This window comes from Helianthus annuus, chromosome 14 (genome assembly GCF_002127325.2).
Source record: "Helianthus annuus cultivar XRQ/B chromosome 14, HanXRQr2.0-SUNRISE, whole genome shotgun sequence".
Taxonomy (NCBI): Eukaryota; Viridiplantae; Streptophyta; class Magnoliopsida; order Asterales; family Asteraceae; genus Helianthus; species Helianthus annuus.
The window spans coordinates 5,717,166-5,861,344 of NC_035446.2; the positions used below are offsets into that span (position 1 = coordinate 5,717,166).

The window sequence follows — 144,179 nt, forward strand, 5'->3', positions numbered from 1 at the left end:
ATGAGAAACAACACTAAAACCGGCTATATTCTGTAGAAAACCTCCTCCTTAGCTCTGATACCACCTGTAGGATCGTTTGGAGACCCGAAAGAGTCGTTCAGAGGTTTGCTCTTGCGATTCAGATGCGGAATTATAAGAAAAGCAAGTAGATATAGCACGTTCTTCCTTCTAACTATCTTTTGTATTGATTTTTAACGTTTTACAGCTCAAACATCACACCGGCAGAGCTTCGGCGTGGAAAACAACATCTCTACTGAATGAATCGCTCATGGGCCTATATATAGAAGTCTGGGACCGCTCATATGATCATGTGACATATGAGCGGTTCAGCCTATGTACACATAGGCGACCCAAAACTGCCATAAAGGCGATCCATGATATCTAATGCCCTAAAAGCGATTCAAACACATATCACCTTTACAAGTTTCTATTTTCTCGTATTTCGAGCCCTATGCTTATACAATATGATATAAAACTTGATCCTAGACACCTAGACGGAATCAACAGATGTAGTGCACCAACACTTTCCTTGTCGCTTCATTTAATCGCCTATAATCTATACAAACTCTCCATCCTGTGACGGTTCTCGTTGGTATTAATTCATTTTTCTCGTTAGTTATTACCGTCATACCTCCTTTCTTTGGGACTACTTGAACGGGACTTACCCACGGGCTATCGGAGATAGGGTAGATTAGTCCGGCGTCGAGTAGTTTGATGACTTCATTCTTAACCACTTCTTGAACATTGGGGTTCACTCTTCGTTGTGGTTGAATTACCGTTTTGTAGTCGTCGTTCATTAAAATTTTGTGCGTGCACATGGAAGGGCTTATTCCTTTAATATCTACAAGCTTCCAAACGATCGCGTTTTTGTGTTTTTTAAGTAGGCTTATTAATTTTTCTTTTTCTAAATTACTTAATTTAGATGAAATAATTACAGGTAAACTACCATCTTTGCCTAGAAAAGCATATTCCAAACCTTTAGGAAGTTCTTTGAGCTCAACGGGTGGGTCTTTGGAAGACACCTTATTTTGTGGCTCATCTAGATTAAGAATCTTAAAGGTTTGTTCTATGGCTATCTCTTCCTCGACAAAGTGGTCTTCTTCGTTGGTTGTATCGGGTGGTTCAGCTTCATCTTCAATTAGGGGGTCATTGTTACCAAAAGGATATTTCATTGAACGCTCAAGATCTATGCTCCTTTTGAATGCCCCTAATTGAAGAGGTAGATTGTTGAATTTTCGGTTTTTCAAAGCTTTATGAGTTTGTACAAAAGGTTTTCCCAAGACTAAGGGGGCGTCATCTAGGATGACGTAGTCGGTTGGGATTACCATTTGATTTGTTTGAACCAAAACATCTTCAACTACACCGACTGATTTCATTACTTTTCGATCGGATAGAAAAATGGGTATTTGAAGTGGAGTAAAATCACTAATACTTAATTTTTCAAAAATGTAGTTAGGCATTATGTTAACGCAAAGATCTTTATCAATGGTGATATTACTAATAAATGAATTTTGAAAGAAACATGGAACCGGTGTAATGTTAATTTCAAAAGGATCTTCTTTTATTAGCGAGGTTTGATCATTAGTTAACTTAACACTTACTAAGTCTTTGATTTTAGCACTAGTGTTTAACTCTTTTAAAAACTTGGCATGAGGGGTTATTAAACAATGATTTTCGAAAGTAGGTGATAAGAGAATAATTTCCTCAAAATTAGACTCTTCTTGAATTTTGACATTATTGGACTCACCTTTTTCGTTGTTTAACTCATGTGTCGGTTTTTCACTTTCTTGTTCTTCCATTTCTACACTTTCAACTACCTCTACGTTATTATCATTTTTTAGCTCTTCTCTTGCGCGGGATTCCTCTTCCCTTGCGCGAGATTCTTTTATATAACGTTCGATAGTTTTAAGTTGTTCCAATATCCTATTAGTTACTTCGGTGAGAGAAAAAGAATTTGGATCCTCAAAGCTTGAATCCGGTTGTTCGATCCTTGGTTCCTCATAATACTCATATGAAGTAGATGGTTCACACCATTGTTCTTCATTATAAGCATATGATGGATAAGGGTCGAAACTTTGTTCTTCATAGTACTCATATGAGGTGGGTTGTTCATGCCATGGTTCCTCATAATAAGAGTATGAAGGTGGTGGCTCATATCTTGAATCTTCAAAGTATGAGTATGAGGGAGTAGGTTCATACCTTTGGTCTTCATAGGATGTGTATGAAGTTGATGGCTCGTACCTGGGCTCCTCATAATGGTTGTATGAATTGGATGGTTGATATGAGTTATTATATTGAACCGAGCGTGCGTTACGACAATTAGTGCAATAATTACCCCTATAATCATCCTCATCATAGGTGTAGTTGTAACCTCTTGAGTATTGATCCATAAAAATCACTCAACAGATCACAACTGAGTCTCGGGACCAGAAAACAAAAATAAGACGGAAACAGAAGCTGGACACGGCCCCGTGTTGAGTGAACACGGCCCCGTGTTCAGGGTTTGTATCTGGGCGTTTTAATTAAATTTACTGGTCACGTTGAACACGGGGGCGTGTTGAGTGAACACGGCCCCGTGGTCAGACTCTGTATCTGGGTATTTAAGTAAAAATATGCAGCACGGGGGCGTGTTCAGTGAGCACGGCCCCGTGTTCAGGCTACTGTAATTGCAAAACTAAACTAAAATGCAGAAAAATGCGCGCGTTTTGAAAAAGTTTTGAGAAACTGATTAGGCCGTCGATTTTAAGCTTTCTTAAAATCCTTGTGTCCCCGGCAGCGGCGCCAAAAACTTGATGTGCGTGAAGTGTGTTATATTTTTGATGAGTATTTAAGCCCCTTTTTTACACTTTTAGCCAAGTTTTAAATTTATAAAACACGATATTCACTAACACTAAACACACATATGGGCAAGTGCACCCATCGTGGACGTAGTATAGTGTTGGTACGATACCGAGGTCGTCCAAGGACACAAGAGCTTTTAATACCGGTTTATCCTCAACGTCTAATCAAATCAAAAAGTTAGAAAAATGTTTTAAACTAAAAAATAAAAACTAACTAAATGCTAAAAATAAAAATAAAATAAAAACAGATAGACAAGATGAATCACTTGGATCCGACACGTGTATTAGTATAACCTTTGATTATTTTTGCACTTTTGCACTTGTTTAAGAGATTATCTTAGTTATTGTAGTAGGCCCCTCTTTTGAAGGCGACGTTACCCTCAACCCAGTAGTTTGAGTCAGCAAGGATACAATCCTAAAGAGTCGGATTATTGAAAGATAATGAATTAAGTTATTAATGCATATTGTGGTAGGCCCCGCTTTTGGCGGTGACGTTACCCTCGGCTAAGTAGTCTGAGTCAGCAGGGATACAGTCCTAAATAGCCGGGTTATAGTATTAATAGTAGTTAACTTATGAGGGGGTCAAAGAGTTTGGATCCCCGCCATCCAATACCTATGGGCATTGAAGGAGATCCTACTAAATTTGACCCAGGTCCCAAGCAGGACCTCTAAACGCTGAACAAGGGCAAGACCCTTACCAAACCGTTCCCTTAACCCCCGACCAGGTAGCCAACATACCTCCATATAGACCGTGGAGATATGAGTGGTGAAAATCTTTTATTTTATATAGACAGTAAAATAATGCCAAGACACCACGGACAAACGATAAGGAAAGATCACCTTCAACATAAGTAACTAGTTATTAAAGTCATTAATACAAAACCAAATAAAAAGTGCAAAAGATTAAAAATAAAAAGTATTATACTAAACACTTGTCTTCACCAAGTGATGTAAGAGACTTAGGCAAACATGGCCTTGATTGTCAAGAACTCTTACGATCAATCTTGGATCCCGAGACGACTCACACACTCTACGATGGACAATGGATGATGGTGGTGGATGATGGTGTTATGGTGGTGGTGGGTGGTGGATGAAGTGTGAGAGAGGTGGTGTGCCAAGGGATGAGAGAGAATGAAGCCAAGCTTCTCTATTTATAGGCTGAACAGAAGGCTGGACACGGCCCCGTGTCCGCTGGACACGGCCCCGTGCCCGTCTGACATTCTCTCTCTTCATTAATTGTAATTGCGAATTACAATTAATGCGCCTGCTGTACTTTCACCACTCCCCCGTGCCCGCTGGACACGGCCCCGTGGTGGGCAATGGAAGCTTCTACTGGTTTGTCTTTTCTGCTGCTTCCTGGGCACGCCCCCGTGTTCGCTGGACACGGGGCGTGTTCAGACTCTGTTTCTTCTCCTTTGCTTTGGGAGGTGCCGTTGAGGGTCCGGGCAGTCTACTTTTGTTCCTTTTCTTGTATTTATGGTAGAATTAGTTGTCTTTTTGCTTCTTTTGTGATTTTGAGCTCATTTCATCCTGAAAATACAAAAGGAAGACAAAAACACTCTTTTTCCAACATTAGTACTTAAAAAGGGTTAGTTTTATGCCTTAATTGATGTGATTTATATGTTGCATTTTACACACATCAGTATTCTAGTCTTTTTTATTTCCATTTTTGTGTGGGTTTTTTTTTGTTTCAACCTAGTTATTTTTTATGATTATGCTTTACGTTTCGGTGTAAATTTTGTGATTTAACACGTTGTAATGTGTGTGTAGTTTAACGTTCTTACACTTATTTTTTGGTTTAACGGACCTGTTGCAACGCACGGGTCATAAGTCGATTTAATTATCTTTTTCTATATTTTAGGTCTCAATCGAATTATTGTGAGTTAATATATGCCACAACTTACGTGTGTGATTCAACGTTTTTACGTATGCTTTTGTTCGTTTAATGGTTCTAACGCAAAACACGGGTCCTAAATACTTGTTATATACATATAGGGCAATTATAGGAAGAAAACTCGTATTAGTTAAGCAAACTAAGAAAGCCAAATGAATATACCTCCTTTTGCCACGTGTTACATCTTTTTATAGACGTGTTACGTGTAACAACCAGAGGTTGCCACGTGTTATGTAACAATTTTTACTTTTTTAGAAAAAGTTGAAAGTCTGCAAAAGTTGTTACACATAACACGTGGCAACCTCTGGTTGTTACACGTAACACGTTTGCAAAAAAGGTGTAACACGTAAAGGCATGGTCGTCTCCCAGAATGATAAAAAAAATTTGGGCCCCGGGCGAAACAAAAAAATTGGTATAATATAAACTCATCAAATATATATCAAGAAACCACAATACGACATGCTAATCATGGGGTTTGAACTCATGACCTCAAGAATAACCCAAAACATTAACTAATTAATCATATAATCATCTTGTTAACAAGATCGAAGAGTCAATTAATTAAGTGAATTGATAGTTCAAAAATGCATAGGATCCGATCATTTCCCGCTCTTGTTAAAAGTTGTGTCTAGGAACTTTGGAGCTAAGCCATTCAAGTTCTTCAATTCTTGGCTCCAGAGGGAAGGGTTTGATGAAGTTGTCAAAGAATCCTTGGCTAGTGTGGAAGTTGAAGGCGATCCTGACGTAAAGCTAATGAAAAAGTTCAAGTTTCTTCGATCTAAAATCAGGGAGTGGAAAGAGGCTTCTGTGCGTAGCGAGTTAGAGGAAAGGGACTCGTTTCGTGCTGAAATTAATGACTTGGAACGGGTTTTGGAGGAGAGAGATCTTACTGAAGAAGAAAGTTGGGTTCTCCAGGAAACGACTTCAACGTTAAAGCACTTGGATTTTTTGAAGTTAAAAGATGTGAAACAGAAATCGAGAGTTTTATGGGCGAAAGATGGCGACGAGAACTCCAAGTTTTTTCATGGTTCGATTAATGCTAGGAGAGTCTTTAATAATATCATTGGTTTATCGGTTAATGGAGAATGGGTGACAAATCCTAAGGAGATTAAAAAAGAAGTTTTACGTTTTTTTAGTCAGAAGTTTGTTGAAGATATGCAGGTTAGGCCGAGGCTTAATTGCTATGGTTTGAAGAAATTAAGTGTGGCAGAGGCGGATTTAATTACTAGTCCGTTTGTGGAGAAGGAGATCAAAGAGGCGGTATTTAGCTGTGGTAGTGATAAAGCCCCGGGCCCGGACGGTTTCAATTTCAGATTCATTAAGAGGTATTGGGACTTTTTCTCAGCTGACTTTGTTGTTATTTTGCGTCAGTTTGAAGCCACTGGTAAGATAAATCGTGGGGTTGCATCTTTTTTTATTACCTTGGTTCCAAAAGTTAAGGATCCGGTAAACTTAGGAGAGTATCGGCCTATAAATTTGATAGGGGTGGTTAGTAAAGTTATCTCTAAAGTGTTGGCCAATAGATTGAAGGTGGTCATGGATAGTATTATTAACGAGACCCAATCATCTTTTGTGGCGGGAAGGTATATTCTGGATAGTCCGTTGGTGATTAGTGAGGTTTTGTCTTGGTCAAAAAGGAGCGGGAAGAAGATTTTTATGTTTAAAATTGATTTCGAAAAGGCATATGATAATGTCAACTGGGTCTTTTTGATATCAGTTATGAGGCAAATGAATTTCCCGGAGGTGTGGTGCATGTGGATAGAAGGGGTTCTAAAATCGGCTCGGTCCTCAGTTCTGGTTAACGGGTCGCCGACTTTTGAATTTAATTGCGAGAAGGGTATCCGTCAAGGAGACCCGATTTCGCCTTTCTTGTTTATCATGGTCATGGAAGCTCTCTCAGGTATTATCAAGAAAGCATGTTCTATTGGTACGTTTCGGGGGGTTGGGCTCCCAAAGGAGGGTCCGGTTCTTTCTCATTTATTATATGCAGATGACGCTATGGTGATGAGGGAGTGGTCGGAAAGCAATTTTACGTGTCTGAGACGGATGCTTCGTATTTTTCATATTTGCTCAGGTCTCAGAATTAATATCCGTAAATCAACGTTATATGGTGTGGGTGTTGACAGGGAGGCGGTGGATGGTATGGCTAGCGGGTTGGGTTGTCGTTCGGGTGATACACCATTTAATTATTTGGGAATTCAGGTAGGCGCTAACATGACGAGGATTAATAACTGGGACCCGGTGGTTAAGGTATTCAAAACTAGGCTTTCAAGATGGAAATCCAAAACTCTTTCGATTGGAGGTAGGTTGACCCTCATTAAATCCGTCTTACAAAGCCTTCCATCGTATTATTTTTCTCTTTTTAAGGCTCCGATGGGAGTTGTGAATGTTTTGGAAGGATTGATTAGAAGGTTTTTGTGGGGAGGTAGTGAGGATGTGAAAAAAGTGCATTGGGTGGGTTGGGATAAAGTCACTAATCCTATGAACCAAGGTGGTTTGGGTATTAGAAAACTTGAAGATTGCAATAATGCGTTTTTGGTCACGTGGTTATGGCGGTATCGCCAAGAAGGAGAGGCGCTTTGGAGGAGGGTAGTTGATTCTATCCACGGGTCTAATAGGAAATGGGAAGTTTATCCAAAGAGTTCAACCTTTACGGGTACGTGGACGAAGGTGGTTAATAGTGGGATTCGTTTAAAAGTGGATGATGTGAACTCCATTAGCATGATTCGGGGCCGCCTTGGAAATGGTAGGGATATACGTTTTTGGATTGACCCTTGGGTGTCTCGTAGCCCCCTTAAAAATCTTTTCCCGGAGTTGTTTTGTCTAGAAAGTAATAAGGGGTGTAAGGTGGGGGATCGGATCAATGGTGATCAATGGAACTGGAGAAGACCATTGTCTGTAGATTTGGAATTAGATCAGCTGCAGGCGTGTATGCAGATGATTGAGGGGCAGGTCCTGGTGGCGTCGAATGATCAGTGGTATTGGGACAGAGGTGCAGTCGAACATTTCTCAGTTTTGGAAGTTAAGAAATGGATTGATAGTGGTTACCCTAGTGATAATAATGTGGTGTTTTCTTGAAGTAAATGGGTGCCAAATAAATGCAATATATTTATGTGGAGAATGTTGATGGATCGGATCCCGACGAAGCAAGCGTTAGCTAGGTGGAATATAAACGTGGGGGATGGGTTGTGTTCGTTTTGTGAAGATCAAGAGGAGAGTGTTGATCATTTGTTTTCTGCTTGCATCATTGCTAATAGGGTGTGGAGTGGGATTGCAAGGTGGTTGAAACATCAACCGTTCTTTTTCTTCTCTGTGGCCGACATTATTCATGAGTTCACGTCCTCCTCTTGGCCCCCGAGTAAGAGGTTTATTATAAAGGGCATTATGATCATTGCTTGCTGGCGTATATGGAAAGCTCAGAACGAGAAGATTTTCAAGAATGAAAGGCGAAACGTGGCTGAGATTATTGTAGATATTAAAGTTTTAAGTTTTCTTTGGTTTTCTAATCGTTGTAAACAGGGTTCCGTGGGTTGGAGGAATTGGCAGTCTTTTAGTTTTGATGTGATGTAATTTGGTTTGGGAGTCTCCGCCTTGGAGATTCCCGTTGTTTTGTTGTGTGTTAATAAAGTTCGCCTTTCAAAAAAAAACTGAAAATTGTTTAGGAAATAAAAATGTAAAGAATTGAACTAGCTTCATTTTTGTTACTGAAGTCATTTATTAAGCATTGATAATAGTGCTCATTTAAAAATCTTGACCCTAAATTTTCGTTGGGCCCTATAAACCTTTTGGGCCTTGGTGTCTGCCCGGTCTGACCAACCCACAAAGCCGGGCCTGCGTAAAGGTCTATTCATTGAGTTTTTAGTTTTTTTTGACTAATATGGATTTTCTTTCTATATCTCCCCTGTATATATGCAGTGTATTTCATAACTCTGTCCATTAATACAAATAAAAACAATAATAGAGTGGTTGTTGGTGAATAGAAAATAATTTATAGAAAATTACTATATATTAATAATACAATTGTTTATAGAAAAATATGTAGTTGAAAACTAGAGTCATGCCAAAACAGATTGTCCACTACATTAAAAATAGGTGCGTCACTTAATAAAGTTAAACTTTCTCGTCGTTTTAGTGCTTTTGGTGAAACTAAAAACAACCCAAAACATAATAGCTATTCTTCGTATGATTAGAAGTAAATATATTGTAACGTTTTAGTTGAATCTCGTATTGTTGTATACATAAGAGAGATATTGAGTTCATTAGAAATGTGTAACCTTTAAATATATATAAACATATTTTGGATATATTAGCTTTACATGAGAGGATAACTCACCAAGTGAACTTGCTTGAGTGGGGTAATTCCATGATTTGTCTCTTAGGAAGTTTTGTTTGAGCAACCAAAACACACTCGTGAGCTATTAGTTGGTTTGACGGAACGGATGTTTTGATTCTTTTCAATTTTGTTTTTAAGATGGGAAGGAGAGAAAAACGCGTGTGTCGATTTGACAGGTGTGTTCCCCCTCGTTGGGCTAAGGGACCACGGGTTTGTGGCGGGATAGACGATAACCAAGGCAGAGGCGGGCAAAGTAGATAAGCACAAAAAGCTTGCTTCGAGAATCAGCACGTGTTCGTCCCGTTCGCTTTCGATACCTTTGGCGCTCTCGCCCCTGATGCGGTGCGGGTTCTCAAGAGGATTCAGCAGGTGGTAAGCAGTAACACCGCGCATGTTAAGGGGCAGAATTTTGTGTTTAGCAGGGTAGGGTTTGCTATTCAGAAGGGGATAGCGTCGCAACTTGTTGCTCGTCTACCTGTCATTAGTCTGTAATTAAAAATAAGTGGAATCTATTTATGGCATTTTGTTAACAAATATATTATTTCCCTTTATAATAATTTCAAAAAATGTGAATTTAATTTTATAAGAACTAATTTGAATAAATGTTTATCGAGTGTGAAAGATAGAAAAGCTTTTTGGACATTTGGAATAAGATGAATGAATTATGAATGTTGGGCAAAGTCTCCAACTCACTCGGTCACACCTCTAGTGAAAGTGTGAAAGGTATCTTTATCAAAATTGGCAAAATGTGGTTGCCACAAGCACTTGTATGTGAAACTACTAAAAAGGTCTTGCCTAACCTACCACCATTCACATTACTTGATTTAGGGGCTGTTTGGCAAGTGCTGAACCAGTAAGTGCTGAACCAGTAAGAGACCTGAATGGGTAAGAGGCTCTGAACCAGTAAGTGCTGAACCATTAAGAGCTGTTTGGTTGTATCTCTGAATGACTGTGTAGAATGACTATTTTACCCCTCTGAACTATTATGTGCTGAATGAAATGTATCTGTTTGGCAAGAGCTCTGAATAAAAAAAAAACAAATTCAGAAAAATAAACAAATTCATAAAAAAAACCTAAACAAACTAAACTACATCAAAAAAAAAAAACCTAAACAAACTAAACTACATACAAAAAACTAATAAAAAAATTCAGAAAAATAAACAAATTCATAAAAAAAACCTAAACAAACTAAACTACATCAAAATAATGAGTAAATTAAATGAAAATTCAGTTTAATAAAAAAAAAAGACAATAAACGAACCTGGGTGGGATGGAGGAGCAGGAGGCGGCGGGAGGTGGTGAGGGCGGCGGAGGTTGTGAGGAGCCGAGGAGGAGGGGGCGGCGGAGGTTGTGAGGAGCCGAGGAGGAGGCGGCGGAGGTTGTGAGGAGCCGAGGAGGAGGTTGCGGGAGGTGGTGAGGAGGAGAGGAGGAGGAGGCGGCGGGAGGTGGTGAGGGCGGCGGTCGGAGACGCAGACAGGAGGAGACGAGGTGGGGGGCGGAGGTTTTGAGAGCTAGGGTTTTTCTTGCATCAGATGTGAAAGGGGAGGTGAAAGGGGGCAACTAATGTCTTTTTTTTATTCAGCATGTTAATAGAACTGAATGATTCAGCACTGAATGGGTAAGAGGTTTCCCATTAAGAGGTATAACCAAACAGCCCCACCTCTGTCCGAATAAGAGGTCTACCTCTTAATGAATCATTAAGAGGGTAACCAAACAGCCCCTTACATAAATATACTTGTACTCTTTTATTGGCATCTTACTTGAATTGATTGTCGACACGACTTAAAAATGATATTTCTAGGTGTTTTATATATAAACGAAAGGTGTAAATTAGAGCTCAAGTCTTATTGCGAACAAATGGTGTAAATTTTAGTTTACGGTTAAAAATAAATATTGTAAATAGAAGTCCATCAAGTAGGATGGTGTAAATTTTGGTTTGCAGTTAAAAATAAATATTACGCATAGAAGTCTATCATTTAGGATGGTGTAAATTTTGGTTTGCGGTTAAAAATAAATATTTCCCATAGAAGTCTATCATTTAGGATGATAAGAATAAGCAAGTGTAAATATAAAATTTTAAATATATTTAATATTACGATCTTTTGAGTAAATGTGATATTGAGCATGAGTATACTTCAGCTTTTATAAACAGTTATACATGGAAATTCACTTAACAAGAATGCGTCTAACTTTGTATATGTAATTCAATGTAGTAATAATTTACGAGGCGCATGTATATACTGCAACACTTTGCTAAAGCGGAAACACGCGAGTGTAACCAAAAAGGTTTTGAGAACATATGATTAAGCAAACACTTACATGATATAAACACCAAATGTTTTACAAATCGTTTCTACAATCTTAATCACTGTGATTCAAATACAAGCATACACCATATGGTTATAAATAAAACTCTTCCAAAAGCTTGATATCCTAGCGTGCATGCAACTCAATTGTAGACTTTCCACTATAACTAAACACCTGAAAAACATGCTTAAGATCGTCAACATAATTTGGTGAGTTCATAGGTTTAGAGATACAACTGTAAATCGTTTTTTTTTTTTTCAAACAAACAGTTTATGAAAAAATGTATGCATAGTTTATGTAATACTAATTGATCTAGTCAACAACTAGCTAGGTCACTAACTTAAATATGATATCACGGCCCATACCAAACCAAGACAATCAACTATGCCCCGCAGATTAAACAATTAAGTCAAATACAATTATATTGGCAATCACAAGCACTACAAGGATTGGAGTGACCAGTCGTGTAACACTTGTTCTCGTTTATACTGAATATCTTAATTATTCAAAAATTTGGTTCCAAATTTTATTATAACATAGAACTTACTAGTCTGGGTTAATTGATAACCCAGACGAACTGACGTAACAGATTATTAAACATATATTAGAATAAAAAAAACAATAAGGTTTTAGACTTGAAAACTTTGTCACGCACGATCATGCTTTAACTTTCCCAAGAAAGAAGTTCCTAAGGGGATGGCGGTTTAAGAGTATTCGGTTCTTCGCGTGCTTGGTCGTCCGTCTGATACCCGTCTTTAAGTAAGCCTATCTTAAGATTTCATTCAAACGATTAGTAGTTAAGTTATTTGAACGGAATCGTTAAAACCAAGAGACAAAAACAATTTTTGTGAAACAGGGTCCCTCCTCATGTCGGACGGGGCACCCTTGTCCCCCTGCGTGGCGTGGGCACACTTTTTCCAGAAATTTTCTAGAGCTGGCAGTTTTTCACACTTAGCTGAATTTTTGCCATTTCTCATCAAATTTGCACCCAAGTCGGTCCAAACCCAAATTATTTCACTTGAGACTTTTCCTTAACATTTTTAATCCATAATCCACTACATAGACTTGGATTTATTTTTAAATTTTCATTTCTATCATTCGGTTTGGTGTTTATTACCCAAACCGACCCGTTGGCATTAAGCATTTTAACTCAATGCTTCCATTTTTTAATCATTTTTTACCCCCATTAACTCCCAACAGATAACCGAAATTATGGTTGGTTTCATCGGACAATTCTTTAGCATTCTGAAGCTTTCTTTTGGTTAAGCATTTTACTAAAACCCATTATCCGAGGGCATTTTGGTCAAATTAAGTCTTTTTTTTTTCCAACCAGAGGACTTTTATAAGTTTAAATGAAAACTAGAAGACATGTTTAGCTCATCAACCCATTAAGATTAATTATATCCCCAAGGACATAAGGGTTTCTATTGTCCTCTTACTTCAAAACTCATTTTAGCCATGTTTCGTATCATAGACGTTTTTTTTGCTCTAAGGACCATTATATATATATATATGTTGTTTATGAGTGATCATGAATAGTGATTTAAAATTTAAAATAATATATACCTTTTTAATATTTTATTATTTTATTATTTTAATATTATAATTATATAATTATATTTTCTTGTATATATACATTGTTTATGAGTGATTATGAATAGTGATTTAAAATTTAAAATAATATATATCTTTTTAATATTTTATTATTTTAAATATTACAATTATATAATATAATTATATTTTCTTGTAGCTTGAATGTTATTTTCTTTTTTATCTTTTCTAAAACCATATTTATTTACTTTTTTAAAAAAAATCAAAACATATTTTCCTGATGAGTGATATGAATAGTGATTTAAAATTTAAAATAATATATACCTTTTTAATATTTTATTATTTTAATATTATAATTATATAATTATATTCTCGTTTAGCTTTAATGTTATTTTCATTTTTTTTCTTTTTTAAAACTATATTTATTTATTTTTTTATTTTTTTTTCAAAACATATTTTCTTTATCAATTATTTTGATGTTCCTTTAATAACAATTATATATATATATATATATATATATATATATATATATATATTGTTGACGAAGATCTATGAATAGTAATTTAAATTTTATAATAATATATAGTTTTCTAAATTCTTTTTATTTTAATAGTGTAATACTTAATTATTATATTTGCTTTTCAATTTTTAACATATTTTATTTTTTTCTTTTCTTAAACCATATTTTCTCTATTACTTATTTTCTAATTTTAATAATTATTTTTTCCTTTTCTAAATCATATTTCCTTTTTTAGTTAATTAGATATTTTATTAATACCTTAGATTCGTTATTTTTTCGCTTTACATTCCCGTATAAGTTTTGTTAAAAACAAACATGTATTCAAAATAGAGTATTTATTTGGTATGATAAAAGGGTACGATAATAAACTGAACCGATTTTCTGACGGTTTGGCTTTCTAAACAAGATGCTTATTTTTCAAATAACGTTTGTTTTACCTTATCGTTTGTTGACGTCAGCAAATCTAGTTTCACTTAATTGCTAATAACACCACTCATAAGGTGGATTATTACCCCATGGCTTGTCACACCCCAACCGATGGCGGAAACATCGGGATGAGACGAAGTGTGTATAGATTGCTAAAGACTTCATAACACTATGTGACAATATTTAATTAAAGTCAAATTTCATTTCCAATACTAATGTCATACAAAATCCAAATAAAGATAACAACATTGTTGCAACATAAAACATAACAATAGAAGATAAATTAATCTAGGTGTGTATCTAGTCCACCCTAAATCTCGTTTCATCTTTGGTCCATACTTCAACAATTAACCTGCAACATGTATTAAAATAGAGTTCAATGCAAAAGCAAAGGCGAGTATACAAGTTTGACTACATAGCATAATAGAATAAAAACTCAAATCCAACATGTTACATAATGTGTGATTTCTAGCATGCAATTTTTGGCATACAATATGTTCAAACCCAAGAATACAACGCATAACAAGCCTAATCCCAAAAGTTTAGCGGGGTGGTAAAGTTTAACTTAACAATACCCAAAAGTATAACGGGCGGGGCGTTAATCCTATAGCGCTATAATTGTTAAGGTGTAACGTTCCAAAGCGTTCATAGAGCATACGAGCATAGCAAATATTCACATTAGTTTCATGTTTTGATCATGGATATAGTATGTTTTGTTTAAGTTTAAAAGTTGTTTGCATAATCATACATGTTGCATCCCAAAGTGTAAAGGGGAAAAAGGGATCGAGTATACTCACGGTTTACAAGTCTTGAACTTGAGATTCCGAGAGTAGGTTGGTGGATGGTTTAGCTTGGAGCACCTAGTCCTTCTACATGAGGAAACATAGGTGTGTGAGTTTGGCGTTTAACGGAAGATTATGAATATGAAGTAACTTAGCATAAAGTATAATATATAAAAATAATCATCTTTAACTTTATAACCTTCATATGACACTAGGTAACCAATATGGTTATTAATGTTTTTCATAGGTAGTATACCCATTAGAATCATATTAAGGTTTTAGGTCTTGGATGATATCCTACTTCTTTAACATGTAAACACAAGTTTAACATCAAAGGTTCGAATGAGTATGTATTTATATTTAGGATAAATATTACATATTATTTAGTCCACTAATTCAAGTAGGAGGGAGAAGATTAAATCTCCATTTAGGCACCTCTAGTTGCATGGATGTCATGTATGGGGTAGGAAGACCAAGCTTCCATTTAGGTACCCCTTTGTTGTTCACCACTTCACTTGATGTAAAGACAACCAAGGAGGGTCACGAACTAAGGTTTATACAAGTATGTAAATGAACTAAGCTAAGAGAAATCATCAAATCATGTGAGGATTGTATATTGGACAACCCAAGTTGTTCCATAATCACTCATTCATCAAGGTGTAAGCTCGACATGACTTGTGGGTTTAAAACCCTAAACAAAACAGAAAGTTTATGAGGTTTAATCCTCTGATTTTAAGTGTCTCAACCTTGTTTTTAAGCCTAACCAACCACGAAAAGTGTTGTAAGCATTAGGACATAGGTTTGAGATGAGTTAGACTCAAGCTTGATAAGTATAAACAAGTTTTTTGAATAACATAAGACAAAACAGAAAGTTTTGGTCCTTTTTAGGGCAATTCCAAGCATGATTTCTCCAAGGAAAAACCAAGGAATCACACCCAAGGACATAACAAAGCAATAGGAAGAAGAACCAAGTGATTTGGTTGAGAAATGAGCAAGTTACACTCACTTTAGTGAAGATACACGAATCTGTCCAAAAACTCAGATTCACAGCAGATTTGAGAGCAATATTGTGAAGATTAGAGAGTTGTGAAAGTGTAAAAAGGGTTGGATAAGGTGGGTATTTATAAGGGAAGAGGTTAGAGATGATTGGAGGTGATTAGAGGTGGATTAAAGGTGATTGGGTGGGTTGGATAAGTTGGATTTCGTGCATGCAGCTCAAAGAAACACACATTCTGCCGAAACAGGGGCCTAGCGTGACGCGAGGGACCTTGGCGTCACGCGGCGCCTCTATTTTGACGAGTTTCATTTTGTTACACTTTGGCCCCTGAAGTTATGTTTGATCCTTTTTATGCATTTTTGATAGTTTAGGGACTTGATTTGATATAAAAGCATAGTATAAGGTGTAATCAAGCACGACGATCATAATCAAAGTATATCTAAGCATATAAGTGTCATAACCAAGTATCGTTTACGTTCAAAACACGTTACATGCATAAGTTTAGTTTAATTACAAGTTTAGCACATAGTTCCCGAGAATAACGTTTAAGCATCAATTGATTCACCAAATCGAACATACGAGTATATATAGCGTGCGTACAACATAAATGTAACAAAATACAAGTTTCATTAATGATCCAAGTCTCGGTTTAACAATGATCACAAGGAAAGAACGATTACAAGAATGCAAGGTTTCCAAAAATAGAAATACGAACAAAACTTTCTATAAATGGAAAGTACAAAAGAGTCGGGCGTTACATGGCTAGCTCAACCACCTTTCGTTGTGTCCTAAGCCCTTACTCACATGTATGACCTGTTATAAATACATGGCGGGGTCAAAGTAATGACCTGTTACCAACACCTTGCGATTCTCTTTGTTAATTTGTGGCAATGCATGCCCTTACCATTATGCCCTTAGTTTTATCTAATAAAAAACCAACCGAGCAAGCGAATTCACACACTAGTTAAAGTTGTTCTCTACACAGAAAATTTAGTAAGTATATCATGTGCCCAAAGAACAAATTAACCAAAAGCAAAGACACATTACATAGTGGTCTAGTGGTGTGGAAGGGTGTTGTTTGAGTTATTTTTAATCGGGTTTTAGGTTATTCGAGTTTTATTTATTTATTTTTTTTTTGTTATAGGAATCCTACCCATAACCCGACCAAAATGAGATTCGGGGTAATCAATTTCAGGTTATTCAGGTCGGGTTTATTGGTACATACGTTTCTAAGTACAAATTGCAAAGCATACGTTATAATTTAACTTAACATGATTATTATTAAATAAAAAAACACAATATTTCAAATAAAAGCACTCCCAATATGATATTTTCATTCAAACCCATGTATTCAGTATTAAACACATACATTAACTACAAAAATGTCAAATAAAATAAGTACAAAATCAAATTGTATCAAATAATCGTATAAACTAAAAAGAAAACATCAAATTGTATCGACCAAGCCTTTTTAGTCGCTCAAACAACTAACAAAACAACAAAACAAAACATCATATTCACAACAAAAACAAAACATATAAGGAGAAATCTAGACTTTCCTAATAAATATGTGTGTATAAATATATTACACATTTTTAAAGTAAATCGAGGTAACCCAATTAACAACTTTTTAACCCAATTCCCGACCCGGATGTTATTTTCAGGTTCTGGGTTCCATTTTGTTCGGGTTCGGGTTAATTGGGTAACACCATATGATATGATTTGGGATAGTTTTATTTGGATTGGCTTTCAGTTAAAAAAAAACCCACACCTAATGGTAGGGGTGTGCATGGTTCGTTTCGTTTTTTGGTAAAACCGAAACCATAACCGAAAGTTCGGTTTTCAGTTTTTATATACCGTTAAGCTTCGGTTATTTCGGGTTTAGCAGCGACTCGGTTCGGTTTCTTGGTTTTTTAAACAAATTGCGTAAGATTCAAAACCAAAAAAAAAAGGAAATTCAAAGTTTAAGAATCTTTCTTAAATCTTTACATTTAAGTTAATATATTTAGTCTTTTTAATTAATATTGTTCACATAATCCTAACCTTCTAATCTATTTTAATATTTCTCCAAAGTTTTTATTAAGACGTTTTATTTTATAATATTTTGTAAATCTCTTAATTTTTATGTTAAATTTTGTTATTTCTTGTAAACAATGGATAAATCTTTTCAATGATAAATAAACATGTTAATGTTATTATCATAAACATTTAACAATCAAGAAAAAATTAATAATTCTTAGTAGCATGAGTTAAACACTTAAAAAACTTAAACTTAAACATAAAAATGTATGGATTTGTCCTACTATTATAACTTATCGATTCGGTTCGGTTATTAAAAATGGTTATTCGAAAACCGAACCGAAATTTTCGGTTATTAAAAATCCGAAACCGAACCGTCAGTATTTGTTTCGTTTCGGATTTTTTGATTATTTTGGTTACGGTTTGATTATTTCGGTTTTCTGCTCACCCTACCTAAGATCATGTGTAGTGGAAGACACAAATAATGCCCTCACACTGGGTGTTTTGCGTCATGTGGCAGTCCAATCAACAATGGGGCATTATGGAGCATTTTTCTAAAATGGGTATAGTGGAGATGTGCGTATTATGGGGCATTATGTTAAAGAGGTATAATAAAATTAAATAAAAAAACCATAAAAAATAATATTGTCCAATCAAAAAGAAGAATACAGGTTATGGGTGGAGATATAATAGGAAGTTTATTTGGCTAGGAAGGATAGGAAGTGATCTTGACCATCCATTAAGTTAATCAAGGGCTAAGATTAAATCAGGGAAATTAAAAGGAAGAAAAGAGGCGCGTGAGTTTGTTCAAGGGCATTCTAGTCAATCCAAGCTAATAGTTTCTCTCTCCTCCAATTCCCCCCCATTTTTTAAACGTTAATAACTCTTTCATACGACATTATTTTTTTTATAAAAATTGCACCAAAAAAACGAGCGTTTTTTTATCTTTAAAACGAGTATACTATTGCTATATTTAAAAAAAAAATTAAAACCCAGTTGCGTAAAACGCAATAGAAAAACCACCAATTACGTAAAACGCAATGAAAAAAAAAACCTAAAAAATGACATTTTTCTAAAACGCAATGCACCAAAAACACAAAGAAATGACTTATTTGTAAAACACAATGCACCAAAAACACATAGAAATGTCTTATTTGTAAAACGCAATGGCCAGAAAACACATAAAATTGTCTGTCACCTAAAACGCAATGCACCAAAAACACAAAGAAATGACTTATTTGTAAAACGCAATGCACCAAAAACACATAAAAATGTCTTATTTGTAAAACGCAATGGCCAGAAAACACATAAAACTGTCTGTCACCTAAAACGCAATGCACCAAAAACACAAAGAAATGTCTTATTTGTAAAACGCAATGGCTAGAAAACACTTAAAATGTCTGTTTTCTAAAACGCAATGGACTGAAAACACATAAAAAAGTGTTTTACCTAAAACGCAATGCACAAAAAACACAAAGAAATGTCTTATATGTAAAACGCAATGGTCAGAAAACACTTAAAAATGACTCATTTCTAAAACGCAATGGACACATAAAACTGTCTGTCACTGTGAACTGTCTGAATTGTCTACGAATTACTGTCGGCTCTGCCCCTTGGACCCCGCCAGGGGCTGCCGCCCCTGGGACCCCGCTACCGGGGGCTGCCGCCCCCGGACCCCCGCAAAGATCGTAAAACGCAATGACTAAATCAAAAACCCAGATCGTGAAAATGAAATTAAAGATTTTCTTACATAGATCGAAGCCGATTTCTTCATCAATTGACGAAATTTGAATGATAGAAACACTATCAACGCTCGAATCAAACGAATCGAGTGATTATCTCCAAAATCACCGGAAAAAAACGAGATTTTTTATGAAATTAAACTGGGTTTTCTTCAAAAAAAGCTGAAGAACACGTTGATCGGGTTCTGAATCATTGATTGATGATGAAAATCGCACTATAATGTAGTGATTATTGAGATACAAAGTGAAGAAATAGTTGAAGATGGTGGGTTTTGAAAATGGTGGGTTTTTGAATTTACTGGGTTTTGAAAAAGGAAGAAGAAGAAGTTGGATTGACTAAAATACCCTTTCTCTTTATTTTAAAATTTACCACATGTCATAATCTTATGGCTTCCTATCCTTTTTAGCGAAAATTAACTTCCTATTTGATCTTTTCCCTACAGGTTATTTGCCAAAGTATTGAACAAAAGATGTGAAAAAAGAACACTCTAGAAGTTGTTTTTTTTTTTTTTAATGCGGGTGTTTTTTTAGAGAAAAAACTACCAAAACCTTCCTAATCCTAAAAAAAACGCCCCAAAACCCTCCTGCTCCTTTGTAATTTCACATCCCGTGAAAGACCACCTGGCCCCTTGTGCTTAAATGACATAAACACCCCTCACCATCCAAATGATAAAACCTATTTAAATAATCCAACTCGAGTGAAGTCATAATGCTTTCAACTTAAATTCAGTGCGATAAATTCTTCAAAGCTGTCTCTCTCTCTCACACACACCCCAACGTCTATTCATCTGGTCACCAAAACTCCACAAATTAACGCTAACGGCGAAACGATGAAGAAGACTTCTTCTTTCAAGCTCCAGCTTTTAACGGCGTTTGCATGTTTTCAGGCATGTTAATTTCTTCTTTAAATCATCACATCAATGTCGAATTCTCCTCTGTTTTGATTCATTTTGTTGTATTAATTGAGATTTTAGTTTCCTTTTTTTATGAAATTGTTGGTGAGTTGTTTACTCCTTTTGTTAATGGATAGCTAGCTGCATATTCGTTGGAAGCGGTTTGATTTTCCGATTAATTTGAGTGAATGATTGAAGTAAAATTGTTTTAGATATGAATATAAATAAATATTGATTTTCCGGAGTGAATGATTGAAGTAAAATTGTTTTAAATATGAATATAAATAAATAAACAGAATATATTCATTTTCTTGTTAATGTTATGAAGGTTAGAGCATTCACATCCAAATAATCAAATTATGTGTGTGGTGTTTTTTAAATATAAAAGTATAAAAAGTGGTTGTGAGTGGAGGAGAGAGAAAATGTTACTGTTCATCTGTGTATTTTGGGGGACACTGTTCACCCCCTATAATTTTTAATATATTTTGAAAGTGGTTGTGGGTGAAGGAGAGAGAAAAGGTAATGATAAAGGTATAAAAAATATTATTTAATTGAAAAGGAGAGAGAAAATGTAGTGTTTTTTAGTGTAATTTAGGGTGAAAATATGGTGAAGTGGACATACATTCCACCAAATCCTCTGGTGGTTGTAAGTTGTAACTAGATGTGAACGGAGGAAAGAAAAAAACATTACTGTTATAAAAAATATTATTTAATCCTATGACGGTCCTTACTGTTCACTCTTTGTAATTTTTTAATATATTTTGAATTTGAATTAAAAGTGGATGGAGGGAAGCAACCACTCTATTCCTGTGGGTAGAGGTGAGGCTGTCAACATCTTACCCCTACCTTTGGTTTGCTATTGAGTATGATGATGATAATTCCTCTGCTTTTAAATTTGGTCCTACCAGATAACCTTGTTTTGAAGGAAATAATACATTGATATAATTTCTATTTATCGAGCCGGGGGTCTCACTGGAAGCAGCCTCTCTATTCCTACGGGTAGAGGTAAGACTGTCTACATCTTACCCTCCTCAGACCCTACCGCTAGCTTTGCTATTGGTGGGATTTACTGAGTATGATGATGATGATAATATAATTTCTATTTAATTTTTTGTTTTTTCTTCCTGTTTAAAATGAAAATTAGGTAGGTGGTTCATGTAGTTTTGTCTGGTTTGCCGGATTCAGGAGAACATGGTTTAACTGATAAAGATAATATAGTCTAAACTTAATGATAGTTTTTCAATATCAAAAAATATAACTAATAATTAATATGTACTAGTGTACATATTTATGACCAGAATTTTATTACCTCCATTATCTTTTTTTTTTTTTGAAAATCATTTAAAGGTGCCAATTTTTGAACTTGAGAATAAAATCTCTGATTTTCAAAATATGATGGTGAACCTGATTGTATCATCTTCCATGTGAATGGCGCATGAGTTTAATTATTATTATTTTTTTTTTATAATTTTCAAGTCAATCTGCATTTATAATTCTTGATCGAATTATATTGATTCTGATATGGGTGTATGGACCTCTATGATAACTTCATTTTCCACATGATTTGTGATTTTCTAAAACATTTTTTTTTATTATTGTTATTATTATCCATCTTTTTATTTAGAGAATGATTACTTAAAGATCACTCCATCTATTATTTAGAGAATGATTACCCATTATTTTCTAAAATTAATTATATAAAATCAAATGTTCTCTTTGCAAAAAAGAAATAAAAATAAAAATAAAAATCATGTGATGTGTTCGTGACCCACATTCCATATTGTTTAGTACATTTGATAAGCATAGGAAGTGACAGAAAATGTCATTAGGCTGACTTGAATACGTAAATTGTTCTTTATAATTTATGTCTCATTCTGTATTTATTTGAGTATTATGTGCCAGATGACATGACAATGTTAACTGTGTTTTCGGGTCTACCAAAATAATGATGCATGAAAGAAATTGCAACACACACACACAAAAAAAAAAAAAAAAAAAAAAAAAAAAAAAAAAAAAAACCGGCCCACAGATTGAGGATCCTATACATTAATCCAGAAGTGTGAGAATTGTATTATAACATTATATAACACCATATAAACACCGTATAACAATATGTAACACCATATAACACCATATAACACTATGTAGCACTATATAACACTATATAACAAATATAACACTGTAGTTTGTCTAATAGCATGTCTATGATAGATGTATAGTGTTATATATTGTTATATAGTGTCATATAGTGTTACATAGTGTTATATGGTGTTACATATTGTTATACGGTGTTTATATGGTGTTATATAGTGTTAATATAGTGTTATAATACACTTCTCACACTTCTGGATTAATGTACAGGATCCCTACCCCCGGCCCACATTTTAATTACGGGCCAGATTTTGAGTTCGGGCCTTTTTCAAAAAAAAAAAGATGTTCAAATAATCAAGTTTACTTGTTGATATATTTGATCATTTCATCTTATTTTACCATTACAATATACAACTCTGAAGTGATTTTCTTGATTTCATATCTAATCATTTCTATCCGTGATAATCAAGTTTACTTGTCGATATATACTTGCAGATCTTGTTTATATCTCTAGGCAATGCAGAAAGGTCCGAAACACGAATACTTTTGACATCCAATGGCACATTGAGGTGCATATTTCTTCAACTGTACATCAAAACAATTTCGTTTTTCTTTAACGAATCTAATTAATTTACATTTTCTTAAGGGAAAAACATGGTGAAAACTATTGTGCAATGTATGATATATGTGGATCTCGGAGTGATGGGAAAGTATTAAACTGTCCTTTTGGCTCTCCGTCTGTAAAGGTACATAACTTTTAATCATCCTTAATAAAATATAAAAATATAAAATCTGATCTCACTAGCTATCGTATATTATTGCCTGTTTTACAGCCAGATGACTTGTTATCTGCTAAGATCCAAAGTTTGTGTCCAACCATTTCGGGATCCATATGTTGTACAGAGACTCAATTCGATACATTGCGTTCACAAGTCCAACAAGTAAAGATATTTTGCATGTATTACAAGTTTCAAACGTATGAATCATTATAAGTCAACTCCAGGACTTGACTTTATTACAATATATTTGTTATGTTGTTTTTTTCTTGCAGGCCATACCTTTTTTAGTTGGATGTCCGGCATGCTTAAGAAATTTTTTGAATCTTTTTTGTGAGCTTACATGCTCTCCGAATCAAAGCCAGTTCATCAACGTGACGTCTATTTCTCAGGTATAGATTTATTTTTGGTGACTGTGAAAACCTGTAAGTAGGACTGTAAATGAACCGAACCGAACTTGTTTGTGTTCGTTCGTTAAGAATCTAAATGTGTTCACGAACTGTTCATGAACACTTATCGAACAAGATTTTAGAGTTCGTGTTTGTTCATTAAGGAAATAAATGTGTTCGTGTTCGTTCGTTAGTTTAAGGTAACGAACACAAACAAGCGTTCATTAACAAAACCTCAAGGCTGGGATTAGTGAAGGTTGTGATCCCTAAATTGTTAAAAGGTATGTAATATATAATACACTAATATTTATCAACTATATTATTAGTGGGAATTTGGAAGCATTTAAATAAAATAAAAAAACTTATAAAAACCTAACGAACATGAATGAACACGTTATCAAACGTTCACGAACATAAATGAACGAACGCGGTCTCTGTTCATGTTTGTTCATTTAACTAAACGAGCGAAATTTCTTGTTTGTGTTTGTTCATTTAACTAAACGAACTTCCCGCCAAACAGTTCAGGAACTGTTCGTTGAACGTTTGGTTCATTTGCAACACTACTTGTAAGTGAAAACATATGGCCCCACCAATACCCTGCTAACCAGCGGGACCATGTATAGCGCAACTTACACTAGGCATGTGCCCTTGAGATATAGTCCTTGTTACCCGTATGCCTGTTCTTTTCACTTTGTTCAAGCAAAAAATATTTTCCATTTATCTTTTTCAATATTTGCTTTCAGATAAAGAATAATTCGACCGTGGGGGGGATTGACTACTATATAACCGACACCTTTGGAGAGGGTTTATTTAATTCTTGTAAAGATGTAAAGTTTGGTACCGCGAATTCTAAGGCTATTGATTTTGTTGGAAATGGTGCTAAGAATTTCAAAGGTAGTTTTTTTTGTACAAATGTATGCATTCAGAATTTATATATAAATACATGATTGTATATTTTTTTGTGGCAGAGTTGTTTGCTTTCATTGGTCAAGAAGCAGCCCCTAAGTTACCAGGGTCACCCTACGCAATAAATTTTCGGTCGGATGCTGATGTGTCGACAGGAATGAAGCCGATGAATGTCAGTACTTATTCATGTGGTGACACATCACTAGGTTGTTCTTGTGGTGACTGTCCTTCCTCTCCTGTTTGTTCCGGTTCTGCCCCTCAACCACTTCATGAAAACGGTTCTTGCTCAGTGAGGATCGGCTCTCTTCAGGTTGACTATAAAACATCCAATTATCAGATTATTACAATTTCAAATAACTTAAGCACATCCAGACACCATCTTAACCCGTAGTTATTAATAGCGTTCATAGCGAGCGTTATAGCAAATAGCGTAGCGAAGTGCCCATTCACTGTATCTGATTTTGGCACCTCCATAACGAGTAAATAGCGGAGTTTCAATTTTTTTCGTTTTTAAAATAATAGCGATAAAATATACGTTATACAATAGTTGGATTTTAGTTTTTTTTTTTTTTTTTTTTTTGTTAAATATACGTATAGAAACACCGTCTTTGGATATAACATACATATAAAATATTTCTAAAATTTTCTTCTAGTGTAGTGGAATTTCAAGTTTTCTGTTTTAATATAAATTTTTGTTTTAATATAAATAGAAATAAAATATACGTTACAAAATAGCTGGATTTTAGTTTTTTTGTTAAATATACGTATAGAAACACCGTATTTGGAATTTTGGATATAATATACATATAAAATATTTCTAAAATTTTCTTCTAGTGTATCCCTAAACATAAAATAGTGCCAGCTATTTCATCGCTATCACTACGTAGCGTATACATTGCTTGTCGCTATCGTCCACTATTTGCACTTAATAATTATGTCTTAACCGCACATTTTATTACAGGGGGTTATCTAAATCTGAGTATTGCATGAATACCACACAATCACTTCAAAAACACATATCTAAACACACCCTAAAATGTATGAAGGGTATCATCCTTCTACTATACATTTAACGATACAGTTTTAATTATCTGCAGGCAAAATGCATTGAGTTTTCATTAGCAATAGTGTATATTTTGTTAGCCTCCTTGTTTCTTTGGTGGGGTTTGTTTTATAAACGAAAAGAAAGGAGTCCAACCTTGAGACCTAAAGCATCCACGAATGTGACTAATGGCGGTCCGGTACAGCTGGTCCATGGGATAAAAGATGAGAACATTTCCATGCAGGTACATACTAATTTTGTAAATTTGTACAAATATATTTTCTTTATTTTATTTTCACATTATTAATAATATAGCATTTGAGGTGATAAATTCACTGTAGCTAATGTCAAATCAGCATTGGCACTTACAGCCCCTTAGCTTTCTAAAAACTTTGTAAAATGTCATTTTGACCGCCCTCAAGTTTTCGGTTGATCAAATATAATACATTTTCATTAGGCGGTACAAATTCGAATTATTATATATTTCGACGCCGCCACAATGCGCAGTACCATTCTTTAACTTAAAAAACACTATTTTCTTACGCGCGTATTTTTAAGTACATTTTGGTATAAATGCAAGTTGGTTTACGTTTTGACATAATTTTTTCTCGGTAATGAGTCAGGTCAAATATAATACGTTTTCGTACTTATATTTATGTGTGTTTACAGTTGGTCTACGTTTTGAGGTAAATTTTGTTTGGAAACATGTCGGATCAAATATTTGACAGTACAAATTCGAGTTACTTTAAGTTTTGACGCCGCCACAATTAAGGAATAATTACATAACACACTTTAAAAGTTTAAATATTTAGATGTTGCAGGATACCCCTCATATCACAAGTGGGGTTCAGCTTTCGGTCGTGCAAGGATTGATGGCGAAAAAGTTCAGGTCAGAGGTCCTACAGTCAAAGCTAAATCGCTACGCATCGTATGAAACGTTACTGTCTTGATAAATATTTTAAATTTTCAGGCTATATGGAACATGGGTTGCTAGACATCCAATTCTTGTACTGTGTTTATCACTGGCTGTTGTTATCCTTCTTGGTTTAGGCCTAATCCGTTTTAAAGTAGAGACACGACCCGAGAAGGTATGCACAAAGTCCTTATTAAAGTTTTTCGAACTGATTTCCACCATATTGGTTTTATGTTGGGGTGTGAATTTCTGACACGACCCAAAAACATGACGCGAACCTAACACGAAATTTGCAGGTTTGGGTTTAGTCTAAACGGGTATGGGTCAGTTTCAGGTTGAACCCGCGAACCCGTTTAACTAAAAGGGTCACGTTAGGGTCAACCCGGTCGGGTTGGCGTGCTGACCCGTTTAACCCATTTATATTATATTATAATTTCTTACAATTCTTACAATATGTTTTAGGTCATAAATTAAATAGGGTGTGTATTTTATGTCATAACTATAACTTAAAAAGAGAAATTGACATAAGATTTTATAATTTAAATGTGATTGTATTATATACACTTGTGTTTTTTAGTAAATTTTAATTTTAATATATTAATTTGCGGAAAAAAATAAATAAATTTGGGTTGAACGGGTCGTGTTCAGGTCAACCCAGGATTATTCGGGTTGTTTTCAGATTCATATGTATGACACGGTTTCGGGTCTGGTCGGGTTCGGGGTTGAACCCGCCAACCTGTGAACACGATCCGTTTAGCACCCCTAGTTTTATGGATTTCCAATTGTATTCGTCTCTTTGAACATGTGTTATTGCAGCTTTGGGTAGGCCATGGGAGTCGAGCTGCCGAAGAAAAAAAATACTTTGACAGCCACCTGGCACCCTTTTACAGAATTGAGCAGGTGAGGTAACCTGAAACCATGATCTGAAATGTGAAATCTACTAATTGCTTTTTTGACAATGTAGTGGTTTTTTTTTTTTTTTTTTTTAAATTTGTTATTTAACAGAAGTTGATTACGTTTTACAGCTCATATTGGCAACCAAACCTCGTGGTTCACATGAGAAACCACCAACTATCGTCACGGATGAAAATATCAACTTGCTTTTTGAAATACAAGCAAAGGTAATTGTAACAACCTAGACAAATCCCGCATTGGCCATGGACAGACGAGATCATGAGTTCGTAAGGAACACCTGATCTTAAACGTCATCAACGTGTTTATTTAATCTATAAATCTTTTTTTTTTGTCATGAAAATAGGTAGATGGAATTCGAGCAAATTACGCTGGGTCGTTGGTTTCTTTGACAGACATATGCATGAAACCTCTCGGGGAGGCTTGTGCCACACAAAGTATACTACAGGTAGTCTTATAGTAATTACTAATAGGGGTGAGCAAAAACCGAATCGTTAACCGAAACTGACGAAACCGAACCAAAATTAACCGAAAACCGAAATAGCCGAAAGTCGGTTATCAGTTATTTTGTGTACCCTCGGTTAACCGAAATTAGGTTTTTTTTAGGTTTTTGGGGGTGTGGGTAGGCTTTTTTAGTTTTTTTTTGGGGGGGGGGGTTAGGTTTTTTTAGGTTTTTTTGGGGGGGGGGGGGGTTTAGGTTTTTTGGGGGGTGGGGGGTTTAGGTTTTTTTTGGGGGTGGGGGGAGTGGTTAGGTTTTTTTAGGTATATTTGTAGAGTAACTTTGATAGTTATTGATAATTACAAAAATGCCACCTTGTCTTTTTGAGTTTTCCTTCAATTTGTATGTTTAGTATGTTAAGATTATTTGTACAAGAACTTTACCCTACATCTATTTCATGTATTTCTAATTAAAAATTTAGTCCAAGTTTGGTTTTGGTTATTAACCCAAATTAACCGAATCGAACTGAAAACCGACAAATTAACCGAATAAACCGAACCAATGGGTTAATAAAATAGATTAACCGATGACTTTGGTTACGGTTTCAGTTAAGGCTAATAACCGAACCGACGTGCACACCCCTAATTACTAACAAAAGCATTAGTAGCCTTATTGTGTAGTTTTGACCCAAAGTAAGTCATGGAAGAAAGTTTTCCAAATATCTTTTGGTATTTTTCAATTATTTTCCAAGATATACTTAATAATTGGCTTCGTTTCGTTTATTAATAGTTGATTAGTGTCTGACAATTTCTCTTGGCTATTTATGTTGTAGTATTTCAAGATGGACCCTAAGAACCTCGTGGACTTTGGGGGCGTTGACCATGCGGAATACTGCTTTCAGGTACAAATACACGATATATCTCCATTGCTCTTCTTTGACCAGATCGACTGCCTCAAATTGACAAGTAAAAGAATTGAGTTAATTACACAGATAGTCCTTGTGGTTTATTGAAAGTAACACCTTTGAGTACTAACTTTTCTTTTTGTAATAAGTTAGTATTAATGCTAACTGCCGTTAAATTTTCTTTTAAATCTGTGTAAAATGACTAAAATACCCTTATATAATTAGAGGGACCATTTATATACTCTTATTTTGAATTTTCAAAGTCTTTATTTATAAACTTTGACCTTACATAATTTTGTTTGTGTTAGATAATACTTGATGAAAGTTATATGATTTGAGTGTGTTTTACAAGTGTTTCTATCAGGTTAATTTTCATCAAGTTTTGTATAACACAAAAAATATATAATTAAAGTCAAAGTTTATAAATAAAGACTTTGAAAATTCAAAATATGACACTTTTAATGGGACGGAGGTAGTAATATTCTATATTTTAATATGAGAGGCCATTTGTGTATTACACAAAAAACATTACTCCTTAACCCACCGTTGCAACTTGCAACCCGCACAACCCACCGGCCACCACCACACCACTTGTTGTCGACTTCTTTCAATAAACCACGAGGACTATTAGTGTAATGAACTCAAAAGAATTAGATAAACTGCATTCAACAATTAGTTTGGTTATAGTTATACTACTATAACAATGTAACATTATGTTTTGTTACGTTTTTTTACTTGTTTTAAGTTTTTTATTGGCATCTATGATGAAAAATTTAAGCCCTCTGAAATTTGTCACTTGTATGTTTCATATTTTAGCATTACAGTTCTGATGTGAATTGTATGAGCGCGTTCAAAGGCCCACTAGAACCAAGCACAACGTTAGGAGGTTTCTCCGGTAACAATTACTCTGAGGTAATTCTATGATCTGTTTTATTATTACAAATACACATAGTGACTATAATGATGATTTAAAGACAGGCGTCTGCATTTATTGTAACTTATCCCGTGAACAACGCAATCGATAAGGAAAGCAACGAAACTAAAAAAGCAGTGGCTTGGGAGAAGGCCTTCATTAAGTTAGTGGAGGTTTGTCTTTCTCTTTTTCTGTAAATTCAAGTTAAATAATAAAAGTATTGTATATTAATTGTGTATAGTAATATACACATTCACTTCTAACTTTTGGTAATTGACAACTTTGACCCTCCAACCTTTTCTACTTAATAACTTGACACGTCCTTTTGTTTAAATTACTTTTACGACTTTACACCGCAATGTGCGACACATTATCATGCTTTTTTTTATCTATGCCAAACCAAGTTAATGGCACGAACGTAACATGTGTAACAAAGTAAAGAACGTGTAATGTCACGCACAAACACCACACATTATGTCATCATTGTTACGCGTGTAACAAAGTCACAAACAAGATTTTGCCGCTGCAGCACGCGGCACAGGTCAAGATTCTAGTAGACTTTAAAATCTGACTAATCTTTGTAACAGGATGAGCTCCTGCCAATGGTGAAATCCAAGAATTTGACACTATCATATTCATCTGAAAGCTCCATCGAAGAAGAACTGAAGAGAGAAAGTAATGCAGATGCTATAACAGTTTTGGTGAGTATGGTTTTTATATATACATATATATATATATATGTGTGTGTGTTTTATAATCAAATATAAACACTGTTAAATTGTTAGTTTATAGGCACCTTTTATAATTGGTTTAATTCCGCTAACTATTTTTTTATTTTTCAGATAAGCTACCTTGTGATGTTTGCTTATATATCATTAACATTGGGTGACACTCCTCGCTTCTCGTTTTTTTATATTTCGACCAAGGTATTAATATATTTAAGATAAATTCTATTATATTATAAAAATTAGATTTAACTGTAAAGTAAATTCCTTTTTGAGTCCCTGAGTTTTGTTAGCTTTAACTACTTGAGTCCAAAATAAAAATTTTTAACTATCTGAGAACCTAGTTTTTCAATCTGTAACTATTTGAGTCCAAATTTGTAACGCCATCCAATAAGTCAGGTAAGTACAAGGGTACTTTAGTCATTTTACACCTAGGTACAACCCTTTAATGCATAAGGTACTTAGACCACCCGTAGTGGGGCGTGATTTTTAAAAAAAATTGCAAAATAACGCCCCAAAACGCCCGGAACCCATTACATGGGGCGTTTTAGAGCGTTTTTTTTGAAAAAAATTTGATTAAGCGTTATGTTTAAAACGCCTTGCCCCAATCCTCTTCTCCAATCATCTTCCATCTCATTTATATGTTATCCAATAAGAATTTTTTGAGGTTTTTTTTTATTTAATTATTTTACATCTCATTTAACATAATACCCCACATCCCCACTACACCCATTTTGTAAAAACGCCCAATAATGCCCCTTGCTGACTGGGCTGCCACATGGCGCAAAACGCCCCATGGTGGGGGCATTATATTGTTTAACCACTACACATGGTCTTACAAAATACTTTTACCTAGTTTATGTATTATTTATTTTATTTTTATTTTGTTTTTAAATGATAGGGCATTTTACTCTTTTCACAAAAAGTTAACAGACTTGGCTAACGACGTTACAAATTTGGACTCAAATAGTTACAGATTGAAAAATCAGATGCTCAGATAGTTAATAATTTTGATTTTGGACTCAAGTAGGTAAAACTATCAGAAATCAAGAACTCAAAAAGGAATTTACGTTTAACTATATAATCACTTTTCTATTTAAGGTGTTGCTCGGGCTTTCGGGGGTGGTACTTGTGATGCTTTCCGTTATTGCATCGGTCGGTTTTTTCAGTGCGATTGGAGTAAAATCTACACTCATTATAATGGAAGTCATCCCTTTTCTCGTTTTGGCTGTAAGTTTTATCCTCTTGTTTCTGTATAAAGTACAGTTGACCGTTAGCCGAAAAGTCAACCCTGGCTAAATTGGAAACAGGTGGGGGTAGACAATATGTGCATTCTGGTACATGCGGTTAAACGGCAGCAGGTGGAATTACCTTTGGAAGGCCGGATAAGTAACGCGCTTGCAGAAGTGGGACCGTCTATAACTCTAGCTAGTTTATCGGAGGTTTTAGCGTTTGCCGTTGGAAGTTTTATTCCTATGCCAGCATGTCGCGTGTTTTCTATGTTTGCAGGTCCGCCATGAAATTTTATGTTGTTAGCTGAGTGTACACGGGACAATTTCGATCAGTTTCCCGTAAAAAGATTCGGGTCGAAAGTCATTTGAAGCTACTCACATGCACGAGACCTGTTAAAACACTCTTTAACACCTGGCAATCACAACCCCTTGTTGAGCTGAACAAAGTTTGACCTAGGGGTGCAAACGAGCCGAGCTACTCGAGTTCGGCTCGAAAAAGCTCGAACGAGCCGAGCTTAAATGAGCTCGAGCCTGAGCCTAAAAACAAGCGAGTTTGGTAAACGAGCCCGAGCCTCAACTTATCGAGCTCGAGCCGGCTGACAAGCCTAAACAAGCCCACTGTTTATTTAGTTTTTTATTAATATATTAAATATATACTTTAATAATAATGATAATTACTATTTATAAAATTATTTAAAATAACAATTATATATAAAATAATAAATATAATTAATATAAATTAAATAAAAAATAATAAACGAGCCGAGCTCGAGCTTTCATAAGTTAAACGAGCTCGAGCCTAGTCAAGCTCGGCTCGGCTGCACCCCTAGTTTGACGTGAATCCGCTTTGACCCGCTCCGCCGTTTTGCCAAGCTTTCGCTCTGTTAAAAATTATTTAGATTATTGTTATTGTCAAACTAGTTGTGTAATCATGTGAACGCTTTAATTGTTTTTAAAATAAAAAAGGTATAGCACATGTTCTTCTTTAACTTTGGTTTACGTATATATTTCAGCACTGGCTATTCTGTTGGACTTCCTTCTGCAAGTTACTGCTTTTGTAGCTTTAATTGCTTTAGATTTTCGACGAGCCGAGGACCACAGGGTTGATTGTTTTCCATGTATTAAAATTCCCAATTCACATGCTGATACCGATCAAGGTTTGTAAAATTCAGTTTTACGATAATTAATCGCATTATTCTTTTTATTTAATTTAGTCTGCATAGTAATAAAGGTATCTAAGATCCTTGCCATTGTAGGTAGTGATCAAAGAAGATCAGGATTACTTACTCGATATATGAAGGTAATAACACATTTTTCTGTCATTGATAAGATATTACTTTGTTGTGTAGTAATATTAATTAAAGTTTATGCTATTTTCAGGAGGTTCATGCACCCATACTAGGTGTATGGTGGGTCAAATTAGTAGTTATTTCTGTGTTTGCTGCATTATCATTGGCCAGCATCGTAAGTTATTTCATTCGAGTATTTTATCGGTACTTAGAGAACTTTTATCTCTCTCATTATACATCTCTCTCTCTCTCTCTATATATATATATATATATATAAGATAGAGATCAAGAGAAGAAACCTTTGAGTTGTGAGAATCTCAAGAACTCCTACTTCCCGTGCGATTTTTGCCACCATTATCCGAACGGTGTCTTTTACGCCATTTGCATTACTGTAAAAAAGCTACTTACATCACGGTGTTTTGCGCATTTACCCCTAAAGGTGTTTTTATGCTAGTGTAAATCAACACATACTATTTTTTATTTATTTATTTATTTTTTTTTTTTTTTGAAAAGTTGATCTTTTTAGGATTTTTGGTAAAAAAGATAATTTGAAAAAGCCTTTTTTTGGCCGAGTTCTCTAAGTTCTCACAACTAAGGAAGTTTCCATATATCTGTTTTTAATCTATTTCCATGTTAATTTTTACAAGGCATTATGTACAAGGATTCAACCTGGTTTGGAGCAACAAATAGTTCTGCCTCGAGACTCGTATCTTCAGGTATAAACTTTTGAAACATCTTTTTTATAAATATATCAAACAGTTAATCATATTAAGTCTTGTCATTTCTGCTGCAGGGTTATTTCAATAATGTCTCCGAGTATCTCAGAATTGGCCCGCCTCTATATTTTGTCGTAAAAAACTATAATTACAGGTATCCTGGATTTTATTTATTTATTTTTAAATTTTTTTTGCACACTTGAAACTTTCTCAGTTAATCTATGACATTGTTAACTTCTGTAAACTTCTGTTTTTCCAGTTCAGAATCGAGGCAGACAAATCAGTTGTGCTCCATCAACAATTGTGATTCAAACTCCCTTTTAAATGAGGTACGTCGGTGTTAATTAGTCACTCTTAGAGACTACTTATTTGTTATCATAGGATGTTGAAATAATAAATACAAAGAGTGATTGGAATTATTTACATGCAGATATCAAAAGCATCTCTGGTCCCTAAATCCAGTTACATTGCTAAACCCGCTGCTTCATGGCTTGACGATTTTCTTGTTTGGGTATCTCCGGAAGCTTTTGGCTGCTGCAGGAAGTTCACTAATCAAACTTATTGTCCTCCTGATGATCAGGTTAAACTACTTCCATATGTGCATGCAATAAATGAAGTTACGTAGTAACAATATTAAAATCTTGTTATCATTTTTTCAGCCTCCTTGTTGTACTTCGAGTGATGGTTCCTGTAGCGTAAATGGAGTTTGCAAAGACTGTGCTACGGTAACTACTACATATTTCCTACCCCGTTTGTATTATTTTATTTAGAGTAAAATGCCATTTTCGTCTATGAGGTTTGGCCAGTTTTGCGACTTTAGTCCAAAGGTTTGTTTTTTCGCATCTGGATCCAAAAGGTTTGAAATCTTTCCATTTTCATCCAGCTCGTTAACTCCGTTCATTTTTCTCGGTTAAGTCGGGGGTATTTTTGTCATTTTTGTTAACTTAAAGGCAATTCGGTCTTTTTTGAAAACCGGTTAATCTCTTAACACCATGATTAGTTAGATAGATAGTTTAAAGTTAGTTAATTAGCGGTTACAAAGTATAGGGGCCGAAATTGACAAGATGGAAGATTATAACCACCATCACTTATCGAAAAGGTGTGTCCCTCACACACACCCTCTCGGATCGACACAAGGAAAGGAAGAAGAAGACACACCGGTTCGGATTGAATGGCTGGAAATCAACATACCCTTTCAAGATCAAATCTCAACCACACAATCCAAGAGACGTACCTTTTCACGAAGAGTCGCGTCTATTCACTCGTACCCGTAGGAAACTATAAATAGGGATAGTTAGATTCATTTGTTGTTGTTCATTACATTCGATTCTAGTTATTCAATTTGTATATACTCACATTCATACATTTCGGTTATATACAAGTTCGATTATTGTTTATTATTCAAGTTTGTTATCACGCTCGTTAGAGATCAAGATCCAAGTTCGGGCCAACAAATTGGTATCAGAGCATCAGGCTCTAGGCGTGGGAATCGCAAGGCATCGCAGGGAATTCGCGATCAGGTTTCAATTTCGTTTTAAATTCGCAAAGTTTCATTTCAGAGTTTTTATTTTCGGTTCTAGGAAAGTCGGTTGAACCGAACGGTTAGGAATCTAGGGTTCGTTTGCTTGATTCCGGGGTTATAGTGCGAATTAGATTGATTTGGTTGTTTTGGTTATTACACGATTCGGATAATCGGGGTTGTTAAGATATATTGAAACCAAAAGGAAAGTTTAGCAAAAGTGAAGATTATTCGACAGGAAGAAATGTCAGGAGCAACCGGGCAAAATCCGATAAATGGAAATTCTCTTTCCCAGTTTCAGTGTCCGATTCTGAAACCAACAAACTATACGGTTTGGGCTATTCGTATCAAGACGATTCTTGAAGCGAATGGTTTGTGGGAAACGATTGAACCGGCAGAAAATGCAACGGTAGACGCTAAGAAAGATAAGTCTACAATTGCATATCTGTTTCAAGCAATACCAGAAGACGTTGTATTGCAAGTTGCAAGTTGTAAAACCGCAAAAGAGATTTGGGAAAATCTAAAGATTAGACACGTTGGCGTAGATCGGGTACAAAAGGCGCGTATGCACACGCTAATGTCAGAATTTGAAATGTTGCAAATGAGGGATGACGACACTATTGATTCGTTCACCGCAAAGATTAATAGTATCGTTACCCGAGCAACAGAAGTAGGATCGACTATGAGTCAATCGACTCTAGTACGCAAACTCTTAAATGGCGTACCAGATAGGTTTACTCAAATCGTTGCCTCTATGGAACAATACTCCGATCTAGAAACTATGACGCTACAAGAAGCGGTCGGAAGACTAAAGACGTATGAAGAACGTCTCAAGTTAAAGAAAGGAAACCAAGGAGAAAGCCAAGATAGGCTTATGTTTACACATCAGGATAACAACAGAGGAAGGCAATCTGGAAACCGCGGTCGTGGTAGATTTAACCAGACGCGTGGAAATTGGCGAAACAACGGAAATAGGCAAAGTCCCAGAAACGAAGGATCTACATCTAGATCTAGAAATGGAAATTCTAGAAATTGGAGGAAGTTTGCGAGAACCGACCTAAGTAAGATCCAATGCTTTAAGTGTCAAAAGTTTGGACACTACAAGAAGGACTGTTCTGAGAAAGACGAAGTGCAAGAACATTCAAACCTCGTCGAGGAAGACGAAGCGCCCGTATTACTGATGACAATACAAGATGAAAATGTCAAAGAGAAGGCTCTGCTAAACGAGGAACATATAAAACCGACAAGTTATGCCTCAGAAAATGAAAATCTATGGTACTTAGACAACGGGGCGAGCAACCACATGACAGGAGTGCGAAGTCACTTCAAGGAATTAGATGAAACTGTGACAGGGCAAGTACGATTCGGTGATGGGTCACACGTAGAAATAAAAGGCAAAGGTTCAATACTACTGGAATGTCTGAATCAAGAACAAAAGATTGTTTCACAAGTATACTACATTCCAAGTCTGAAGACCAATATATTGAGCCTCGGACAACTTACAGAAATCGGTTGCAAAGTGGTTATGGACGGAGATCTACTTACTATCCGAGATCGAAATAGAAAGCTACTAATGCGAGTCAAGAGAATGAAGAACAGGCTGTACAAAGTCAAATTGAAAACGGGAAAACCAATCTGCTTACTATCAAAGACCGAAGATACAGCATGGTTATGGCACGCAAGGTTAGGCCATTTACACTTCGACGCTATTAAGGAAATGACTCGTAAGAACTTGGTACATGGAGTTCCCCAAATAAGTCATGCTAGTCAAGTCTGTGACGCATGCTTATTAGGAAAGCATAGTAGGGCACCATTTCCAAATCAGGCAAAGTTCAGATCTTTAAAACCTCTGGACTTAGTTTATGGAGATTTGTGTGGTCCTATAACTCCACCAACACATGCTGGGAAGAAGTATATATTCTTACTTGTAGACGACTGTACTCGCTACATGTGGGCGTATTTACTAACTTCCAAGGATCAAGCATTCGAAACATTTAAGGAGTTCAAAGAAAAGGTTGAAAAGGAAGCGCAGACCAAGTTAAAGATGCTAAGGACGGATAGAGGAGGTGAATTCACATCGGCTGAATTCAACAAGTATTGCAAAACCAACGGCATAGCAAGACAGCTTACAGCACCATACTCCCCACAGCAAAATGGAGTAGTAGAAAGGCGAAACAGGACGATGTTATCCACTACTCGCAGTATGCTAAAGGCAATGAACATGCCACAGAACTTTTGGGGTGAAGCAATACGACACGCGATATACGTACTAAACAGGGTTCCGACAAAAGCCCTGGTGAACAAGACACCATATGAAGCACTAAAAGGAAGGAAGCCAAATTTAGAACACTTGAAAGTTTTTGGCTGCACTGCTTACGCTAAGGTACTACCACTTCAACAAAAGAAGTTAGATGATAGAAGCGCACCTATGGTATACCTTGGAATAGAAGAAGGATCAAAGGCGTACAGATTATATGATCCAGCAAAGAACAAGATATGTGTCAGTAGAGATGTAAAGTTCATGGAAGGTCAACCATGGAACTGGAATAGTTATATGGAAACGGTAGATTCAGGGAATCCCGAATGGACTAACTTTGTCATTCAAGAAGATGACATACCACCAGAGTTAGAAGAAAATGAACCAAGTAGTCCAGGCAGTAGCGGGCCACATCATGACGACTCAGGAGTAGATCAGACAGAGGAACAAGACTCCTATGTAACCCCGCCAGCACAGTCAAACAATCAGAACTCAGCAGGAAGCTCAAGCAGTTTATCAAGTGTAGGTCCATCTACCTCTGAAAGTACAACGGAGAGTATTAGTGACACTCCAGTAAGACTAAGAAGTCTCGAAGACCTGTATGAAGAGACAGAAGAAATACAACTAGATCCACATGAATTATTACTCGCAGAAGGAGAACCAAGGAATTACAAGGAAGCATCTAGTGACAGAAAGTGGATTGAAGCAATGAAGGCTGAGTTAGACTCAATAAACAAGAATAACACTTGGAAGTTGACGGAACTGCCAAGTGGTCACAAAGCAATAGGTTTAAAGTGGGTATTCAAGACTAAGAAAGATGCAAACGGAAATATTGTCAGACACAAAGCAAGGCTAGTTGCAAAGGGATATGTTCAGCAACACGGAATAGACTTTGACGAAGTCTTTGCACCAGTAGCACGTATGGAAACAGTACGACTAATGTTGGCTTTAGCAGCATATCAAGGTTGGGAGGTACATCATCTAGATGTGAAATCTGCATTCTTACACGGAGACCTCAAGGAGGAAGTCTATGTATCACAACCAGAAGGATTTATAAAGCCAGGAAATGAAGGAAAGGTTTACAGACTATCAAAAGCACTGTATGGATTGAGACAAGCACCAAGAGCTTGGAATACGAAGTTAGATCAAACCCTAAAGTCACTTAACTTCAAGAAGTGTACTTTAGAGAACGCAATCTATACAAGAACAAGTAAAGCCTCTACACTAATAGTTGGAGTCTATGTTGATGACTTGATAGTCACTGGAACATCAAAGAAGGAAATAGACATCTTCAAATCTCAGATGAAGAACAAATTTGATATGAGCGATCTAGGATTGCTAGCATATTATCTGGGAATCGAAGTAATTCAAACAGGGGGTGAGATAGGCATCAAGCAGACAGGATATATCAACAAGATACTCAAAGACGCTGATATGTTATCCTGCAATGACACAAAGACACCCATGACTCCAGGAACTCAATTAACAAAGACTGAAGAAGGAGATCTAGTAGATGCAACACATTACAGAAGCCTGATAGGTTCTCTCAGGTACTTATTGCATACAAGACCAGATCTATGTTACCCAGTTAGTCTACTTAGTAGATTCATGCAAGAACCAAAGGAGCAACACCTGAAAGCAGTAAAGCAAATACTACGTTACATCAAAGGAACTAAAGAGCATGGAATCATTTACAAAAGACAAGGAGGATGTAAGATCACGGGTTATAGCGACAGTAGTTTTGGAGTTAATACAGACAAAGGAAAAGGAACAACTGGTCTGGTATTCTACTTTGGAGAATCACCTATAACCTGGTGTACACAAAAACAACAAACAGTGGCACTATCATCATGCGAATCAGAATTCATGGCAGCCACTGCAGCAGCATGTCAAGCACTATGGCTTAAAAGATTGTTAAGTGAAATCACAGGCTGGAAGGAAGAGAAGATAACACTCAGAGTAGATAATGTTTCAGCAATAGCACTCATGAGAAACCCAGTCTTTCACGGAAGAAGCAAGCACATTGACACACGCTATCACTTCATAAGAGAATGCGTGGAAAACGAAGATATCAGTGTGGAGCATATAAGTGGAGAACTACAACGGGCAGATATACTAACAAAGGCACTAGCAAGGATCAAGTTTGCTACAATGAGAGAACTGCTCGGAATTCAAGACTTAAAGCAATTCATGGATGTTCGAGATTAAGGGGTGAATGAAAACCGGTTAATCTCTTAACACCATGATTAGTTAGATAGATAGTTTAAAGTTAGTTAATTAGCGGTTACAAAGTATAGGGGCCGAAATTGACAAGATGGAAGATTATAACCACCATCACTTATCGAAAAGGTGTGTCCCTCACACACACCCTCTCGGATCGACACAAGGAAAGGAAGAAGAAGAAGACACACCGGTTCGGATTGAATGGCTGGAAATCAACATACCCTTTCAAGATCAAATCTCAACCACACAATCCAAGAGACGTACCTTTTCACGAAGAGTCGCGTCTATTCACTCGTACCCGTAGGAAACTATAAATAGGGATAGTTAGATTCATTTGTTGTTGTTCATTACATTCGATTCTAGTTATTCAATTTGTATATACTCACATTCATACATTTCGGTTATATACAAGTTCGATTATTGTTTATTATTCAAGTTTGTTATCACGCTCGTTAGAGATCAAGATCCAAGTTCGGGCCAACATTTTTCACTTTATGTACAAGCATTTAGCATAATGTATAAGTATTCAACATATCCTTTTTTTAAACAAAAAAAAGTAGGTAAAAAAGACGAAATACCCCTGACTTAACGGAGAAAATTGGATGGAGTTAACAAGCTGGATGAAAATGGCAATATTTAAACCTTTTGGCTCCAGATGCGGAAAAACAAACCTTTGGACGAAATTCGCAAAATTGGCCAAACTTCAGGGATGAAAACGACATTTTACGCATCCCTCGTATATTATCTTGGCTGAAATATGTGGATGTTAGTGTTTTCGTCACTCGGATTTACAAAATGATCGCCCAACTACAACACAATTCAAGGAGAAGCTTCCGTGGTTCCTTAATGCTCTGCCTTCGGCTAACTGTGCAAAAGGTGGCCATGGGGCCTACACCAATAGTTTGGAACTTAACGGTTAGTTCAACTCCATGTAGTTATTATCGTTTCTTTAAAAGGAAAATAGTGTCATACAAATGTTTTTTTCAAAATGCGTATTTGCTTGTGCAATCTTAGGTGGCAGAATGGGCAGGTTGGGTAACAACTCAATCTTTTTCTCATTTTTTATAAAACTAGTTGGTTACCACCTATGCTTCGCAGCGGGTTTGAAACCTAGATAAAAATAAGCAATCGCTAGAGTTAAAGTTGTTTGATGTTTTAGTGAAGGGGCTAAACATGTCACTATTAAAGTTGAGGGGCTAAACATGTCACTATTAAAGTTGAGGGACTAAAGCTGTCATTATTAAAGCTGAGGGGCTAAAGCTGTCATTATTAAAGTTGAGGGGTTAAAGTTGGTTCTTATTAAATTTGAGGGGCTAAAGTTGTTTTACTTAAAGGGCTACCAGATTTGACGGGCTAAACATGTCATTATTGAAGGCAAGGGGCTAAAGTTGGTTAATGACAAAGTTGAGGGGCCAAAGTTGGTTGATGAGACAAAATAGCATATTTATAGTATATATAATTTATAAATAATTACTCACTAAATGCAATTTCAAAAACTAATTAATTACAATAATAATAATCTATACTTTGTTTGCAGGCTTTGAGGATGGTGTTATTCGAGCATCCTCCTTTCGCACATATCACACTCCCCTAAACAAGCAGGTACCAAGAAATATATTAATAATTCAACTGAGTATTAATATATGATCGAGAGTTTATTTATTTAGGTTGATTTTGTCAACTCAATGAGGGCTGCAAGAGAATTTAGCTCAAGGCTCTCCAAGTCCTTAAAGGTAATACATCACTTAAGCATGCATTGGTTATAAAATTGTTTGTATTTCAACATTTTAGCCCATTTATTTCCGAAGTGGTCGATTGGGTTGGGCTTAGGGATGTAATCGAGCCGAGTGGAGCCAAGCAAGGTTGAGCTCGAACTTAAACGAGCCAACGCGGCTCGCGTGTTTATTTAATCAAGCTGAAAACTCGAGCTCGAGCTCAGATCGGTTCGTAAAATGTTCGAGCCAAATAGAGCCGACTCGTTAATTTTTTTAAATTTTTTTTACAAATAATGGTAGCATAAAAAAATTACACATATATCTATATATATTATTTTTATTTTTCTAATATTTTAAAGACCGAAAGGCATATTAAAGTATTATACGTATAAGTTTCGTTTATTTTCTCATATTTTTATATGTTGTTGATTAATTAAACTTAAAATGTTAACACTTCAACCCCCTCCAACATATTTTTTTTATTTAATACATTTAAAATTAAAATTAGTTTATATAAAATAAGATAATTCGAGCCGGCTCGCGAGCTCCGAGCCAGGCCTAGCTCGAGCTCGGCTTGTTTACAAATCAAGCCGAGCCACGAGCTTTTTGAACACCCCTAGTTGGGCTATATCTCAAATGGGTCAAATAAACTTGGCTAAAAGAGGAATGATTCAAACTTGTTAGAATTGACCAAAGTTTTGCGGGTCAACCCAACTCTCCCTGCCTGACTCGACCCGCATTAAGATACGACCCCTCTCAGTCCTACCCGTTACCCAACCTGTCCGCCCCACCCATCTTACCATGTTTCGATTTCTAACAATTGCCTCCTTATGCAGATTGAGATTTTTCCATATTCGGTATTTTACATGTTCTTTGAGCAATATCTTGACATATGGAAGACGGCATTGATCAGTCTTGCAGTAGCTATTTGTTAGTGATTTTACATATTCTTTAAGGTAAACGGTTTCGTCTTACTTTTCAAAACCCTTAACTTACTTTCCCATGATTTTACAGGTGCCGTATTTGTTGTCTGCATGATTATTACATGCAGGTACGTTTTCGAACTCATAATCGGATTATCGTGACTTAAATGTTTGATCATAATATCTTATTTATTTCTTTTTGTTACATAGTTTCTTAAATATTTTATTTTCATTTCAGCATATGGAGCTCGGGAATCATCGTTGTTGTGTTGATGATGATTCTTGTGGATCTCCTGGTATATATTTAGTTCTTGTTGCTTTCTTTTTTTATATTTATCGGTTTATTATTCTGTTGAAATGTTTTTATTTTGATTTTGCAGGGAGTGATGGCTGTTCTGAACATCCAACTGAATGCCGTATCTGTTGTTAACCTTGTAATGTCAGTGGGTATTTCTGTCGAGTTTTGTGTACATATAACACATGCGTTTTTGGTAAGTAATTTATCAATACCAATGAATGTTACCAAGGGTAGAATGGTCATTTCTAACTGCTACTTTACTTTGCTGGCAGGTTAGTAGCGGAGATAGAGATCAGCGGACAAAGGAGGCTTTGAGTACAATGGGTGCTTCAGTTTTCAGGTTTCCCTTTTTTTTTTTTTTTTTTTGCGTTTTCTTTTCCACTCATGTGTGCACGCGTAGGGGTATTCAAAACATGAAACTGTAATATTTCTTTACGTTTTTTCTTCTGCAGCGGAATAACACTAACAAAGCTAGTGGGAGTTATCGTCCTTTGCTTCTCAAGAACCGAAATATTTGTGGTATCACTCTATTCTTGAATATTACGTGGTGACGCTTTCGACCCATTCACTTATGGGTCGATTTTAGTTGTGTATTATCTCAAACGGGTCGAAAGTTAAAAGTCCGTTTATAATGTATGCACTCCTAAATCTTTTATTTTCCTTTTTATCAACTATTCGGATTGTTACAATTTTTTTTGTAACCATAAATAACTTGATAATTATTTAAATGGACCCAGTCTGGTTCAATCCGTACTACAAATGACCCGTAACCCAATTCGCCAAACAAATTTTCTATTTTTCTACAAATATATACGTCCAAATGTATTTACAAAATGGTTTACGTTATGCAGGTTTATTACTTTCAAATGTACCTTGCCTTGGTTCTTCTTGGTTTCCTGCATGGGCTGATTTTCTTACCAGTAAGTTGTCATGAATACATTATGAAAGCTAATGGCTTATTTGGGTGATCCACTAATTTAAACGAAATGTTAACCGCAAACTACTTAAACTGTGTTTGCAGGTGGTACTAAGCATTGTTGGGCCACCTTCGAGACGAATTCTGGTTGAGCAGAAAGATGATAAGAAGTCTTCCGCTTCACCATCATCATAAGTGATATATTTGGTGCGAGTGCAACGATTGTTAAATGTATATAGTGTTACCTCAAGTTATAGATGAACACAGATGTAACTTAACTTGTAATCGCGTGTTTATCTAATTATCATAATCCACATGTGTTCTGTAACTTGTTTATGAGTTTGGTTTTCGTATCTAAGGCAATTGAATCGGGTTGTGGCCAACAGTGGTATCCTTCTGGCATGGTGTGTGTGTGTGTAACTAGGACCGATTTGGTCCGACTAGACCCGGATTGGACTGATTAGCTAAAAAATAGTTAGTTGCCAGCCGTATAATTTACCAAAGTTAGGGACCATAATCAAAATTTAAACATACCACATGGACCATACGTGTAATTTACTTAATCTTCTATGTGCACACATTTAGTAGAGTTTTTACTACTCACTCTTTGTTATCGGTCGGAGTAACATATCAAAACACGCAATCTTCTATATGCAAAATAGGTTGGGTCACCCGCAAGCGCTTTTCTTCTATGATTATAAAGAGAATGTTTAGTATTTCTTCTACAAAATTAAATATAATAAACATTTCACTTTCTTTTCCACGCGTTTGGCGCTCGCCATTGTGCCCACAAATTCAACTGTGGCGCCTGTAGCGGTGTAGGGGGCGTTATAGTGCTTAGATGGCAGAGGCACCGCATAGCTTAACAATAGTTAAAACCTAGTTTTTAAGTTGATCACATATGACTCCATTAATATATGTTCTTTTTTATGGAAATGATCAGAGCCGACTCAAAATATTGTAGGTCCAAAGCATATAGAAAAATTGAGGCTCTTTTCATACAAAATAAAAAAAAATTTGTTTTAGATCCTATTATTCATATATCATCTCTGTGTATACATAATTATATATCACAAATCTCAATATTAATAATCTTAAATCCAAGATCACCTACATATAATATGGTTTTTTTTTTAGAATTTAAGGCCCTATGAAAGTGGTGGCCCAAAGCGCTTGTTTTATTTCACTCCCCCTTGAGCCGGCCCTGGAAATGATGTTGTAATTGGTTGAACTACATGAATATGTTAATATAGTTAAATGAATTTTTTTATTTAAAAATTGTATAGATAAAGTAACATAATATCACATTTACTGAAAATTTTAGACAGTTCACCTCATGCACACACCATATGTTCTTGGAGTCGTGCTTTTAACACACAATATGGTCCCTTATTTGATGTTGAATGTGACGCATCAAGCACAAGAAGGCAATTGGTCAATTTATATTGATTTTCTATTTTCATTATATACCAAATAAAACAAAGCAAACGGGGAAACGTCATCAAATAATACTATTTGAATTCTCTTAATATTTTTAAAAACTTTAAAGCTATTTAAAACTTAGTGAACTAGTGACTTCGAACAGTTTTAAAATAGTAACTTCCTTTTTTGTTCAGTACACTTCAAAGGTGAGGCGAACCTAATCTTACGCCCAGGGCTTTAAACACAAAGAAATTTTTTCTGTTTCTCAGTATTAGGATAGGGAATATAAAAATATATTTCAAAAGAAAACAATCAAAACATGTAATAAATCATTTTATAAAGATGAAACATGAAAATGACAATCTTAATGAGTTTTTTATTATATATTTTCTTATTTAATGGATTTGGTTTTACATTTACCCAAACAGATCTATAATTAGGCTATGGAGTGTGGTGCCAATGAGCTAGTGGTGGAGTGGTAAGGGAGAGACCTTGTGTTCCAAGTGACCCAAGTTCAATTCCTGCCCCTAGCATTTAGTTTCTGCGGCACCTGGTGATGATGGGAGACTAGGCGAGTAGGCGGCGATCGCTAGTTCGATCCTTGAACTGAGCGGGTTTTACCTCACCGCACTGTCGTGCCTTCGGGCGAGTGTTCACAGGCTTCGGCCCTAGGTGAGGGTTTTCCCCGGTTCGGAAGGCGAGTGTATCCCGATGTGGTGAATTTCGCCAGTAGCCCATTTGGAGGATTCGTTGGCCGTTCAAAAAAAAGGCTATGGAGTGTGGTGGGGATGGTGGTTAGGGTCATGGATTATCACATGGGTTTGACCCGACATAACAGAACCTAAAGATCTATAATTAGTCTATTGGGTGCGGAGATGAGGATTTGGGACATGAGACATGATTCGCATGGTACACGTACCACCCTCCTCTCAATCCATGCATGGTGAGCATGGAAACATGAGCCTCATTGAATTACTTGGGGAAATCTGATGAGGGTGGAGTGATGTGGCGTTTCTATGGAGGGTGGTGGTGATGATTAGAAACATCACTACACCACATAGCCTTAGTGATAAACATTGGTACCGTCGACAAAAATTACTAGATCTGTCACTAGTTAACCAATGGGGTGTCCATTGGTAAATGCAAAACTTTTAAACATCCAGATTTGAAAGGTGAGGTCTTGAGTTTAAGTTCCGATAACAGGAATTAAAAGGAAATTTGCCGATAAAAAAATAAAGCCGATATTAAAACTTGAGTATTCTTTACGCATTCTTAAAACTTGACTATTTTAATCACTTTCACATTAAACAAAACGTCATTTACATCAAGGGACCAAGGCATTGCAATCGTTGCCCACCATTTCTAAGATTTTGTAATTTTCCTTTCAAAAAAGTATAAATCATAAACATTTAATTGTTTGAAAATACCTCCAAAATCAATTAAAAATTCTTTTGTATACACCATACATATTCTTTATTTGTCTGTAAATTGGGTCATATCAAAACTGAAACTTCAGTATTTGAAAGCAAAGTCGATGTATCCGACTTACAATCAAATACTATTAATTAATCTTATTTTGTATGTTCATCAATCACCATTATATATATTTATGAAAATAAGTTTATTTTCTTTCATCCAAATGTAGACAAGTCGAATCTCACTTTGTCAAGGTTACCATAGTAACGAAGTGTTTATGTTTGATCATTGTATATAAAGAAAAAAAAAAAGTGAATATGATGACAAAATCTAATTTTTTTGGCATTGTTTGTGATGAAGTTTCTCACATAATCAAATGACTCAATAGCAACTAACTAATGAAAGACGATAAAACGAACCGAATGGTTCAAGAACAAAGTTCTTATGAATTATAATTCAATCAAAAACTAACTAAACAATAATCCTAATATCCTATTTATATGATAGAATTCCAAAGGAAACTAAATATAAAAAGATTAGGAAATTGAAATTCAAATAATTAAAAGATATGATAACTAAAATAAAATAGAATTCCGATAACTTCATTCCGATCCCGCATCATGGTTTCCATTACAAATTTTAGCATTTACTTATTTTCTAGAAATTTGGGTGATAACATAAACTACACATTAATTTATAACATATACGTATAAATCGATACATTATAAAATACAAAATATATATGCTTTGAAAATCATGTCTTGTCAAACTCCAAAGTTATGTCAACGTACGTCAAGATTCAAATTTTAGATGATATAAAGTCAAGTTCAAAATTTATTGTTGAAATCTTTGCCCATTAGTTATGAATTTTCATATTCATTTGATGGTCCATAAACCAAATTTGTTGCATTATTTTTGTATAATTTTAAGTCTATTTTGAGGAAAAAAGAACATATTTTAGACTCCTTGTCTATAAAGACGTATACATTATAATGACCATTATAAGTTGTGACTCAAAATCTACAAGTACAAGTTGATTGTGTTTTTTTAGCTAGGTAATGACACTATTTCTCATAAATTTTATAATTTTGAAACATATTTTTCACCCTATGTGTGAAGATGAGCTTTATTTGAACCATGAAACCGTTTATGAATTTAATAAGCAAATAAGGATAGAGAATGTCACAAGAAAACTAATACTCGACCTATGATCATCAACCCTGGAAGACTCCGAAATGATTGTTTGCAGATTCATGACATATTTTAGAAATGCACCCCTTATTTACTTATTATACCCCCTTTGAGAGGAAAAAATGATGGACCCCACATCCAAATTTGTGAGATAAGGGGGGTGTATCAACTATCAAGTAAATAGGGAGAGTGTATTTAGTAGCACCCGAGATTCACAAAACACACACCTTTAAGATTAAAAAAAAATATATATATGTATTTAATCATCTAGTCATCAAGCTGAACGAGGAGCATTCACATGAAACTTGGGCTGCAGACTGTCAAAACGAACACCAGATAATCCTTTGGTCAAGAGATTTGCAATCTGAAGTGTAGTAGGAACATACCAAACATGTAAAATGCCCGTCAAAACCATGTCGAATAAAATGCAAGTCAATCTCCAAGTGTTTGGTGTGCTGATGAAACACCGGGTTGACTGCAAGATATGTAGCTCCAATATGGTCACACCAAAGAGATGGTGGACAAGTCATTGTCAACACTAGGGTGCAAACGAGCCGAGCCGAGCCGAGCCCGAGCTCGACCAGGCTCGAGCTCGAGCTCGTTTAACATATGAAAGCTCGAGCTCGAGCTCGGCTTGATTCGAGTTTTATTTCTGAAGCTCGAGCTCGGCTCGAAGGTAATTTTTCAAGCTCGAGCTCGGCTCGGGCTCGACTCGTTTAGTATTTTTTTTATTAATTTATATTAATTATAATTATTATTATACATAATTTAGTTATTTTTTATATTTATATAAATGGTAATTATTATATAAATATATGTTTAATATATTAATAAAAAAATATATAAATAGAAAGCTCGATTAGGCTCGCGAGCCGGCTCGAGCTCGATAAGCAAAGCTCGGGCTCGGGCTCGTTTACTAAATGAGCTTGTTTTTAGGCTCGGGCTCGAGCCCGAGCTCGTTTAAGCTCGGCTCATTAGAGCTTTTTTTCGAGCCGAGTTCGAGTAGCTCGCGAGTAGCTCGGCTCATTTGCACCCCTAGTCAACACTGCCCAAAACTCTTGAGCACAAACTGAGAATGTAAGCACCCAATCAAGCTAGTAACAAAATCAGAAGAGCTCTCAGTAATAATGATGTCATCAACATAGATCAAGACATAACAGGGTATCGAATCCCGACTATAAACAAAAAAGTGATACATCTGAATGACACTGGTAAAACCATCAACAAGCAGAGTGGTGGATAGCTTGGAAAAACAAACCCTAGGAGCATGCTTTAGGCAATAAAGAGCCATCTACAGACGACAAACATAATGTGGTCTGGATGAGTCAACAAAGTCTGGGGGTTGTCATATTCAGAGGCTCAGAAAGATCTCCATGTAAGAACGCATTGTTGACATCAGTTTGACGGATAGACCATACTCGAGATAAAGCGACTGAAAGAACCAGACGAAGAGTAGTAGGTTTGACCACAGGACTAAAAGTCTTAATGTAGTCAATACCCTCAGTCTGATGAAAGCCCTTGGCAACAAGCCGAGCTTTATAACGACTCACCGATCCATCAAGATTATGTTTAATCATGTAAACCCACTTACAACCAACAATGTTGGCGTCAGTGGGAGCCTGAACCAGACGCCAAGTCTGGTTGGCATGAAGAGCATCAATCTCAGCACGCATTGCATCCCACCATACAGAGTACTGTTGAGCCTATCGAAATGTGGAAGGCTCAGTGGTGGGAGTAGTAAAGACATGAAAAAGAACATGATCAGGAAACTGACGCGACTGTTGTGTAGGAAACTGACGCGACTGTTGTGTATGATCACAAGATCATGTAATCATTGGGTGAGTTGGAACAAGAATAGGAGGAGGACACGGAGGATGAAAAGGAGGTGAAGAAATATCAGGAGAGGAAATAGTAGGAGAAAATGAGGAAGGAACAATAGGAGAAGATGAAGATGATGGAGAAGAAACAGAAGTTGGAAGCGAAGGAGGAATGGAGAAAGGAATAGAATCTGAAGAAACTATGGGAGTAGTAGAACTCACTGGAATGTCAAAAATCGACTCATGGAATCGAACATGTCGAGAAGTATATGTACGAGACATATGAGGATCATAGCGAAGATAACCGAGAGGAGATGGAGCATAGCCAACAAATATACATGGAGTAGACTTGGGTGAAAGTTTATCCGCTCGCGTATCACCTAGAAACGGATAGCATAAACACCCAAAGGTACGAAAAAGAGAGTACTCAGGACGAGATCCAAATGGAACCTCGTAAGGAGATAAGTGATGAAGAACTGGTGATGGTGACCGGTTAATAAGGAAGGCAATAGTGGCATATGCATCATACTAGAATTTCTTTGGTAACCGAGCATGAAACAATAAAGCTCGAGCTACCTCAGAAAGATGGTGGTTTTTCCGCTCAACAACTCCATTCTGTTGGGGAGCATAGGGACATGAAATGTGATAAGCAATGCAAGAATCTGAAAGAAAACCCAACACACACATTTTACTACGTGTAGTATAGGGACATGAAGATGTTTGATGGTACATGAGAAGAGGTTCTCAACTAGCAGTTTGAAATGCCGAAAGCAATCAACCGCTTGAGAACGACAAGTCTGTCACACCCCTTTCTGCGGCGGAAGCACGAGGTGTGATCATGAAAGGTTCTCATTGCATACGAAAGGTAAACATACTACATGCTCGTAAGAATAACTTCAAATACCAAACATTTCATAATTTGAAAACATAATTTAGCGTTTACATCGCAAGGTAGCATAAAACATTGTCTTAAAAAGTTTACAACTTTATTTAAAGATAAACATAAGCGACATCCACAAGCATGAGTAAGGCCACGCGCACATCCACTTCTAGTTACCTGAAATACATGTGAGTTTTGGATAAACGTCAACATAATGTTGGTGTGAATTCATGCAGTTTTGTATTGAACGTTAGTATACTTTGTATGAAAAACATGGTATGTATCTTGTGAAAATCAAGTATTCATGTATAAATCAAGTGTTCATGTATGTATCAAGTTGTTAATGGGTTGCAAGGCCATTAACATGTGACACGACATAGGAAGCAACCAAACCTTAGGCATTTTTCTAGTTGGCATATTATGAGACAAAAAAGCACTACTTGGTACTCGTTCTCACCAAGAGTGTGGCTGCCCGACACCCGTTAGATCTAACCTTTTGTTCTGCGGTCTAGGTATATTGTTGACTAATGGTGCTTATGCTACCCTATTCGTGACACGATTTCTCGTATCATGTATCATTTCTCGTATCATCATACCATTTATAAATATTGTAACATGTATTTCACCCCCGAGGTTATAAAACTGAAACAGTTAAAAGAAAAGGGGGAGCATGAACTCACAACTTTGCGTTCCTTGCGTCGTAAACTTCACCGGATTTGCTTATAGTGCGTCGTGACCTAAACGTGTTTTATTATCGTTAGTCACTAGACTTGTATCGTACAAGCACAAGTCACTATCTTTGTATATGTATTGTTGTGTTAAAAATATTTTATATTTTTTACTATGTATCTTACTTATATTATTTTCTTCAAAAATTAATATAAGTATCTTGTATTTTGCACTTTGCACCCAAATTATGTATATTTGTTCAAAACTTTATTTTATGTTCATAACTTGTCCAAGTTATTTATTCTACCAACTAATATATTTTCACAAATATATTTTCTTGTATTCATCTAAGTACGTTGTATGTGCATTTTTGTGTTTTTACTCCTCAAGAGTATTTAGTGTATTTTCAAGTCCTAGTACACTAGCACGTATAATACATACTACATACACTTAGCACAAAATTTGGTGATAAAATAATATATATATTTTTTTCAAAAATATACACACTTAATGTCAATTTTTAACCTTGACAAAATCATCGTTTCTTAACTCAAAAATTAGGGAAACCTTGGTAAATACCTTGGTACACATTTTTAGGGAATAAGTTTCTCAAAACTTATATATTTTTCTAAGTGTCAAAATTTCCCCTAAAAGTGGAGGTTTCCCATGTTTTCAAAACATGTGTTTATTTTCTTTTTAAAATCATCATCAATCAATTTCAACAACAATCATCAACAAGAAATTTCAACACAATTATGCACTAATTTCTCTATTTCATTCTAGTTAGGAGACCAAGTAAGTGTGTGGGGCCCATACAGGCCGGATTTGGTGAGGGGGGGGGGGGGTAAAGTGTAAATTTCTTTTTTGAAATATGGAGGTTTAAAGTGTAAACTAGAAGGTTTAAGTTAGTTTAAGTGTGTTTAGGGGTTTTTATGATTTTTAAGGTGTTCTAGCATCAATACTAGTTTAATATCATAAAAACATTACTTCTAGTCAAATTTTGATGTCTCAGTTATTGTCCGGTTGTTCGGTTCGTTACGGTTCGTTAAAGTGCTGAATTGCGCAGTTTCACTAAGTATGAAGCACTTTTTGTGGCAGTTTTAATTCCCGACACTTTGTAAGTTATTTTGGAAAATAAAACATAAATTTTGCATGATATTATTGTGTTAAAAGCTGAATTATTGCTGAATTATGCTGAATTCCGCATTTAAAGTGAGTTTCGGGTGATTTTTAGTGCATAGTTTAGCTTCCGGAAGGTTTATATGTTAACCCTTGTATGTACTTCTTGGGTTTTAATGTATTCTTGTCATTGGACCTACACCTAGGCTCCAATTCTATTGTCTAACTGCTTTCTGCATAATTGTTGACACAATGTGTCTTACCGGTGAGTTTACTGGTATTTCTGACGCAACGCTCTCGTTAATGCATAAAGCAATATTTGGTAGTATAAGACGTGCATGAATTCACTTGTATTGTATGAAATCAGATAATGTTGACACTAAAGCACATAATTGCAGTCATTAAATAATGAGAAAAATGCCCGGATAGTCCCTGTGGTTTCGCATTTTTTCACCTATAGTCCCTATCTTTCTAAAACTACTTGAATAGTCCCCAAGTTTTCAATTTTTGTTCTCGGATAGTCCCTAGGTCTAACTTCAGTTACTTTTCTCTGTTAAGTGGTTGTTAAGAGGGTGTGAAATGACAAAAATACCCTTTCCTTAAAAGACCAAACCACAGGGACTATCCGGGCACCTTCTACATTTTTAAAGAAAAACCCCACCACTCATCTTCTTCACCTCTCTCTCTCTAATCTTTTTCACCTCCTTTTCCACTTCTTTCTCTGCACTTTCTTGAAGAAACCCTACCTCAAAACCCTCTCCTCCCTCGTTCTTCAAACTCCGGCGACTGGATTGGCTGCCAGTCGGCCTGTATCTCCGATCGGTTACCCACAACATCCCCAAATCCTCCTTCTTGTTGTACCGTTTCAACCACAACCAACTGATCTAGAGGATAATTGACAAAGAGAGTGAGATCGGGAGAAAGGAGAGAGCCGCCGCACGCGGCGGCGGCGTCGGCGATGTGGTTTCACAGCTGTGACGGAGAGAAGCAGGAGAGCTGCTGAAGATGTGGTTTCACAGATGTGGTTTCGGATTGATTTCGGAATTGTTTTTAAATTGAAGCGATTTGATGTTAGTTTGATATGTTGATATTATGAAATAGTTGTTTTTAGACGGAGGTTAAACCCTAAATCTCTCTCATTTCTTAATTTCTCTTTAATTGATGTTTACGGATTGCTTTGATTGAATGTAGGTAGTGATTTGTTGCGATGAGTTGTTGATGAAGTTGTGTTTGCTGGTCTGAGTTAGGTTATTGTTAGGTTGTTCAGATTTGCCTACGATCCGGATCTGTTTCGGTTAGGTTAGATTGTTAATCGATGCGTAAAATTGTAGTTGTGGATGAGAATATGAGGTAGGTTGATATACGTCACTGAGGTTTTAGCTTAATATTTTGGTTTTTTCTCTGTGAGAAGGATTTATGTTGATTGCAATCGTTAATGGTGGTATTGTTACTAGTTGTTCTCATGTTAGGATTATTTGTGAATAGATCTGTTTGTTTTTTATATCATAGATCAGCTCAGTAGAGTGGTAAATATCGGTCAACGATGACAATCATTTGTCAAATTTAGTAAAAAAACTATCATCAGCAGATTATATTTGATAATGCATGTGTAAAATTTAGTGTTTCAGTTGAACTTTTGTTGTGCTAATCTATCTATATAATTCAATATTTTTCAACAGATGGATGGGAGAACAGGTGGGTTAAATCTGACTGGAAGAAAGATGAGAACATGGCAGGTCGTTGGCGGTGACAGTGGAGAAGGGTGATGGTGAGTGGAGGTTGAAGATGAAGTGTGGTGGTGGGGTTTTTCTCTAAAAATGAAGAAGTTGCCCGGATAGTCCCTGTGGTTTGGCCTTTTAAAGGAAAGGGTAAATTGGTCATTTCACACCCACTTAACAGAGAAAACAAACTGAAGTTAGACACAAGGACTATCCGGGAACAAAAAATGAAAAGTTGGGGACTATTCAGGTAGTTTTAGAAAGTTGGGGACTATAGGTGAAAAAATGCGAAACCACAGGGACTATCCGGGCATTTTTCTCTTAAATAATAATTAAAGTGTACGGAAATTACCGGTTTGGTGCCAGTTGTCACAAATTCAAAGGATACATCTATGCAAATCGACTAAAATCATCAATGAAAGTAATGAAATATCGGTATCCATCTCTAGACATAACAGGCGAGGCACCCCAAATGTCACAATGTATAATATGTAAGGGTAAAATAGAATAGGATACAACTGATGTAAAAGACAATCTAGTCGATTTCGAAACACTACACGCAGTAAAATGTGTGTTGGGTTTTGTTTGTCACGTGTAAAAAACAACACACCATTTTCCATGCTAGAAGATTACATTTGTAGAATCTCATTCCTAACTATTCACAATCTAATAACTATTCTCCATACTACTTACTATTAACACCCTCATTTCCGAGTATATGACGGATTTGCTAGCTCATTTTTCTTCAAATAGAAACCCAAAGGCTATCATCGTTTCATTTCTTTTTCAACAATCAACTACAACAATGTACAACTGTTGATGCGTACAGTACAACTTACTACAGAATCCAAATACAAAACTACCCATTACCAAGTTTAATTTGTACAACAAACTACCATCAAAAACACAAGTATATTTCACTAACATTTTACTCATCTTCCCGTCAACCTGTAAGCCAAACCGTTCGTTACAACCCATTAATGCACCATCAAAAACACACGTAGACAACTTGACACACAACCGCGATTTCTAAGCTGAATTATTCATGTGTTTGACCAAAAGAACCCGTCTTGACCCATCAACCATGACCATTCGAGATGATCCCGTCACAAAAGAATGTGACTGAACAACGAACCGATGAACCAAGGTCGACTATTACAAGGTGGCATTGCTACCGAAACTACCACCGCCCAAATATTGAGGTTCTAAAAGAGCGAGTTTAATTGTCCCGCTCTTACACGATCTATAAACATCGATACATTCCTCTAAATCAGCATCGCACGTTAAAAGAACCCATTCGGAATCATCATCAAAGTACTTGAGATGAAACTCTTTGATATCGTTTACGCTAAACCTCTTAGCGATTTCTTGAAGTAACCGATCGAATCCCCAATCGTTTTGCAACCGAAAACGTATCTTTTCTTCACCGAATGCGACTTTAACTCTAAGAATACTTTCATCTCGAGCATTCCCGCTATTTGGAGGAATCATTGGAGCTGTTGGGAGCTCGGTGAGCAATTTATGGCTACGCGATCTATTAAAAACCTTCTGTTCTGGTTCTTGATCTTGATCTTGATCTTGATCTTGACTATAAAGTGACACGTGAAGGTCCGCATCACTACGCGCTCTTTTCAAGACATTGTTGCACGTATCTTCACCCGTAGGTGTGCGTGGGTTTGGGTACGGGTACGGGGGGTTCCCACTTGAACTCGATTGACCAGAACTCGAAGTTTGACTGCATGAGGGGGACAGTGATTTCGTGACACCATCTCCGGCTTTTGAATCAATCATAATGAACTTTGAAGGTGAAAGCGAGCTTGTGTTTGGATCGGGAGAAGCAAGAGCGGGGAAATTTGAGTAAAATGACTCGATTTGGAACGAACCCGAAGCTCCATGAACGGAATCCATCACAAGCTGGATCTTTTGTAATGAATGACCGACTTTCTTGATCTTCCGAGAAGGCCAACGTTGTATCCCGTGTTGTCGGCATATCCTTTTTAAAGTCGTCGGACAAACTGCAATCACAAAAATTGTAAGAATAATCACTATGACATGTTTAACCCATGTAAACGAATCGAAAATAATATCATGAAACCGCAAATATCAAAACTTACCCCCGAGGTTCTTAGCAGCGTCTTTCAGGCTGCCAGCAAAATACTGTCTAAGCATTTCCAAAGAGATGGTTTTCTCCGACTTTGGCCCGCCCCGTCGTCTCTCGGGCCGCTTAATACCATCATTGACGGAACTACCCTCACCAGAACCCGTATCATTCTGTTGTTTTCTAACAAAATCCATGGGCTTTTCGGTCAAGATTTCTTCAACTTTCACTTCTACAGTACTTGGAACAACAACCGAACTTTCTTCCAACAACTCCTGATCCGTAACAGTCCTTAAACTCCGACAAACTTTTTGTATAATAACCGACAAAGAATTAAGCAAACTTGTTTGCTGTTCTTGATCTCTACAATCAACGGGTAAAAAAAACTCCAACACATAATCAACATTACCCGTAAACGTGCTTCTTAGACGTATTGCAACGACCCCACACAAACCGAAAACCCGAGCATGATGTGAAAGCGGGTACTCGGTTTTCGTCATTGACGTTACATCCGGAAAATAACTCGGTTGGTTCGTGGTGAAAGCTCTACCTACAGGACCTTGTCCTTTCAACAGATGGTGCTCGGAACACGCTTCTTGAAAATCTTTAAAACGGGTATCGTGCACGTAGCAAGCGCGGTCTACGGTTGATATACAGTGGATTAAGTTTGTGTCCGAATGCCGACAGCCGTCTTTTCCTTGTTGTATGCACGGGACCCACGTTTGAGCCAAAGGTAAGTTATGCGTTTTGCAAGCGGATTTTAGGATCTCGTGAATCTCGGGCAATGCTGCTTGATACATACCATCGGTTACCTTGATTTTCTGAGCGTTTGAAGATTCAGAACTCCTCAGATCAACCGCCTATTAAGAAACCGAAAACTTCAAAAGTTTTAGTCTTTTCTTAACAAGATTTTGTATTGCGCTTGATAAACAGTCATAAAATGCCATTTCGTCCCAGAGGTTTGGCCACTTTTGCGACTTTCGTCCAAATGTTTGTTTTTCCGCATCTGAATCCAAAAGGTTTGAAAACTTGTCATTTTCATCAACCAACTAACTCCGTTTGTTTATTTAGTTAACTTGAAGGGTATTTTAGTATTTTTAACTAAAGTATAAGTTTATAATGCAATGCATTACAAACTTGGACTTTAGTGAAAAATACTAAAATACCCTTCAAGTTAATAGGGATAAACAAACGAAGTTAATTGGGTGGATGAAAATGGCAAAATTTCAAACTTTTTGGATCCAGATGCGGAGAAACAAACCTTTGGACGAAAGTCGCAAAAGTGGCCAAACCTCTGTGTGACGAAAATAACATTTTACTCTAAAACTTTTTTTCTAAAATACAAAAAGAAAAGAAAAACGTGAAAATATACCTCGAGAGCTTTACAAACGCCATCTATTTCTGGTGTATAATTACTCTTTTGAGTAGTCATAACAACCTCAATCACACCAAGACAACTTTGTCTATCTTGATCAAAAATAGGCACCGCAACGCTCCCACGAACATCATATTGTTTAGCATGAACAACTCTTGGGTATTCTTCAGTTTTAAAAAACCGAACATCTGGAGTCCATTCGGGTACTTTTCCCATAAATACCCTTCCGGGTAACCCGACAATATCCTTCGTATCACTCTCTGCTGGAAAATGATAGTTTTCCGATATGTTTCTATAATTAGAAAGTTGAGGGGAATCCGACCCGAGTGAGAAAAGATGATCTGTCGTACTCAAAACTTTCTTTCCTTCTCGGTTTTCCGGTAGCCATATTTGAATAAGCGCGTTTTTGTGTACCGAAGAGTGTTTTATATGTTCTATCGCGTAGAGTAGCCTTTCTTTAACCCCGATATTCACACTTGGCGGGATCCACCATCTCTGGCTTGTCTCCGATTGATTATGAAAACCGGTCGAATCACTAACGTGGGTTGTCGTCAAAATCCCGTCTTGAGTTTGATTTTGACTTTGACTGACTGAAAGATTCTTGAGGAATGACGATTTCGCCCTCTCTGCTTGAACGTCGTCTTCTGGTATATGATCAGTGTTGTTGAACTCCAATGCCGCCGGCCAGATAAATGAAGGGTCGAAAACGGGATTATTGTTGTTGTTGTTGATGAATTCGGATCCGTCTGTTGCTTGTAACCAACATCCGTCTAACAAGAGTTCATCCATGTAATCGTAATCCATCATGGATTCCGATGGAACTCCGAACATGTTATTAGGCGGAAATACACTGTCATCCATAGCTATAATCTTGTACTCAAAATCCCAAAACTTTATCCAATATATCGAACAAATTACTGTTCAAGAAAAATAACATTAATTCACAATAAATCGAACAAATTACTGTTCAAAACCGAATAATTTAATATGTTCATTACAAAAATAATAAAGGTCCAGCATACCTGCTTAGCCTCTCCATGCCTCCATTACTCTGATCTTGAACTTAAAATCCCACAAATTTTATCTAAAAATTTGAACTTTTTTGTTCATATCTCGATCAAAATCTGTTAAAAACGGAAGAACACATATGAATGAGAACCAATTAATCGAACGAATTTAACACCAAGAAAATCTTATTCAAACATGTTAAACACACTTTCTAATCCTGAACTAAAAATCCCATAAAAATCATCTAAAAATAAAAATGTGAACTTTTCGTTCGTGTCTTAATCGAAATATGTCAAGATTGTGGAAAAAGAAAGAACAGGAACACGTATCAAAGAGTGTCGATCAAACGAACGAATTTAACACGAAGAACATCTTGTTCAAACATGCAAAACACATTTTCTCATCAGTTCTAATCTTGAACTAAAAATCCCACAAAAAAAATACCAACTTTTTTGTTCATGTCTCAATCAAAATATGCCAAATTTGGGGAAAAGAAAGAACAAGAACATTACTAATAAAAATATGCCAATCTTGCACAAGTGTAACCCAAAACAGAGATTATATGTTCATATTTCAATCCAATATTTCAAACTAATAAATTCAATCCTCAAAAAAGTTTTGAAAAATCAAAAGATTCTATCAATATAACTATCAAAGAATTTACAAATACTAGTCAAACTACAAAAAAAGTCAGCTACAAACAAAAAAAATAGATCAATCAATGAACACCTATTTTCCCAATAGATGTAAGATTCTAAATTTAAAGGTAAATTAGAAAACAAACAAATAAATAAATAAAGAAAAAAACAAAAGTTAATATTTCCTTAAGATTGTCAAGATTGCACCATACATCCACTTGCAAACTCACCATCATACAGAAGGGTAACCAGAATAACAACAGTTTTATGAGGTTAGATTCTTGAATATTCCATACAAGTGTTTGTTTGTTTACCTCATTTTTTTCCAACCATGGACAAATTCCCAAAATACCCATCAAAATGTTCAAATTAAAAAAAAAAAAAAAAAAACCAAGAAAGTGATTAAATCTTGAGGGGATGTTTCAGATGCAGAAGCACAAAGAACATAATTTTATGTTTTTGATGGGACTAAAACTGAGCCATAGAAATCATGTGAAGTCTTGTTTACCTTGTAATAATAACAATAATAGTAATAATAATATTCTTGATATGATGTTTAAAACTTTTGAAACTCCATGAAAAGCCTGCTTCTTTCTTTGTATGAAGATTCTTGTTGCAATATGAGAAGCCCCACCATAAAACTCTCTAGGGAATCCCACAGGCTAGTCAAACACTTGCTAGAGAGAAGAGATTCAATTTTTAACAAGTGAGATGACATAATATTGTAGATTTATATCCGGGCCATATGGCTGATGTAAGCAATTTGCAAATAAATAATGGTATGAACACCAACAAAGTAGGCTAGAAAATATAAAAAACAATTGAATGTTGGTGTGTGTGGATGATGGATCAGTATGCAATTTGCAAAAAGTTAAAAACTTTTGGACGCACAACTATGTAAGGAGTGAATTTAAGCTCCCCATTGTTTAAACTTTGTGCAATATGACCCTTATAGCTCTTTAAAGTCCACTTTCTTTTGAAGGTTGTATGATTTTGGATGTGTAACTTGAATATTTCTCTCAATGCTCTTACACTAGGCAAATACTTATACTTTTAATAGACTTAGAGTGCTCGGGTTACTCTTGAAATATTCCGTTTAATCTAATCAGTTCTTTAAAAATGCTCAGAATTGATTTTGTTGACCGTTAAAAAAATATAAAACAAAGTTAGAGCACTCACATCTCTTCTTTTACCCTCTATTTCCGTAATATTGAGAAAAGAGTCAAAGTACCTTTTTCATTTTATACTTTATTTCATGTTCATCTTTTTAGTCATAGGAATCTAGAGTCATACACTACCTCTACATCAGAGTATACACGTTGAAGCCTCTATTTCCATTAGGGATGGTAATGGGTTAGGTTTGTAATGCTCAGCTTTGCAAACACTTCATTCTCACTCTCAAACACTCTAAATCAGCTGAGAAATCAAATTGAAGGCAAAAACATTCAAGTTGCAAAAGTGAGTTAAATCTTACATTTCTTATATCTTTCTTCACATCTTCTTCCTCAACAAAGTATGGAACACCTTTAGGAGTGTTTCCATAGGTTTTCCATGGAAAACCAAGGTGGAACATCACCATTTTTGAGGTCCAACTTTTTGTTTTGGAAGAGAACTTTATAAAACATTCTTAAACTTATGTTTTGTTCAAACAAGCCTATGTCCTTATGCTACTAATCAAGTTAATGATTAGTAAGCTTAAAAACAAGGTTGTTACATACAAAATCGGAGGTGTTTAGTCACTCCAGACTTTCTGTTTTGTAAGGGTTTTAACCCACAAGTGTTGTATCCTCCAAGCTTGTTCATGTAACAAGACTTGTGTTGGATGTGCGTGATTATTTGGAAGCCTTGGCTATCCTACCTTTCCAAAGAATAATAGTGATATTTTGGGACTGAGAAACATGACATCTGAAACCATCACTAGACTGACCAAAGGAACTGATGAAAGAGTTAAGGGAATGATATGTAAAATCAGCAGGCCAGCATATGTTGCTCCAGAGAATGATAGATGGAGACATGAGAAAAGCTCATAATGCCCATATCTTGTGCGGAAAGCAGTTTTGGGAATATCTTCTTCGAGAACACGAAGTTGATAATATATTGGTTTTGGATTTTAACATTTTTCATGTTTTTGGATTTTTAAAAATTTTTTACTGTTTTTGTATTTTCTGAAAATATAACTCTACTCTACTCCCCCTAAATACCAAAACAAGTAAAAAATCGACAAACCATTGCAGATTGTTTCTCAACATCATCATCTACAATGTTATCCTCATCAACGCCAATAATCCCATCCGACACCGATAAAAGCTTCATACCATTTAGTTTTAAAAGATATTTAAAACGAGTTTTGTCAAATGCTTTGGTATGTAAATCAGCTTTCTGTTCGTCAGTGTGGATTTTCTCAATTCGTATCAACTTCTTCTCGAAGCAATCTCGGATGAAGTGATGACGAATTTCGATATGTTTCGTTTTAGCGTGATGAACAGGATTTTTTGTAATGTTTATTACAGCCCCATTATCAACAAAGATAGGGGTGTTAAGAAATTGCAAACCATAGTCGCGCATCTGTTGCTGAATCCACAAGATCTGAGAGCAGCAACTGCTAGCAGATACATACTCGGCTTCACATGTGGATAGAGCCACAGAGGTCTGCTTCTTACATTGCCAGGTGACCAGACGTGGTCCAAAGAACTGACATCCCGCAGCTGTTGATTTTGCGTTAACTTTGCAGCTTCCGAAGTCGGAGTCAGAATACCCTTCGAGTGTGAAATAGCCTGTTTTTGGATACCACAACCCCAATGATGGAGTTCCTTTCAGGTAGCGTAATATCTGTTTCACAATCACCATGTGCGAAGCTCTGGGGCTTGACTGAAACCGTGTTGCGAGGCAAGTTGGATACATGATATCCGGGTCTTGAAGCAGTTAAGTACATCAGCGATCCGATCATGGAACGATACATCGTTTCATCTACCCTGTCTCCGGTGAGATCTGGGTTTATCCCATGGTTCGTCGCTAAAGGGGTTGAAGCTGGAGTAGATCCTGACATCCCAAATTTCTTTAAGATATCATGAACATACTTTGTCTGGTATATGAAAATTCCCTCAGGTAGTTGATCAACTTGAAGTCCCAAAAAGAATTTCATCTCCCCCATCGATGACATTTCAAACTTTTGCTTCATAACTTTTTCAAAGTCTTTGCACAAACTTTCATTCGTTGACCCAAATATGATGTCGTCCACATATATCTGAACTATCAGAAGATGTCCGTCGACCTCTTTGGTGAAGAGAGTGGCATCCACTTTTCCACGGATGAAGTTGTTGGCTGGCAAGTGTTGAGACAAAGTCTCGTACCAAGCTCTCGGGGCCTGGTGTAAACCATACAACGCCTTATCCAGCAAATAAACCTTATCTTTGTGGATTAGGTCGGTGAAGCCCGGTGGCTGTCCGACATATACCTCCTCTTTAACCTTCCCATAGAGAAAATCCGATTTAACATCTAACTGAAAAACTTTAAATCCCTTCCACGATGCGAATGCTAGAAAGATCCTAATCACTTCAAGTCGAGCCACGGGAGCATATACTTCGGTGAAATCTATACCCTCCTGCTGACTAAAGCCCTAGACTACGAGTCGAGCTTTGTTTCGAATAATAACCCCTCGATCATCTCTCTTGCATTTAAGCACCCATTTTGTGTTAATCTTCCTGTGACCATCAGGAAAATCTACTAACTTCCACACTCCTAACTTCTCGAACTGGCTCAGTTCCTCCTGCATCGCATTGACCCAAGAATCTTCAATAAGCGCCTCCTTATAAGTCCTTGGTTCAATCTGCGAGATAAAACAACTAAGTGAAAACTCAGTTTGTAACGGAGCAACTGTAGAATAAAAACAAATAAGCCCTTGATCAATTTGTCGTCTAGTGCGGACGCCTGATTGTAATTCTCCAATAATTAGCTCCTCAGGATGGTATGAAAGAGTTCTTGGCATCACCTCGCCTGGAACATCTACCTCGCCCTCCATATTTGTGATATTTTGATCTGCACTTTGTTCACTGACTGTAACAGTTGACTTGAAATCTGAATTTGCTCCCCCTCAGAATCTGAATCACCACGATCAAATACTTGTCTGTTCTCAGATTCTTGATTATCATTCTCCGCCGTCTGATTATCATGAGCAACTTCATTTTGTTGAATATCATTATGTTCTCCAGCATTGCTTGGACTTGCTTCATCGTCATTTGAAATAGGCCTTTGACGCCTTGAAGACTCGGCTGGGAACCTTTCCTGCGATGACTCATACTCTCTCAGAATATCCAACTCGTCAAAGAAATATTCTTCTTCTTCCTCTTCTTTTTCCATGTCAAACGAATTCCACAAAGTGTCATAGTGAAAATGCCATGAATCGCCGGGATTTTGCGGTGGCATTGTATAGCCTTGACATTCAACATTATGTGCCTCAATAATCCGCTTCAAGCTTGGAACAAAGACTCGTTTCAAAGGACTTGAGTAACCCATAAATATTCCCTCGATACTCTTTGGACCAAACTTACCAAAAGGTTCTAGAACTCTACAGGGAGACCCAAACGGTTCAAGATACTTCAGGTTCGGTTTGCGGTTGTTGATTAGCTCAAAACATGCCTTGTTGAATTTCTTTACAGTAAGAACCCGGTTGAGCGTATAACATGCGGCTGATACTGCTTCTGCCCAAAAGTTAACAGGTAGCTTGGAATCAGCAAGCATCGTCATGGTCGTTTCAATTAGCGTCCTGTTCTTTCTTTCAGCTACTCCATTCTATTGTGGAATGTAAGGAGCACTAAATTCATGCAATATACCTCTTTCATCGCAATACTCTTCCATCTTGATATTCTTGAACTCAGTACCATTGTCACTACGTAATCTTCTAATGCGTGTTTGGTACACGTTTTCCATCTTCTTGAAAAGCGTCATCAAATGATCAAACGTCTCATCTTTTGACTTCAGAAATAATACCCAAGAAAATCTTGAATAATCGTCTGTGACTACAAGACAATAGAGATCCCCAGTAATGCTTTTGACGTTCACTGGACTAAACAAATCCATATGGAGTCTCTCTAAAGATCTCGAGATTGAGTTTTCTTTCTTCCCGGGGTGAGATTTCTTCTTTTGTTTTCCTTTGATGGAGCTAATGCACTCCCCCTCAAGATGAAAACCTTTCACATAAACACCAGTAACCAAGTCATTGTGCACCAGGTGATTCATTTTTCGCAAATGTATATGACCCAACAAGTACAGATCATTGACTCTTGGTGCTTTCATGATAATCCATTCTTCAGGGACAACAAATCCTGGTTTCAAGATCAAACATTCTTTGTCTGTGAAGTGCGTTGTATACATCCTATCACAGATCTGAGAAATACTCAGAAGATTATTCTCAAGCTCAGCAATGTAGTTAACTCTTTCAAACGTGACAATGCCATTGGATAACGTTCCTTCACCAACTATTCGACCTCCTTGATTTCCAGCAAAACCTACATAACCTCCATTAAAACCACGAACATCGTACAGCGGGGTTTTCTTCCCCGTCATATGCCGAGAAGCTCCACTATCCATAATCCATCGCGAAACGGATCTTGGAAGCTCCTGCACATTTCAAAAACACTTAGTTAGATTTTGATGCTACCCAAGCCTCTTTTGACTCAGGTAACTTGACATTAATGACAGTTCTTTTGGTGATTAATGGTGGAAAATTTTTATCATTCATTTTCAAGTTCTCTTCAGACCCAATCTCAATCTTCTTGTATAAAAAGAAATCATTGTTAGAAGATTGACCAGATGATTGGTCCTTTTTAGAAACAGACTTCTTCTCTTGTGAAATAGGAACTTGTTTTTCTTTCTCAAGATTCACATAGTAATCCAAAGGAACATTCATCTTTACCGGTGTGGTAGAAGATGATTGTTTTTCCATCTCAGAAACCTTTGGTTTTGGAGAACTTGTTTTCTTTTCAACAACTTTTGGCTTCCATGTTTGTTGAGATGATGCAACCCGTTTGTAAAACTTGTCATTTTTAGTTACCACATTTTTAACAAGTTCAGTTTTGACTTTGATGTTTTCATTTTTCAAAACCTTTTGCTCAACAACCATTGAAGCTTTTCCTTTCACATCAACTTTCCTTTTCTGAATCTCAACAACTTCAGTCTTAGGCTTCAAGTTGATACATTTTCGTGCAATATGTCCAACTTGATTGCATTTGAAGCATGTTCGGGTGTCAACTACCTGACTTGTGCCTTCAGACTGAGGCTGTGAGGCCTTCTTCTCAAAGAACTCTTTGTTTGATTTTGGAAAAATTTTAGATTCTTCATCAGAAAGTGAACTCGAACTTGAACTTTTCACAAACACCTTTTTATCAAGCAAACCTTCTGTTTTGAACATTCTTTTTCTGATAATTCTTACCACCCTGATATCCACCCGACCATTTGTTTTGATTGTTGTTATAAAAACGTGGTGGAACAACAGGCTTCTTGTAGTAAGCTTTATCTTTTTTCAAAATTCATTTGCCTCTTTGTCTGATTTAAACTTTCTACTTCAGACAGATCAATTTCAACCAATTTGAACACATTTGTCAATTTAGCAACATTAAAATTCTCCAGTGGAAACTCAGAATCCGAATACAACTTATCCGATCCCGACATCTTGTACATGACAAGAGTAGGTTCTTCATTTAAGTTGTTTTTGGATTTTGGTTTCGGAATGTAATTGTTCAAGAAACATTCTTCATCCTCAGCTGAATCACTTTCAGACTTCAAAACATTTTCAGCCATGCTTTTAACAATTTCTGACTGAACACTATCCTCATCGGATGATGTATTGAATGTAACATCAATTGGCTCTGGAAGTTTAACCTCATCAATTTCTTCATCATCATTAACCAAACCGGACTTTTTCTTTGAAAAATTGTTTAACACTGGCGGTGGAACCTGATGATACCCAACCCCAGTTCCATCCGAATAAACATCTTCGCCTGCTTTGTTTTTCCCGATGGGTTTGGGAACAATGTGTTGTAAAACAAAGCTTGCGGAGTTGTAACTGGTTAATTTCAGATTGATGCGCTCATTTTCAATTTTAGCTTCTTGAACTTGAAGCTTCAGATTAGCAATCTCATCCAACTGTTGGTTGATTTGCTCTTCTTTAACTCTAAGAACACCGGTCAGCTGAAGATTTTCTTTGTCAGTTTTACCATTTCTTTCATCAGAATCTTTTACCGTTCGTTTTAGTTTTTCAAAATTTTCTGAAATTTGACGATTTTCAAGAATCAATTTTTCATTTTCTTTCCTAATTCTTTCTACGTCATTTTTATCATTGTCGATTTTCTCAGTTAATTCTTTTAATTTTTCGTTCGAAGCTTTTAACAATTTATCACGGTTTAAGATCTGATCTTCAACACTTCTGACTCTACCAATCAGTTCTTCAACCTTCTTACCACTGAGGTAAGCAATTGTACTACAAACTTTGCACTCTTTCATGCAATTTTTGCAGTCGTTCTCAGATTTAACTTCTTACCTGACCCATGTTTATCGTTTAAACTGACCTTGTTTTTGGACTCAGTTCTAGAACCAGAAACTACCTCTCGTTCTTTTGCAGCAAGAACTTTGTCAGCCATCTTCTTCAAATTTTCAGCAGTGAATTCTTATGACGTATCAATAATCCCATCATCAACTTTCTTTGGCCGCGACTCTTTTTTTTTATCTCTTTCTCTTTCTCATCAGCTTCTCCTCCTCCCCACCACATTCTTTGCCTGCCTTCTTCTTCTTCAGCAATTTGTTTGGTGAGAATTTTAACATCAATAGTATCTGGATCAACAGCTATGTTTCCATTAGGATCGAGATAACATTCTCTATCAGGATCCCATCGATTTGCTTTCTTTGCTTCCATCCATGTACAATAGATTTTGCCTTTCATGAATTGAGCTGTTGACTTCCTGTTCACATACTTCATTTCTTCAAATCTGGTATCTTTAAAAGGAACAATCTTTGCTGCTGTAAAGGCATATCCAACTGCGTTTCCTCAGGAAAACATCACTCCAATCATAACCTTCATCATAATGAAAAACAACAAGTTCCCTGGATTTTTCTTTAGGTGCCTCCTCTATCTGCTTCATCCTGGGAGCTTCTGCTTTATTTTGATGATAAATTGCTCTTTTGTAATAATCCTCTCGAAAAGGATTTGCAGTATCATCAGTGTAAGCATTTCTGCACTCACGCTTAAAATGACCTTTTTGTTTACATTTAAAGCACGTGACCTTTGACTTGTCAAATCCTAACTTGGTAGAAGGTCCACCAATAGACTGTCTTCCAGTAATCTCCATGAATCGTTGCGCTCTTCTCACTGCACTCGCCATACACCACCTTATATCGATCAACTCCATCTCCTTAGGGTCGATCTGATCGTAGTCTTCCTTTGTTAAGTTGGTGTTGCCTATCTTTCCTGCAACGAGACTTTCGTATGATTCTAACACAGACGCTAAAAACACCATCTGTTGTTTGGCAGATTCTTCACTAAAATTCTGACCATTCTTCAGATCCACAACAATGTTGCATTGAAACAGATTCTTTGGTACAGATTGATTTGAAGTATTTGTCGATGAACCACCATGATAGCCACTGCTAGGAGTTTCTTGATTCATTGTGTTTGAACTTTCTGCTGAAAAAGCTGTCTTAGGAGATGCAGTCTTTGGGATCATACTACCTCTGTAATACAACTCCACATTCTGCCGATAAGATGAGTTATTGACTTTGCTGGATTTCTTGATCTCTAATTCATGGCTTTCCAGTCTTTCAATAAGCAGATCCACTGTCAAGTCTTCTAACTTGATTGTGTTCTTCAGCATCAAGGCAAAATACTGCCAATCTTGCTCATTCGGTAGTGAATCAAACAATTTGTCAACCAACTCTTCTTGAGTTTATATGATTTTGTGTCTTGCAAGCTCCATCTTCAAATGCCCGAATCTTTCAATCATCTTGGAAACAGACTCGTTCTTTAAACAACCAAATAAATCAAACTCTTTTCTTAACAATTTCTTTTTGTTTTTAACTATCTCAGCACTACCAACACATTTTATTTTTAATTTTTCCCAAAGGTCTCTCGAATCTTTGTACTCGATCAGTGAGATACTGTCATCTCTGACAGATTGGTGAAGCAGAGCAATACACTTTTGTTCAGCCCCAAATCAATACACTTTTGTTCAGCCCCAAATTAGTGAGATACTGTCATCTTTCTATTTGATTTTCTTCTAAATTTTCATAATCCGTTCTCCCCAAATCAAAACCATTTTTCAAACTTTTCCAACTGGGATATGCAAACGCTTTAATCCATTCTTCAAATCTTGTAGCCCACCTGTTGTAATCTTCAATTGCCATCAACTTGGGCGGCTTATTGTATGTTCCATATGCACTGTCTACACTCATAGCATCAGAAAGAATTTTCTTTGCACTCGGTGTTGGTGTAGTTTCACTCGTGTTATTTGATGTGCCATCTCCCGAACCACTGGTAAATGCAAACACGTCACTAAATGGATTCATAAAATTTTCCATCTTTCAAATACCTTCAAATAAAATTAGATTTCTCAAACGGAATTTCTTCAAGCGAAATCACCTGTTGAAGCGAAATTACCTGCAATGAACCTTCAAACGAAATCAAAATTCAAATGAAATTAGATCTCTCAAACGAAATTAGTAATATCATATGAACAGACCAAACGAAATTTAATTTCGTATGGAATTATGCACAAATTCAAACGAAATTACAACTTTGAAATGAAATTGTAATTTCGTATGGAATTATCTCAAGCGAAATTCTAATTCCATGCGGAATTAGTAGTAATTTCAAACGAAATTAAGATCAAACTGTACTTCCGTGCGGAATTAGGGTGCTATTCCACGCGAAATTAAGATGATGTCAGCATGTCCGATCTGTTGTTCAAGCGAAATTACCAATTTTATCAGAATTAAGTCGAATTAAGGTCCAATTCTTTCAAGGATACATTAAAACTATGTATCGCTTATTATATGTGAAAATCAAGCCATTTTGACCGTTAAATTTCGATTAAATTTGGAAAGAAAGAGTAGAAGTGAGAGAATCCGATGAAATCAAGCTGAATTGGTATGAACTCCTCGTCTTGAGCTCTGATACCACTTGTTGGATCGTTGTATGACCCTAATGAGTCAATCTGAAAAGTTCAGAATCAATATCAAAGGCGGAATCAGTGATATCAATGTGAACATAGCTTGATACTTCCTAATTATCTTCTCTTATTGATTTCCAAAGCTTTTACCATTCAAATGACAATCCGGCAGCACCTCGGCTCTGAAAACAACAATCTAATTCCGTTCCAAATGACACAACAAGATCAGTATTTGTAGGGTGGCTAATTCCGCACGGAATCACCTCACACGGAATTACCATTCACGCGGAATTACATTCCCAAGCGGAATTACCTGTTCATGCGAAATTACAATTCCAAGCGGAATTACTATTCCAAACGGACTTAGGTAATTTCGTGTGGAATTACATCTGATCTAATCTTGCATGGAACTGTTAATTTCATATGAAATGACATCAATGTTATTTCATGCGAAATTACCCTCAAATACTGTTTCCTCGATTTCCATGCCCTGATCTATCTAATACAATACAAGACTCGATAAAGCCGAAGTTAACAGACATCTATGCATCAACAAGTTATGTCAATAAAATGATCAAAACTCTGATCCTTACTACTGCTACCAGATTCTTCCCGACAAAAAAGAGTTGTGCTACCAAATGAATAATCATCAGCAACTTTGCCAGACTCTTGCGACTTCTTTTTCTGGTTTAACTCCCTTTCATAGGTCAGGAGTCTACCATGAAGTTAGGTCAGGGTCAGATCTTTGAACTCAGCTGAATTTCTAGTCACAAAAGCAATTGTATCCCATTTTTCAGGTAGTGATCTAAGAAACCTGCTATTTTGAGTTGCATTAGGAAATGTAACTTTAACAAGTCTTAGCTCACTAATGAGACAGCTAAATCGCTCAAACTGTTGGGTCAATGATTCACCCTTGATGTGACAAAAGGTTTCATACTGCTGATTCAGAATTTCCCTATTATTTTCAATAACTTCTTCCGTCCCCCCAAACTGTTCCTTCAGTGCATCCCATAGCTCTTTGGCACTGTTACAATGTAACAGCCCAGCATAGATTTCATTGGGTAATGCAGATGCAATGATGCTAAATGCTTTGGCATCGAGTTCGAACTTTTGGAAATCAGTTTCAGTATAATTTTCAGGTTGTTTAGGTACGAACTTCTTTGAATCCTCAGAACTTGGCACCATGGGAACATGTGGTCCAAAAACAACAGATCTCCAACATCCAGTATTCTATTGAGCAAGAATGTGACCCATCCTTCTCTCCCAGATGTTGTATTCATTACGTTTAAGCATGGGTGGTTTAAAAAGTGAGCCAATGTTATTCTTTTCATCTTGTGATTGTGACGTCATCCTGTTTGTTTTACAGGTACTGATTAATCAACTTTGATGGTGATTAAACCTTACTCTGTTTTTCAACAAAACGAACAAACGATCAGTATCAACGATTGTGAGCTGAACTATTTATGTCAAAATGACTGTTAAATCAAATTTGACTGTCCGAGCTCTGATACCAATTGTTAGGATTTGAGTTTGGATTGATTGTGATTTATGTTTGAATTGAGATGAACAATGAAAGAGTAGTGCAGCGGAATTTAAATGGAAACAAACTTTTCACAATCAAACAGGAGAATTGCTTTCAACACACATTTTCAACAATGAACCGAATGCTTAAATTTATTTCAAGATTCAATTACAATTACATGTATGCAACAAACTCCCCCTCAGCCTGAGCTCAGTGATTTGTTCGTACAGGAAGAAGATGGTGAAGAGCTAATAGCACAGTACAGGGTACTGTTCTATTTATAGGCACGGACAAACCACTAAAGCATCTAAGCTGACGTCACCATGAAAGTGACATCTAACCTCCTAACAAACTCTAACATCCGATCTATACAACCTCTGCTATGCTAACAATTGTTATTACAATACATTTCATAATATAAACTAAACTAGTGCTGCATCCTTCCACTGATGTGAATCCAGTAGTACTTGACATATCCAACAGAGCTTAACCCATAGTAGTAGATTGAACAACAGAGCTTTAGTCTTCCATCAGTCTTTAACTTGGGCAGCAGTTGTAGGTCAGCAGATTGTAAAGATCAGTAGATTGGAGGTCAGCAGATGTTGAAACCACTTTCAAGGGGAGAGACTTGATTACATAACTTTTGCTTATTCTGGATCCACTGCTCTGATCCAGTTTTGGCATTAATTATCAGTTCCTCTGATAGGGTTCAATCTCAACACGAACCATGCGCGAGCAGCTCCCGTGAGAGTTTGGACGAAAAGATGGCACCACATAAGCATGGTCCATCCGCCCACTACACCAACACTTGTAAAAAGTTGGATGTGATCATCACGGTCAGTCAGATCGTTGAACTTAACAATAGTTTGTGGAAGTTTTGCTTTCTCGAGCGGGGCCAGGGCGATGCTCCGGATGAACTTTGAATGCTTAGCTGCCGTCGTTGGCCTGTAAACAAGACTGAAGTCATGCTCTGCTGCTTCATTATACATGATGCGCGGCTTCGGCTTGTATGACTTATGGTTCTTCTGCAGACGGTTGAAGACCGAAGAACTTTCCTCTTGGCGGTATGTTGAGTTTTTCTCATCCGTGTTTTCCCATTCGTCATTGATATTGCGCGGCCCAAGCTGGCTGCTCAATGGGCGCCTATGCTGCGCATTGGATGGATGATCATAGTAGCTGTTTGTCTCATCATAGGTATCGCGCGTGTCGTGCACGCTTTGTCTTCTTTGAGAGGAGGGTCTCTCATACTGCCTTTGTATGTTCTATTGAGGGGGTGTCTTGCGCGTCCCTTGCCCTGGTGCAGGAGGTGCTACCAGAGATGGTTTCATCTACGTTTGTAAAATTATCTGTTGCGCGCTCAGTTGTGAATACACAAGATTCAAAGTTGCTGCTGCTTGGCATACCAAGAGGCAAGAGTTTCCCCCTCTGGTAAACCCAGCAACGTGGATATGCTCAAAGGTGTTGGAGTTGACGGGCCAGCACCGTGACTCGTTGGGGTAGCTGTTTGGATGATGCGAACACCACTTGTGCGGGGTCCCCCAACGTTTACTGTTTCACCCTCGGTAAACTCGTCAATGGGAAGGTTTTGGACGTGCGAAGTGTCCTCCCCTGCTCCCATTTGAGAGCGTGTACCGAAACCGAAATCTTGTATTCCCTGATCGGTCATTAATTGAGAGAACAGAAAAGCTCAGAAAAAAGAAGATGAGAGTGATTGTAAAAAATCAGTGGGCGCCAATGAAGAAACACGTAACTAATCGGGTGATTAGTTTGGGCTTATGCTTCAACAAAAGGGTTAATCTTCTTGGTCTTCTTCGAGCTGTGGGTTTAATCTTCCTGCAAAACACTAAAACACCCCATTAAGCTCGTTAAGAGGAGGGGAAAATGTGGGTTCTTCTCTTAACCACTCTCCGGCGTGAGAATAAGTATGCGTTTTGAGGAAATAAGTGTGTGATTAGTAGTGAGAGAGCAGAGAACATAATAGAATTAACCTGTGCATGAATTGTCACACCTCAACCGATGGCGGAAACATCGGGGTGCGAACACTAAGCGTTCAGATTGCTCATGAGAATCCATAACACTAAATAGTTTCATTATAAATTAGATTCATTTCATGCAAATGTCTAAAACAACATGAACCACCAAAACATAGTATCAAACTAAAACAACCATAATCATTGTTTCATAGTTTCTAGATTTAGCTATGCGGAGTATCTAAGTTCCATCCTAGCTTGTTTCACGATTCCTAGCATCCTGGCAGCCTGCAACATGTATTAAAATAGAGTCAGTACAAAAATGTACCGGCGAGTATACAAGTTTGAATAATAGCATAATAGATTAAAAGTCTCATATCCATATGTAAATGTAACAAAATAGTTTCAACCATGCCAGTGTTCGCAGTCCAGCAAGTGATAGCCCAAGTATCCCGATGCTTTGTTGTTTTCCCAAGTCTCAAGGAAAACTAGAATCCTCCTAACAATACCCTCGAGAATAATGGGGAGGTGCATCTCCTATAGCGCTACTATTGTTAAGGCGGAACTACACACCCTGGATTAAACGTCCACATAGCACAAATAGAATACAAGAATCACAAGTTTCACATACACATAGGATAGAGTTTAGTTTCCAAAAGTCTCAAGTATCATAGTTTAATAGAATACATGTTGCATCCCAAAGTTTAAAACAAAAAGGGATCGAGTATACTCACAGTGATTGCTTAACAGATTAACTGTTATTGGATCAAAGGGAGCTCTTTAGGGTTAGCCTGATTTAGATTACAACAGATAAGTGTCGGACAAAACAACGAGATTCAAACCAAGTGTCGGATCAGTCATCTTGATCGGATGGTTGTTCGATCGGATGGTTATCTGATTAGATTGCCATTCGATTAGGATGGCTATTGTGTGTGTGTGGGTGGGGGGGGGGAACGGATGGCTATTCGATCGGATGGCTATCCGATTGGATTGCCATTCGATCCAAAGTTCTAAGTTTTCAAAGATTCAAAGTCTCAAAAGATTCTAAGTGTTGAAAGGTTCCAAGGCACATTGTCACTTTGATCGGATGGCAGTTCTATCGGATGGCTATCCGATCGGATTGCCATTCGACGATCAAAGGTTCAAAGTATCAAAGTGTTTAAGGTTGAGAGGCAAGTGTCACTTGATCGGATGGTTGTTCGGTCGGATGGCTATCCGATCGGATTGCCACTCGATCGGGTTATCCTTATCCCGTTCCTAAACTTGTAAAGTCTCTAAGTGTCTGTTTAAACAGTGACGACATGGTACGTATTGAGGCAACGGTAAACATATCAGTGTACAGCCGATCTGATCAGTGGGAATCACCCCAGTCCGTTCAGCTGTCTATTCGTGATGGTGCTTATGTCAGAATACGTACTCCGGTCATCTTTTCCGGCAACAATCCTTTTCCAAACAAACTCCTAGACTAATTATTAAGTCTAGAGTCCATTTAGATCCAGATCTCACCGTTTTAGGTAAAAGTTTTAAGAAAATATGAGGATGAACATAAGTTTTAGTTGAAAAGTATAGATTTAGTGTAAAACACATGAAATTCCTTCAAAAGTATAGATCTCGACTAGAATGACATCACCAGCAGTTTAGTACAACCACCATGATGACATCACCTTCAAGAGCTCAAATCTTGGGGATTTCACGGTGAAAAGTGAGATTTCAAAGGAGAATCATGTGGAGAATGATGTGTAGATCAAAGATGTACAAGAATCTAGTGTAGAACGTACCGAAATCGCCGAGAAATGAAGAAAGTAGGAGTGCGTGCGTCTTGGTTGAGTGAGGCTGTCACATCAGTGAGAATGATGATGTGACAGGCCTATTTATAGTGTCAGAGTGAGTGAAGGCGGTGTGCACGGTCGGATGGCACCTCCGTCGAATGGCCATCCGATCGGTTGGTCATCCGATCGGATTGCCGTTCGGTCAATCCCATCTTTTCCGTTTAACCGTCTTTGATTCATTTGTCAAGTTAGATTAAGTGTTGCACATTATTGGGTAATAGTATAACTAGATTATAGCATTAAAACAAAAGTTTCCATAGTTTCCTTAGTTTTCATAGTTTCCGCCAGTGACAAGACTCCAGTCCCTCGTTCAACCAAGTCTCAAGTTTCACGATCCTCATGAGTCAAGCACCAAAGTATCAAGAGTCAAGAATCTATCTTCCAAGTATCAAGAATCATAGAATCAAGTCTCGTAGAATCATAGTATCAAAGAATCATAGTATCGTAGAATCATAGTTCAGGTATCAAGAATCATAGTTTCCAAGTATCAAGTATCAAGAATCATAGTTTCCAAAGTATCATAGAATCATAGTCTCATAGCATAATAGACTCACAAAGTTTCAAGCATCAAAAGTGCCAAGTTGCATATAGTACAGGGGCTAAAAGCGTCAAATAGGTAAAAGTGTAGGGACGCAGACATTACATGAATGCTCCTATTTATAGCCAGAGTAGTGTAGAAGGAATGGGCTGATGGGCCTTGGGCCTTGAGTAGTTGAGTTGACAACAAGGAATATCCCTCTTGTCCCCTCTACCACAACCGTTAGTGTTTCTGAGGGAGGAAGGAGTTGGTGCACGCTGAATGGATCCACGTGTCCTGACCGTTGTCCTTGTTGTCTCTCTGCCATCAACAGGTGAGTGGAGATCATGGGGCAGATGTCGTCGCATGCTGATTGGTGCCACGTATGCGTCCTTGTGTACCTTCTTGTCTCTTGTACGATTGCTAATCGTGGAGCATGATAGGATACAACCTGTTGGACGCTGATTGATCCATTTCTTTGCCACTTGTACCTTTGTACTGTCTTAGGATGTCCTACGCTCCTGCCCTCCGAGCGGCCTCTGGGGTAGACCTATGTAGCCGGCGCGAGGTCCAGGAAGTGAGGGTTTTCATCTAGGAAGCTAGGTATGGAATTTTGGTCTGATCTTTGCTTGGCCTCGTGCGCGACCTAGGTTTCACCTAATTAGTCGGCGCGGGGTCCAGAAAGTAGACAAATTAATGTAGTAGGAGTATGGTCATGCGCACGACCTGATTGATTAGCGCGGGTTTTTAGAACCATACCCCTTCAAGTTCAAAGTGCCCAATTTGTGGAAGATGTTTACAGATTTGAAAGGCTCCAAGGTGTGGAAACAAGTGGTGAGGGTAGCCTTTCTCACGACCTTTTAGGTGATATGGGAATGTAGAAAAAACAGGATTTTCAATAATAGTCCGATTAAAGTCATAAAGGCGGTGGAAGATATCAAAGATCAATCCTTTTTTTTTATTTTGGATGCGATGCAGGTCCAGGTTCGATTCGTTAAAATGTGGGCAAGTAAAATTGGTGATGTTTTGTTTTTAAATAAACAGGAATAGAATTTGGTAATAAGTCTAAATTGTTGTAACTTGTAATTGTCTTATACTCTTATTGACATATTTGTCTCTTAGTTTATTTTAACAGGAGTTGAAGTTACTCGTTAGTCAGGCTGATCTTATCTGTATCACACACGTAAATATACAAACATTTTATTTATGATATATAACCAAAAAGATGCCTCTCTATCATAATATGATCTCCAACGGTGTTTTCTTCTACCTGTTTTACAGTTCTAAAACCACTGCCTCTGCCAAGACGGTTAGACCATTGCGGCCAACCGTCATCATCTTCATCCGTCATGAGCTACCATCGGTCAATGCAGTCAGGGCCGGCCCGTTAGGGTTTCCAATTTAGGCACGGGTCTAAAGCCACCAAACTCAATGGCCTCCATTTTTTAGTAAATTTTATATATTGTTTATGTATTAGGTAATTAGACCCAAATAAAAGCAAAACAAAACCAGTTTTTTATTTTATTTTATTTTTTTTTACCATAGGAGTCCAGATAAAAATTGTTTAGGAAAAAAGTCTACATTCAAAGTCCAATTTCGAAATTAAACTATAGACATAACTGCAGCAACTATAGACCATTCGATCCACCCAAAGCTAGAAAAATATATTTTATTTAAACATATACTATATCTATCCAATTCATATAACTTTTGAAAAAAAAATTAACTTCATCAACTATAAACTTTTTAGTTTATAATTGTTGGTCCCAACTCTAGGTAAAGGAGAAGAGTTTTGTTACTAAATATGTTGAAAAAAAATAATTTTATAAAAAAACCTCCATTTCATAGTTCGCTTAGGATCTAAAAAACGTAGAAACAACCTTGAATGCAGTCCTATGACGCCAACAACCGTTGTTAGCTAGTTATTTAAACATCTATCATATGGTTTTTAGATATCTAGAGCTTCAATATGGTGTTAGTTAGGATTCTAACAATTGGGGCGGACCCAAGCCCAGCCCAATGTGGGCGGACTCTGGAAAAAAAAAATTAGTGCTAAGTTCCGTCGAAAATCTCGTCCGCACCCGTTGGAATTTTTCGTCCGCACCCCTTGAAATTTTTCGACCGCACCCTTGAAATTTTTCTTCCGAACCCCTTAGGTAAAAAGTGTTATCAATTTATATTTTAAATTTTTTTTAGCAAACTCTTATTTTAAAAAAATACTACCTAAATTAAATAACTTTTAATACCTAACTAACTAACCCCGAATACTCATATCTTTACCCACTTATAATTCCTAACTATCTAGCCCACTAAGTCTTAGCACATTAACCAAACCAACAATATTTCAAACTATAATAAAATAATTAAAGCCCAAAACCTTTAGAAATTCTCTCCCGTTCTCTCTCTCTCTCTCTCTCTCTCTCTCTCCTCTCTCTCTCTTGCGTCCCTGCACTGCCAACGAACAACATCACCCAGCGACAACAATCTAGCAGCCGGCGACCATCGTAATCAGTCACCATACCACCGTCGTTTGACACCAAATCTTACCGCAATCCAAACACGGGTGAGTTTCTTTGTTATTTTGATGATTTTGGTTGATATTATATGAGAAAAAAGGGTAATAAAGTTGTTAAATAGGTTTGAAATTTTGTGTGTTTTGACGTTGTTCAGATGATTTTTAGGGTGATTATGTTGTTTATATATTTTTAGGGTGATTACAACTTATGTTATGATTTCCAGAGCTTGAATAGTTGAAAATTAAAATTAAAATTGAAACATTATATTGTGGAGCGATGAACTTATGTTATAAAGAGAAAGAATTGCTTAAGAAATTAGCTTTAGATGATGTTTTGGATAGATTTCAAAAAATGAAAACCCGTAGGGCGTCGACGTTTTAATTATGTTTGTAACAAGGTTTGACATGTTTTTGATGATTATATAAATTTAGTTTGATGTTCGTTTGTTTTACGTGACCCGACCCGACCCGATACGAGCCAATTTTTTTACTTATATACCTAGGGGCTAAAATTTTTAAAAATGTTACGCACACACATGAAAAAAAATTTGGATCCGCCACTGCTAACAAATATCTTTTATGATGACCGATAGGTATATATATTTTGGAGGTTATGTTTGTCAACTTTTTCGTTAGTTATTCTAACGGAACCCACACATATGGTTTGATTGTAAAGTGTGCAAACCTTAGTGACCAAATCGATTAAAAAAAAAAAAACTAATGGTGACAAATTGTGTAATCAATTAAGCTTAGTTGTCCTACTTATATAAAATGAATACGTTTTTTCAAAGATTCTTTTAGGTACTTCCCACCTTTTAAATATATTTTCTAGAGATACTTTGATATTCATATCATTATTTTTAATTAAACTTGACAAAATCTTTGTCATTATAATAACTGATTTTTTTCCTTCATAAATCAATACCCCCCCCCCCCCCCCCCCCCCCTATAAAGAATTGAGATAAAATGTTTGATAGCTAAGTTGGTAGGATGACGTATAAAAAAAATACGAGAAAGTGATGGAATTATCAAAAATCAAAATATTCGAGATGGTGTTACAAACCTTAGCGAGTACTATGAGTCCGAAGTCCCTAAAAGAGGGTGGGGGAGGGGTTGTAACACCTAAAATAATCTAATGTTTAGTGTCTTTTAAGATCGCTGAACAAGCCTCTTTAATGACTCTGATCCCTAAGATGGTGTCTTAATATGGTGAACCCCATATTCCTTTGTCGTTTGGGATGGTGGGTAAACCTGCGTCGAGCACGATGAATCTTGAACTGTAGGTGTTTGTAATGTAAATATTAAATACAAATGAGTTTTAACATACAAAACACCCTCAACCTAAGAAGTGAAGGAGGAATTTTTTTTTTTTTGAAAATTTTTTCCTACTACTTAATAAAGATGTTTAATTGTAAAATTTTAAAAAGATATTCGTGATTTTACAGTAGTAGAATAATTATTTTAGGGTAATTATAGTTACCCTACAAATTACATAATTACTCTAATAGAATAAAATCACTTTTTTTTTTTGAATACTGGACTAAAATGCATGCTTAAAAACATGGAAAAAATTCAAAAAAATAATTTCTTCTTCCCTTCTTACGTTAAGGGTATTTTGTATGTTAAGACTCATTTGTATAATAATTTAACCCGGTGTTTGTAACACCTTAAAGAAGTGTCATATCATTTGTGGAAATAAGTCATTTTAAAGATGTAGACAGATCTTGCCTCTATCCTTAGGGATAGAGAAAAATAAAAATTGAATGTAAGTTAAACATTTGAGAAAATTTTACAGATTTAAAACGGGATTAGGGTTGGACCATAAAAATGTTACAAAATAAACAACTACATAGATCCAAGTTTGTAAAGTTAGATATTGAAGTAGTTATATTTAACTCTTAAAACAAGGTAAATAGTTATATTTAACATGTCACACACTATTTTTGTATTTAACTCTAAAAACAAGGTAAATAGTTGATAATAAAAGAAATTACTTTGATATGGAAGGTATATATTATTGTATTACAACATGGGTTTTTAAAATAGTGATTTAAACCCTCTTAACCTTTATTAGGGTAGAATCTCAAAATAGTATAGATGCAATAGTGAAATGCTTCAAAGGGTGGTAAAGTGGTGAGCACATAACTCCTCTTTAGCATAGCTCTTCATTTTCAGTGGTTTCCTGCTATATTTTTAAAAGTTCACATGCTTAGTACAAGTGCAAGTTGTGATTTATCTAATCCAATCAGTTAGGGTGGCATTAATGTATTGATGAGGTCTTGTGAATTCTTTGATTATGCGTTCTTGGGTAAAAAAAAAATAGAATGTCATTTAATTTTTCTAGAAGGGATAATTCACACACTCATTAGACCATTGTGTATGGGGAGGATAGTCTCCAAAGGAACTATCCTCCACATAAGCGCCATGTAAACATAGGAGGAGGACCCTCCTCTGAAAGACTATCTAAGGGTGTGGTGGATGCTCCTCCTTTATTTTTTTATTATTATTTATTTGATTTAATTAATTAATGAAAACAAAGTAAATAAAAATAAAAAAGTTACATTTAAATAAAATCTAAAAAAAACAACAACCTAAAGTTACATTTAAATAAAACCTAAAAAAACAACAACCTAAAGTTACATTTAAATAAATAAAAAAAACACAACTAAAAAAAGCTAAAGTTACATTTAAATAAAAAAAAACACACTTAAAAAAAAACCTAAAGTTACATTTAAAAAAAACTACACTCCCTCACTCCATTTTTTTCTAATTTTTTCCTTCATCATTTGTAAAATTGGACGGTCTTCCGGTGGATATTCGCTAATGTCGGTGGTCATTATTTTCCATTCCTCCAACTCCTGCGCTTCTTGTTGCTTCTTTAGCTTCTCCTCGGCTATTTTTTATCATCTTTACCTTCTCGGTTTGCGTGTCGTTAAAGATTTCCTTAAATGATTTCAACTCGGCCATAACACCTTCCAACCTCGAACCACCACCACTTCCTGATGCGGCTTGTTTCCTTTTTTCAGCCGCTATTTTTTTACTTTTGTCCCTTCCTGGGGGACGTTCTCCATCTTCAATCGGCTCCTCCTCATACTCGGGCTCGTCGTTGATATTTATTTGGCAACGACCGGTTGAGCCTCCAACGCTATAACTTCCTGACTTGGAAGTTTTAGACCGTTTCGTTGCTCGTTTCGCGTGTGCAACATCATTTTGACATCCCTTCCATTTTGGTTGATCCTTTACAACTAGCCAAGCACGGACATGTGGGAAAGGAGATTTGCTCTCATTTTCGTATAAACGCACCGCTTCATTGAAAACATTTTCGTGGTTCCACCCACTTGGTTTGTTGGCGAGCGTTGTGTTATAAAACCCACAAAAGCGTTGGATCAACGTATTCATCTTGCGCCACTTCGAGCTGATAGAATCAATGGTTCTGTACTCGCCTTGTTCCATAAGCCCGTGGAATATATCAAGGGCTTCTTGCCAAAACGAATCGCTTAGTTGATTGTTACCTACAAGTTAGTAACAATAATAATAATATTTTGTAAGAAAAATATAGTGTACAAATAATATTTAATAACAACAATAATACAACAATAATAATATAATGTACAAATAATATTTAATAACAATAATAATATAACAATAATAATATTTTACCGATTATAGGAGACATTGAAGAGTTAATATATGCTTTCACCAATGCTTCTTCCTCAATTTTTGTCGATTGTTGTTGTTGTTTGGCCGCTGCGTCTTCCTTTTTACCCTTTCCCTTTTTATTTTTCTTTGTTGAAGGTTCAGGTTGCGTTTCTGGCACAACCGCTATCTCATCATCTTGTTCCTCGATTTGTGTTCGAGGTGCTTGTGGCATGTTGGGTTGTTGCATTTGATATGGGTTGAACGCATGTTGGGTTGTTGCATTTGATATGGGTTGAACAGCATGTTGGGTTGTTGCATTTGCATTGGGTTGAACGGGTATTGGTTGAAAGCGTTTGGCATTTGTTGGTAACCCGCAAAAGCGTTGTCCTTTACGGGTGTGTAGCCGGGTGATGAAAACGGGTGTGAACTTGAGTTGGGATTATTTGGGTTGTAGGGATCCATAATTTTTTTAAAGTTGGGAGAGGTTTTTTTTATAAAAATGGGAGAAAAGTGAAAGTATTTTGGTAAAAAAGTGGGGTGAAAAGGGGTTTAATTTATAGAGGTGGGGTGAATTTTTTTTTTTTTTTAAAAGTGGGCAGGTTACCGTTTGGGGGGCCCACCCCATTCAAATTTCTTGGCCTGTCTCCATCGTCACAATTGTGACGGAAGTGACTCGACGCCCCTAAGGGGGCCGGTGTGCGACAGGGCTAGGGGGGACGACCCTGTGCCGAACCCCATACCCATTGGTCTTAGAACGGGTGATTCTATTTGCATCCAACTTTTTGCATTGCATCAAGTGATGTGACATTAACAAATTCATATTTATGTTTTCTTTTATAACTTCCGATATATAATGTTTTATTAAAAAGCGAATATGGTTTTGCGATGTACTTATTTTTATTTACGCTTTGATATAAAATTTTATAAAAATGGAATATAAAATTTTATAACGAGTTATGAAACGTGTATTTGATAAGGCTCTATTTTTTATAACTTTTATATCAAAACGTAGATAAAAATAAGCAAATCGCAAAATCATATTTATTTTTTAATAAAACATTATATACCGGAAGTAATAAAAGAAAAACACAAATATGAATTTGTTAATGTAACATCACTTGTTGCAAATAACAAAAACATTAAGTGTAAATAGCATGACTCATTAGAACCTACTACAAAATGCACACACGACTAAGACGATGCGTAGTGGTAAGGGAGAACAATGCCTCACTCATGAGCGCTTTCCGCCACATGTTATCCTAGTCAGCAAAGGGACGTTTTTCACAAATGGGTGTAGTGGGGATGTGGGCTTTATATTAAAAAGGGTGTAAAGAATTAAATAAATAAAAGAACCATAAAAAAAGTAATTAGGAAATGAAAAAGATGGTTACATGTGATTGGGCCAACAGTATCTTCAAAATAGGACCCCGGCGTTGTTTATACAACGCTTTCCGATTTTCTGGTTCAAAACGCCGCGTGGGGCGGTGGCTCCGGCGTGGTTGGGCGTTGTTTTGCCCAAAAACGCCTAAATACATAACGACTATGGGTGGTCTAACCCCTCAACTACTTGAAAATACAATTTACACCCTACAAATATCAACATCATCTAGAAGGTTCGTAATAGACTTGTATTTAACTGGAGCGTGATATACACGTACTTTTAGATCGTGTTTAAAACAAAAGTATCCGTGAGAATCAACAAGTTGATCTGCATCTTTAAGTGAGGGAATCCACCAAGTCATCTATCTGCGTATTACTTTTAGAGTCTCTAATCTTTAATAAGAGAACATAATAGCCCCCCTTCTTTTGGTAAAATGCATAGAAACTCTTGGAGATAAAAGTACTTTTTTTTGCTCTCATTATTCAATTACTTCATTTCATATTAGTTTTTATTTGAGTTATTTTAGCTCCTAGCATAAAAATGAAAGAATTGCCCTTTCATTAACAGAAAAAATAGATGAAATTAATCTAGTGGACTAAAATGGTAACGATAAAACCTTTTTAGACCCACAGACGAAAAATGAAACATGTGGACCAAACCGCCAAAATGACCCAAACCACACAGACTAAAATGTGTTTTGGTGTAAGCACAAATTCACATAAAATTACGCTTACCATGGTTGAAACTTGAATAGACTTGGTGGATAGAACATCTTATATACATCTGGAATATCGTTAAATCAAAGACCTGTTATTTATTTTATAGTTTTTGAGTTGTTAGGTTCGAGAAAAATGTATTATTACGTACTTATTAGTATAATTAATCTTATTTTTCTTTGAACAATGAAATTGAATACAAACTAGTATTAATATAACAACCCTAACGTGAGCCGACACCCTCGATTATTTTTCCGACACCCTAATATATCTTAAAATGTCCCAAAATGTCTTTAAACACACCCCGTATGTGAAAACCGAGCCCGAAATATAACATAACATTAAAAAAATTAAAAACAAGTTTATTTAAGTTGAGGCGGGCCGCGTAGACCCACCCCAACACTTACGCGGGCGGTATTAGGATCAGAACCTGATCCCGTTTGTTTTCTTTAGTTCAGGCGGGCCGCGTAAGCTTAAAGCTTACACTTACGCAGGCCGCGAGAGAGTGAAAGGTGGCTGAACCCTGGGCCGCCACGTGGCCCAACACTTGTCGACCCTACTCGATGACCCGGATCACCTATGCTGTTGACCGTCTTTGACGCGGGCCGCGTAGGCCTTAGCCTATGTTTACGCGGGCCGCGAGAAACCCAAAATCAGCTCCTATATAATGGGAGCTCGGGCCTTCAGTTTCCGTCTCTCAATTTCAAAATCTCTCCCTCAATTCTGAATAGTAGAAGTTATAGTTGGATATTATACCCCCTAAATAGCGAGGTTCTGCCACGATGTAAGTATCATAACCCTTGGAGACGTATTAGATACTCTGCCCGATTGATCTAGGGTTCCGTAACGGCTATCGTGGTTCTGCCCGACGTAGTCGTTGGAAAGCCGTCTCGGGGAGGGTATTACTAATGTTAAAATGGGTTATTATAATAACACACGTGCATTTGTGTAATTTATAGATTATCACCAGGAAACCCTAAAGGATAATCTAAAACAGCAATGTGAGTAATCCTTTTTTTGTTAAATGTTTTTACAAAACCTTAAATACTTTTCCATACGAATAACAGTTATTGAGTATTTGTAAGAATACAATTATAGTGGGTATGTTGGGGTTTTGTATACAAAATTTGTTACTGGCGTGGTAACATTCCACAAGTTGAGTATGACAGTACCATTAATGTTAATTGTTATATCTTGGAAACAAATGTAATTGCGGATGCGCCCTCAATACTGTAAAATGATTGGTATTTCAACTTGATTAAACTGGGATTCACTCACCAGTATTTCCCACTGACAAAATGTTTTTGAAATGCGTTTCAGGTAACAAAATGTGAAAGCCAAATAGAAGCCAGCTGGACAGCACTAAAGGCTTGGAAAAGTGGCAATAAAGTTACCTAAAAAGAAATAGATGTTTTTCTTAAATAAAATATGGTGTATCCCAATGAAATTATGTGTACTGAAAACTTGGGCTTTACCCATGTATTTAATGTTATAAAATATGGTGGTTTACTCTGATTAAATATTTCCTAACTACGGTCCTGATGAAAATTTCCGCTGCCAAATTGGTTAATAACACGATACCACCGAAACTGGCTCGCGGCCGCCCGATCCCGGGGATTTGGGATCGGGGGCTGTGACAGAAGGTGGTATCAGAGCTATGCCACTGATTCAGCCACAGAAGTGTTCCGCTGACACCAAAATTCAAAGTGTTAGGAAATAAATTACGGAAATACGTGCATAATTGTATTTTCTTGTTATGTGTTATCTAACTATCTGTTAGTTTACAGTATGAGCGACCAAGGACCATCTGGCGCGTATCGTCAATTGTCTGGTTCGCCTAGAAGCGAAGGCACCTCCTCTTCTCAGCCTGCCCTCTCGGGGTACTCTGCTAATACGGAAGAAGGAATCTTCGTGTTTAAGGCTCAGTCTGAAGAGCCATTTCCTCAGAAAAAGAGGGGATGGTTCAGTAGGGGAGCACACGAGCGTAGAAAACGTATGAAAAAGTTACAGGAACAGCGAGTGTTAGCCGCAGCTAAAAGAGAAACTAATGTCTATGCCCAGGATATGCTTAATAGGGGTATAGCCAATATCCATATCTTAGCAACTACTGCAGCTAACCCAAACCTGGAGCAAATGCTAGCACCCCAACCACAACTACCAATCCCTGATCAACCCATGGAAATAGAAAATCCTGAAAACCAAATAGAAATGCCTGATTTCAACCCGGAGGAGATACCTAGGATACTTGCACCAAATCCCCTAGACCCAAACAATTACGACCCCTGATGGGATGACGTTAGGGACTATGTGCAACGTTACCCGATACAGGAAAATGTGCCAATGCCCAACTTAGGAGCCTACCCAGGGTTAGATCCTCAAGATCCCTATTACGATAACGATGCATACATTAGGGAGATCTTAGAAAATCCTTACCCATACCAGGCCCCGTACCAGGAACCCGCACCCCAGATTCCAAACCCAGTCCTAGAACCTGCACCCCAATGAGTGCAGAAAACGTACAAGAACTTAGGACTTTCGGTGAGGAAATTTTAGAAAGCAGTGAGAGAATGCGACAGGTGGGAGAACGTCTTGTATGGAAATACGACGAGCGCAATATGGATTTTTGGATGAATCCATATCCGTGAATGTGATGGTGGGAACGATAGTAATAATAATATAATATAATAATATATGTGTGTATGTGTTAGAAAAAAAAAAACTACGGATGCATACTACTAGTATTGTAGCTTTACATTTCAGTCAATATTGTAATTTTAATTTCAGTACTGGTGTGTAATAGATGCATAATATATGAATAGAGTAAAAGTCGCAATGCTCGACGCTTTTGACCAAAAGTGCGTGTCATGTGATTGGCTATATTCAAATATTATTTGTGATATTAATATGTGGTAAATGTTTAAAATTCAGATGGACAACGAAGTGAATCAGGAAAACCAGAATGATAATATCCAGAACGACAACCACTCAAATAATGATAATCTGAATAACGAGAATCCGAACAACAATAACAATGGAAACCAAGTGGATAATAGTGTCGTTCAACATATAGTGGCACAAGGAATCATAGATGCAATGCCATTTATTATTCAAACGGTTCAAGAAGCGAATAATAAAAGTAAGCATAGCAGTAAGCAACCAACTGAACCTTAAAACAGTGTGAACCATGGACCCGTACTTCAAGCGCCCATTCCCAAAAGAAGAAGAACCATGCCATATGGTTGTTCTTATAAAGAATTCTGGTCTTGCAAACCAATAGAATTCTCGGGCGATGAAGGACCCATTGTAGCTCTACGCTGGATAGAAAAGACTGAGGCAGTTCTAAAAATAAGCAAATGTGCTGAAAAAGATAAGATAATGTTTGCTTCTAATTTATTTAAGAATTCAGCCCTAGAATGGTGGAACACTATCCTCCAGTCAAGGGGAAGTGATAGGGTTTATAACATGGAATGGGAGGAGTTCAAAAACATGGTAGAAAGGAAATTCTGCCCTCCCAATGAAAAGGAACAGATAGCAAATAAGTTTCTGAACCTTAGAATGACCGGGGTAGATAGTAAGGGGTATATTACCACATTCTTTGAATATGCTAGAATAGTACCAACCCTTGCATCACCCGAACCGGTATTAATCTCTCGTTACATCTGGGGATTAATCGGAGAGATTAGACATGTAGTCAAGGCAGCTAGACCTCAAACCATAGAAGAAGCTGTAGAACTAGCCAATATCTTGACTGATGAACTAGTGCGAACTAGAGAAGAAGACCAGAGGAGAAACCTATCCCAAAGGCTTACCCAAGAATTCCGTTCTGGGAATTCCAACCGTAGGAATGTAGGTTCTACCTCTGCTCCGTACTGCAAAACCTGCAGAAAGAAGCATTCAGGAAAATGCTCCATTCATTGCAATTTTTGCAAGGCCCCAGGACACAAGGAAGAAGATTGCAAGAAGAAATCCAGTAATGGAATGTGTTTCAATTGTGGAGAAAAAGGTCACATCATGACAAATTGTCCGAAATTGGCTACAGCTGCAAACAACAAGAATCCTAAAAATGCTAGAGCATTTGTTCTAACTGCAGATGAAGCCAAGATGATTCCTGACGTCATAGCTGGTACGTTTTTAGTTAATGATATTTTTGCTAAAGTATTATTTGACTCTGGTGCGAACCAAAGTTTTATTAATACATCGTTTTGCAAACTCCTAAATCAATTATTAACTAAACTACCACAAGAATGTCTAGTAGAGACAGCAAATGGGGAAACCATTAGGATTTCTGAAATCTTGTAGGGAGCAAGAATAGAAATTTTTAATCAAAAATTTATTGCAAACCTTTACCCAATGAATCTGGCAGGATTTGATGTTGTTTTAGGAATGGATTGGTTAATAACCAATAAAGCCAGTATTTTATGTGATCAAAAGTCAATTCAATTAAATTCACAAAGGGGTGAAAAGATCACAATTAAAGGAGATAAGCCATCTAGATCCACTAAATTCATCTCTGTGATGAAAACTGCAAGTTATATAAGAAAAGGATCTATAGTGTATTTGATTTCTATAATCATTAACACTAAAGGAAAAGAATTAAAAGACATTCCAGTAGTGTCCCAGTTTTCAGATGTCTTTCCAGAAGAATTGTCAGGACTGCCGCCAGACAGGGAAGTTGAATTCAGAATCCATCTGTTACCAGGGACAGCACCGATTGCCAAAGCACCTTACCGTTTGGCACCCGCTGAAATGCAGGAACTGAAGAAACAATTAGACGAATTGTTGGAGAAAGGATTCATACAATCAAGCTCATCGCCATGGGGGGCGTCGATTTTGTTTGTCAAAAAGAAGGACGGATCAATGCGTATGTGCATTGACTACCGTGAATTGAACAAAGTCACGATTAAGAATCCGTTTCCATTACCAAGGATCGATGATCTGTTCGATCAACTTCAAGGAGCTCAATTTTTCTCTAAAATCGATTTAAGATCAGGATATCATCAATTAAAGGTACAGGAAGAGGATATTCCTAAAACCGCATTCAGAACAAGGTATGGTCATTATGAATTTACTGTCATGCCATTTGATTTAACCAATGCCCCAGCCGCATTTATGGACATGATGAACCGAATATGTAAGCCATATTTGGATAAATTCATAATTGTCTTCATAGATGATATTCTAATTTACTCTAAAAATAAAGAGGAGCATGCAAAGCACTTGCACTTACTTTTAAGTCTGTTAAGAAAGGAAAAGCTTTACGCTAAATTTTCAAAATGCGAGTTTTGGTTAGAACAGGTACAATTTCTTGGACATTTAGTAAACCATGAAGGAATTCATGTGGATCCAACAAAGATCGAGGCGATTACCAAATGGAAGACCCCTAAGTCACTAACCGAGGTTAGAAGTTTCTTAGGATTGGCCGGTTATTATAGAAGATTTATTCGATATTTTTCTAGAATAGCCATTCCTTTAACTAAGTTAACCTGTAAATCTGTTAAGTTTGAATGGGGACTAAAACAAGAAGAAGCCTTTAAAATCCTTAAGCAAAGACTGACCCATGCACCCATATTAGCGTTACCAGAAGGAACTGAAAACTTTGTAGTCTTTTGTGACGCTTCTAAGTTAGGTTATGGATGTGTATTGATGCAACATCAAAAGGTTATAGCTTACACCTCTAGACAGCTTAAGAATCATGAAGAGAATTATTCAACCCATGATTTGGAATTAGGAGCCATAATTTTTGCCCTTAAAATTTGGAGACATTATCTTTATGGTAGTAAGTTTACCGTATTCACAGATCATAAGAGCTTAAGATATGTTTTCGGGCAAAAAGAGTTGAATATGAGACAAAGACGCTGGATGGAATTGCTTAGTGATTATGATTGTGATATCCAATATCATGCAGGAAAAGCTAATGTAGTGGCAGATGCTTTAACTCGAAAGTATCATGAAAAGCCAAAAAGGGTACGTTCTCTTAAATTAAATCTACAAGTAGATTTAAACGATCAGATTAGAAAAGCACAAGAATCAGTAATCAAGGAAGATGCTGAAAAATTAAAAGGAATGATTAATGAATTAGAACAAGGAACAGATGGAATTTGGAGATTCCATAAAAAGAGAATGTGGATACCTAAATTAGGAAATTTACGTCACCGTATATTAGAAGAAGCTCATAAATCTAAATATACGATGCATCCAGGAAGTGATAAAATGTACCAGGATTTAAGGAAAAATTTCTGGTGGATAAGGAGGAAAAAGGATATAGCAGCTTATGTTTCTAAATGTTTAACTTGCTCACAAGTTAAAGCTGAACATCAGAAACCCTCAGGTTTGTTACAGCAATTAGAAATCCCAGTTTGAAAATGGGAATTAATAACAATGGATTTTGTTACCAAATTACCCAAAACAAAGAAAGGTAATGATACAATCTGGGTGATTGTAGATAGGCTAACCAAGTCAGCTCATTTCCTACCAATGAAGGAAACTTTTAGCATGGAACAATTAGCCAAATTGTATGTAAATGAAATTGTTTCATTACATGGAATACCTTTATCAATTGTTTCTGATAGGGATAGCCGTTTTACCTCTCATTTTTGGTCAAGTTTTCAAAAGGCAATGGGAACCAAGTTAAATCTAAGCACAGCTTATCATCCTCAAACGGACGGACAAATTGAAAGGACAATTCAGACAATGGAGGATATGCTTAGAGCTTGTGTAATTGATTTTGGAGGTAATTGGGATGCTCACTTACCTTTGATAGAATTTTCTTATAATAACAGCTATCACACAAGTATCAGTGTTGCACCATTCGAAGCACTTTATGGACAAAAGTGCAGAACCCCAGTCTGTTGGGCAGAAATTGGGGAAAAACAACTATCTGGACCTGAGATTGTACAGGAAACAACAGACAAAATCATTCAAGTCAAGGAACGACTAAAAGCAGCACGTGATCGACAGAAGAGCTACGCTGATAACAGACGTAAGCCGTTAGAATTCCAGGTAGGGGACAAAGTATTGTTAAAAGTATATCATTGGAAAAGGAGTGGTAAGATTCATCAAAAGAGGAAAGCTAAGTCCCAGGTATATTCGACCTTTTGAAATTATTAGAAAAATAGGACCTGTAGCCTATCAGCTACAATTGCCAGAGGAAATGGCAGGAATACATGATGTATTTCATATATCTAATCTCAAAAAGTGCCTAGCTGATGAGTCACTCGTAGTGCCTCTTAAGGATATAGAGGTAAATGAACAACTCAAGTTTGTAGAAAGGCCTCTACAAATTGAAGATAGGAAAATCAAGAACCTCAAGCACAAGAGACTAGTTCTGGTCAAAGTGAAGTGGGACTCCAAAAGAGGACCTGAGTACACATGGGAGCTTGAATCAGAAATGCAACGGAAATATCCACACTTGTTCCAGTAGATCATCAGAAATGCAACGGAAATATCCACACTTGTTCCAGTAGATCTCGAGGACGAGCTCTAAAACAAGGTGGGGAGGATATAACAACCCTAACGTGAACCAACACCCTTGATTATTTTTCCGACACCCTAATATATCATAAAATGTCCCAAAATGTCTTTAAACACACCCCGTATGTGAAAACCAAGCCCGGAATATAACATAACATTAAAAATAATTAAAAACAAGTTTATTTAAGTTGAGGCGGGCCGCATAGACCCACCCCAACACTTACGCGAGCGGTATTAGGATCAGAACCTGATCCCGTTTGTTTTCTTTAGTTCAAGCGGGCCGTGTAAGCTTAAGCTTACACTTACGTAGGCCGCGAGAGAGTGAAAGGTGGCTGAACCCTGGGCCGCCACGTGGCCCAACACCTGTCGACCCTACTCGATAACCCGGATCACCTATGTTGTTGACCGTCTTTGACGCGGGCCGCGTAGGCCTTAGCCTATGTTTACGCGGGCCGCGAGAAACCCAAAATCAGCTCCTATATAATGGGAGCCCGGGCCTTCAGTTTCCGTCGCTCAATTTCAAAATCTCTCTCTCAATTCTGAATAGTAGAAGTTATAGTCGGATATTATACCCCCTAAATAGCGAGGTTCTGCTACGATGTAAGTATCATAACCCCTGGAGACGTATTAGATACCTGGCCGATTGATCTAGGGTTCTGTAACGGCTGTTGTGGTTCTGCCCGACGTAGTCGTTGGAATGCCGTCTCGGGGAGGGTATTACTAATGTTAAAATGGGTTATTATTCTAACACACGTGCATTTGTGTAATTTATAGATTATCACCAGGAAACCCTAAAGGATAATCTAAAACAGCAATGTGAGTAATCCTCTTTTTGTTAAATGTTTTTACAAAACCTTAAATACTTTTCCATGCGAATAACAGTTATTGAGTATTTGTAAGAATACAATTATAGTGGGTATGTTGGGGTTTTGTATACAAAATTTGTTACTGGCGTGGTAACATTCCACAAGTTGAGTATGACAGTACCACTAATGTTAATTGTTATATCTTGGAAACAAATGTAATTGCGGATGCGCCCTCAATACTGTAAAATTATTGGTATTTCAACTTGATTAAACTGGGATTCACTCACCAGTATTTCCCACTGACAAAATGTTTTTAAAACGCGTTTCAGGTAACAAAATGTGAAAGCCAAATAGAAGCAAGCTGGACAGCACTAAAGGCTTGGAAAAGTGGCAATAAAGTTACCTAAAAAGAAATAGATGTTTTTCTTAAATAAAATAGGGTGTATCCCTATGAAATTATGTGTACTGAAAACTTGGGCTTTACCCATGTATTTAATGTTATAAAATATGGTGGTTTACTCTGATTAAATATTTCCTAACTACGGTCCTGATGAAAATTTCCGCTTCCAAATTGGTCAATAACGCGATACGACCGAAACTGGCTCGTGGCCGCCCGTTCCCGGGGATTTGGGATCGGGGGCTGTGACAATTAAGCACCCCCGCGTCACGGCGGGGGCGAGCACTAATTCCACACTACTGCCAGCGACCACCGACACTGAAGTTGCGGCGTGTTAATGCGAAGAAATTAAACTGAAACGTAAAACATAGAATAAAATAACTAAGTTGATCTAGGACTCGTGCGTTACGATGAACCCGCATCTATTTTTTTCCGTTTGACAGGTTCATCGTAATCTATATATAATATATATATCGTTACCACTATACAAACAATAATGCATACATTACAACAACCATTGCATCAATATGTTGCAAATTATATTTATACAAGATTTTGGCTAAATTAATTAGATTATTATAAATAATAATAATTTACAAATAAAACAACACAACTTTGAATGGATCAAACCGATTGAATATGGTAAGATAATGAAACCATTATTTGATTAGGGTATAACCACTTAAGCACAATTTACAACCATACATGCATACAAAACAATTTGTGTAACACCCTAACACGTAATTAACGAAAGTCGCAGCGGAAGTTCATGCCATAAAAATTCTTTCATTATAAACCTTACGTCTTACTTGAAAGTTCACTTTTATAATAACTCTTTTATATCGAATACGACAAACTGACTCAATTATAGAATAAATCATAGCTTATGTACAACAATTTACATCCTTAGACAACCCCGTACAATCCCTTAAGTGACTCGGTCTTCGATCTTTATTCCTTGATGATCCTCCGTGACCCGCACAACCTGCATTCACCACATACATTCAAAAACATTAGCACACAATGTATAAACAAGATCATTCGCATACACTTCACATCTCGTTCTTTATCAAACTTCAAGCATTTCATCTGCGTATCCATTTCCTGGCGAGGCTTCATGAATGTACCTGCATTACTTATCATTCTCAAGGTACACCATTAATAACGTTAATCCTCAATGTGTCTAAATCATACACATATATGTACTTACATACCCACATACATATACATCTACATACGTACATACACTCATACATACCCTTATACATACCTACATTCACAACTACATACTTACATATCCTTCCTACAACTAGACATACGTACATACACTCATACATATCATTAAGCATAACTACATATCCTACTACATACGTACACTTGTAGTTATAACATACATACGTGTATGCCTACATACATGCTTACATAACTTCTACATACGTATACAAATACATACAAACACACAAACTTGCTTATCTACATATGTACATACTTTAACGAACACGTACTAGATCACGCGTACCCCTTATGTAACCATACATCATTAACGTGTGTCTTAGACTTAGCTTTATAGCCCATAAACATCCAAGGAACCTTCAAAATCATGTTTGGAAAGTCCGCCGTAGTCCACGGATATCAAACCGAAGCCCACGGTACATAAATTAACTTAAATAACAAGATTTCAGCTTTTGGGACTTGGGAAGGCCGTCACCGACGCCCCTAGGGCCGTCGGCGACGGGCCTTGCATTTACCCGTAGCCCAAAAACCCGTAGACAGGTAATTAACCCGTCAGCACAAAAACTGATTTTCTAGAGCCCGTCGGCGACGCCCCCATGCCCGTCGGCGACGCCCTCTAGATTTTGCATTTTTCTGCAGCTCCGTTTCGTCGTCCGTACGCACTAAAACGCGCATAACTTTTGAACCGTTTACCCGTTTGACCTCCCGTTTCTTCCTACATGCTTGTAAATTCACATTCTATCATATGAACTTAAAATCCCATATCCGGATTAAGGAAATTCTTAACTTACACTATCGGCTTATTATTCACTTATGAATTATTTGACCCGTTATGGGTATTTATACATTAAAAGGTCTATAACATACAAAACCCTATACTTCACTTTCATACTAGACAAAGACATTACTCTAATCGAATAGCTCACTTCCAAATGACTTTTAAGGTCGTTTACCCGAAATCCCCACCAAGGGCGTTTTTGTCAACTTTGCCCCATTATTAACAACAAGCACTACCTTGCATAAGCAACCAATCCTACTACCTAGTTACGATTCTTAATCACGCATACCTTGCTCGGATCAAAGCTGAGATCCGTTTAATACTTCATCAATATCATACCATTTGTTCCTATTCGACCTCAATTACCATACCTAGTTAAGTTGCATATAACTTTACATAAATAACTAATAAGTGATTACGGAATCACTTACCTTGAGCGTCCATTTTCGCATTGGCTTCCTTGTCCCCTCTTGACCCGTTAGTCTTTCGTGCTTGAGTCCACGTCCACATGATCCCTAATGCTTTCATGTTACCGCAATCACATCCTTGTTAGTGTACACGATTTCACATATAATGATCATATCAAAAGCGTAACTCACATTTGACTTTCATGGTCAAGTCTAATAATCATAAAGCATACATCCAAAACCACATCTTTCTAGACTCATGCAATCCGTCATGTTAACGCATAAAACACATATTAATTTAGCACCTACCATACGACACTATGTACATTTCGTACTTATGATGCTAAAGTACTTACAACCACATGATCACATAATCATACTCGCATACACATTCGCTTACATATACTTTCACATATCATACACCTTCGCTCTTAATCACCTTGATTCAAGCACATCTAATACAAGGTGAGCATTACACCATTCAAGCACAAGGTACAAGCTCCTAATGCATAAATTTGACCAACATATACTTTCAACCCGAATTCGTATACGAGTTCCATCTAAAGCATATATTTCAAGTTAGTAAACTACTACTTTTATCACAACCGCTTTCTATATATGCAAACTCACAATTTTCATACAATTTCACTTTCTAGCTTTACCTAGTCATTTTATCAAACACTTGGTGTGCGTACAATCTACTATGCATAGTTTACAACTAGTTCAAGCATAGCCATTAACTTCTAAATTCTAATCACCAAAAGAGTGTTCAAATCACATTCCATTCTTACAATTCACCCTAAACTAACATCACAAAACCCAATTCAAGCTAGTAACAAATACATCAAACAAGGATTGGACATGGGTAGAACACCTATGTCGCTACTTCATTCAAAATTGTGGGTTTCTTCTTAAATCATCAAATTAGTTGGAATCATACATAATACACGTTTTATATAACGATTCTAACACATAATCACGCTTAATTTCATACCAATTCGTGGATTAATCAATAACCCACTTCATACAAGATGATCAAATCATAAATTGGAACTTACCTTATGATCAATACACTTAGATTAAGTTGTTCCTAGCCTCATGCATTCGATTTCTTCTCAAAATCAGGCTCAATTTTTGAGTTCTTGTAAGTAGTTGAAGAACAAGGGTTTCCCCTTGTTCCTGATCATTCTCACGCACACACACACCTTGTGTGTGTTAGATTTTTGTTTTAATAAATTAACTTCCAAGTTTGGCACTCTAAGTCCCTCAAGTTTTAACTTACTATCATATATGCCACAAGTTTCATCATTTAGCTTATCTAATAGGCATTTAACTAGGTTTATTAACTTAGTTATTGTATCTCATTTTATTAAACATGGCAACATGCTAACGAATTTAATAATTCGAATTTTGGGGTGTTACAATTTGAATTTGGTAAGGTAATGAAACCATTATTTGATTAAGGTACAACAACTTAAGCACAATTTACAACCAAACAATATAAATGTACAATAACACCTTGCAAGACAAACCCTTAATCCACAACTTATAACTTACTAATGCAAATATAAATGTACAATAACACCTTGCAAGACAAACCCTTAATGCACAACTTACAACTTACTAATGCACTCACTTGTTGCAAATTAATAGTATATAAATATAAATGATATATCCCCCTAATGTTTTATAACTATATATTTTAGGTATTATATGAAAATGTATACCTAAGTTACTTATATAAATACTGATTAATAGTTACTCTTTGAGTAATCTCTTTTGGTTGCATAAAGTACCTTCTAAGTGCATGATTTTTCGAAATTCGAATCATTGTATCTATACTATATAATAAAAGAAACCTGATTTTGGATACGTGTCATTCATTGAAGATGTCTACATTTGTAATTTCCTACCTTTTCATACTTAATATTATTATTTACCAAATTGACACTTTTTTATTTAGTTTACCCTTATCTCTTATTTTATGAAAAAAAATATCGATTATAAGCATGGTAATTTCCTAGACAAAAAAATATAATATATATTATTCGACAAAAATAAAACAAAGAATATCTTAGATTGGTTGTTTTGAATTCGTTTTGCTTATGTTCAACGTTTGACTTTAGGCCACCATGTAATGTAATTGGCTATTTCATTGAAAACCAATTCTTTTGGATATTTATATAATTTTTTTTTCATAAGTAAGGGTGAACGGGGCACCCTCGGTAACCCCATTCGGTGACCCAAGTCACCTAGAGGGAACACCGCCGCCATCAACGAGGGGAGTCACATAGGGGAGCAAGATCGGTGAGAGCTTACCGAATGAAGGAGGGGAGAGAGATGGTGGGCCACCCTTTTTTCAACCAATCAAAACATTTTCTTTTTTTTTTTGAATAAAAAAACAAGTCACCTAAGAGGGGAGTGGCGCCATCAAATTGAGGGTGTGAGGGGAGTTAAGAGGAGAGTTGACGTGGCATCAAGTAATTGGGTGTGCGTAAGAGAGGGGACTCCCCTAAGAGGGGAGTGCCCCTCTCACCCTAAGGTTCATGTTCAATTCAATATACTGTGTATAAATGGATATATATGGAGTTATAATTTATGAAGTTGATCTTCTAAATTAAAATTCATGTTACATTTGTAATTTCCTACCTTTTCATACTTAATATTATTATTTACCAAATTGACACTTTTTTATTTAGTTTACCCTTATCTCTTATTTTATGAAAAAAAATATCGATTATTCTATCTCTTATTTTCATATTGCATTTTTTTAAATTTAGTTTGTACTTATCTTTTCCGTTCAAATGGGACACAAGTAAAATTATTGGGTTTCACATTTGTAATTAGTTATTTTTTTATTAAGATGATATCGTTCTATTTGCTCATGTTCAAAATGATCAGGAAAAAAAAAAAACTCAGTTTTTTATGTTTCTAGGAAATCATAATCCTTTTATTTGATTCAATCATTCTAGAAGTTTTAAAACTAAAATACTCAAAATTCAACCATTCAATAATCACAATTACCCACACGTATAAGCCCATATATAATCTAACATACTTTTAATAAAGGATTCCAATTAATTCTACGTGAAATTCATAAAGACTTTTTGTTATACACTTAAATTCATCTATAATCTAATCTAACTTTTAATAATGTATATATGTGTGGACGCTCGGAGGGCAAAAGTGAAATTGCACTAATTTTAACGTTATTTCACTAAATTTGTGAAAATAACGTTAAAAGCGGTGGACGGTTAATCATGCATCATCATCATGTGGTGGCGTTGATAGCAGAAAGACAAAAGGGAACATGCACTAATCGGTCTTTGTCCCGATTGCTGAGTATTATGTGCCTTATGTCCAAAGCTTGATGCAAAACTACTATCGAGTCAGGGGTCTTACTGAAAGCAGCCTCTACATCTTACTCTCCTCAAACCCTACCTTAGCTTTGCTATTTGTGGAATTTACTGAGTATGATGATGATGATGATGATTTAGTATATATAATTAGATTTATTCAACCCGTATAATACACGAGGTTTATAAAGATATAATTTTTTTATTATTTAGTTTATAAAATTACATTTATCCAACCCGTGTAATATACAAGGTTACAAAATTACATTTATTTAACCCGTGTAATACACAGTGTTTTTAAAAATATAACTTTTTTTATTATTTAGGATATATAATTAGATTTATTCAACCCGTACAATACACGGGTTTTTATTATTTTATATATAAAATTACATTTATTCAGTACAATATATGAGGTTCTTAGAGATATAATTTTCTTTTTATTATTTAATATATAAAATTACATTTGTTCAACCCGTGTAGTAAACGAGATTTTTAAAGAATAATTGTTTTAATTTAGTATATAAAATTACATTTATTCAACCCGTGTAATACACGGGGTTCTAATCTAGTTTATAATATATAAGATTAAAGATTATTTGGTTTTAATAACCGAATCCGAACACAATGAAGGTGATGAAGTCGTGTAATCTAGTTCTAGAAGTGTAGATTTCGGAAAATAAAACAAAGTAGTTTTTTTACGTCGCGCGTTGCGGCGAAACCGATCAAATGATAATATAAAACAAACGTGATTTGAAAATAAAGCATGTTGTTTAGAAAGTCAGACCATTAGAACGGTTTAGTTTATCATCGAACCATTTTATAATACCAAATAAATACTGTATTTTGAGTATAACTTCGTTTTTAACAAAACTTATAACGGAACGTCGAGAGAAAAAATCAAGCACAACTGCGTATTTAAGTTTTTAGAAAAAAGTTATAAACATAAATTATTAAAAATGATCAAATTAATTGATAAATTAATATATGTTCTAAAAAGAAAAAAAGAATTATCAAATAACTGGTAAAGTAAATATATGATTTTAAAAAGGAAAAAATTAAAAATATGTTATTTAAAGTAAATATAATAATAAACTATTATAATGTATTATATAAAAAATAATAAAAAATTATATATTATTATATAAAGTAAAGTTACTATTTATTGTCCTTCATATATATATAGGGTCAGGATTTAGAGAGAACGGTGAAAAGTGTGAGAACAATTTTGGTGGTGACATGTGACATTGATATTAAATTACACTAAGGAGTAATATTGTCAAAAAACCCACTCACATGAACTGGGTGTTCAAATAAAATGCCATAAGCTATTTTTTTGAGCTATAATTTACAACAGCTCAAAAAAACCATTTTTTAGCCATATAGCTCCCAGTTAAAACGCCAAAACGCCGTAACAAAAAAAATATTTTTTTTGAGCTATAATTTATAACAGGTCAAAAAAACCTTTTTTTTTAGCCATATAGCTCCCAGTTAAAACGCCATAACAAAAAAACTATTTTTTTGAGCTATAATTTACAACACCTCAAAAAAAAAAACTAATTTTTTTGAGCCATATAGCTAACGCCATAAAAAAAGCTATTATTTTAGCTATAATTTACAACAACTCAAAAAAAAAAAAAAAACCATTTTTTTGAGCCATATAGCTCCTAGTTAAAATGCCATAAAAAAAGCTATTATTTTAGCTATAATTTAAAACAAACGCCATAATAAAAAAAATATTTTTTTGAGCTATAATTTATAACAGCTCAAAAAAACCATTTTTTGAGCAGCTCCCAGTTAAAACGCTATAACAAAAAAAAGCTATTTTGAGCTATAATTTACAACAGCTCAAAAAAACCATTTTTTTAGCATATAAACGCCATAACAAAAAAAACTATTTTTTTGAGCTATAATTTACAACAGCTCAAAAAAAAAACATTTTTTTAGCCAAAACGCCATAACAAAAAAAGCTATTTTTTTGAGCTATAATTTACAACAATTTTTTGATTAGCTCCCAGTTAAAACGCCATAACAAAAAATGCTATTTGTTTGAGCTATAATTTACAACAGCTCAAAAAACCATTTTTTAGCCATATAGCTCAAAAAATGTGTCTAGCCGCATGTATTAATATTTTTTGAGCTTAGAAAAATCATAATTTGTACTGTAAAAACGCTATAAAATACCTAGTTCAGAAAAACACCATTAAAAAACTCAGTTGAAAACGACATAAAACACTCAGTTCAGAAAAACGCCATGAAAATGCCTAGTTAAAACGCCATAAAAACACCTAGATCAGAAAAACGCCATGAAAATACATAGTCTAAAACGCCATAAAACACCCAGTTCAGAAAAACGCCATAAAACCCAGTTAATTGTTTTTCAAAAAGTATATAAATAGTATACTCGTTGGAAAGATAAAAAAACGCTGAGTTTTATGGTGTAATTTTTTTCGAAAAATAATCACATATAAAAAGTTATTGTCGCTTAAATATAATGGGGAAAATGGCATGTGATTAGCATGTGCACCTTTGTTTGAATCTTCCTATTTTACCCTCCTGGTAGTTCCAAAGCCCCTATTATTTACAAAAATGCCACCGCATCAATCTCAACCATAAATCACTAAGATCTTGTGGCTGAGAATGGTTCTCACTGTTCTCACACTTTGAGGAGTTCTCTATTGATCCTGTTTCTATATATATACATATATATATATATATATATATATATATATATATATATAGAGAGAGAGAGAGAGAGATAGAGAAACGGGATCAGGAGAAAACGGTTGGAAGTGTGAAAACGGTGAGGACGGGTCCTGACCGAACACGTGGCGCGCGATATAATCAAGGCGGAGGGGCTTTTTTGTCCTTTTATCCTCTTTTCCAGTTCATCTCTCACACACCGTTGTCGTTTGTGGCGTGTAGGATTTTTTAGCGTGTAGTTAGAAACAAAAACTCTCTGGCGTTTTATTGTTTTTATAGATCTGCCTCGATGAATTACTCGTTTTTGTGTTACAAAGTAAATATCTTGGCGTTTATGGCGTTCCCAAATTCATTATAATCGATTAATAATTCAAACATCTTAGCGTCCATGGCGTTCCCAAAATAATTATATACCTTTAATAATCCAAATATTACGATTTTTTGGCGTTTTAGTTGATCTGTCCAATTGAATTAATCCCTTATATCTTATAAAGGTAAATATCTTGGCGTTCACGACGTTCCTAAATTCATTAATAATTCAAAACATGTCACACCCCAATTCCCGGTGGGCCCGGATGGGTACACTTGTGACGGTTGGATAACAGTTATCACAATATAATAATATGCAGTGGAAGTATTAGAGTGAAAATATAAAATTCAATAAAGCTTGAACATATAAAAGTATTACAAGCATTCGATACAAGCCCACAGGCAGGATCTAATAAACAGAGCTTTAGACATCATAGGCCTTAAGCATCAGGAGTTGCAAATTCCTTAGCCTTCATTCTAGCCGACCCATATTCCCAGCCTATAATAAGGTTCGGTTCCGGCGGTTCAATCTTTTGAAAGTACGTCAGCCAAAGCTGGTAAATACAATTAACTGACTCTTTGGAAAAAAAAAATTTAAGAGTTTTATACATAGAGAAAACCCGTAGGTGATCTTTTAAATATATCTTCGGATTTATTCTTGTTACCAGATTTACATACTTGATTAACCCATTGGGACGTCCGAACACGGTACCATTAACCCCCAATCATTTCAATTATCAAGCAAAACGGAATAAACCGGATTCTTACATTTTTGCGTAATCATAGGCGACTTACTTATGTAATACCCGCTCCAAGTGGCATAATTACCATCCCAAGTTTAAAGTTAAAATAAGTTAAAAGTATTTACCTTTTTGCTAGCTTCCAATCAACAAGATTATAATTTAGCAAAAAGCCACAAGTCTAAGTACTATTGACCCAAGTCCGATTATCTGGGGGGGGGGGGGTACTATAGTCTAGAATGAACAGATATATTATCTGTTAGAATGTATATGGGCAAAAGGTAGTTCCTTTAAATATGACCCGATACTTAAGAATAGGTTCGCTAGATTAAGCGTATACCGAATATGGGTAAACAAAGTACATTCTGGATTTTGAAGTGAAAATGATAAGGTTAAACCCGTTTCGGTAAACTTACGTAAACTAGTTACGTAAGTCTAACCGTACGCGTATAAGCGTAACGGGTAACCGGATGAGTTATGAACGAGTTCCATATGCCAATATACTTTAAACAAGTTATAATATCAGTAGGATACCAACTTGTATGCCCGTTAAGGTTTTAAAATCAAACTATGCCTCATAAGGGCGTTTTGGTCATTTAGCGACGTATAAAAGGAACTTGCGTATAATCTGATGTTACGATCATAAACATTATGTGAAAACACTTAATATATGATATAATATCAGTATGATATCAAACATATGTGTGTTTTATAGTCTAAGACCAAACTATGCACCGTAGGGGCATTTTGGTCATTTCACACATAGTTTTAAAAGCTAATTTGGGATTCTGAGTTTATAACATGTACCTACTGTAAAAACATTTTAAATAAGTTATAAAATCAGTAGGTAACAAGTCTTTGTTGGTAAATATGGTTTTATGAAAACTGATGTTATGACTAGGTTTATATGGTCAAGATATGCTATTTAGTATAACACATTAGTAGGTAAAAGGTTTTATATGATGATTATGCTTTAAAACCATTTTATGTGCCATAAGGACATTATCGTCATTTAAGAACGTAATATAAGAACTTGTAAGTAAACTCAGTTTATAATCTGATTTGATATCCCAAAATAACCTAATTATGATATTACATCAGTAGGTAATGAGTTTAGTATAAGAATTATGCTTAAAACCGATCTATGCGCCTAAAGGGCATTTCGGTCACTTTTAAGCATAATTTACGACAATGTACGCAAACTTAGTTTATGATCAGATTTGTAACATCAAAAATATGGTAAACATGTTAACATATCAGTACCTAAGTCATTTGCAAGTTCATAAATGATTAAAACCTTAGTTTTAATAAAAAGGGCAAAATAGTTAAAGTATGACATATTAACGGAAACTTGCATAAAACTCAGATTACTATTACGATCGTGTTATATAACTTCAGAGGGTTATGCTACATCATATTACGATCATAACGGAACCTAAAATCAGTAGCATCCTAGTCTAAGTCGGTTCATAATCGAAAGTCAAAGAAGAAGTCAAACTTCGCGACTTTCGGTTGCGAACCGACCATAAAACTGGAATTGACGAACCGAACATGTTTACACATGTTCTAATAGTTATTACCGAGCTGTTTATGTGTTAAAACGTATTTTAGAACACCTTTAAACTCAGATCATAATTATTTCAAAATCTGACCCGTTGACTTTTTTTAAAACATCAATATGTTGACTCGTCAATTGACCAAGAAAATGTGATTCTTAAGAGGTGCCCTTTTTGAGGGATTAACATATACCTAATTACGATCACGTAGTCATGTTCGTTGCGAACAATGGCTGGACTATTAAGGTCTAAACCGAAAGCCAAAGCGTTTATCGAAAACGCTTGACTTTCGGCTTTAAAAGTCTACTAAATGAACAAGTCACGAAAGGAACACTTACAAGTGGTCCTAGGGACTAAATGAACAAGCCTACTAATTCAAACAGTGCCACGTCAATTTACCTAATGCTCAAAAACGTTGGCGGTGATTTACCTAATGGGGTTTAGGTAAAATATTTAAAAAAAAAGAGGAAAATGTGTGATTGGTTGAAAAGGAATGGATCCCACCACACAACCATCTTTCTCCCCCTTCCCTCACTCTCATCGACTCGGTAAAGCTTCACCGAAAATGCCCCCCATTTCGGTAACATTTGATCGGTAAAATTATTGGCGGTGGATGGGGGGTCGGTACCGAGTGGGTTTACCGCCCCGCTCCGCTCACCCTTATATATTCTATTCATGAACGTTTGTTTCATTTGTGTTTGTATGTGTTCATGAACGTTCATCACCTAAAACTATCAAACGAACATGAATATGTTCATTTCCTTAACAAAACGAACATGGACATAAAGTTTCTTTCGATAAGTATATCCTTAACAACCGAACACGAACAAAGTCTTGTTCGTGTTAATTCAATTCGTTTGCTGCACTACTTGGAACTATACCGGCGCGACTTTTGAATCCGCGAATCTCCCCTCTATGCCGATTTTAGCACCTTTTTTCCTCTTATTTTTCCTCTATTTCTCTTTCCTTTTTTCTATTTGTTTTGCTGTTTCAGTTTTAAATTTTCTTTTTTAATGTGAAACCGATTACTTTTATTATTTACCTTTTTTTATTATTTAATGAAACAATTTTTGTTAGATTTTTAAAATGGTTTTCTTCTATCATTACACAAAAACCAATTTATTATTTAATGAAACAATTTTTGTTAGATTTTTAAAATGGTTTTCTACTATCATTACACAAAAACCGATGAATCAAACATGATTCGAACTTATGTTTTAGGTTTTCTTTTTCGTTTGCTATAACAAGTTATAGCAAGTGCATATAAATAAATTTAGTTCTCGCCCAACGCAAGTTATAGCAAGTGCATATAAATAAATTGAGTTCTCGCCCAACGCAACGTGCGAGTTTGATGCAACTAGTTTAAAATGAAATATATATTTATTTAAATAACCATGATTTAATATTTACTTGCAATAAACAAATAAGTATATTTGTGATACACGTATCTTGAAAATTGAATATCATTTTAAATACTTTTCTTTGTATAGTTGATATCTTTCATAGAACTATTGATAACATATATAGTTAAGCTTTGACTTTAGAATATCTTAATCCTATTTTGTTTTTGGTATAATACATCAAGCTAATATAAACTACGCATATAGCAATTGGGCGAGAATGTGAAGAGTGTGTGTGTTTGATGATAACTTTTGTAATGAATACTTCATTATCATACTCATTAAATCTCATTAATAACAAAATTTAGGTAGAGTCTGAGTAGAGTAAGATGTAGACAACCTTACATCTACCCTATAGGAATAAAAATGTTGCTTCCAGTAAGACCTCTGGCTCGATAGTAGTTTTGCATCAAGCGTTTGACATAAGACACATAACATTCAACAATCGGGGCAAAGGCCGATTAGTGCATGTACCCTTCTGTCTTTAGGCTATCAACGCCACCACTTGATACATGATTAACCATCCGTCACTTATTAACATTATTTTCACGAAATTAGTAAAATAACGTTAAAGTTAGTGCAATTTCACTTTTACCCCACGAGTGCCTACACATATATACGTTATATATGCACACCACAAGCGGGCCGTATTTGTAATGAATACTTAAAAACAATTATTTATGTTGAGTATCTGTTGGTTAACTTAAACATTTGATTAAAAAAATGCTTACAACTTTAAAAGAAACTATTTACACGCGTGTCAAGATCTTTATAATATTCATATATGCATCAAACAAATTATTTAGGACTTTGATTCACTATCCTTAGCTATTCGTAGCATCTATTTAAACTATATTGAAAGGTTTTGGGATGTAAGTGTGAGCTCGGATCCATTTGGTTTTTTTTTTTTTTTTTTTTTTTGTGTGTGTGTGTGATTCCACCAAACAAAATTTTAATTCTTAAATTTATACGGACAAAAAACCATTTACTGACAATTTATGTCTGTCTTTTAACTTTCTAATTCAAAACCCATTTCATTTTATCACAAAGAAACTTGGGTTAAATAAAGCTTTTTGTTTACCTAATATTGTTAAGAAATCATATCGTCAACTTTAGTTGTGTTATGAAAAACAAGCTTTTAAAATGTGAAGTCCAATTATAGCATTTTGATTAAAATTTCTAACAAATCAAAAACCATTTTTAAATGTGAAAATGATTTACGACAACATTATGTTTTTGTTGGGGCATGCACAAGTTCAAGTTTTCCAAGCCATTAAGAATGATGTAGAAGTATACTTAACCGGTGTACTTTATCAAGTATTTTGACTCTTTACTTATAAATCACTTCAAGTTTTATTCACTTCGATATAAAACAACGCTTACTCATGCCTCCTTTCAAGTTTCGTATCATTAACACTATTCTGAGCATTAATAAAACAACGCTTACTTATACTTTATTATCGTTGTTATGTTAAGGAGTTTTAATAGTTTTGAGCTCATATTATCATCTTATCTTTTCATAATTTCATTTCAGAAGTTAACAATAACGAAGTTTCGAAGTTTTTCAAGTGTTTTGCTTAAAGCATATTAAGTGCTATAATGTTTTGAGGCTTTTTTTAAAATGTTATTTTCTCAAAATAAATTACCTGACCTAAGACTATGTGTTATGATCCCGTGAGCAAACCTCACGCGAGCCACGTCAGCAAAATTCCATCGTGCACACCATAACGGGGCCACGTGAGCTCGCGCCGCGAGCAACCCCATGAGCTTCATCACGTGTGCAATCGACCGTTGGAACTTTTTTTTTTCTTTTTCACCTCTTTTCTATAAATACCCATTAGTCCCAACCATTTTTACCCACTTTTTTTTTTATAAATTTCACTTTCCTTCTATATTTTTTTAAATCCACTCTCCACCTACTCTTGCAAAAAAAACCCAGTAGATTTCAATGATTTTTCTTCGTCCGGCTCTTCCGATGAAGATTATCTCTTTATGGAAGTGGGTAGGATGACGGTAAACTATCTAGTTGAGCGGTCTCAAAGACGACGAGGGCTAACGAGACAACCTAGACTCCAACGTGATGTAGGAGCTAACGAAACGTTGATACGCCACTATTTAGCCCCGATCCCGTTACGATGAAGCAAACTTTCGTCGGCGTTTTCGAATGAGTCAACACTTGTTTATGCGTTTATCAAACAATTTGGCGGAGCGGTATCCTTTTTCCAACAAATGGAAGATGCGAGACGTAAACCCGGGTTCACCTCTATACAAAAATGTCCGGCCGCTCTACGACAACTAGCGTATGGGACTTCGCCGGACGCAATGGATGAATATCTAGGAATGTCAGAAAAATTTGCGCGTGATTCATTACATTTTTTTTTTGCCAAGGTATAGATCTCTTTACTAAAATGTTAATATTTAAAATTATATATTCTTATGTAGGGATCATATCCATTTACTAATGAAAATATTTGCGTAAACAAACATTATATGATATCCAACGCATATACGAGGTTCACGGTGAAAAACACGGTTTTCTCGGAATGCTCGGTAGCCTCGACTGTATATTGGATGGGCTATGTGCCCTACAATTTGGCGAGGTCAATTCCACCGAGGTGATCACTCAGGGCCGACATTTATACTTGAAGCGGTGGCCTCGCAAGATCTATGGATATGGCATGCGTTTTTTTTTGGAGTTGCGGGATCAAATAACGACTTAAATGTTATCGATCAATCCCCAATATTCGATGACCTTATTGAGGGGTTAAGCCAGCACAAGGTTTTTATGTGAATGGTCAACATTTCAAGTATGGCTATTTGTCAAAGCTACCAAGGTGATGTCCCACGGGTTGCATCAACAATTACCGACAAACAAAGCCTCCAAACCATAAACGCAATCAAGAATCGAGACGTGCACGGTGTTCTTCGACAAGAGTTGGTCTAGCATTTGTGGGCTAGACGACCCGAAGATCTTGTATTAAACTAGTACTTTATGTTTGTCGGTTATTTTCTTTTTTATTTAATGTGATATTTTATGTTATTTAGTTATTATTATTATTATTATTATTATTTTCTAATTTTAGAAAGAACAAACAATTAAAAAAACTCGCTCAGTTGGGCTGCTCACCTGGACCATAACAGGGTGCTCATCTTGAGTGAGCCACTTTATCCAGTGCACAGTCAACATCCAGTCAGCGCCAATTGCACAAATGAAGTTCGCTCGCTTGGGGTGCTCACATGCACCATAATAGATAGTCTAAATGGAAATATATATAAATCATAGTTAATATTTAGTGATTATTAGTTTTTAAAGGGGAATTGGCCTGTAATAATCCCAACTAGACCTTATTAGCCATTAATAATCCCATCTCAGAATATTCCCCCCACCAGTCCCACCTTTCACATATTTTTCCTACAATGGTCCCCCGTTAAAAAAACTCAACGGGGTTAAGCTTTTTTCCAAATTACAAACAGATTTTTTAGGGCTTTTGATCAGAACGATGATACGAGTCTATTGATGTAAAACTTACTTCGAAATAGTGCTCCAAGTGACTTGATTTTGGTTAATTAGAAATTTAAACACCCGAATTGAAGCGCCGTTTTCATCGTTTGGAGCACCGTATCGAGGCAAGTTTTACATCAATGGACTCGTATCGTCGTTCTAATCAAAAGCCCTAAAAAATGTGTTTGTAATTTGGAAAAAAGCTTAACTCCTTTAAGTTTTTTTAACGGGGGATCATTGTAGGAAAAATAGGTGAAAGGTGTGACTGGTGGGGGGAATATTCTGAGATGGGATTATTATTGGCCAATAAGCTCTAGATAAGATTATTACAGGCCAATTTCCCTTTTTTTAAAACTAACTTGAAATAATAGTGTATTTGTCTTACTAAACAAAAATCAAGTTTCATAATTACACATTTTAAGTCTCTCTCTCTATATATGTATATTCATAGATAATAACAAAGGTTTATATATATTCTATTTGTGACCACTCAAATTTATAAGGAATTAAAATCTGAGAAAAAGTTTAATAAGATTGAAACAAATAATGAGTCATGTGACTTTTGAGAGAGAAAAAAAATTATAGAACAACTTTGTTAATTATTAACTGTAATTTTCTTTTTTCATATATATATATATATATATATAGGGTCGGGATTTAGAGAAAATGGTAGAAAGTGTGAGAACGCTTATGGATCGTCCGATTAAAACAATCTATGGACTAGATTGGCGCGGTGGCATTTTCGTAAATAACATCAATTTTATTACGTGGACGCACCTCATTAAGGATAAAAGCGTCTTTACACCTCTATACCAAAACGCCATACTAATGAATAAAACGCCATTACGGACCAAAACACATCGCTATATAAACAAAAACATCCCAGACATAAAAACACACCCTCCAGAACCTGAAACGCCATATTTTCTACTATATACCATTCATCTTACAAACGCCAAAATCCCTAAAACATCAAACACAACTACTCAAAAAACGTCATATATTCTACTATATACCATTCATCTTAGAAAACGCCAAAACACTCAAACATCAAAGATTCCAAAAAAATCGACGGTTCTTTCAGATACACTATTTACTCAGTAAAACGCCAAAAATTCCAAATATCGTTTCTTGTATATTCAAATATTGTTCTATGCCAAAGTTTCGGATAATGCATTCTTCCCTGAGTTCCTGTGACTCAAATAACATTTTGCTGCATGAGATGGACAAATCATAAACAAAAAAATGATGGGGTCAGACTTATGTCATTTTCTGTGTTTTGTTCTTGATGAATATTATAATGGCATGAAAAGACGAATGACACTAATGAGTTGTTTGAAGATACATATTGTAACACCCCGTGTTTCCGAAAGTCAAAGTCAAAGTCAAGATTGAAGTCAAAGGAAGAAAAGATCGCTAATTGCGATCTGTCTCTCCTTGCTCAATCCCTGATTGACTTCTTTGACGGTAGTTAGTCTATTTTATATTTACGTTAGTTGTATTATGTGGAGTGTTTAAGTACAATCGAATTAATCGAAGTTCATTTATCGATGCGAACCGCTTTACGACTGTGAATGATAGGAAGTAACAATGCGATAAAGTCAATTAATCAATAATCGAGCTAATCTAATCATCATCGAACTCGAGACTCGAACTACGCGAATTTTAGTGTTAATATACGTGTGTGTGTGCCTTATGTGTTACTTGTGCGTGTCTACTTTATGTTATATGTGGTAATCAATCAAAACTCGACTCGAAATCAAAACTCAATCGAAATCGAATCATGATAATTGGTGGAGAAGAGATAGCGCGAGATATAGATGATTGTATGTTAGATATAGTGGTTGGGATTAAAAGTAATTTGAATAGGGAACTCTATCGTACTCGCATCGTCCTCAATCGAAATCGAAATATCAAAAATCGTCGCACCGAACGCTCGAATCGTGCACTATATCTGAATAGGTTACTAGCCGATCGAACAGTCAGCCGATCGGACTGCTGTCCGATCGGACAGGCTGTCCGATCGAGCTGCCTGGCCGATCGACCAGCCCTTTCCTCATTTGGCATCCTATAAATACCCCTTGTCACTCTCAAACTTTCTACTTTTGGAAACCTCTGACCGACCAGCTCGTGCTCCCCTCTTTTTCTCAGATTCCTCTCGATTCCGGTAAGATTTCGTCCCAAATCTTGTACTTTCTTGATCTACACGCACTCCTACACCTTTCTATCTTTCAAATCTTGATTTCTAACCGTGAAATCATCAAGATTCAAGTGTTCTAGGATGATGTCATCATGGTGTTCTTGAAGAACTTCATGTTTTGGCCTCAATCCACCAAGAATAACTTGGATTTAGCCGATTTCCACATAAACAAACAAAGATCTGTTATAGATCTAAACATTTACACGGTGAAAAGGATTGAAAGATGGTTTTCCAACTTTCTTTCAACTCTTTTACACTCAATGCCTTCAAACCGGTAGAAACGGAGCTTATGCTGATTTGCTAATCATTCCGGTGGTTGCATGACTCAAGATCCGGATTCTATCCACGAGGTTCACCGACTTCGGGTTAAACGTTAAACTCCGTTCCGAACAGTTCACCGGCCGGATTTGGGTGATTCCTGTCCGATCAGAAGAAACAAGTAAGAACGAGGGTTCTATGGTTCGACTCGTTGTCAAAACACCTCGATATAACGACAACAATCAGAACAGCCAAGTGTTAGACGAACAGGCTGATCAGGTCAGGATGCTGACCGATCGGACTGCTGTCCGAACTAACAGCCTGCCGATCGGACAGTCAGCCAATCGTCTGACCAGCCGATCGGCTAGCACATGGCCCCTCACTTAATCAATTTTTGAAGACTAGTATTGAACGAACAGCTGTTCGATCGGACTACCGTCCGATCGGATTACTTTTCAAATCATGAGATACTATACTTCAACACTTAGTCGATTTTCAACATGTTCAATGCACTAGGAGTGCCACCCGATCGGACAGTCGTCCGATCAGGTGACACCCTGATGAGAACTTGTCTTGCTAGAAGTACCTGACCGATCGGGCTGCCGGCCGATCGAACGACCGTCCGATCGACCGACCTGAAAGGTAAAGATACTTCAATGTTTTCAAATGCTACAACGAAAACTTCAAAAGTCAAACCATCATACACAAACACATCCTTCTCAAAGGAAGAAACAATCCACTCGAAAAGCCATCCGATCGGCCTACCGACCGACCGGACAGCTGTCCGAACGGACTGTAAACCGAACGATCAGCCGTCCGATCGGACTACCGTCCGATCGACCTGCTGTCCGACCCTCCAACACTTGTTTTTCGTTTTACGCGTTGTTTATTGTTATGCTATCGAACTATTCAGGCTAACCCTACTCTCAAGCGCTCCCTTCAATCCATCAATCGCTGTGAGTATACTCGAACCCTTTTTGCCTTAGCACTTTTGGGTGTTACATACGTTACTTATTCTAAATCACAATCGAACACACTACTCAATTACTTTAAACGTTAACCGTTACCGCATGTATTACGTGGCTAAATGAATGCTTGTTGTTATGTTTACACGTGGAATGCTGTCAACCTGCCTTAACGACGATAGTACTATAGTTTGGACTCATCACCCGTTCACACGGGGGTTGTTAAGGACAATTACTTGCATGGATTACGGTGGTAATCATGTATTGCGAACTGCCTCGGGCAGTCAACCCGCAGTCATTGGTATCGATAGATCCATGTGGATAATTAACATGCTTCGTTTTCCTTTGTGTACGTGCTGGTTATGCGTAAACTATTTCGAATTCTATTATGCTATTATCAAACTGGTATGCTCACCTTTACATTTTATGTATTGACTTTATTTTAACGTATGTGACAGGTGTTTAAGATGCTTATCTGCTAGGAAGGCGAAGCTAAAATAAAAGTCTAGAGCATAGTTGTCTGTAGATTTGCAGCTTGAGTCTCTAGACATAGATAATCAATATTTATATTTAAATCTGAGTTGTCGGAACAGAATATTTGCCTGGATTTTTTCTGTAATAATTTGTTTGCTATTTGAGGTACGGTATGGGACGCATTATATAAATTGAATAGTAATGATAATTGTTATGGAAACTTCTGGATAATCTGTTTCGCTCAGTGCCATGCCCCGATGATTCCGCCATCGGTTGGGATGTGACACATATTCAAACAAAAAACTCATGTTATTTTGTCTTTCCAAACGGCCACAAAAACACAAGCATGGCTAAGCCAAACCACCAGCGAACATGATTCAAAGAAGAAAGAGACTGATGAGAGTGAAGATTTGGAAGATGAATTGTTTATATTTTTATTTTTTTAATTTTCTTTTTCTGTTGTTTGCTATGTATTTTTCAACTTAGAATAAAAAAATACATTATATTAATAAAAACGCCTAACAGTCATAATGCATATGAAACGCCATAAATGGAGTAAAAACGCCAAAAACTCCCAAACTATAATGAAAGTAATTTGAGAAGTATTAATTAATAAAAGCTAAAAATGGAAAAAAAACGCCAAAAACTACTTAAACCCATTCAAAAACGCCAACTTGGGAGATGGAAAGTCTATGACCCTAAAAACTCATAAAAAGCTGAACAAAAAAAAACAGTAAAAATACACAGTAACTGAAAAGACGGCTACTATATTAATATCATATATTATAAACAAAATCCCGCTTAAACTACGCGCCAAAAACATCCTATAAGAGAGACGTCTCTGCACAATCAACTGATCACAAACCCAGAAACAAAACGCCATATTTCTTAGAAACCATTCACTTTAAAAACGCCAAAAATAATAGTTAAAAAAGCCACAGATGCAGAACCTCGACTCTGCTATATTGAGTATTGATCTGAATGAAGTTTCACTGAATGGATTCTTCTCCGAGTTGGGTATCTCTATAATCTTTTGCTGAATGAGATGGACAAATATTCAAGATAAAGAGACTGATGACACTGATATGACATCATGTCACTTTGTTCTTGATGGATATATTGATGGCATGAAGGGATCAATACATTAGAGCAGGCGTTGGTCTTCAACATATCATCAAACAAGTATATATCCACCCACCATAAAGGATGCCACAAAAAATAAGCATCTTCTAAAGAAGGCCGTTATGTAGGAAAATAAGAATCTACATAAGGTATTCAAAAACAGGTTCAAAACGCCAAAAATGTTAAAGTAGAAGAGGCTAATGACAGTGAAAATTCGGATGAGAAATTAGATTATAATTTTTATTTTATTTTTTTCATTTTCTATTGTTTGTTATCTAATTCTCTACTATTTTAAAAAAATGGAGTATAAAACGTCAAAAACTACAAACACCAAAACGCCTGATAGTGTGAAAAACTGTGAGAACGAATGCTAGCAAAGCACGATGTTGCTATATAAAACGCCAAAAATGCAAACAAGGTATTACTAGAAAAATCAACACTAATTGACAGATGAAAATTGAAAGAAACAGTAAAAATAAAGAGATGGTATCATTATTGCCAAACATTATAGTTATATTAATGCCACTACATGGAAAATTGAAATTTATTTATCTTTTCAAAACGCCATAATTGTCTGTCACATTATAGGCATGTATCCTACATGGCAAAACACTTGATATAATAAAATCAAGAAAATTACTGATGTTTTTTACATTAAAGGCCTGCATCCTGATATAAAAAACAATAAAAACTCCAAAACAATACTTAAAACGCCAAAATATTTACTATGATTCTGATCTAAAAACAATAAAAACGCCGCGTATTTATTAAACGCCAAAAAAATGGAAAGATGAAGTGACACACGTTTAAAAAAAGAAATATGAAAGGACAAAAAGCCCCTCCGCCCTTCTCTAAGCAGCGTGACACGTGTTGGGCCAGGAAGCGTTCTCACCGTTCTCACACTTTTGAGCGTTTTCTCCTTATCCCGTTTATATATATATATAGGGGAAGGTTCATTTAAGAAGAAAATTTAATTGAGAAAAGAAAGAACAAAGGGTAAAATTGTAAAACATCAAATACTTTTTTCCATCTTATTTATTATTATCTTTGACTAATTAATTAGTCATAAAGACTATCATCATCCACAATAAAAAATTTTGCATACACACATCAAAATTTATCCTACACATATTGAAATGTATCCTACACATATCGAAATTTATTATACACAACTCGTAATTTATCCTACACATCTCGTAACTTATCCTACATTCTAAATTATTATTTATTTAAATATTTTTTTTGAAAATAAGTTACAAATTTAATGTAGTTAATTAAAGAGGAAGACTACTAATTAATGATCTATTTAAGTTTATCAATATGCCCTTACAATAATATTAAATACAAATATTAAATCAAGCAAATTAGAGCATTATTATTGGTTAAAAATTCTTTTTTCTTCTTCTTACACAAAATTTCTTCTTATTTGAACTCTCCACTATATGTATGTATGTATATATATATATATATATATGAGCTGGTTAACGTACAATATTTCTTAACGTACGATGTGTACGAGATGAAATTATGCATGTTATAAAACTCAAAACCCTAATCACGCATGTTGAAAACAATAATAACGCATGTTGAAACCCATAATCATGCATGAACATAATCACGCATGTACAAAATCAGAAATCACGCATGGGGTAAAAAACCTAATCACGCATGTTATATTTTCACTGCATAGATTCCAGAATCAATTATTAAATATTCATATCTAAATAGAATTGAATTTTTGATTTTTTTGAACGGCTAGTCGACTAACTGGTTGGGCTTTCGCACCAACTTTCAGTGGTACACTGAGAGACCCGAGTTCGAAACTAGGAGACCCTCCATTTGGGCTAGGTACATACTGGCCCTCAATCCATCCGTGGATAGAACACCACTAAGAATGGATATCATAGGCATTTAATTCTTACTCGACCCATTCCAGAAGGAAACCACACTACCATGGCTAGTGTAAAACCCCGACCTCACCTTATGTGTCTAATGGGGATCGAATTTTTGATGTATACGCTGTTAAGTGCCACTGGAAATCTGCAAAATATCTCCATTGATATATGATAAAAAGGAAGCTTAATGAACAGTAATTTATTATTCAATTGAAATTAGAATTAGAATTTATTATTAATATATAGTAACATTATTAAGAGATGAGCAAATGATATCGGGTATAGGTACCGATCTTAAATTTACCAAACCGGTGTATTTCCGGTATCGGTTCTGCACAGGTATTCATCGGTTTTTACCCTCAAATACCGGTGCCGTACCAGTACCGACCGGTACCGAACCGTACCATACTAGGTATATTCGGTACCGGTACCCACTTTTGGGGATTTCGGTAACGGTATTTTCGGTACCGGTTGGTACCGAGCTCATCAAATCTTGTAGCAACGCAACAATGCAAGTAAGTGTACCGTTTAGATTACTTTTCATACACACAGTAAGTAAAGTGTATTTCGTTTGAATGAGGTTTTATATACCCAACAACTTATTTTGCTTTCTTTTTTGTCTTTTTCTGTAATGAATGAATTGTAGCATGTAAAATTAACTTGGATATTTAGAATATTGATGAGCAAATCGTATCAAATCCTATAAACGAACCGGTATCGTATCGGTACCAAATTTACTATTCCAAATCATTTTCGGTGCCAATTTGGTACCCACCTTTTGGCGTTTTCAGAATCGTTACTTTCGATTCGATACCGGTCTAGCACCATACCGGTACCTAATTTCGATGATTTTCCGGATAGGTACTTTCGCTACCGTTACCGGTACCGAGCTCATCCATATTTTAACGTGTTAGCACCGTAATAATTGAACTGAAAACAACCGAATTTCCAACGTGTAGGACGTGTGGGTCCTATTATTATATATTAGGTTATTTAAAATCGTTTTTTATGACGGAGTGACTATCCTTACCACGTTATTTTATTTATGTTTTGATATTCGGTATCTGTTTGCCGTTGCTGACACGCTTTTTGTAGTCATTGGGTCCCGCCGCAACGCGCGGGCGGAAAATAACTATTAATATTAATATTAATTAATTATTAATTATTATTAATCTAAATCTAAATCTATTAATATTAATATTAATATTAATATTAATATTATTAACTAATGGAAATGAATAGTGATTTTGTAAATCATAGCCATCTATTATTGTCTGCTATTAATCACAGCCATCCATTATAATCTGCTATTAGTAATATCTATGGGTGTTTGGTGGAGCTTGGTCATTGGACCAACTTTATGAATTCTTGGTCTTCAAACAGCTGTCAAATATACTGCCACGTTTTATATGATATTTACACATCAAGATTCAAATATAACTCCTTTAAAAAGAAAATAGAGAGACGGATTTGAGAAAGAAAGAGAGAGAGAAAGAAAAGGAGAGTGAGAAAGAGAGGGGACGTCGAATCCCTTTCGGCGAGCTCTCGACCGGCGATGACAACGCCAACAACATTCCACAATGGGACTTCCGCATCACAGCGGCTGGCGACTACCACATATAGTGGTGGTTGTTTGAAAACAAGCAAACGATGGATTTGTAGGACCAGAAAGTAAAACCGGCAGCGGCGCAGACATCTGACATCCGGCGGTGGCGACCATTTTAGCCACCGTCTCCGGAAATGGAGAGAGAGTTGTAGAGAGGCGGCTAGGCAGTTTTGTGGTGGTGGTGCGACAGTCGGGTCGGCCTGACAGAGATGGTGATGATCTGAACGAGTTTAAGATCCGAGCTTCAAACGGTTTCTGAAACTGAGACGGCGTCGGTGATGTGATGGTTTCCGCTGTCGTCGACGGGCAGGAAATCACCTATGCCCTCTTGATATTTTCAACACATCTCTCTCCACATGTGATTGTTGGTTTTTAATGGAGAGTAAACCTTCTGGTTTGAGAGAGGAAAAGCTCTTTTGTTTTAAGGGTTTTCTGTTATCAATGAGCTTTTTTTTAGGTATTTGTAATTTAGTTGATGAACAAATAAGATTTCGTCTGTTACTCTTTATTTTACTTAGTATCCATTTTTTTAAATCTTTTAAATCTGCATTCTTGATATAATTGACAATTGTGATAGTTATGTTGTAGCTACATGTACCTTATGCATTAGTGTGTACATTGCTCTAGCTTTGAGCATTTTTGTTATAGAAAACACTACATGAGCTCACACCTAATTTTGATCAAGCTTCAATTCTGATTGTATATTGTGACGTTAGGACTTAGGACTTTAAAAGTAAAATAATTCTTATTTTAAAATTTTGAATCTTTAAAAAACAATATGAAAATTGTAAAAAAAGCCAAATAAAAAAGACATGATCTGCTTTTATTTGGGTTAGTTTACCAAATTATAACAAAGCAAGGCTCTAATTCAATCACCTTAATTCTATTATGTTTTCGTGTAGGACATCTGTTGGAAAATTTTGATTTTAAAATGATTTAGTTTCTCTCTTTTCTTTTACTTGATAAAAGTTTTAAAGCTAATCTAGCCTACAAAGTTTATTAGTTTCAAGGTCGTTTAGCCCATGATGTTTAGCCTATGATGTTTAACGTATTGTAACACGCGGCATGGTGTCCTGAGTAAACGAGTATTTCCTATCAGAAAAATAGTTTTCGATCGATGTAAAGCACGTTTTGATATTCCTTAATTTGGTCATATCTCGATTTTTTATTTATTTTTCCTCTTGCGTCAGTACTGTAACGAAACAGACTGATACCGACCAAATGCCTAAAGCGTAAAGCAGGGGAATCCCAGTGCAACGCACCGGGTTTGATACCACTAGTTTTATTAATTTATTAACTTGATGACTTCATTAAATCTTTAAGTTATTGTAACATAATTAGACTTTGATGTGTTTTTGGGGAACATGTCTATCAAGACGTGTGCACTCATCAAGTTGTTAATCTAAATCAACGTTATTAATTATATTGTTATTAGTTGTATTAATCCTCTAGATGAGCTACTAATCCATTTTTATATTCACGTTTAAACGCTAAAATAATAAATTATGCTTCAACTTAAAATTGACCATACATGAATTTATATATATATATACAGGGCAGGGTTCAAGTGAAAACTACTTTTATAGCGAAAACTCAAAAACTAACTAAAAAAGCCTAAAAAACATACCGATTTTTTTTACCATTTTTTTTATTAAAAATTGCTATTTTTTATATATAAAAAAACTTTTTTTTTCAAAAAAAAAACTTGTAGTACACATGTGCAATAATACACATGTGTAGTACACATATAATGCACATGTGCCGTACAAGTTTTTTTTTTTTTTTTTGAAAAAAAGTTTTTGTTATATACAAAAACTAGCGAAGATTTGTAAAAAAAAATTGGCATGTTTTTTAGGCTTTTTTAGTTAGTTTTCGTGTTTTCAATTTAACTAGTGGTTTTTAATGGAACCCTCCCATATATATTACAACTAGGTTAGTTTCCCGTGTATTACACGGGTTGAACAATTTAAACTATATAATAAATCCTATGTATTCTAACACATGAATTAAATATATGTAAAATTACTTTTATAATTTATAACCCGATTAGATGGTTATAAATTAATATTGATAATAATTTTATCACAATAAATATAGTCATATATATTTTTAATGTTTTTTAGTGATGGATTATCGTATAGCACAAATATTTATTATGATTATCAGAATTAACCAAGATTATTTATAATTATCGTATTAAATAAGTCCTAAATCTTTTGTAGTTGATTAATACTGTCCTCTAAGAGTTTACTTTAGTATATAGTAAAGATAAAGATTTTAATTGTTATTTGTATAGATATAAATAATAATTATCTATAATTAGGTTAAAAAGATTAAACTAAATAATATTTTACAAGAGATTATCTATAATTAATTAGAATATATTAAACTAAATGATTTATTCATAGAGTACATGACCTAATATTATGACAAGTGTCCAAAACATAGTTTCTTTTATTATATAGTATAGATTAAGTATAATTGGAGAAAAATATAATGAATATAAATCTTATCTTAATGTAAAATATTATATACGAGATTATTGTTTGAAACTTTGCATATTAAAAATGTAAAATATTAAAATAGGTTTAATTATTGAGATCATCATATACAATTATTTGTTATTATAATATAATAATTTATGTATTCAAGAGAGATGATTCTAGATTCACATGCTTTCGTAATCATCTGAAAATAAATCCAACTTGTAGAAAAAAATAATACTAATTTTACATGGAAATTTTACAAGTACACTTTGAATCTATTTCTATAAACATGCGTATGACGTCCACTTGTGAAAAGTAAATCCAAACACTTCAACACTCATCTATGACAATATTTAAATACGAATCTAGATATTTTTATGTAGTATATATTATCAAAATGTACTATACAATAATATGACATATAATACCATGTCCTACAATATAACTAGTGGAATTTCTGTAAGTTGCCACAGAATTTGATCGTTGTCGGTTCACTTCAATACGATACCTACACTCATCAAGAGAGAAAATTCAAATAATAAAGTCGTGATATGCCAAAATACCATAAAAACGAATACTACTGAAGTTGTTTGGATGACATCATTTTGGTTCGTCACAATAAAAGATAAAAAATATCAAATATATTTGACCCGTTCAATTTTGAATAAAACTTTATCTAGTAGATAAAAATAAGCACATCGCCACGATATATTCAGAATTTTATAAATCATTGCATTATATTGCTAGCAAACGAGGTCAATCTAAAAAATAAATAAATGTGATGTACCTTTGATAATATGTAACTCCGTGCTTCTATTAAGTGTACAATACTACTCATAACTTAGTTACAAAAAAATATATATATATTGAGACTTAAAAAAATAAACACGTCACAACGAAATAATTAGAACTATAAGATATCGTACCTTAAAATTATAAAAGAAAAACAATTATGCACAAAACTAGTTATATTAATCAAATAGTAATAAAAACTAAATAATGCTTTTGAAAACTTGTACCTCAGTGTATTTATAAACTATTCAATCACACATTTTACAATGAATGAAATTCTAAAATACAAAGAGACAAAGATAAGAAATAAAATTAGGCATTGTATTATACACTATAAATCAGAGTCTTTATCGAGCAATTCATGGTCTGAACTCTAAGAAGCTTATAAACCGACCCGTAGGTTCTAAAATATGATACAATTCAGTTTTCTGGTCGGTTCAGCCTAGAACCAACGGCCAAACTTAAAGCCCGATAAACCCGTTTAAAAATAACATTTGCATAAAAACCTTGTTTTTAGGGGGGGGGGTCCAATACCGTATTATGCTACTAGACTCTTCATATTTGGTAATCAGTTCATCCTTTGTTCAAACTATAATCGACTTCTTTTGTCATCAGCAATTCTTTCATAATTAGACATGGTTTAGTTTACGTGAATTGCAGTTGTTATAGTCACAAACCAGAATGTTGATCTATATGTATATATTCACAATAATATACTCGTATGGAGCCGAACACCAAAGTCGCAGTATATATACAATGTCAGGATTTGATGATGAAAATACACTAGTGTTTACTCTATAACCTCACCCTATTACCATATACCTGTTAAGTACCAACCCGTCGTACCTAAAACAATCCCATTATCATATGATTTGATTTTCAGTTTCAATATTATCCATCTCGTGATTCCGGGTTAGTTCAGTCCAAATATGACCCAGTAATTTGATAGAGACTAAACCCCTAACTTTTCTATATTTGGATTTTGATTAAACTACTCTTGCTACTATCGATAAATTCCCAAGAGGTTTAGATGATTAATATTTTCGAATTCAGTATTTAATTATAAAGATTCTTTAACAAGTAGGAAAAAAGATATTTATCACCTTTCAAAATTATAAAGATTCTTTAACAAGTAGGAAGAAAGATATTTATCACCTTTCAAAAACGATTAGGTAATTTTGAAATTAGGAAAAGGAGAAAAGAGTAAATAAATTCAATAAACTTCCAAATGAGGGTTTGGTCCCCCCATTAGAATCACGCATGGTGCTCTCAAGAACTTTTCGAATTTTTTTTGTTGGTTACTTTAAATTAATAAGAGGGAATATTCATTAGTAACTAGGTTCCTTTATTATTATTTTATCAAAAATTATTTAATATTTTTATGTTACAAAATATTATTATATTTTGATTATAAGAAAGTATAATGTACAAAAGGGCTTAACGGACGTTAACGTATGCGACAGAAAAACAACTTGCGTGATTAATATATAACGTGCGTGATTTGTAGGATAAGGGCTCCCATGCGTGATTATTAGGGCTCCCATGCGTGATTTTTGACTCTCATGCGTGATTATTAGGCTCCCATGCGTGATTATTACAAAACCAACGGTTCCATGCGTTATTTACTGTCCCATGCGTGATTATAGCCCAGATCTGATGGTTATCAGTGTCGTGTACGTGAAGTACGATAAGGCCTTTTGTATGTTAACCGCCCCCTTTTGATTATTGTTTTATCACTATACTTTTTTTTTAATTTCTTATGAAGTTTAAGTATAAATTTAAATATACAACAAAAAAAGAGTAATCTAAATTAAACAATTATTTAGTATTATATTTTGATTATTGTTTTATCATTATAGTTTTTTTTTTTTTTTCATATCAAGTGTAAGTAACCAACATAAACAATTATTTAGTAACTTTTAGTGATTCTTTTGATGTATAATATAAAGGTATAAGTACATTTAGCAAATCATTAAATAGTGATTGTTTCATGTCACTTTATATTAATTAGTTTTAAAAAAGATTCACATCAGTGAAACTATATTCAAATTTAAATGCTTTTACAATAAAGCAAACTATAAATTATTTTAATATAACAATATTAATACTTTCTTACTAATTATTAATTCTCATCCGTATAAATTCTTTTTCCAACTATCTTTAATAATTATTATAATTCTTATGAAAGAGGTTTATATGTATTACTATATAAAGTATCTCCCTTAAAATTAGCCTTTCAAAAAAAAATATGAAGTATCTCCTTAAAATAAAAATGTAATTTAAAAAAAAAATTAAAATGTCTGCTACCAAGTGTTGAAGTATAGGATTATAGGATACAAGTACTTTATGCAATATTTCATAACTTACTTACCATTATTTAATAAACTTCTCTTAGTTAATATATTATTTGCAATTAGTTTTCTGGCCCAATGGCATGGGGTGATTGTAAGAGTTCGGGATCTGTTAGATTTCTAGTTCAAACATGACTCAAGGAAGTTTTCCCACAAAGATGGGTTTCCTCCTTCATGGTTTTCTTTAGTAAGTTAGATCTGGAGTGTCAAAATTAATATGAGTGGTTGATATCCCATTTTAGAAAGGCTCATTCAGGTATTGAGGGTGGTTTCAAATGTCGTTCAAAAAATAGTTAATACATTATTTGATACAGAGTTAAATGCTTGGTTGGTCCCCGTGGTTTGTAAAAATTTCATACTTGGTTCTAGTGGTTTACTAATTACACGCGTGGTCCCAAAAATTGTCAAAAATGAACTCGGTTGGTCCCCTGACGTAACCTCTGTTAAATTTCTCAGTTAAGTATGTATGAAATGACTATATTACCCTTGAACAACTAAAAAAAAATAAAATAACCTGCAACCATCTCTATCTTCTTCAACCTCTCTCTCTAACAAAATTCTAACACCACCACCTCCTCCACTTCAAATCCAACCACCAGCTCAAACAAACCAAACCAAACCCCAGATCTTCTCTTCTTCTCCACCAAATTCCCCCAATTCTGCACCATAATCAATCAGTGGGTATCTCTTTCAACAACAGAAGAAGAAGCAACAGCAACAATTACTACCATAAAAACCCACCTTCTCAACTCATCTCTTCTTCCCCATACCCTCCTCCCGATCCTTCCTACTCATCTCCGCCCTACATCTACTCTCCGCCACCACCGCCGCCGGCACTCCCTCTGCCTGCATCCCCACCCTACCACCCCTACACCAACGATGGAACTGGAACTAATTACCACCCCTACAACCACCGTACAATGATCTCATCTTCGAATTCATTCTTCTTACTTTCATCATTTATTATTATATTTAATCGTCAATTTATTATTATATTTTTTGTAACACCCCAAAACCGAATGTTTATATTGACGAATGTTCCTATGGGACATATCATGAACTAAGTAACTAGGTTATTTAACCTAGTTAAGTGTATGGTAAGAACTATTATAGGAGGAAAATTGTGCCAATTATGTTTTAGAGGCAAACATGAGGGACTAGAGTGGTATAGAATGAAAGTTGAGTTATTAAAAGAAAACAACAACACACACAAACACACATTCGTGTGTGTTCTAGAACGAGCAGGGGCTCTCAAGAGCCCAAAACCCTAACTCAAACAAATCACCAAAATTGAAGGGTGAATCGAAGCTTAAATTCAGGAAGGAATACTAATTAATGATCACCTACTCAAGGGGATCATAAGGTGTGTCTAAAAACCTAGATTGGTGATCTTGCATGAAGTGGGTTATGTTGTAATTCGCGAATTTGTATGAAATTGGGTATGGGTATGTGTTAGAATCATCATATAGAACATGGGTTATGCATGATTTAGGTTAATTTGATGTTTAAGGGTGAAACCCGTTGGTTATGGTGAAGATGATGACATGGGTAAATCATCCATGTCTAAATTCTTGCTTATTATTGATGTATTTTGATATATATGATGGATTCTTGTTAGAGGAATTGAAAGAAATGTGATACTAGTATGTTTGATGTTATGCATGAATGATCCATGTTGATTAGAAGGATAATTTGATGATTTATGTATGAGTTTAGAAGAATATGCATGAATTGGTTGTACATTATGCATAAATTGTGGTATGCACACCAAGTGTTTGATGAAATGCTTAAGTGACAATTATATGTGGAATTATATGCAAGTTGTGGGTAAATATGTATAGAAAGTGATAATGATGTAATTGTTAGCTAACTAATATGTGAAGTGTGATTTAGATGGAGTTCATGTGGAAATTTGAATGGTTAGTATGATGTGGTAGAAGCGTGCATTAGGAGTTTGTACTCTATGCTTGAAGATATGGTACACCTTATGCCTTTAGTTGATTTTGTGGTAGGGATCAAGGGGTGAAAGTGGTGTCCTTGAATGGTATGTGGATTTCTAGTAAGGATAATGTCGGGTTCAAGGATAGTGTTAAATTAGTTAATCTTGAATGATGTTGTTAGTTGTGGAATTATGAGAAGACTAGTATGGAAGGAATTGTTTATGTTGTGTGCAGATATGATCTTGTGGTTGTATGTGAGTTTTACTATGTGAGTAGGGAATGTATATGATGTCCGTAGTATAATCGACTATAATGATGTGGATGTATGAGATTAGATTGATAATTCATAAGATAGACAGTTGACTTTCTGAAAGTCAACTGTGCATAAATAATGTAATAAGGCTTTTGTCACAAGTGTTATGTTAGAGAAATCATTAAGTACATGCTATATCAATATGTGCTATTTGTGACGACATGAAGAATTATGTGGAATGAAAGGATGCGACTTCTAGCTTATACTTTGTGTTGTTGGAATTTGACGAGTAAAGTTTAATGTAGGATATGAATGTGAAATGAATGCAATATTAGAATGTGCATTTATACTAATGAAGTTGTAACCATGATGACATGAAAGTATAGGACCATGTCAAGATGGGGGAAAGCATGGAAGGCTAACGAAAAGGATATGAGGAAGCATGTACGAAACAGGCACTCGAGGTAAGTGATTTCCGAAATCACTTCTTATTTATAAATGAAGTTTGGTATGTTGTATATAGGGAAACCAAGTAAGAATTTACGGGTAAGGGTAAGTACCAAGGTAAGTTCATATGAACTTCGTCTATCCTTAATGTAAATTAAGATGATAGTTTCATCGTGTTAATGGAATGTGCATTATGTTGCTGAATGTTCATTGTGTTAATGGAATGTGCATTATGTTGCTGAATGTTCATCGTGTTAAGGGAATGTGCATTTTGTTGTTGAATGTTCATTGTGTTAATGGAATGTTCATTATGTTGCTAAATGTTCATCATGTTAATGGAATGTGCATTATGTTGCTGAATGTTCATCGTGTTAATGGAATGTGCATTTTGTTGCTGAATGTTCATTGTATTAATGGAATGTTCATTATGTTGCTGAATGTTCATCGTGTTAATGGAATGTGCATTATGTTGCTGAATGTTCATCGTGTTAAGGGAATGTGCATTTTCTTGCTGAATGTTCATTGTGTTAATGGTATGTTCATTATGTTGCTGAATGTTCATCGTGTTAATGGAATGTGCATTATGTTGCTGAATGTTCATTGTGTTAATGGAATGTTCATTATGTTGCTGAATGTCATCGTGTTAATGGAATGTTCATTATGTTGTTGAATGTTCATCGTGTTAATGGAATGTTCATTATGTTGCTGAATGTTCATCGTGTTAATGGGATGTTCATTATGTTGCTGAATGTTCATAATGTTTGTTGGAAGTTAGTCCGTTATGTTTGTTTGTAATTGCATTGATTTGTGTTGATATGTTTGTAGTTAAGGCTCGACTTACAAATAAGTGAATGTGACTTGTATGTATGTATGTATGTATGTGAAGACGTAATCATGTATGTATGTAAGTAGATTCGTATGTATGCAAGTAAAGGTATGTATGTATGTATGTAGTTATGTATGTATTGTATATGTGGTTTCAATACATTTAAGTATTGACGTTATTAACAGTGTGCCTCGAGAATGAAATGTAATGCAGGTATATTATTGAAGTTTCGCCAAGGATTAGACACCCGGATGGAATGATTAAATCTAGAAAGATAACGGGATGGAAAGTATATGTGGATATAACGTAACGAGACTACATGATTGAGAATCTTGTTTGTATATAATGTATGCTAATGTTGCGAATGTATGGGGTGGGTGCATGTTGTACGAATCACAGATTATCATCACGAGGAGTAGCGATCAAAGACCGAGTCACAAGATAGATTGTACAGGAATGCTTGAGTATGTAATTTGATAAACATAAGTTATGCTTTTATTTTATTAAATGAGTACGAAGGATGCATATATTGTAACAGAGTTATTTTAAAATGAACTTTCAAGTAAGTCAAAACGTTTATAATGAAAGAAATTTTATGGTACGTATTTCCGCTGCGTCTTTTCAGTTAAAGCGTGTTAGGGTCTTACAAGTTGGTATCAGAGCCATGGTTTGAGTGAAATCAAGTATGAGGAGATAAATACTTGAACTCAAACCCGTGTGCTCTTGTGACCAAGAACCCGTATAATCCAAGACTCGATCAAGATCTAAAGGTAGAAGCCAATGTAAGTATGTACTCGAATATGTATTTGAATAAGACTAACAATATGTTTTGTGTAAAGTAAGCATAGTTGCTTGGAAAGGATGATTCGTGAATGCGGTCTAGGACCGGAATCAAGGCAAGTAATATGACAAATTCACCCAAGTACGTAAATCTAACGTGTGGGCGTATAAAATGGTATAATTAAGCAAGTGAAAGGAAATTTTAAATGAAAAATAATAATGACATGGTAAAGAAGTTTTGAAAATGTTTCACGTGCCGAAACTTAATTCTTCAGATATAAGGTGGCAATTACACGAAGACACGAAACTAGTATGTGGATTGTGTACCTGGCCAGTACACAAGAAACGTATGACGTTCGTGAGCCCGTGATAATTGTTACAGGTATGTCCGTTAGAATTAGGAAGTAGGTGGACGTGAGGGTGAAGAGAAATGTAAGAGTTTCAGGAATGAAAGTATGAATGATATGTTAGAATCCTCGAGACGGATTCGAAACATGAAATGAATGAAAGTATAAATGATATGTTAGAGTCCGCGAGACGGATTCAAAACATGAAAGGAGTGAAAGTACGAATGATATGTTAGAATCCGCGAGATGGATTCGAAGCATGAAAGGAATGAAGTATGAATGACCTGTTTGAATCCGCGAGACGTTCAAGGAATGAAAGGCATGAATGGAATGTTTGAATCCGTAAAACGGATTCAAGGAAATGAAATGTAGAAATGATATGTCTGAATCCGCGAGACGGATTCAACACATGTAAAGAATGAAGGATGTGAATGATATATTTGAATCTGTGAGGTGGATTCAAAGCATAGAAGGAAGAAAATGTGTGAACGGTAGGTTTGGAACTACTAGATGGATTCAAAACATAGAAGTAATGAAAGGTATGGATGTTACGTTTGTATCCGCGGGACGGATTTAAACTATAAAAAGGATGAAATTAGTCCACATCAGAATGTGACGATAGTTTGATCATGGTTGCGTCAAACGAGTCATATGAGTAAATGTAAAGTAACCGAATGAAAGAATGATGTAATGAAAGTCCTTGCAAGTAAGCACGAATGGAAAGAAGCACAAACGTGTGCCTCAATACATGTAGGATAATTAAGAAATGTCAGTTTGGCCTTGAAAAGTCAAACTACGAAGGTTGATGAAATAAGTAATTGGAATGAAAGAATTGCGTGTGAGGAATGAAATGCGTGACACGTTGTAGCGTGTATGTAAGAAATTGTATAAGAATTATAGGTGAGTAATCACCTAATAAAATGAATGTTTGAATGAAATGTGCTAATTGCTAAATTTGTTGATGATAATGTTAGAACCCTTGATGTGATGAAACCAATCGAATTGGTGGAAGGATGCGTACGAGTGAAGGCACATTACACGGGTAAATGGAATCTAGCCTAGTACGGCTGGTACTTGTGAAGAGTGCGGACCGATCTGGGTTATGGATCATCGATTGCTGATATGAGATGAGGTTAGTAAAAGGTCTAACTTATATCGAATAAGTATGAATTAATAAATTGAAAACGCCCTACAAAATGAATAGTGGAGTGAGTATGGTATAGTATGGAACGTTTGATTTCTAATAGTTGGCATAAGAAGAAAATTATGTCATTAAGAAGTGAATCTCAAAGGTTTTGAGTGAAAATTTCGAGAATTTGTTAAACTCTCGTATAAAGAATTTGCGTGACACGTGGGCTTATGCAAATTAAATAATGCATAAAACAAGAGAAATAGTAATGTAGCATGAATAAGGTGAGTTGAAGGTAACGTAAGAGTATGTATGGTACAAGTAACTATAGAAAATGAAGAATGATGTTAACTTTGGAATTAGGCACGAATGCATGATTATGAAATAGTAACTTCGTTGAGATAACGAAACAAAATTTACTGTTATGAAATATATGTATAGAATGTGATCTTAAAGGATGAGATGAAGGTATTAGAACTGTTATAAACAGATCATATAATTGTAAGTATTATTATTACCAGTTTGAATAAATATGAATATTGACATGTTACAAACGGGTCGAGGAAATGAGGGTATTATATAAAAGTAAAGTATGAAAAGTATGAACTTGTTAGAAAGAAGTCAATCATATGGGTAGTTATTGAAATCGAGAATGGATAGTTACTTGGTATTATGATGTACCTATCGAAGTTAAACATAGATGTGTAGGTATAGATTACGAACTGAGATCGTATAGTCGACGAAGATAATATGAGTGTTGAAATAAACAAAAAGGAATGTTATTAATAGGACGCTGGAATTGTTTCAAGAAAACAAAACGATATATTGCACATGATATACGAGTAATAGAATGATGAATGAACCATTAGCTATGAAGTACGTTAGGAGCTAGCGCTATTCGTGAAAGTAACACTAATAAGAACTTCGGGACGGGTTCTGAAAATAGAAGACTGTCACTTAGGTGGGCTAGTGGTCGTGTTGATGAAGCAGGGGGAAAGGATAATAAGTGTATAATGGAAATGAGACAGGTTTCGGGGACGAAACCTCATTTAAGGGGGGTAGACTTGTAACACCCCAAAACCCGAATGTTTATATTGACAAATGTTCCTATGGGACATATCATGAACTAAGTAACTAGGTTATTTAACCTAGTTAAGTGTATGGTAAGAACTATTATAGGAGGAAAATTGTGCCAATTATGTTTTAGAGGCAAACATGAGGGACTAGAGTGGTATAGAATGAAAGTTGAGTTATTAAAAGAAAACAACAACACACACAAACACACATTCGTGTGTGTTCTAGAACGAGCAGGGGCTCTCAAGAGCCCAAAACCCTAACTCAAACAAATCACCAAAATTGAAGGGTGAATCGAAGCTCAAATTCAGGAAGGAATACGAATTAATGATCACCTACTCAAGGGGATCATAAGGTATGTCTAAAAACCTAGATTGGTGATCTTGCATGAAGTGGGTTATGTTGTAATTCGCGAATTTGTATGAAATTGGGTATGGGTATGTGTTAGAATCATCATATAGAACATGGGTTATGCATGATTTAGGTTAATTTGATGTTTAAGGGTGAAACCCGTTGGTTATGGTGAAGATGATGACATGGGTAAATCATCCATGTCTAAATTCTTGCTTATTATTGATGTATTTTGATATATATGATGGATTCTTGTTAGAGGAATTGAAAGAAATGTGATACTAGTATGTTTGATGTTATGCATGAATGATCCATGTTGATTAGAAGGATAATTTGATGATTTATGTATGAGTTTAGAAGAATATGCATGAATTGGTTGTACATTATGCATAAATTGTGGTATGCACACCAAGTGTTTGATGAAATGCTTAAGTGACAATTATATGTGGAATTATATGCAAGTTGTGGGTAAATATGTATAGAAAGTGATAATGATGTAATTGTTAGCTAACTAATATGTGAAGTGTGATTTAGATGGAGTTCATGTGGAAATTTGAATGGTTAGTATGATGTGGTAGAAGCGTGCATTAGGAGTTTGTACTCTATGCTTGAAGATATGGTACACCTTATGCCTTTAGTTGATTTTGTGGTAGGGATCAAGGGGTGAAAGTGGTGTCCTTGAATGGTATGTGGATTTCTAGTAAGGATAATGTCGGGTTCAAGGATAGTGTTAAATTAGTTAATCTTGAATGATGTTGTTAGTTGTGGAATTATGAGAAGACTAGTATGGAAGGAATTGTTTATGTTGTGTGCAGATATGATCTTGTGGTTGTATGTGTGTTTTACTATGTGAGTAGGGAATGTATATGATGTCCGTAGTATAATCGACTATAATGATGTGGATGTATGAGATTAGATTGATAATTCATAAGATAGACAGTTGACTTTTTGAAAGTCAACTGTGCATAAATAATGTAATAAGGCTTTTGTCACAAGTGTTATGTTAGAGAAATCATTAAGTACATGCTATATCAATATGTGCTATTTGTGACGACATGAAGAATTATGTGGAATGAAAGGATGCGACTTCTAGCTTATACTTTGTGTTGTTAGAATTTGACGAGTAAAGTTTAATGTAGGATATGAATGTGAAATGAATGCAATATTAGAATGTGCATTTATACTAATGAAGTTGTAACCATGATGACATGAAAGTATAGGACCATGTCAAGATGGGGGAAAGCATGGAAGGCTAACGGAAAGGATATGAGGAAGCATGTACGAAACGGGCACTCGAGGTAAGTGATTTCCGAAATCACTTCTTATTTATAAATGAAGTTTGGTATGTTGTATATAGGGAAACCAAGTAAGAATTTACGGGTAAGGGTAAGTACCAAGGTAAGTTCATATGAACTTCGTCTATCCTTAATGTAAATTAAGATGATAGTTTCATCGTGTTAATGGAATGTGCATTATGTTGCTGAATGTTCATTGTGTTAATGGAATGTGCATTATGTTGCTGAATGTTCATCGTGTTAAGGGAATGTGCATTTTGTTGTTGAATGTTCATTATGTTGCTAAATGTTCATCATGTTAATGGAATGTGCATTATGTTGCTGAATGTTCATCGTGTTAATGGAATGTGCATTTTGTTGCTGAATGTTCATTGTATTAATGGAATGTCTGACAACCCTCACTAAACCAGGTATCCGTACGATTTAATTAATAAATAATTGCTGCTTAATTACTGTGCTTAACTGAAATTGCCAATGAACTGCTACTTGATTTCTAGTACTTGTATATTCCTGCATCATACTTTGATTTCCGTCACTACATTATTTACACGTTGAACCTTAGTGACAAACATGACAGTAGCATTAGAACGGATAACCTATTGAACATGCTGATAAAGCAGCATCAGGCAGACACTGCCTCTAAAGGCCTGTATGAGCCAGAAATATTTTACTACACCCATAGTGAGTGTAGGGATACAAGGGTTGTAAAATTGCGTCTCTAGGAATAAGATATAATGACTGGATGTGCCTAAAACGTACTCTAAGGACGAAACACAGCACTTTTATTAACATACTAGCTTCTGGCTAACTGATAAAGTGCCAAAACATGAGGAAATATTCCTGACACTTTTGGAAATAAATTGTGTCGCTAAAAATATTATTTACGACGCTTAAAAGCTTACTTAAGCACTTTAACGGATTACTATCCAACCGAACAACCGGATTATACCCGGAACATGAAAATATTGACAATAATATTATTGATCTTTTTCTGAGACAGTTAGCGTCCCTGATTACCCTAACACCCGCATTAAAGCGCAACATGTAACTAACTAAGTTAACCTCTAAACTAACTTAGTTAATCTAACTAAACTCTAACTAAACACTTGAAATCGAACCAAATGACCCCCCCCCCCTTGGGCCGATTCGGTCCCCTTGTAACTAGACTAGTACCCTTTTGATTATAATAATAAATCTTGTCTCAAATCAAGAAGACATGTTAACCATTGGATTTGGAACTTGAACTTTGTCTATAAATACATCACTTAACACATGAGATTATACACTTCACTTAACCACCCAAGAACACTCTCTCTCTCCCTCCAAGAGCTCTCGGCCGAACCCTCTCCCTCTCCTACATCCATTTTTCGATCTTGTTCAATCCATTCCAAGCACATACAAGTGTTCAAGGTCACGTATTAGGAGTCTTGGAGCAAACGGAAGCGGAAGGACCTCGTTATCTTGCTTTTATCCACCTCTTTTTCGCTTAGAATCTTCCCTAGCCCCGAGCTAGAGGTATAATGCTTAAAACTCATTCTTGAACATATCTAAGGTGGTTAATAAGATTTGTAACGGTTAAAATGCGGAAACTTATCTTTTGAATCTTTAAAGTTTACTAAAACATGAATCTTGTTGGTTAAAAGATCATAAGTTGTGTAAAAGTTGTAGTGTTTAAATATGGTGATTATTTAGGCCCGATCTACGATGTGGTGGCTCGGATCATCGTTTAACCCGACTTTGTTAAGATCATAAATCTTGACATAAGCTTGTTTCTAACGGTACAAGGGTTAAAAGGTGAAACTCTACCACACGAGAAACATGAACTTGTGTAAAAGTATTTTTACTTGTAAAATAGTATTTAAAACTAGCGGATCTACGTGTGTACAAGTGGTATTTTCGTAGAACCAAGTGTCGAGAAAATCATGTTTATAAAAGTCGGATGACACACTAACAAATATGATTTTTACAAACCACAAGTGTATAAACACTTGTGAAATGAAAAGTTTCGGCAAAATAACAATCTTTGAAAAAGATGACGGGAAGTTGTAAAGGATGATTTATTCTAAAAACGAGGTTTTTACGGGATTAAGTTATTTTACACATAGATCCACAAAATATAACGGGATCTACACTATAGTTTTCGGAAAAACCACAAGTTCATGTGATTATGCGATTTTACATACTTGTCGACTAGTTTGATGTGTCGGAAATTGATTGATTGATTAAAGAAGTGTTGAAATGATTTTGTAAAAGAAAATGATACGCTAGAAAGCGTGGCCACCTCCAGTTACAGGGGAAACTCTGGCGAAATTTTTCTAAAAATATAACACTTAAAATTATTTATAAGTGTTAGAATTATTTTTTGATATGTTTTCAAAATATATTTCGCCACGACTTTATTTACAAATATTTGGAGGTGGGATTTTCACAAAACTAAACGTGATAAATATATATTTGGTAAATATTTTTCACAACACTGTTTATGATTATTTTGTGAAAATACATAAATATTATTTTTAGAGTAAAAATAATATTTCGAACGATAACAGCTCCAAAATAATACAAACGCTTACACGACAAACATATAAGTTACACCGGTAATTATTATTACCACTTAATCGTTAAAACGTAACTTACGCATTATACGGAAATATTCATGAACATATATTTTATCAACGTATTATTTTGGAAGTATTATGTGAAGTGAAAATATAATATTTTTGAGAAAAATATTTATATTTTGGAAGTAGAAGTAAAAATATATTAAGTGGGACTTAATGATATAATACAAATACACATGTATTAAATCTCCCATCCTTGGGAAGGAGATTAATTACCAAGTACATGCAAAATATAAACACGAAATAGTTGTCTAACTATTTCCCAAAAACTTAACCTATAAAGCTAAGGCACGGCCATCCGCCTAATAGAATTAGTACATGTAGGTCGTTGCACAGCTGCCTGACATCCGGAGTACTTGGTATAGCGACGCACTGACTGTGAGTTCATGTCCCCCTTTTCTCTTAACTGTTTTCAGTTTTCTAAACTGCGGGGGTGAAATACATGTTACATTAATTATGAATACTTTATACATGGTATGGTTAGCGTAAGGAGGTTTGTTACTTAAGATCATGTGAGTGGGTAGGCGGAAACTTGAGGCCATTAATCCTCATGGTAGGACCGAGGGACAGGAGCGGTAGATCTATCTGGGTGTAGCGAGCCCAGCCCCAGGTCCAGCATAACGGACCTCGGGGTGACTTAGTGCCCGACGCATAAATCCGCTAGGTTTGAGTCTTCCTACTTGCACTTCACACATATCAATGGCCTTGCAAACCATTGGTGATCTCTTTTTCCTTATTTGCTACATACCAGGGTTTTGACAAATACAAAGGTTTATTTACTCACTTTCGCATGAACTCGCTCAACATTATTGTTGATTTTTCAACTTACATGTATTTCAGGGAATTAAAGATCTGGCACGGTATGGCATGTTTTCCGCTGCATTAGTCACCGAGGTCATCCAGGGTTTGGGGAATGTGACTCTTTCCTGGACAAGTCACAGTCCTTAAACCATGTTTATGTTATGTTTGGTGTTTGTAATGTTTGGATAAGTTTATGGTTGTTAGGGTGTTATCCCGTTAAGACAATGTTATGGTATTTTTATTTTAATGGATGATCTTGCATATTTTTAATTCATATAGCTTTGTTATGATTAAGCTATGGTATTAAGAAGTCACACCAAATTAACCATGCTTCCGCAAAGCCAGGGTGTGACAGCTTGGTATCAGAGCTCTGATCATAGCGAACTAGGATTCCTTCTCGAGTCTAGACTATGATCACTAGGGCTCTCACGAAAACATTTTTACTGCATACCACTTAAGTCCAGATCCAAAACCTTTTTATAAACAAATGTTGAGCGCATTTTATTTATTATTTTTAGGCTCAGTCTGGGAGGCTGAGGCTCGGTCTGGGAGACTGAGGCTCGGTCTGGGAGGCCGGGGCTCGATCTAATGGATCGAGGTAGTTGTCTAGTGGGAATAGGGAGTCAGTCTGAGAGACTGGGAGGCTAGTGGGACTAGGAAAAGGAGTTTGAGAGACTGGGAGGCTAGTGGGACTAGGAAAAGCAGTCTGAGAGACTGGGAGGCTAGTGGGACTAGGAAAAGCAGTCTGGGAGGCTGGGAGGCTAGTGGGACTAGGAGAATTATGTGATATCCTACTTGGTAGCTTATGTGATTACCTGATTGTATGACTGATTATTTGTGCATATTTGTGCTTGTGTTACAGACCCATGGACTCACCAGGCACAGGTGACTCGGACACCACCGGACCCCTACCTATCGTATCTGATGACCTCCCATCTTCGGAGCATGAGGTGCATACATCTGATTCCACCAGCACAGATGACGACGACTTCCAGCCCTTCGCACTACCCGAGGGTGCTGATGAGCCTGCGGATGGCCCCCCTGCTGAGTACTTACCCCTAGTTGTGATTCCGGCTCCTATTCCTTTAGCCGTCTATCCCGCATATGACTTACTACTTGACGCCGAGGCTGACGGCGATATCGATCTGTTTGAGGACGAGCCTATTGAGGATGAGATCCCGGACGCAGCCCTACTTCCCGCTGGCGATCTTCTGATGATCGCTGATGCCCCTGCTGAGGACTCACCCGCACATTCACCGGTCCCAGACTCCTTTGAGTCTGTGGCTTCCGCACCTTCTCACGAGGTGAGCGCACAGCACTTTGCACACGACTCGGACCCTGACCAGGCATCCTCAGCTGCACCTATTCCGAGCTTTGCATTTGAGCATGACGACATAGAGGATTCTGATCCCATCTTTCCTCCGGGATTCGACCCGGATCATGATATCGAGTTTATCCCGATGGACCAGCTCATGGAGGGTCCCGCTGATCCAGTTGACCCTATTGATCCTGAGTTCGACTTTGATATGGCTTTTGATGACCATGAGCCTGCCTTGGCTCCTGAGCAGGCAGCTGCTCTAGATCCTATGCCTGAGCATGACCCCGTACATGCTGGCATCCCAGTTGAGCCCGTTCTAGCTGACCCGCCCGTTGATGATCATCTGGAGGATGATCATGTTATTGCTGTCGATCCTTTTGTTCCTCCACCTTTTGTTGCTGGTATACCTGTTGAGCACATTGCACCGGTTGATCCTATTGTTGCTCCCCCATTTGATCCTGTTCCACTTGAGCCTGAGCACGCACTATTTGCAGACCACATGGATCCACCCGATGAGGATGCTCAGCACGGTTGGATACCTGCTGATGAGGACGTTCCACCTTTGCCCCCTCAGATCCCTGTTACATGACCTGTTGATTTCACTTTTCAGGTTCCTCAGTTCGTACCTCCAGCGAGGCCTGGAGAGGGCTCTTCAGCCCATCCTTTTGGGCACGTACCGATGTCTATTCCCTTCATGCCCCAGATGTCATCTGTTCCACCCTCTACTTCACCATTTCATGTGGCACCATTTGACCCCACCAGTGAGCCTTTGCTTTGGTCGACACCACCAGCCATGCCACCTACTGATCCATACCATCCGTTTCATGTGGGACACACTATAGAGGACGTTTTGATGTCCTTCGTTCATCAGCATGAGTCACACACGCAGCGTCTCCAGGAGCTCGAGAGAGCTCAGCTGCCACCATGTTCATGCCATGGTCAGATACACTCTCCTCTTCAGCCATGTCGATCATTACCCCCAGATTTTGCTGCTCGTCTCTTTACACTAGAGCAGCAGGTTGCCTCTGTCATTCGCACTCAGCAGGCTATGGAGGAGGACTGGCTTTAGCTACGCCGCTTGCTTTACACTTACTTTCCCCCTCCTCCGCCGCCATCTGTATAGAGCTCATCAGTACTGCTTGTGTAGACGTTGGTGAGAGGACCGCGATTGCTTTTGATTGCATAGCATTTTGGAGACTACATGATGATACTGACTTTTGACACATACTTGATGTATTTGACACTGATTTGATATAGCTTTTGGACAGGGGTGATGTAGCCCCTAGTTGATTGATGATTGTATGACACAGTGATGTACTGATACACTTACGTTGTGGTCTCGATATATATGGCAATCGCAGTATTCTCATCATATTTGATTCGCTTGATTGCTTATTTACATTATTATGACATGGGATGTTGTGTATATTTTATGACATGGGATGTTGTGTGTATAATATTTGTGACATGGGATGTTGTGTGATTAGTATTTGTAAAGTATTGATAACATGAGATGTTATGTGCTATTACTATTACTATATACGTACGCGTTACTATGGCCTGACCGACGTACACATCTTTAGAAGATGCCGCCAAGACGTCAACCTCAGCCAATGCCTACGACTCAGGACGAACTACAGCAGGTCATTGCTGCTGCCATTGCTCAATATGCTGCCTCTCAAGGAGGAATGAATGGAAGCAACTCTGGCAACACTGGCAACAACAACAATCCACCTCATGGGTGCACCTACAAACAGTTCTTGGACTGCAAGCCCATAAACTTTGATGGCACAGGAGGTGTTTTCGCTTTTGTCCGCTGGGCTGAGAAAACAGAATCCGTTCTTCGCATGAGCAAATGCGCATTGGATCAGCAAGTCACTTACATCTCTGGGCTATTTTTGGATGGAGCCCTATCATGGTGGAATCTACAAGTCCAGACACTTGGCGAAGCTGCTGCTTACGCGCTGACTTGGGCTGAACTGAAGGAACTCATGCGCAAGAAGTACTGTTCCCGCGCTGAAATTCAGAGATTGGAGACCGAGTTCTGGCATCTAAAAATGGAAGGTCCTAAGATAGCTGAGTATGTTCAAAGGTTCCACGATTTGTCGCATGTGGTACCCTACATGGTTACACCTGAGTTCAAGAGAATTGAACGCTTCATTTGGGGATTAGCTCCTCAAATCATCAGCATGGTGACCTCCTCCAAACCTGCAACTATCACTGAAGCCATTGATTTGAGCGTGGCTCTTACGGAGGAGGCAATTCGTTTAAACAAGTTTGATGAAGCTGAGCCCAAGAAAAAGGAGACTCATGTGGAGTCATCTGGAGGAAATAAGAGGAAGTTTTCAAACTTCAAGCAGGGCACCGGGGTGGTGGTTAAGAAAGGAGAGCAGAACGCGCCAGCGCAAGATACAACTGGTAGTAGGAAGAAAGGAAAGGGATATATGGGTGCACAACCCAAGTGCAACTCATGCCAACGACATCACTCTGGTCGTTGCAGGCTGAGATTTTGTGAATCATGTGGGAAGTCTGGTCATACGAAGGATTTTTGTTGGGCTAGTGCTGGCCGGGGAGGCCAAGGAGGATCTGGGAATAGGAACAATCGTGGTGGTAATGGGAACCGCTCCCAAGGAAACCATGGAGGTGATGGGAATCGGGTCGATCACGCAAACCAAGCGGGCGTCATGAATCGTAATCAGGGAAACAACCAAGCGGGAAACAATGGTGGGAACGGGCAGAGGCCCGGATGTTTCAACTGCGGTGATGTTGGGCATTACAAGAGGAATTGCCCGGAGTTGAACCAAGCCCGCGGAAGGGTTTTCAACATAGAAGCAAGGGAAGCGCGCCAGGATCCCAATGTTGTCACTGGTACGTTCCTTGTAAACCAACGCTATGCATCCGTTTTATTTGATACTGGCGCCGATTATAGCTTCGTGTCGTTAGAATTTAAGAATATGCTTGGTTTAGTCGCTAGTAAGTTAGATATTCCATACTCGATTGAATTAGCGAATGGAAAGTTAGTAGAAGCTAATGAGGTGATTCGAGGCTGCGTAATCGAATTGGGAGAGCGTGAGTTCGCTCTAGATCTACTACCAGTCCAGTTGGGAAGCTTCGACGTGGTAGTAGGGATGGATTGGTTATCGAGTAACAAGGCCGAGATAGTTTGTCATGAGAAGGTCGTTCGTATCCCGACCGATGGTGAGACCATTATTGTTCACGGAGAGAAGCGTGAGACGCCGTTGAGGATTATTAGCTGCCTGAAGGCAAGAAAGTGTTTGCAAAAGGGATGTGCTGCCTTTCTGGCACACATTGTAGATAAGAAGGCTGCTGAGCCAAAGATCGAAGACATCCCTGTCGTGAGGGAATACCCAGAAGTCTTTCTAGAAGATTTGCCTGGCTTGCCGCCTCAAAGGCAAGTGGAGTTTCGCATTGACTTAGTTCCAGGCGCTGCGCCTGTGGCTAAGGCACCCTACAGACTTGCTCCGTCTGAGATGCAGGAACTGTTGACACAACTTCAAGAGTTGTTAGACAAGGGATTTATCCGACCGAGCTTCTCGCCTTGGGGAGCTCCAGTTTTGTTTGTCAAGAAGAAGGACGGTAGTTTCCGTATGTGCATTGACTACAGAGAGTTGAACAAGCTGACGATCAAGAATAGGTATCCTCTGCCAAGAATCGATGATCTGTTTGACCAACTACAAGGTTCAAGCTTTTATTCAAAGATCAATCTTCGATCTGGATACCATCAGCTACGGATACAGGAAGAAAGTATCCCGAAGACAGCCTTCAGAACTCGATATGGACACTACGAGTTTCTCGTTATGCCATTTGGTTTGACAAACACACCTGCAGTATTCATGGATTTGATGAATCGAGTTTGCAAGCCGTATTTGGATACGTTCGTGATAGTGTTCATCGATGATATCTTGATTTATTCAAAGACGAAGGATGAGCACGAGCAACATCTTAGAGCTATTCTGGAGCTGCTAAAGAAGGAACGGTTGTACGCCAAGTTCTCTAAGTGCGAGTTTTGGCTAAGAGAAGTGCAATTCCTTGGACACGTGGTGAACGGAGATGGAATCCACGTGGATCCAACCAAGATCGAGGCGATCAAGGATTGGGAAACGCCAAAAACGCCAACCGAGATTCGGCAATTCCTGGGTTTGGCTGGCTATTATCGAAGGTTCATTGAGAACTTTTCAAAGATCGCTCAACCATTGACGCTCCTCACTCAGAAGGACAAGAAGTTTGATTGGGGAATCAAACAGGAAGAAGCGTTTCAGATATTGAAGGATAAGCTTTGCAACGCGCCAATCTTAGCTCTACCGGAAGGTACAGATGATTTTGTGGTATACTGCGACGCATCGCGTCAAGGATTGGGTTGCGTGTTGATGCAACGCCAGAAGGTTATTGCTTACGCGTCACGCCAACTGAAGGTACACGAAAAGAACTATACCACACATGATTTGGAGCTAGGCGCAGTAGTTTTTGCTTTAAAGATCTGGAGACACTACCTTTATGGTACGAAGTGCACAATCTTCACAGATCATAAGAGCCTCCAACATATATTCAACCAGAAGGAGTTGAACATGAGGCAAAGACGATGGGTAGAACTGTTGAATGACTACGACTGCGAGATAAAGTATCATCCAGGGAAGGCGAATGTGGTCGCTGATGCCCTAAGTCGAAAAGAGAGGATCAAGCCCATAAGGGTTAGGGCTTTAGAAATGATAATTCAGACCGATCTTTCCTTGCGCATTCGTGCCGCGCAGAAAGAAGCTCTCAAGGAAAGAAACCTTGAAGAAGAGTATCTCCGTGGGATGGAGAAGATATTGGTACCAAACAGGGAAGGAACGTTGTGTTTTGAGAAAAGGATTTGGGTTCCTCTGTTTGGTGGTTTAAGAAAGGTTATTTTTGATGAAGCTCACAAGTCACGGTACTCTATCCATCCTGGAGCGGATAAGATGTATCAGGATCTTAAAGATTATTATTGGTGGCCTAGGATGAAAGGCGATGTTGCTGTTTATGTGAGCAAATGTTTAACTTGCGCCAAGGTTAAGGCGGAATACCAGAAGCCTTCGGGACTTCTGCAGCAACCAGAGATTCCCAAGTGGAAGCGGGAACAAATCTCTATGGATTTTATTACAAAGTTGCCAAGAACGCCAAGAGGCCATGACACTATTTGGGTAATAGTGGATCGCTTAACGAAGTCAGCACACTTCCTACCTATCCGAGAGAAGGATAATACGAGCAAACTGGCTGAAATTTACATGAGAGAGATTGTTACACGTCATGGAGTACCTCTCTCAATCATCTCTGATAGAGACGGAAGGTTCGTATCGAGGATATGGCAATCCTTCCAGGAAGCTTTTGGCTCAAAGTTGAATCTGAGCACTGCTTTTCACCCACAGACCGACGGCCAAAGCGAGCGGACGATACAGACGTTAGAAGACATGCTGAGAGCATGTGTTATGGATTTGGGCGGTAGCTGGGATAAACATTTGCCTTTGGTTGAGTTTTCATACAACAACAGCTACCACACCAGTATTGGTGCCGCGCCATTCGAAGCTTTATATGGACGCAAGTGCAGATCACCGCTTTGTTGGGCTGACGCAGGTGATAGACATTCGTTGATCCTGAAATGGTACAGGAAACCACAGATAAGATCGCACAGATACGAGACCGCATCAGCGCGGCTCGTGACCGGCAGAAAGCCTACGCAGATCGAAGCAGGAAACCTCTAGAGTTCGAGGTTGGTGATATGGTTTTGTTGAAGGTATCACCCTGGAAGGGTGTGGCACGCTTTGGGAAACGTGGAAAGTTGAACCCGAGGTATATTGGACCATTCAAGATCTTGGAGAGAATCGGGTTAGTAGCATACAAGTTGGATTTACCTGCCGAACTGAATGGTGTTCACGATACATTCCATGTATCCAATCTGAAGAGAAGTCCAACTCAAGATACCGTTGCCATTCCTACCGAAGAAATTCATGTTGACGACACGCTCCATTTCGTTGAAGAACCTGTCGAGGTCACGGATTGGAAAGTTAACAAGACCCGCCGGAGCAGTGTCAAGCTCGTCAAAGTTCGTTGGAATGCTAGACATGGTCCTGAATTCACCTGGGAGCGTGAGGACCGAATGAAAGAGAAATACACCCACCTATTTCCTGAGAACCCTGCTTCTTCAAGCAGAGCTTAAAATTTCGGGACGAAATTTTTCTAACGGGGGGAGAATGTGACAACCCTCACTAAACCAGGTATCCGTACGATTTAATTAATAAATAATTGCTGCTTAATTACTGTGCTTAACTGAAATTGCCAATGAACTGCTACTTGATTTCTAGTACTTGTATATTCCTGCATCATACTTTGATTTCCGTCACTACATTATTTACACGTTGAACCTTAGTGACAAACATGATGCACTAAAGCACAGTAGCATTAGAACGGATAACCTATTGAACATGCTGATAAGCTAGCATCAGGCAGACACTGCCTCTAAAGGCCTGTATGAACCAGAAATATTTTACTACACCCATAGTGAGTGTAGGGATACAAGGGTTGTAAAATTGCTTCTCTAGGAATAAGATATAATGACTGGATGTGCCTAAAACGTACTCTAAGCACGAAACACAACACTTTTATTAACATACTAGCTTCTGGCTAACTGATAAAGTGCCAAAACATGAGGAAATATTCCTGACACTTTTGGAAATAAATTGTGTCGCTAAAAATATTATTTACGACGCTTAAAAGCTTACTTAAGCACTTTAACGGATTACTATCCAACCGAACAACCGGATTATACCCGGAACATGAAAATATTGACAATAATATTATTGATCTTTTTCTGAGACAGTTAGGGTCCCTGATTACCCTAACACCCGCGTTAAAGCGCAACATGTAACTAACTAAGTTAACCTCTAAACTAACTTAGTTAATCTAACTAAACTCTAACTAAACACTTGAAATCGAACCAAATGACCCCCCCCTTGGGCCGATTCGGTCCCCTTGTAACTAGACTAGTACCCTTTTGATTATAATAATAAATCTTGTCTCAAATCAGGAAGACGTGTTAACCATTGGATTTGGAACTTGAACTTTGTCTATAAATACATCACTTAACACATGAGATTATACACTTCACTTAACCACCCAAGAACACTCTCTCTCTCCCACCAAGAGCTCTCGGCCGAACCCTCTCCCTCTCCTACATCCATTTTTCGATCTTGTTCAATCCATTCCAAGCACATACAAGTGTTCAAGGTCACGTATTAGGAGTCTTGGAGCAAACGGAAGCGGAAGGACCTCGTTATCTTGCTTTTATCCACCTCTTTTTCGCTTAGAATCTTCCCTAGCCCCGAGCTAGAGGTATAATGCTTAAAACTCATTCTTGAACATATCTAAGGTGGTTAATAAGATTTGTAACGGTTAAAATGCGGAAACTTATCTTTTGAATCTTTAAAGTTTACTAAAACATGAATCTTGTTGGTTAAAAGATCATAAGTTGTGTAAAAGTTGTAGTGTTTAAATATGGTGATTATTTAGGCCCGATCTACGATGTGGTGGCTCGGATCATCGTTTAACCCGACTTTGTTAAGATCATAAATCTTGACATAAGCTTGTTTCTAACGGTACAAGGGTTAAAAGGTGAAACTCTACCACACGAGAAACATGAACTTGTGTAAAAGTATTTTTACTTGTAAAATAGTATTTAAAACTAGCGGATCTACGTGTGTACAAGTGGTATTTTCGTAGAACCAAGTGTCGAGAAAATCATGTTTATAAAAGTCGGATGACACACTAACAAATATGATTTTTACAAACCACAAGTGTATAAACACTTGTGAAATGAAAAGTTTCGGCAAAATAACAATCTTTGAAAAAGATGACGGGAAGTTGTAAAGGATGATTTATTCTAAAAACGAGGTTTTTACGAGATTAAGTTATTTTACACATAGATCCACAAAATATAACGGGATCTACACTGTAGTTTTCGGAAAAACCACAAGTTCATGTGATTATGCGATTTTACATACTTGTCGACTAGTTTGATGTGTCGGAAATTGATTGATTGATTGATTAAAGAAGTGTTGAAATGATTTTGTAAAAGAAAATGATACGCTAGAAAGCGTGGCCACCTCCAGTTACAGGGGAAACTCTGGCGAAATTTTTCTAAAAATATAACACTTAAAATTATTTATAAGTGTTAGAATTATTTTTTGATATGTTTTCAAAATATATTTCGCCACGACTTTATTTACAAATATTCGGAGGTGGGATTTTCACAAAACTAAACGTGATAAATATATATTTGGTAAATATATTTTTCACAACACTGTTTATGATTATTTTGTGAAAATACATAAATATTATTTTTAGAGTAAAAATAATATTTCGAACGATAACAGCTCCAAAATAATACAAACGCTTACACGACAAACATATAAGTTACACCGGTAATTATTATTACCACTTAATCGTTAAAATGTAACTTACGCATTATACGGAAATATTCATGAACATATATATTATCAACGTATTATTTTGGAAGTATTATGTGAAGTGAAAATATAATATTTTTGAGAAAAATATTTATATTTTGGAAGTAGAAGTAAAAATATATTAAGTGGGACTTAATGATATAATACAAATACACATGTATTAAATCCCCCATCCTTGGGAAGGAGATTAATTACCAAGTACATGCAAAATATAAACACGAAATAGTTGTCTAACTATTTCCCAAAAACTTAACCTATAAAGCTAAGGCACGGCCATCCGTCTAATAGAATTAGTACATGTAGGTCGTTGCACAGCTGCCTGACATCCGGAGTACTTGGTATAGCGACGCACTGACTGTGAGTTCATGTCCCCCTTTTCTCTTAACTGTTTTCAGTTTTCTAAACTGCGGGGGTGAAGTACATGTTACATTGATTATGAATACTTTATACATGGTATGGTTAGCGTAAGGAGGTTTGTTACTTAAGATCATGTGAGTGGGTAGGCGGAAACTTGAGGCCATTAATCCTCATGGTAGGACCGAGGGACAGGAGCGGTAGATCTATCTGGGTGTAGCGAGCCCAGCCCCAGGTCCAGCATAACGGACCTCGGGGTGACTTAGTGCCCGACGCATAAATCCGCTAGGTTTGAGTCTTCCTACTTGCACTTCACACATATCAATGGCCTTGCAAACCA

At 36.3% G+C, this 144,179-nt stretch overlaps 2 protein-coding genes and 1 long non-coding RNA gene across 3 annotated transcripts; 1 reads left to right on the forward strand and 2 right to left on the reverse strand.

The window, feature by feature from the left end:
- Nucleotides 1-20,113: 20,113 nt before the first annotated feature.
- LOC110907950 (NPC intracellular cholesterol transporter 1) lies at nucleotides 20,114-43,733 on the forward strand. The gene is made up of 39 exons (XM_022152859.2): nucleotides 20,114-20,298; nucleotides 22,891-22,964; nucleotides 23,042-23,141; nucleotides 23,229-23,336; nucleotides 23,447-23,563; nucleotides 24,304-24,454; nucleotides 24,529-24,776; nucleotides 25,564-25,752; nucleotides 26,321-26,397; nucleotides 26,479-26,596; nucleotides 27,238-27,321; nucleotides 27,447-27,542; nucleotides 27,680-27,781; nucleotides 28,605-28,673; nucleotides 29,493-29,588; nucleotides 29,655-29,762; nucleotides 30,177-30,290; nucleotides 30,432-30,515; nucleotides 31,416-31,544; nucleotides 31,625-31,823; nucleotides 32,560-32,703; nucleotides 32,803-32,846; nucleotides 32,927-33,010; nucleotides 33,483-33,551; nucleotides 33,629-33,705; nucleotides 33,811-33,880; nucleotides 33,982-34,131; nucleotides 34,211-34,276; nucleotides 40,321-40,465; nucleotides 41,088-41,152; nucleotides 41,218-41,283; nucleotides 42,102-42,195; nucleotides 42,280-42,316; nucleotides 42,427-42,484; nucleotides 42,569-42,679; nucleotides 42,759-42,826; nucleotides 42,939-43,005; nucleotides 43,338-43,406; nucleotides 43,508-43,733. The coding sequence occupies exons 1-39, from the start codon at nucleotides 20,242-20,244 to the stop codon at nucleotides 43,595-43,597; spliced, it is 3,894 nt and encodes a 1,297-aa protein (XP_022008551.1). The 5' UTR covers nucleotides 20,114-20,241; the 3' UTR covers nucleotides 43,598-43,733.
- Nucleotides 43,734-54,384: 10,651 nt separating this feature from the next.
- On the reverse strand, nucleotides 54,385-59,591 carry LOC110907948 (protein NLP2). The gene is made up of 5 exons (XM_022152857.2): nucleotides 59,262-59,591; nucleotides 58,130-58,231; nucleotides 57,105-58,024; nucleotides 55,749-56,592; nucleotides 54,385-55,649 (listed from the first exon to the last, which is right to left on the reverse strand). The coding sequence occupies exons 3-5, from the start codon at nucleotides 57,966-57,968 to the stop codon at nucleotides 54,790-54,792; spliced, it is 2,568 nt and encodes an 855-aa protein (XP_022008549.1). The 5' UTR covers nucleotides 57,969-58,024; nucleotides 58,130-58,231; nucleotides 59,262-59,591; the 3' UTR covers nucleotides 54,385-54,789.
- A 33,005-nt stretch (nucleotides 59,592-92,596) lies between these two features.
- On the reverse strand, nucleotides 92,597-95,486 carry LOC110905234. The gene is made up of 3 exons (XR_002572963.2): nucleotides 95,146-95,486; nucleotides 94,112-94,201; nucleotides 92,597-92,654 (listed from the first exon to the last, which is right to left on the reverse strand). It is a non-coding gene; the product is annotated as an uncharacterized LOC110905234 (long non-coding RNA).
- Nucleotides 95,487-144,179: the final 48,693 nt, after the last annotated feature.

What these genes read in the sequence shown, in the direction of transcription:
- LOC110907950 (XM_022152859.2), top strand. Translation starts at nt 20,242, where the DNA reads ATGAAGAAGACTTCTTCTTTCAAGCTCCAGCTTTTAACGGCGTTTGCA. An exon ending in TGCGTTCACAAGTCCAACAA is followed by an intron (nt 23,337 to 23,446) that starts GTAAAGATATTT and finishes TTTTTCTTGCAG; the next exon opens with GCCATACCTTTTTTAGTTGG. An exon ending in CCACACAAAGTATACTACAG is followed by an intron (nt 27,782 to 28,604) that starts GTAGTCTTATAG and finishes TTTATGTTGTAG; the next exon opens with TATTTCAAGATGGACCCTAA.
- LOC110907948 (XM_022152857.2), bottom strand. Translation starts at nt 57,968, where the DNA reads ATGGATGACAGTGTATTTCCGCCTAATAACATGTTCGGAGTTCCATCG. An exon ending in GCGTTTGTAAAGCTCTCGAG is followed by an intron (nt 56,593 to 57,104) that starts GTATATTTTCAC and finishes GTTTCTTAATAG; the next exon opens with GCGGTTGATCTGAGGAGTTC. An exon ending in CGCTGCTAAGAACCTCGGGG is followed by an intron (nt 55,650 to 55,748) that starts GTAAGTTTTGAT and finishes TTGTGATTGCAG; the next exon opens with TTTGTCCGACGACTTTAAAA.